Source organism: Thunnus maccoyii, chromosome 22, assembly GCF_910596095.1.
Source record: "Thunnus maccoyii chromosome 22, fThuMac1.1, whole genome shotgun sequence".
Classification (NCBI taxonomy): domain Eukaryota; kingdom Metazoa; phylum Chordata; class Actinopteri; order Scombriformes; family Scombridae; genus Thunnus; species Thunnus maccoyii.
In genome coordinates, this window is record NC_056554.1 from 12,073,583 (window position 1) to 12,203,125 (window position 129,543).

Consider the following 129,543-nt stretch of genomic DNA (forward strand, 5'->3'; position numbering starts at 1 on the left):
TGCAGTCAAGACTTCCCCATTTCTAAAGATTTATTTGGATATTTAATATGTTTTATAAAACCGTTTTATAATCTGTTATGTTTTTCAGGGTGTGTTTCAAAATGCTGTTTCAAAGCCATCTCTGCACTGCCAGGAATAACATTCTTTTATTTATTTTGTTGATTTAAAAGTTATCAAAACAAAAAGCTGTAAACACAACCTTGACATGCCGGTGTTATCAACTTATAATGTTGATATAGCGACTGTGTTAGCAGCAACATTGGTATTCCTTTGGAGTTTGTGTCCACCTGAAAAATCATCATGTATCATTATAAATCATGTATTCACTCTCCTTTTAGCTCTGTTTTGCTCTCCACCAACTCTCAAGACAAATGCTAGCTAAAAGCTTCATATGGCTATTCACTGACTTAATCTGTCAGCTGTTTGAGTTTATCAGAGCTTCTTCTTTTTTTTTTTGCTGAAAAAGCAGACTTTGTCTGGAAATTATGTTGATGAGAGCAGTGAGAGTGAACCAAAACAGTAAAGTTATGGGGTGTAAAACCAAAACAATGAGCTGAAAGACACTAAAATGCTCCATAGAGCTGAAAGGAACTGCAGAGTTGGATGATAATTTTATGTGGCTTTGTCACTAGCAACCCCTTTCTCATTAAATGTAGTTATTTGATTGATTGTTAATATACAAATCTTGGTTAGAGCAGCTTTAGATATAGAAATATAGCATATACCGATTATAAACATATTCTTTAACTCCCCAACTTCCTCCAGATTGCTAAAACTAATCAAATTCCCTGAAAAAATACAGAAGACTTTATCATGTCCTCAGTGGTATCTATCGCCCGGAGTCAGCTGTTAGTTCATATTGATTGTCTTAAATACCTATTTAATAATTTTTTACCCTTTGTTGCTACATTGATCTTTTACACTTTTGCTGTTTACACTAAGACATACTAGCATCTACATTTTTTTTAATTTATTTATTTTCAATTTTGTAGTGTTTTGTATTTTTCGGACTGACAACGGAAAGTAGCTAGTAACTAACGCTGGCACAAAGTGTCTTTTCTCTTTGGGATTCATATTTTTCTACATGGTATGCCTGCAAAATACATGTATATAAAATCAATTGTTAGATTATTACACTGTCTCTTATAAATTATTAGTCTGAGCTAAGCCTGGTATGATGTGGCTGATAAATGACTCAAATTATAGAAAGTATAAAATTATTGATACCCTGATTAACATGACATGCAGGACCGATAACATATTAGAGAAGGTTTTGAAATTTAATGGTGAACCTCCTTCTCATACAAATGAATGTTCTTGTCTTTAATCATTGTATTGTTTGTAATATACTGGTTGCTTTCATAGGAATAATCCAGACATAGCTATGTTATGGAAAGTAATATGTCACTTACATGCACACATATGACGAGTCACTCATTTTTTTCTGTATTGTAACCTGACGACTGTTTAATCTTTAACCAAGCTGCATTATAGTAAATCAGTTTCCATCATAAATCTGGCATCACAAGATGTCTTGTTACCCAGTGAGGCATGCGCACTCAGGAGTATTTTCTCTTTCTTACTGTCTTGAAATGTAGCACTCAGCATAATTCATCATCTGTAAAGATGCACAGAGCAGTAGACACGGACACTTATCAACCTGACTGTTTAATACATTTCACGTGACTCTTGGTTTACTATTTCAAGACCCTGGAGTAGTTTTGTAGTTTCAGGCAAATAGTTCTCCTCAGACATCACAGCCTACATGTCTCCAGATTTGCAGTGGTATGTTGTGCATGTAAAGAGGTACTAGAGACAACACCTGCGCATTGCTCAAGATAGGAATATGATAACAAGTTGCACAAATCCACATTGAGCTCAGTCAAGACTATTTGATTTATGACCTTTGAGTGGGGAAAGAGCCTGGAGCTAAGGAAGTGATGTTTCAATAACAGGGGAGATGTGCAAACACTAAAAAGTTTACTGGCACGCCTATTATTGTCTGCAGCGCAGGGTGCAAAACAGCTTAAAAGCAGCGATCAGGTGACAAGGCAGCCTTGAACGCTCCCTCGTTTCAAAACATTTATTTTGAGCAACTGCCTCACTTTGTATTTCACGATGAAAAGTTCAAGAGCTGACAGTAGCTTGGTAGTGGGGACTTTGACTATATGTTGCATGACATTTATTGCACAGGACAGAAGCTCGCATTTTGTGACAGCCAGTGCAGAAAACAGAGCGAGTCGTTTTTGCTGAACTTGCACCTCAAAAGCAACAAAAGAAGGAAAAACAGTCATTGTGGATCGGTCTTAGAGATTTCTGCTCTTTCCCCTCCCCGATCATGTCTATATCAATTACACTGCATCTGAAGCATACACAATGAAGAAGGGACATGGCAGATTCTTTTATGTTGATGAGGAGCAGTTGGGGATGAGGAGAGAGGGAGGAGGGTCTCAGAGTCTTCGAAGCAGATAAAAATGGAAATGCTCCCCTTGCTGCTCAACACCCCTGTATCAAAGCTTCCTGCCGGAGTCTGGGGAGCATGGAGGGGGAGGAGAGGTAGGAAGGAGGAGGAGAGGATAGGAGTTGCGGGGAGAGGGGGAGATGTCCCAGCTGTGTTTGACAGGTCTCAGGGCAGAGCTGTGTGGTCTGATGCTCGGAGAGGGAGGGTGGTCCCCCACAAAACACACACACACACACATACACGCACAGAGGGTGGGGAGGGGGGAGCAGCTAGGAGACAGTCTGGTCACGGTGTCCTGGGTAACATGTCAGCAAGCTTTGACATGGTCCAGCCTTACATGAAGATATCTCTGTGTTATCAAAGAGAGCGCTAGTTTAAGGAAATGCAACACTATCAGCAACACTGGTAGAAGCCTTGTAGCTAGCTTTAGCTCGAGTTGACAGGGAGACAAAAGAGAGCATGCATGTTAATCACACGTAATAGAAAAGAATAGTTTGATATTTTCATTCTTGTTAAGAGTCAGGTGAGAAGTCAAAGCTCTCATGTCTCTATGCTAAACATGAAGCTACCACCAGAAGCCAGTTAGCTTAGCTTACAGTAGCACAAAGACTGGAAACAGGGAGAAAGAGCTAGCCTGGCTCTGTCCAAAGGTTTAAAAAAAAAGTCTATGATCACCTCACACAGTAATTAACACATCATAAATCTTGTTTGCTTAATCCATACAAAGTGTAAAAAAAAGTCACAGTGAGGTTGCAAAGAAATAGTCAAGCACAAAACTCACTGTAAAACCTCAACGTGTCATTTTTAGAGGTGTAAATTACAAATCACTTTGCTAATTCATTTTTTTTTTGTTAAGTTCAGTTCAAAGATTCGTAGCCACTGACTATGCAGTTCATCATTCACTCTTTTTCTAAACAATAACTTCATCATTGTAAGTGAAGGCATCCATGCTACCATAACACTGATACTAAATGTCCTCATTTCAGTAGTAAGTTCAGTCTGTTACGTTTAGTATAGTACAAAACTAGGTCTATGCAAACACTGTTTATCAGGTCAATAGTTCAGAAATCAACCATTTGCAGCAGAGATATGACATCATGATTTTTTCTGTGGCTTTTGCAGTATTTTAATAAGCTTTTAATGACAAAGTGATGTACTGTGTATGAAGGGGAGCACAGCTGCTAAAAGTTACTGATTCAGTCAGTGACAATGGTGATTCATTATGACGGTTCAGTTTGAAGATTTGGAATTAAAGGTTTGATCGTACATGTACTGAACACCATGCAGACATTTTGACACTTCGGTTTTCGTACAGATTTAATAAATTAATTAATTTAGAGGTGCTGGAGGGCTGGTTTTTGTTGCCTTTGGACAGAGCCAGCTCCCTGTTTCCAGACTTTATGCTAAGCTAAGATAACCAACTGCTGGCTTTATAGCCTCATACTTACCATACAGACATGAGAGTGGTAATGATCTCATCTAACTCTCAGCAAGAAAGCGTATTACCAAAATTACTAACTATTGCTTTGAGAACAAGACATCTTTTTTCACAGATAACTATCTCAATTATATTCCAAGAACCTCTGCAGAAACAAAGGCAGGATTGAAGATTGAGACATAAATCAGATTATCCAATATTGTCTTCTGGATCACTGACTCATAGCTAAAAGGCCAGCTTGATATGAGCACCAAAACAAGAATCTATCATGACACAATGCCGATGTATTGACCAGTAGTGGGGTCCCTGAGGGGGGACCCCTGTGGATCTAGCAGTCCACTCAGTCGGCAGTCAGGTGTCTCAAAGATTTGTTGCGTCATTTCTTTTTCCATTTACACTCTTTCTTTGCATTCCTGCAACTCAGAAGCAAAGCAAACTCCTCATCACTGTGCTTTACGGTTATTAACTTCCTCCAAAACAGCCCCCGCAAAAAAGAGAGGGGAGAACAATGTTGCAATGTATCTAGAGGTCATCTGTAAAAAAAAACAAGCAGGCCGGACAGCAGCTCTGGGTTTGGCAGAGCAACAGACTTCACCCTTTTGAATGATGTCGGGTAAGTGGCTCTCATTGGGCTGAAAGCCAGGCCATTCCATTCCTTTGACTTACTGATACGTAGCTTTCCTCCCCTATGCTTAGTGCCCTTTGATCTTTCTGTAAGATCACTAATGAGCAATTTGTGGTCAGATTGACCCAACCTAATTGGCCATGAGAGGCCTGGTGCTTTGTTTTAGTTTGCTCAGTCTTTTTCAGTGGCTTCCTCGCAACTAACGCTCTGTTTATTCAACCCCTGTGTGACATAACGATCACGTTAAATGGATTACTTTTTGAAGTTTGTTTTTAATAGTTGCTGTTTTTCTTCCTTCCCATGATTTCAAGTGGTGTCTGTGCAGTTGGCAGAGTTTCCTGCCTTTAGGTGCCAATAAATTCTTCAACATTATAAAACAAGAAGAGATTGAAGTCACTCTTGTAACTGTGAGGTTGTACTCACAGTTCTTGAACTAAATGCTAATGTCAGCATGCTGACATGCTCACAATAACAATGCTAATGAGTGGATATTTAGCAGGTATGTTATGTTTATTACATTCACCATCTTAGTTGTGCATGTTAGCTTGATAACATTCGCTAAATAGTACTAAACACAAACATCTTGCCTTACAACCTTACTGTAAGTCTTCTTGTTTGGGACATCTTTGTTAGCTGGAACTGCAGTTGATATCAGGTCAGGTTTAAAGGACACTCAAAAAAAAAAAAAGGTCAAAATCAAAGCAACAGACTAAAAGTCAGGAGATCTCTGCTCCTGACTTTTAGTCCCTGTATAGGCCAATAACATTAAATCCTATGTTTCCCATAATGCAATAATCTCTTTCGTTATACCTTCCCTGCCTGGTAAATGCCCACTTCTTTCAAACTCAACATCCTAAATTTGTTGCTATAAGCCTCAAACCTAATCTGCAATAACCCCGATGACATCATCAAGGTAACTTTCTCAGATGATAGTAAGACCCCTTCAGAGTCACAGCACAGGTTAAGAAGTACTCCTCACGACTAGTAAACTGAACTTCATGTGTAAAATATTTTAAATGCCTCTTTAATATTTCACAAAGTCCAAAAAGTTAGCAAGTCTTTCAGCACACATTGCAGAATGATGAGTAACATGCAAACTAGACCCAGACAAGTTTGTAATTCTTAATGACAGATATTGGCAGATGTCTGTAGAAAAATATGGAGAAAAATATGAAATATGGGTTTGAGTAAAATCTGCATTATCATGAGTTGTTGTTGTTCGTCATCACACTTCCTGCGCTGGACTGGCTCTGACAAAGAGAATGTGAGAGCTCTTGTGATTAAGTGTGTTACATTACTGAGTAGTGAGGTAGAACTTGAGTTTTTCCTCAAGGGCACGGTAGGGGTTGTTGAGCACCACTGTGTGTTAAACTTGACAAGCCATGAGACTGAAACCTGCTCTGAACAAAAACAAGCTTTACTCATCAAACCATCTTCCTGTCTTCTAATATATGGGAATGTCCAGAAACACGAGAAAGAGGAACAGGTCTGTGTCATTATACTGTACTATAAGCTTTCATGGTTCAGTGGGCAGAGGAAGGGTTGAGTAGAGCGCAGAGACCACGCTAAGTATGTCTCCTAGGCTTGAATTCCCAAATGTTGACACAAGTAGACGTAATGGACTACACTGTTACCTTTGAATGCTGTTGAGTGGTTCTAAAATGTCTTTAAATAGGTCAAAGGGAAGTACATAAACTCATATCTTTTCTTTGTTGTGCAGTGGAACCAATAAAAGGTTAAACTAAAACTAGGTCCTGAGGTCCTTTTTCTTTCCTGCTGTCTTTAATCTTAACTGAACAATGTGTGTGTGTGTAAAACAAATGTTCATTTACTGTGTCTGCAGATAGCTTTGTGTGCTGCTGAAACAATGTGATGAAATTTCACTACAATTAAGAGTCAAAATACATTGTTATTTTTAGTATGACTTTTCTCCTTTTGTCACATATTGTAATCGTCTTATAATTTTTTTGTGTTTGTGAAGTTGTCATTTTATGTTGGGTAATGCTGTACATGCACATATTATGCCATCTATTTATATATATTTTAATGGCATTTATCGCTAAAATGCCTATGACTTTATTACAATTACCACATACACTCATACAATAGAAAGGTAGAATGCTCTGCAAAAAAACTGTCAGCAATAGTAGTGGCTCTGCACAGTGAAAGCTAACGTCAGCATGTTAACATTCCCACAATAACAATGCTAACATGCTGATGTTTAGAAACCACAAAGCCACAGCTATCGACCTCATGGTGGCGCTAGAGTAAACATTCATCAGGACAAATCATCTGGGGGGTCATAATTTTCTGAACAAAACTGGCAATCCATCTAGTTGCTGCTGAGACATTTCAATCTGGACCAAAGTCGTGGACAGTCTGAACGATCGACACCGCCATCTGTACTGCCACGCCGCTAGCATGGCTAAAAAGGCATGACAGCCAGTGGGTTTGGTTCCCGGTTGCGATGAAACTAATTATTTCTGTGGGAATGCAATGGAAATCACTGTGGCCTATAGGTCACATTTCACTTTTCAAAGGTGGAGTGGAGCTGGATGCAAAGGTCAGCTGTCAGAAAGCCTTTATCCTACCAAACCAACTGGTGGCCTGTTTGAACATGACTGACTGGACTCGACTTCACCAAGACTTGAACTGCATGTGCTGCTGTAAACACAAGACCATTACAGTGCATCAAAGAACAAGAAGTGATGTATTTTTTTCAGTTTTTCTAGTGAAATCTCATAGTTATATAAAAGAAATGTGAGTACAGCAACCTCCTCAGCAGCCAGTGCTGCATTACAAACTAAAATCTCATGCATTTGTCTTTGTTTATGATAAGATATTATTGACTTTTCAAAGAATGCTGCATATTGTAGTGAAGGTGGAGTATTGACTTGAGATAATCATATGAAAAGAAAAGCAAATACCACTGTATTTTCACAAAAGTCTGCTTTAACAATCTAGTGGAAGCTGGATAATTCAGTTTCACAACAGTACAGTAAGGGAGAGGTATAAATAACTGCTTCCAAATATAGAACAACATTTGAACTTCCTCTCAAATTCCTGCCATGCGTTGCTATCATCATAGCCATTTTGCCTCTATAAAAACCCTCCACAGATTAAAAGGCCACACTTGCCCCCCATGAGGTCCTTGTCACTCTGTGCCCAGCATCTGTCTTCCTTGTCATATTAAAGTAAACTGACGCTTTGGCAACACCCCAAAATAAAATAGATGGTAGCAGAAAAAAAAAAAAAGAAAGAAGTGAGAACGGAAAGGAGCCTAGACGTGGCCCCGGCTGCACTCCACTGCTGAAATAATTAGCCCCTGGTTGATGTGGACTCCTCGTGGGACTCCACCGTGACATGTTCAAATGAGTATTGGCAGTGTGTGACACCAGCTGTGGGCCTCCAACAGGGAGCTGCTGCACTGTGCAGCGAGCGCCATGCCCACCGAGCACGACACAAACCCTTAAACTCTTGACGAGCAGGAGCAGCGGCCTTGAGCTTGTTTTACAGCAAGGAGACAACTGTGAAATGTGTCATTTGAACTTTTTTTTTTATGTCAGGTGTGTCAGGCGGTGATACGTTATCGATCCTCCACCACACACACACACACACACACACACACACACACTTACATCCACACCCAGATCTGTAAGGCTGTGGCGCAGATGGGAGCACCACCCAAGGGGCTCAGTGAAACAGACACGAGGAGAAGGGGGGAGGGGGGAGGTGAGGGGGCACTGGGCATTATTCAGACCCATCCTGCAGTAGAAATGCAAGTTGCAACCACACCCATGTCAATTACAATACACCACACTCTGTGTGGAATTCCCACTGAACCCATGGCACCAATTTGGCAACCCCTGGTGGGAGGGCGCAGGACTGGCAACCCACCGAATCCAAGATGGGGACTACCACGCCCATAGCTTTTGTTTAGGCATGACTTTTGCTCAATAATTGCACTTTTTGAATGTTAAATCAGCTTATAGTCACAGTCATACAGCACTATAGTGCATGTACGGACTATTTTAAAACATGACCTTGATTTTCTGCATATTTCAAGTACAAAAACATGATAATATAGATATTTATAGCTGTATTATTAATAAATACTATTTTAATTGGATATTTTTTAAATCACCTGATGACAAAGCCTTAAGAGCAGCCAGGCTGTTCAAACAGTTGCTCAATAGTTCCTCCTTGTGGTCAGAAAATTACAAGACAACAAGCTTAAAAGCATTTTTTTATTGGAATCTTTATCTTCTGTCTTTATATTATCTCTTTATAGTGCAGTCTATTATAAATATAGATGAAAATCATTGATTAACATGAACATGGCACAGGGAATTTACCATTTCAGGGCCAAAATATATCATAAATAGTGTTGAAATGAAAGCAAAAGTGCAAATAGTACCAGGAATAGTCACATATGTTGAGGAATGATGTCATGCCTCATATGCAGGATGAAATGTAGTGTGTCTGATGGTCATTTTCAGTGCTAGAGGTAATCTATTAGGCATTAGGGAACTACACTAGAGTGGCCACAAGTGCAAGTTGAGGGAAATGTACGAGCTTCAGATGTGTGTGCAGATGCTTTCGGCTGCAGGAGGTTTTACTCCTCTGGATCCAGATCTGTGTTAGTTTCTCACAGGCGTGCCGCTTCCCTTCGCCGTCTTCTTCATGTGATGGTAGTTGGGCAGAATCTTCATGAGGAAGTCGAGCTGCAGAGTCTGAGGCTATAAGACAAAACCCATCACCGGTTAGACACATATCTGCAAACAAAGTCGGCAAAACCTGTGTGTCTCGCAGGCATCGACAAGCATCGGTGGAGACTGACCTGTGGCTTTTCGCTCTGCACACGGCGGATGCAGTTTGAACCGTACACAACTGTGTTCTCGGGCACGACCTCGCACGTGTTGACCTGGCAGCACGCGCCGATGATGCATCCGCTGCTCAGGATCACGTTTCTCCCAAGATCAGCTTGGAATCAATATGAGCAAAGAGATATATTTTTGTAAAAAGTACACTATAGGAGTATAAGAATCAGGGTTGGGTGACATGATGATATATACACTGTGAGATAATAAAAATGTATCTACCTTGCTTTATCATGTATACTGTAATATCTAATCATTGAATATCTCTGGGTGTATTTACATGATTTTTACAATAATATAATCGCATACCTTGATTTGTGAGGTTTTAGATTTGCTGTATTAGCAAAAAACAAACATTCCTGACTGCTTGCTTTATCAATAAACAGTTTCTTAATGCCCTTCCCCCAAAAAAAAGAGTGCTATGTTTTGATATATATCAATATGAAGATATAAAATGACATAAGACATGTGATGTGATAGAAGATTTTATCAGTTTCGTACACTCCTCATAGGAGTGCATGAAATAATTACACTGCTTACCTTTGGACTCAATCACATTGTTGTCTCCAATTTTCAAAGCCTGAGAGACTGTGGTAGAATTATTAAGGATTTCAACCAATTAATTAGCATTTACAAACAACTAATAGTCACCACAGACTTCCATGTATCTATAAAGGATACCACATCCAACTTCAAACACATTGTTGGTCCCAATAGTCATCGTTTTTGGCTCAACTCCTTCTGTGTCTGGCATGATGTTCTCTGGATAACTAGAAAACATATCAATAAGCAGTGGAAAGTAACAATGTACATTTACTCGAGCATTGTGGTTAAGTACAGTTTCGAAGTACTTACTTGAGTGTTTCCATTTTATGTTACTTTATACTTCCACTCCACTACACATTGTTAAAGATGAAACCAGTGGTTTCCAAACTTTTTGACTTTTGACGTCTTACAAAATGCAGTGTGTAGTCGGGGTCACATTTCAGATGTCTATGAGTTGTTAACAGCTGCACCAAATAGTGATTTTTACCTCTAAACTTCTCACATAGTTTCATTTCAATAAATGTTCAAATGATCCAATATTTCACCAAAAATCAAAGATTAGAGAAAAAGTCCAAAAACTGAAACAGATTTGTGTATCAGAACTTTGTTTTTTCTTCTTTCCTCTCCCATTAATCATCTCACGACCTCTCAGATTTATCTGGTGACCCTTTGGAGGGGCCTGACCCCTAGGTTGGGAATCACTGGACTAAACTAACTAACTGTATATAAAGTAGTTGAAACTAACTCCACCTCCAGCAGCTACAACAGTAACATGCTGCTCTAACACTGATGCTTCAGTGTTAATAATCTAATGATGTCATATATAATAATATATCAGTCTACTACACTACTTTTACTGCATTCCTTTAAATACATCAAGCTGATAATACTTATGTACTTTTACTTAAGTAGGATTTTTCATGCAGGACTGTTACTTGTAATGGAGTATTTTTACATAGTGGTATCAGTACTTTTACTTAAGTAAAGGATCTGAACACTTCTTTCACCACTGTCGATGAGATGAGATGAAACTGTAATGATCAAATAGGGACATTATGTTGTAAAACACACTCTACCTGTTAATGATAAGCGCCTGCTCCTCTATCAGATTGCCTTCTCCTATGATAATAGGCCCTGCCTCTGCTATGATCCGTGCTTTGGGGTGGACAACTGTTCTAGCCCCTGTAAAAAAATAAATAAACAAATAAAAATAAAAGGTTAACATTTTGTACAGTGTCTCATCTTGTTGGAGCATACAGCAGCTGGATAAAATGCCTCATTTCTCACCAATGGTCACATCTCCTCTTATTTCACTCTCAACGCACACAACAGCTCCAGCTGCAATTTTAGCACTGCAAGAACACAGAAAATACATCAAACATTCAACTTAATGATGGGCTGTAACCACGCAGAATATAACAGATAATGCACATAATTAAGTTATTACACTGTCAGTGTCTCAATAATGACTGTCAAACACAATAGCCTATTAGGGTGTCGCCATCAGTGATTTGGCAAGATTATTAAAAGAGGAAACGACGTTTTTCTTTCCTGACAGCTAAAATTGTTATAAAATCATCCGTAATTTAAAGGTGGTAACGCTGATTAAATGTTATCTACCTTTTCTGTGCCGTGATCTGCTTGTTAGCGTCTGACATCCTTGCGACGATAAATTATTGTATCCACAATCGATTATTAATCCTGGATCAGAGCTGGAGCTCAGGGTTGATTGCGTTTGTCTGAAAACATCAGCCTTGAAACTTTGCTGCCCTCTACTTTATTTTTAATGATACTGCAACATGTTTTATATTTTTTTTTATGATGCATATCTTTAAAATTCATAAGCTTATATACTATATATCACTTTAATAGTTTTTGCAAACCACAAAAAGTAGACTTTTCCTGTTTGTTTGTTTTTTTTGTTTTCAATCTATTGTTCTGTCATTATCATTATTCTGTTTATGTTATTTACTACAAAAATGATTCTATTAGTAGCCTTCACATAATCATGAAAAAACGATTGCATCAGTTTATGTTGTAGTCTGTAGAAAAGAATCTATTTCCTGTGACTTCTTTCATTGTGTCGACTCCTTCATGTTCTATAATATGTAAGAATTCAGTGTTTCCACAATTTAACAATGATGCACATCTTTTACTCTTGTTATTGCAGTATCACAGTGTCTCCTGCAGGGTGCAACAACTACCTATGAATGCCAACAGTTCAATTTTATGTATGTGCTTATTGGAGCAATATCATAAGGATTTAATATTCCTCTAGAAACTTCCAATATATATATATGTATATATATATAATTCACTATAGTATTATTATATATTAATATATAATTATGTTATTTTAATTATATTAATTAATTATAAGTATAAAAAAAATCGATTATTTTCTTTTTATGATTTTCAAATGAACCTGTATAGTGTCATGAAATAGAAGTCAGTCAGAGTGAGAGATGTGTTAATGGTGGTAAATTGTGTCTCCTGCAGCAGCTGAATGTATGAACCCCACTGCCCGTTAAGTGGGATTTGATTTCTGTCAAGTCAACTGTAGTTTACCGTAATATAACCGGAAATTGATACATATCCTGTTTTCTGAATAAAATGTAGGCTTTACTTTCCAATATATGAAAATCAACTCAAAAAGTCCCATTCACATGCTCCCCTTCCTATTCACTGCTGATACGGGTTCGAATATGTTTTATTTTTTACGTTGTCATTTCAAAACACGGTATTATTCATTTATTGTGTTTGATTCAATAAATCTGAATGAAAAGTCTCATAATACTTGACCTGTGGCCATTAAATCAGACCACTCAGAGACTGTAGATACTTTCTGTTTCTCAAAGACTTGTAATGCCGCTTAAAAATATTCTTCTTCATTACATTCAGAAAGAGCACAACATTTCAAGCCCAGATTGGCTCTTCGTCAGATACAGAGGCAAAGTGGGCAATTTGTTTGTGCTAATTTGATGGAAAATTTGATTGGGAACATGCACTAAAGCACTGAATTGACATGATGGGTCATGCATTGACATGGGTCTTGCTTTATTACCTTATCATGAGGCCATGGCTTAAAGAAGTGCCCTATTTTAAAATCTATTGTAGTTTGGTGCTTATATGCTGCATACTTCTAAGTTAATTTATGTTTAATCAAATTAGCACATAGCAAACATATGGCCTGTAGAGTTCCAGTACAGAAGAACTGAACAATCTGTGCAGAGAAGGGAAGGAATGAGTCCCAGCAGTGGATTCTGCCCCAGGCCACAGTCCCCTGAAATTGCGAAGCTTATTTGGCCACTAAGCTCCAAAATCATTCAAGCTTAGAGGTGAAATAAATTCATGCCTATGACCATTTCTATGTAGCTCTTACTTTTAGATTGTCCTCTTTAAGCTGGGTCATTGAGACATCTGAACATTTAAGGGAAATATTACAAAAAGTATAGTCTTTATAGTGTGTCTTTTAGTGTCAAAACATGTACATGTAATAAAATGTTGTGTTTTTCGTAAATGTTTCTAGTGCTCAGTGATTGTGATGAACTCAAGTAACTTGTTGATGATGTCACTGATTGTTGATTAGCACCAGGTGTGAAATATGTACATATATGGCTGTATCTGACACTTTATTGTATTAAATTTTCCTTGAGAAAGAAGTGCAGTCTAAAAATGCATTATATAATAAAATCAGTGAAGGTTAGTGTGGGGTCATCTCCCTTTCAATATAAATTCACTGAGCTTATTAGGAACACCTGTGCAATCTAATATCAAGTCAAGTCAAGTTTATTTATATAACATTCCTCCATGAACAAGCACTTGGCGACAGCAGCAATGAAAAACTCCCCTTTAACGGGAAGAAACCTCAAGCAGAACCGGGCTCTCGGTGGGTGGCCATCTGCCTTGATTGGTTGGGTTTAGAGAGAAAGAAAGAGGGCGAGGGAGAGGGGAGAGAGACACACAGAGATGCACAGCAACAACAATAATAACAATAACAAAAATAATAATAATATAAATATGACTAATAATAATAGTAGTAGCAGTGAACATCAAGCTGGACCAGGGGGACAGCAGGCAGTCCACAACCGAAGGTCAACACCTGCGAGACAAGAAAGCACAAAACTCCGGGAAAGATGCCAACCCAATACAACAGCTCTGCCATAATTTCTACTATCATGAAGTTTATAACTTGTTAATGATGATTATGTATCAGTACCAGGTGTGGGTGGTGGTGATACACTGGAGTGAACTATATTTAACAGTGTTCCTAATATTTTGCCCCACCTGGGCAAAATGAAGGATCTCAAAAATTAACAAAAAGTAGAATCTTCACCTTTCTGACAATGTCAACAAAAACTGAAAATGCATAAGCTTCATAAAAGGAGAATTGATGGCAGAGATGATGTATTGGTGTGCACAGGTTGCACAAGTGTTCCTAAAAAAGTGCCATTGCCATGACAACAACAGTATAAACAAAAATATAAAATACACTGTATAAAAAATAAGAGAAAAAAAACAAACAAGGAAGTACAACGTTCTCATTATTTTCTCCTTTGCATTTGTCCTAAAGAATCTACAATGCTTCAACAAATGTACAAATGAACTTCATTTTTTAAAAATCTCTACACCGGAAGCGTCGCACCTCAATCCGTGTGGCTTGACGGTGGTTGAGTTTTGAAGGAGAGCGAATCGTCTGGGCTCCTTGAACCAAAAGTGATCCCGCGATTCTTAATTAGACTGTAGTCTGTCTGAACAGCAGCTCCAGAATGCGTCTTAAAATATACTGAATATATAGTTAGAGAATATTTAAAAATAATAATAATAACTGGACGGAAACATTGGACGTGATTGTTTGCAGCTGTCTCGCGCAGCGGGGCTGAATTTCGTGCGTTTACCTTTTTTTCTTTTTTTTTAATGAACTTTGTGGAAATATGTAACTGTGACAAATGAGATTGTAACATGGAGCAGTCGGCTACTCTCGACATAGAGACGCTAAAGGTAAGCATATAATCACGCAAAAATGTTTAAAATGCCTTTAATTAAAACAAATAATTAACAGGTGAAATGGGAACTAGTTTGAATGCTAATAACGCTACACGCACGCGAGGTTTAACCTTGGTTTACCGTGCATACATAGATGATTATGATTATATATTAACTATGTGTGAATCATGCAATGGTGTTGTTTTATTCAGCAGTCCTAACTGGGGTTTCCCATGAGTCCTCTCTGCAACAGGTGCAATCACTGCCTCAATTGTTTCAGTGAAAATCCCAGCTGATTAAATATAAATGTAAACTGTCTGCTTACTCTTTGAATCTTGCAGTGGTTGCATCTCTCTCTCCAGGCAGGAGTGTGATGATTAATAACCACTGACCAGCGCTCAAACACCTCAGAAAAGCCTGCCTGGAGTTCTTTACATATCTCCCTCTTGCACTATACTTCATATTCTATGCATTCTTCCTCTTGAAGTATCACAGTAATGTGACAGCCTATGAATATTCTGCCTGCATTGGTTTCTCATTATCATTCCAGTCTAGCAGGGGGAGGCAGTAACCTCTTGGTACAGTATGTGCATCTCGTCTCCGTGCTGCAGTGCAAAAAAAAGCAGCTTGGTGTCAGAAAAACCCACACAGCAGAGCTACTGTTTGGCTGTGCACTCATGTCCATCCATTGGCCTGCTGCACGCACACACACACACACACACACAAACACACAGAGAGAGCTCTGGGCTTAGTGGTTGGGTCACGCTTATCAGTGAAGAAATCACCCCTGCTCACACTGGCTCTGAACTGATCCAGCGCTTCCCACTCAGGAGGGACAAGCCTGCGAGTTTGTCTTTCAGCTCATTTGTCACCTTTAATTGGAGTTTTTTTTTGAATTCTAGGAAGTGTAGGAATCCACTGTCTGCTCTAATTGAAACAGAGGCTTTGTCTAAGATGCTTTGAGACATTATTTTTGTTGATAATGCTGTGTGCAGTCTGGCAATTCCTCTGCGCGCTCCATCGGCTGATGAATGCAAATGACGCCTATGGGGTGCTGTCCAAAATGGCCCTGTTGGCTCTCCAAGGATTTACTAGGGATTAGCAAAGGAAAGCTAGTGTACTGTGGAGAAGTGTCTGTCTGTTTACATCAGCAGTTTGTCGTCTTCTTTCCTTCGTCAGAGCCCCTCAGGCAGGGACTGAAAGAGATGCAAACATTTTCGAGACTTTTCCAAACCAAGCTCTCCACATTACTAAATGATGCAAAGGTCAGAGTTGCAGCATGCCAATAAGGTCGGTTTTGTTGCACACTTTTGGGTAGCCATGTACAAATATTTTTCATCAAAGCGTCATCAAAAGCAGAGCCGCAGAAGGAAATTCTCTCTGAAAAACCTCTTCAAACAGCCTGTGATGTTCAGTCTTGTTGGCTGTGTGCTCTGATTGAACAGCTGCGACCCTCCGTTGTGTCGGACTTATTTGAGATCTTTGATCCCCGCTGTTGCCGTGCTTACAGTAGGGTTAGCTTGTTGCACCGCCATCCATCTGTAAAGAAAGGGCAACCACGCTGCAAAATATGAACCCATTGAACAAGCTCTAGAGCTATTGTAACTCCACCAGAGATGATGGAGCCACAGAAATTGGATTTCGCATCTTAGGTAGAGAAACTATTGACAGCGGCACCTTCACTCACATGCTTGATTGTCAAATCAACGAAATGTGAAATGGTTACATCAATGCATTGAGTTGCACGTTTGAAAAGTGGCTCATGTATAATTGGCTTTCCCAGTTACAGTCTTGTATTCAGGCCTCTCTGTCTCTTTGATTGGGTTTCCTGTCAAACTGAAAAGCCCACAGAACCTAAATAAATAGGTGCTTTAACACACTGTGTCAGACTTGTGCCAGGATTGTGTCCATTCGTTTTCCTCATTGCTGCCTCAGCGATTGTGCGGGTGTTCATACGCAGGACTGATGAGTACAGGCTTTTCAGTCATTAGTGTATCTCAAATGTTTTCTTACCACCTGCTGAGACGGCCCTGTGGGACTCCTGTGGCACCGCTGAGCGAGAGAGCGGTAGCCGATTTGCTGATTAACATTATCAGGCATTAATAACGTCTCATTTTCTTTCATTAGGGGCTTCTCAGCTGCATTTTGCTGCCTCTGCAGCATGTCACCGTTTGATCAAAACAGCATGTAGAATATCACCCTCCACGCTAATTGGTGAAGATGAGGCATGCTGGCAGTGGGTAGGGACTGCTGGGTAATTGCTGGTTTTGGCTGGATCCAGCTGTAATGTCTGTAGTTAAAGCTCTGAGGACCCCTTTCCTTTGCCCAACCACCCCGGAGCAGAAAGGAAAGTGACACACTCAGATCTCAGCAGAAACTTAAAAGGGGGTTGATAAAGTAGCGTTGTGAACACATAAATATGGTCGTGCAACAAATCCACAAGGACTTTCCCAGCGCAGTGCGTGATCTACAGAGATCAATGTTTTTATTGTACTTTTAGAGAAGCAAGTTACTGTGTAGGTGTTTAGTTTCTATGAATAGAAACCGTATGTAATCACGACTTGGGTTGTAGGTGGTAAACTATCCGTAGCTTTGTACTAGATCCATCCGCACGGTCATCTGTTGACATTTGTCTTTAGTGCACTAGAACGTATTTGGATCATTTCATCATAGATAAATCTGAATAATTGTGCACAAACAGGCCTCTTCGGATGAGGATTCTAAAAACAGTGAGGATGAGAGCACATTTCCCAGTCCAACAATTATTCTGAGTAGAGAGAGAAAGTCTCTTCTACAAAGTGCTTCTTGACTGTTGGGCCTGGAAGTTTGTGTTTGTGCGTTTGTTGATATAGTTTTTTGTGGGGGACGGTATCATTTACAATAATGAAGCTATACCTAAGAGGACCCTAAATGACATGTATTTTGATACATCAGTGCCTCTTATTTCCTTTCTAATGGTGTGCAAATTAAATACAAAGTGGTTAAAGTTCTCAGGCACCATGTCTGATTTCAGGCGTACAGCAGTTTCAAATTGATATAATACTTATTTCAATACACATTTCCTGCTGGACAACTTTTCAGGCTCGCAAATCTTTTCTTGCTTTAATCCCTGAATACAATCTGACCAAATTGTATTGAAGATTTAACAATTCTAAACAGGTTATCATTGGTTGATTGAATTTCTAGTAAGAGGCTATTGGGTATTGTAGCTGTAGCTTTCAGTTTAATTACATGGAATTTTGGCGATTTATTGAAAATTGTGATATTAGTGAATTTAAGTAGGAATTAATTGGATTTGTTTTCCAGCCTTGTATCATACAAGCCAATGTTAAGCAACTGCAGTGACCTTTAACCCCCCACTACTTCTGTTTTCTAATAATTATCAGGACACAGAAGTTCAAAACTATTAATGGTACAGGTTTTTAAATTGTTCTACCTGACATGTGGAATTATTCAGCCTCTTTCACTAACTCCATTGCCTCACAGTGTTTTTTTTTTTTTTTTTTGCATATAAAGTTGTAATTGTCAGACCTGAACTGATAAATTGGGACCCAACAAAGTGTGACATGCCTGCACAGCTCCTTTTGCAATCAATATTTTGTTTCTTAAAAGTCAAAGTTGTTTCTCACACCCGCTGCTGTTGGACACCGCCATCAGTCTATACAGCCGGCGTGTTTGTGAGAGTCAGCTGTGACCGGCATGCTGAAACGACAGATTGACAAAACGCCAGCTACTATGCAGTCCTCCATTTGCTCTGTGAATAACCGAGCTTTAGGATGCGTGACTCGACCGGGGTAATATATGCATTGAAACTCTTGCAAAGAAATCACAGGATCCACTTGCGTTGGGAATAGCGGGGTTGCCATAGAAATTACAAGGGCTGACGTTTCCCCTAGCAACAGTGGATTGAAATAGACTAAATCTGTCCAGCAGGGGCATTTCTGTAGGCTAAAAGATTGGGTTTTAAGCCGTTTTGTCTTGGTGTTATGTTAATAAAATTACACAATGGTCTGTGCAAGTTTAAGTGTCTGTTAGACTGTAGTTAAGACTTCTAAGTTAAGATAAGACTTCTTCCAACATTGTGGAAAGTTGTGAAATTTGTGTGACACTGCACTGAGAGTTTATATTCAGCCTTTGTGTAAGCACCTCTCATAATGCATTCGTCCCTCAGCTGTATCACTGGTTAAATTGGAATCACTGACATTTCTAGGCCAGCGATATGGGTCATTTGTGTTTGCTGCAAAGTCGCAACATCCATTTGTGAGACATCTGCCACCGCCGGCAGATGTGACCTGAACTGTTCGTCCAAGGAAACAGTCACGTAAAGGGTGGATTAAGTTGTGTGGCAGTGGTAAGCCTGCGGAAGACTCTTGTTAGATGCCATGTTTGAAGAGCGCCACCCTGTATTATTATCGTTCCGGTTTAGAGATTGTCCAATCATTCATGCTCTTCCAAGGAATGCTGTGCATGATGGGAGTTACAGAAAGGATTTGGAGGCTTCAGTAAATGGCCCAAACATTACATTTTGGTGGTTTTGTAAAACTTTGGCCAGCTGAAGTCTAAGCCAGTAAAATACTTTGTCATTTTTTTAAAAATACAAATTTGTAGAATTGACATTTTATTCTTTTAGGAAGATTAATTTATTAGTCAATGGACTAAAAGTGCTTCACATTCAAGTTCTAACTTCTCAAATGGGAGAATTTGCTGCTTCTCTTTGTCATGTATCACAGTAAACTGAATAACTCTGGGTATTGACTTTTAGTCAGACAAAAAACAAAACATTTGAAGTTTGTCACCTTGAGCTCTGGGAAGTAGTAATTGTCACTTTTTAATTAAAAGAAATAAATAAAAATACTTGTTAGTTGCAGCTTTTAATGTAAATCTAGGGCTGCAACAGATAATTAATTACTGATTAATCTGCAATTTTCAATCTGCAATAATTGTTTTGGCTATGAAGTGTAAGAAAATAATGAAAAAGTCCCATTATAATTTCCTAGAACCTAATGGGACATATTCAAATTGCTTGTGTTGTCCAACCAGCAGCCCAAGAACCAAAGATATTCAGTTTACCGTCACATACGATAAAGATTCCTCATTTGAGAAGCTGGAACTAGTGAATTTTACAGCGAATATTAAAAATAACTGAAAGGATTAATCATCAAAACAGTTCCTTATTAATTTTCTGTCAATTAAACAGCTAATGGTTTCAGCTCTAGATGGTGATCTCTAGATGATGACCCTGTTTTAAGTAAAAGCTTAAAGCACTGGATAAAGTGAAAATACATGTGTTTTTATTAACTCCTGACACTCTGCGAGACGTATGCCTATTTCTAGCACCAGCCCTTAACCACCTGATACGCCACATCCTGCCTGACGTGCTTTGTTACACAATTTTACAATTTTTTTTTTTTACAAAAACTGGATTCAGGGTCTGTAGTGGTTTTATAATCCCAAAAAAATCACTTCTGAGGGAATATTGATTTATTGCAGTAAAAACAGACATTATGTGTAGCATTGTTCCTTCTGTAAGCAAATCTATGTGCTGATGAGTTAAACACACATCAGGATACAGTTTCTTCTGCTATTTAAAGCTTGGTCAAGTAATTAAGTTCCTCTTTGGAAAAGTCACCAGCTTGGTGAGCTGAATAGTGCTTCCTGTGCCGTGGTTAATGAGAGCCTGTCAGGAAAACATACAATCTAATGATACCTGCCTTCAGTGTCCTATGCTAATGACATGCTGAGTATGAATAAAGCTTGCAGAGCATGGATCCTGACTTGACACACGCATGCATTATACTCACTGGAGTCCCTCTGGGGAAGACTGCACAGGTGTGTCAATTATGGATGTGTGCTTCATGCAATTAAAGCATTTTACACTGTCACGTTGCTCCTGTGAAAGTATGAGACACTTTTAAAAAGTCTTTGACATAGGTGGGTACCATAAAACATTCTGCAGCTGCTTAGACATTTTATCTTGGTTTGCACGACCAGGCGCTTTGCTTTATTCATTATCTATGCAGGAGAGTGGGATGGCAGGCCGCCTCAGTATGAATTCATCCCGACAACAGCTGAACAGAACAGTTCAGAGCTCAGCCGGCTTTGCACCCCGTTGATGGGGAGTTTCATACTGTCAGCCGGCAGACACGATCGGGTGGAGAGCAGCAACTGCTCACCCTCGCCTGGACGACCGCACTTGACAGACATCATCCTCTCTGATCTCAGATCAGAGCTCGCATGTAGAAGGTTCTCGGAGGCTGGCAGGCACTTAGTTACTCAGCCAGGTTGGAGAACATTTTTCTGGCACTAAATTGGCCCTTTGTCTCATAATCCGCCCCCTACTTTTATTAGTACTGAGTGGAAGAAAAGCCACCTGTCATTTCTTTATAATGTGAACATTTCAAATGGGCTTTAGAGATGCTTTTCAGTTACAAAAAACCCCCAAAACATTACCGGGTTGCCTTGGTTTTAAAGCTCACCCGTGGCAACCATTTCCATCAGTTTCATATGTTCTGCTGGATGTATCTCCATAAAGCCTACTTAGTGTGCATGTTGTCTGAAATATTTTCCTGTGAAAGGTTGGAGGGCAGTACCATTATAAAGATCTCCCCCCGAAGGGGAGCAGTAAACAGATCAGCTGCAGGAAGCTGCCACTCATAGACGGGGTTCGGAACCGAAAACTGGTTCCAAATTAGAATCAAGTCCAAAATGCTGAGAACTGGGTACCTGCTTATCAATTCCTAAATGGGATAACCCTTTATTGTTGCAAACAAAGGCTTCACATCTGCCAGGACCTGTCTATTTCATGGATCAATGCAACAGCATGTCGGTTTGTTTAGATACGAGATTTCATGGCTGATGTCACATCAGTAGTGAAAGATGGACCATGGTAAACGCTCAAAAATTTGGCTTCACTTTATTAAAGAAAACAACAGGGCGAAGTGCATGTGGGAAGCTGATTAGCTGTAAGTCAATTAGAATCGCAAACAAAGCTGTGACATGTTATTAAATCCATGAATTCATACATGATTTTCATAGTAAAGGACATAAATACAAGCAGAAATGTTCAGGACTTGCTTTCCAGGACTTTCAGTTAAATTATTCACATTAATAACTAAATTTGGCAACAGATTTCTATTTATTTTCTTGACAAAGAAGGGCTTTTCCACTTCTGGGTCAGTTATTCCCACAACTGATTACTAACTTTTGATCGATGAATCCTGACTGAATCTTGACTGATGATCTCCAATTCCCATACTGGAATGAAACACCGCACCTTTTGGGTTTTTTTTTTTTCAGAATGGGCCCTCTGATTTGGTATCTCTTAATAAAATAAAGTCACCCACATGACCTTGTCTTTTAGGCACAGAGCTTGATGGATTACTCTGCTACCGGTTCAATTTCTAGAACTATGTATGGGCCGCTGTTTCCATGTATGTCATCACAAGAGTTGTAAACAAGGGAAAATAGTAATTTCCCCCAAATAATTCTGCAACCTTTATTTAAAAATGTTAAAAATCAGTTCCCAGTGTATTACAGATTGAAGTAGGTCCTTCTCAGTCCATTTAATTACCAAGAAACAAGGATGTTTCAGCTTATACTCAGCTTACATTTATGCCATGCTTTCATCTTGTGTTCTTTATTCAGTAGCACCACTTTTCAAAAAATTGTAAGATAACACAGTCGTGCATCTGCCCAGAGTCATTGTTAGTGGTGCTTTCAAGTTAATAACCACTTAGAATATGTGATTGCTTTCGTGGAGTGAATCTATCCTTGATAGCCATCTGACATAAAGGCTCCTGTGTGTGTGTGTGTGTTTCAGATTACCCAGGAGCAGTTTATTCTTGCGTCCCAGTCGCTGCACCTCCAGCGACCAGGCTGTGATGCCGTCTACCCAGTGGGTCTGTACGGCTGGAGGAAACGATGCCTCTATTTCTTCCTGCTGCTGCTGCTGGTCACCATGATAGTTAACCTGGCCCTCACCGTCTGGATCATAAAGGTCATGAATTTTTCAGTGGTGAGTACAGCACAGCCTCCTCTGAAATAAAGCTGATAAAGTCGAGAGGGCATCAACATATTTGTGTGTTTGGCTGCTGTTTGTTATGAACTGATTTGGGACAACAGTTGTTGGAAGACTTTACATTTTTACTGTTCTTGACAAGTACTCTTTCCTGGATAAAGGTCCACTGCAGGGTTGCAACTACAACTTTCATCAATCATTTTATCGATAATATATCAGAAAATTGTAAAACAAAACAACAAAAAAAACCCTAAAAGGTTCCCACAGCCTAAGGTTATGCCTTCAAATTTCTTGTTTTTGTTCAACCAGCCATCGAAAACCCATGAATGTGAAAAGGCAAAGTTTCAAGTTGCAAAATAACATTTTAAAGAGACTTCAGTTGGGAAATATTGTGAAGCACAATGATCTCTTTGTTAAATGCCGCTAAACTCTTACAGACTTAAACAAATACCCACAGTATAGCTTATCGCTAGCCCTCTAAAGTTAACTTTAGTTGTACAATAAAAAGCTTAGAAATTTGTGATTTTAGATCAGAACAACAAACAGTAAGTACTTGGCATCTAGTGCACAGCAAGACTTCGTACCAAATTACTTTTTGGAAGTTTTTTTTACTGTGTTCTCAAAACAGTGTGACATGAATTTTAAAGACAAAACACAATGATAGAAGAAACACAAATAATGATAGCATCAATGTGCATCAGACTACTTTGCATAGTTTACTGTCTGAAAGTTTGAGGAAGAGTTTATCTACAAAAACTAATTTTACAGTTTGTAGTTGTATGTATAGATCTTTCTTTTTGCTTTCTTTCTTCTTAGTGTTGACCTTTAATACTAATCCTAATACAAACCCTGATGTGAAGACTTTTTTTCATCATACAAACACCATCTCTCATGTTGTGTGCTTTGGCTCATCTGAATTTGATGAAGAATTAGAAAAGACTTGGCAGCAGCACCAGCTGACACAGGATGTGTTCATCTCCAACGAAAACCAAACACACAGCCACTGCGAGTCCCTGTGACATTTTCAGGGACATTGCACACAATTTACCATTTTGTCAACAAACCCCTGATGGCAGCATCTCCCCTCTGTGACGGATGCATCCCCTGGCTATTGGCTATCACTCCTCTACTCCTTCGCCTCCCATCAATCTGTGTCACAAGCAAAAGACCTTATCAGTGCTGTTGGTGTCGCTCCAGAAAATGTACTCCACTGCTCCCCATCTCTCAGAACATGGGCAGCTCAATAAGAAAACACGTGCCAACATATACCCCCTTTTTACTGGAACAATAGTACATTGTGAGCTGCTGTATGCCCTGCTGGTTTTATTTGTCACTGACAACCATTCATTATTACCAACCATCACTAGAAGGCTATTGGAGAGAAGTTCTCCAACTTACTTTAACATTTAGAAGTTAATCTGAGCTCCTGGTCCTGTATACACTAAGGATTTACAATTTATCATCAGTGGACAAGCAGAATAAAAGGTCCTACCACTATCTCACAAATGGCACAGTATCCTGCCAGGAATCACAGATTGTCCCTGTCTTTCAGCAAGAGTATGACCACGTGTTGGGGCACATGACCCTGACTATAGGCTACTGCCCAAAAGCATTTGTTTTGACCATAGGCTGTATGTAGAGATGGACATAGTGAGGTGTGATGTCACCCATTGGTTCATAATCAAGTAACATTAAATTTACCCAAATATTGCATGACAGCATCCTGTGAGGGTGTTGTTAGTGTCACTCCTGAACCACAAACACAATAGACCCGCATGTGTGGAGAAAAACATATTTTTTTAGTCTTTAAACAGAAAAAATATCGACTTTCTAAAGAGAAGTTGATACTTTTTGAATGGGAGTCAATTGGAGCAGGGATTTTTTGGAGCCAGCATCTAGCTTCAGCCTCAAGGTGTGGTAGTTGCTGCTTGGTTTTGACAATGAAGTTGTTCTCAATACTGCAAGTGTTATGAGAGATTTTCATCTTAAATGTGGATGTTACTTACCTCGTGTGGCAGCTGGATTCACAACATCAACATCATGCAAGAATCCATCTTGTCAGGCTTCAAGTTATGAACTGGTGTCCAAGACGCAAGACGGTGTAATTGTAAGACGGTGATGGCCAGATAGTTCATCCAATCACCTGCCAAGTATTTTTTGAAAATGCCTGCCCTTTTCTAAACAGTGTCCAAGGACGACTTCTCAGATCGTTCTGTGTAACAAACCATCTGGCACGTCAGGTTAGCTTAAACTGTAGCTACAGCTCAAACTCTCAACTTAAAAAAGTATGCCTGTCTGCCAAGTAAGAAGTAGTTTAAAGGGGCATGCCAGTGATTTTTAGTTAGGGAGTTTACAAGAGTCAGATTTTTTTTTTTTTTAATTAAAGCAGCAAAGACTGAGATTTCCTGACTTTTAGCCCGTAGTGTAGGTCAAGCTGTAATGAAATAATAAAAATGCTTGATCCTTCACTTCCCATAATGCAACCAATAGCTTTTCAAAATCACATCTCCAGTTTGAAACACACACTTTCTACTACAAGTCTGAAAGTAAGAAAGCTCCTCCAGATCCACAGAAGACATTATACAACTGAATAGGAGTCAACATCGCTAGTAAATTGAGCTTCATGTGTAAAATCAGTAAGGTTTCTCCTTTGCTTAAGTCTTATTTTCATGTTCATGGCCAAATCCCACATAAAGATCACAAACAAATAAATTGTTTATGTCCTCCAAGGTCAGTGGAAATGTGCTCCTAGGATTATGAGATATCCTGCTTAAAGGACAACAAAGTAACAGTGACCACTTAATCTCTTTGGCAGCATTTATAAATCTGCCATGATGATTGTGTACTTTTAATGCTGCCTCCACTCTTAATTCAGCGGAGGCAGCATTCAAACCACCCATGAACATTGCTCACATTGTACAAAAAACATTTCTCATTGCCCAGCCATTGTAAACAGAATACATTTCACAAGCAAACATAGATGCTTAACTTCTTTACTGGTCTAGAGATAAGTCACATGGGTTGTTTAGGTGTCCTTTTTGTCTGGATGACATATTAAACTTGATCTCTATCTGCACCACCTCTGACACCTCGTCCACTGCTCTGGATCAAAGTGTAGCACCCAGTAGCTTTATAAAGCTCAACTGTGACACAACTTGTATGTGCTTATTGAGGATGCCAGGCTAACCTTGGTTGTCGTCTTTGGCTGTACCTTTTCTTTTAAATCCTGAAGAGCAAAATCTGCCAGTTTATGTTTTTCCACCACACTGCCTGTATCTGTCTATTTCTCTTGTACACTGATGCCTCATCCAGGCCTTCAGCGTGTCACGATTGGACTGTTGTAACTCCCACCTACTCGTCTGACTGACTGCAGCATGTACGGACTCTGCTGCCTGACTTTTCACGCCCACCTAATCACCTCCATCTCAGCACTGGAGTTGCTTTAAAGTCTTGCTGCTGACATACAAAGAGAACTGCCCCACCCTCCTCCTCCGCTTCTCTGACTTTGTCCTCCTGTCTGTCCCCACTCCATGTGTGATGGAGTCCTCCCAGGCTGTACTCTACCTCTATAATTCACTCCCTCCACCAATGGACTCTTTCAACACGATCCTCAGGACCCATCTGTTCACATACAGCCTCACAAAGCTGCCCTCAAACTTCACTTTGCTCATTGTGGTGTGGCACAGCAATCATCGTGTCCAATTTCTACTGAATTATCTACCCACAAAATCAGATCCTGAATAAATATGCCACAGAGTTGTAGAGTCATGGTTCATTTTATACAGTATTTGTAATTTTATTTTCTTAATGTGATGCATTTCCAGTTGAAAAATGTAACAATTCTGACTGGTTAGACCACTTCCCAAAACTGTGTGGGTGTGTACAGCCTGAGCTTGATTGACATCTTCCTCATTCTCCAGTTAGCTTTGTTGCACCACCTGCTAGGGTGGGACAATTTACATCTTTATAATTGGCACCTTTTATATTAGTTAGTGACCTCACATATTTCCTAGCATACTGTAGCTCCACCCACCTTCAACCTGAGCAGAGATTTAATCAGCTACATTAACCAAAAACACCTGTGAGTGTGCAGGATTTAAAATTTCCATTTCATTAAAATGTAGTGAAGGGTGTAGTGAAGAGACTTACTTTTAGTCCACACTCTGCCAGTCCATGTTTAATTGTTGACAGAGATGACAACATCTGGTTAAGTGCAGTTTGAATTTGTTTTTATGCTGTTTTATCTCATTTTAAAGCCTATTGAGAGCCTGAAAAACAAAAGAATAAAAATATGACAACAACAATATCAACAGTTTCTACTTCATCTACAACTAGATGTACTACTACAAGTATAGCAACTACATCTAAAACTACAAATATTTATATATATAAAAACAAATACTGCATGTATATACAGTATAAGCATAAACAGTACTACTAGTAACAATACAAGTACAACTAATACTAATAATACTACAAGCACTACTACTAACAAAACTATAGGGTTTAATATAGCACCTTTCACAGAGCAGGTCACAAAGTGCCTCACAAGAGTAACATTGTTAAAAACATAAGACCATAAAAGTAGTACAATATAACATACAAAAAAGAAACAAACTATAAAACATGAGCAACAACATAATTTAAAAACACACAAAATACAAACATTATGAGGTGAGACAAAGGCCAATTTGAATAAATGAGTCTTCTGCTTTTTAAGGGTGTCAACAGAGACTGCAGATCATATGTCTGTTGGAAGAGTGTTCCACAGTGTTGGCGCCACCACTTCAAAGGCACCATCACCTTTTGTATTAAGTTGAGGGCGAGGGACAACCAACAAGCCCTGCTCAGACCTAAGTGTCCTATTGGTAATGCATCGAGGTCAGAAATGTACATGGGTGCCTGACCATGTAGAGCTCTATATCTGAACATAAGAACCTTAAAATTAATCACAAACTTGATTGGAAGCCAATGTAAATGGGTGTGATGTGAGTCGTCCTGCTGGACCTGGTCAACAGCCTTGCAGCAGTGTTTTGGACCATTTGTAGATGGATCAGGGAAGACTTGCTGAGGCAGGTGAAAAGGGAATTAAAGTAGTCCAGCTGGGATATAAAAGCGTGAATAATCATCTCTAGCTCAGTTTATGACACAATAGACCTATGTTTGGCAATGTTTCTTAGATGAAAGAAACGTGAACATGTTGATCTAATATATTTGATGTGATTAAATATAACACTGACATTTCTAAGATTAGTCTGTACAGCTGAAGAAAGGGACCCAATACACTGAGCAACCTTGGAAGCTATGCTATCTGAAGCAATGATAAGGACCTCAGTCTTATCTGCGTTTAGTTGTTAAAAGTTGTTAGCCATCCAGTCCTTTATGGCAGTCAGACAGTTCTGCAAAACAGATAGTTTGTCAGTCTCCTCAGGTTTAAAGGAAACATACAGCTGAATATCAAAAGTGAGAGATGCCTTTTAAATTTGCTAATAATATGACTATATTATTAATAGGGAAGCATATACAGAGCAAATAATATAGGACCCAATACAGAACCCTGGGGCACACCACAGGAAAGAGCAGCAGTTTCAGACTTGTGGGGACCAGGCAACACAGAAAAACTCCTATCCGAGAGATAGGAGGAGAACCAGTCCAGGGCACTCCCAGAGACACCCACCCACTGCCTAAGCCTTTCAGTCAGGATATTCTGATCTACAGTATCAAAAGCTGCACTAAGATCTAGCAGCACCGCAACAGATCATTCACCCACATCAGAAGACATCACTCTGTCATTGGAGACTCTGAGAAGAGCTGTTTCAGTGGAATGCTTCTGACGGAAACCAGATTGGAAGTTATCTAAAATGTTGTGTGCAGTCAAGACAGCAGTGAGCTGTTTGGCAACAACTTTCTCTAAGACTTTAGATATAAAAGGCAGCCTAGATATAGGCTTGTAGTTTTTGGGAAGGGATGGTTCAAGGTTAGTTTTTTTCAGAAGAGGCTGAACAACTGCATGTTTAAAATAGGCTAGGACACAACCAGATTGCAGGGAGCTATTTATAATAGAGACCAGGCATGGACCAATAGACCCAAGTGCATTTTAAGCATGGATGTTGGTAAAATCTCTGCAGGGCTGGAGGAGGTTTTGATACTGCCCACCAGATCAGTGAGGTCTTGCAGAGAAATAGGAGAGAAGCAGTCCAAAATTGATGGCTGGGTTAAATAGGCATAAAAGGGAGTAGAGGAGGGGATGATGCTAGCCCTGACATCTCTAATCTTATCCACAAAGAAAGAGCAAAAGTTACTGCAATCCTTATTTGAAAAGACAGGCACATCAGGAGGTGCAGGAGTGACAGTGTTGTTGATGGTATCAAACAGGACTGTAGGGTTGCGTTTACTGGAGGAGATTATGTTGGCAAAGGAGGAAGCCCTCACATCCTTAACCATGTTGTTAAATTCAGTTAAAAGGTCTTTGTAATGGAGATGGTGTGTATGGAGGTTAGTGGATTTCCACAATTGCTCTACCCTCCAACATTTACGCCGGAAACAATGAATGTTGTCATTTAACCTTTTGTTAGGGGCCACTTTATCCAACATGGTGGAGCAATGTGTGATAGAGGAGTGGACCACACAAGTAACGTCAGTGTGAGAAGACAACACTGTGCTTTGGTCAAAAGCTGCAGAAAACGTCTCATCTGAGAGGTGATTTAAGATGTGAGAGCACTTTACATGTTTACTGGACAGAGAATCTAAATTAAAAGACAGCTTGAACAGAACACATTCATGGTCAATAACATGCAGCTTCTTAGAGCAGACAGAATCAATATTCAAACCAAGTGTAAAAACAAGGTCCAAAATATGACCCCTAATGTGTGTGAGACCAGACACAAGTTGAATAAAGTTAAAATAACATTAAGAAAATCAGCAGGAAAGCTACAAGAAACGTCATCTATGTGAATATTAAAATCACCAACCATAATAACTCTGTCCAACCTAATTATAGATTATTATTAAAAAAACACTGAATTCGGATATAAAAGAACTATTATGACCAGGGGGTCAGTAAATTAAAATACAACTTTGGTCATCTGCAGTTCAAATGAGGAGAAAGCCCCAGTGCTGACTGTCCAACTTTGAAAGCAGTTCCTGAAAACCACGGCGAGTCCTCCACCACGGCCCAAGTACTACTGCTAACAATACAAGTACTATTAATACAAACAATACAAGTACTACAACAACTACTAACAATGCAAGTACTACCACTACAAGGAGTACTACTACTAACAATACGAGTATTATTACTACTAACAATACAAGTACAACTAGTACTAACAGTACAGGTACTACAACTAACAATACAAGTACAACTAGTATTAACAATACAAATACTACTACCAGTACTAACAATACAAGTACTACTGCTAACATTACGAGTGCAACTAATATGAATGATACAAGTCCTACTACAACTAACAATACAAGTACTACTACTACTATGAGTACTACTACTAACAATACGAGTATTATTACCACTAACAATACAAGTACAACTATGAGTACTAACAATACAAATACTACTACCAGTACTAACAATACAAGTACTACTAGTACTACCACTAATAATGCTAATAATAATAATAGACACACCAGCACTAAGTAATCTCGTGTGAATCTATGTGAACATCTTTCTGATAGTTTCATACTTGAGTCATATTCATGAATCTTCTCCTCAGCTGCCACATTAGCTGTGCTCTCTCCCTCAGTCTGCCTCCTGCTGCGTGCAGCCTGTCACCCTGACACCACTGAATGTCTGTGGCATTGTCACCTCGATGTCATGTCCTACTTCTGCGCTGTCACTCAGCGCTGCCTGTCCACTGGCCCGTCTGGCATGCAGCAGCTCCCGCTCTGCCTAATGCAGTTCAGCGACAGCAGGATTACATTTTTTATGCTCTTGAGGAGCTATAATCCTTTGAATTAAATCAGGAATTTTGTCAAGGGTGGTATTACATTTTTGTACATCAGCACTGCGCATCACACTGTCACTGATACATTCTTGATTATGTTTCAGGATGGTATGGGAAACCTGCATTTGAACCAGGATGGGATTCGTCTGGAGGGAATTTCCGAGTTTCTCCTGCCTCTCTATGTGAACGAGATCCAGTCCAGAAGGGTAAGTTGCTCCCTTTGCTCCTCTCACCAACTTTGAGTTGCCTGTTAGTCAATACTCCGCAGCGCTGATGAACTATAGAAATAACTACCATCGACTGAAACTCATGTGAAAGCTCTCCTGGAGAAAGATCTTGCCACAGCAGCAGACAAGCTGGTATTGATCTCCGTGTTGAGAAAGTTATGATCAATTCATTAACAACAAAGGCCAACTTCCATCTGAGCTCAGAATTGACGATATTTGATGTAACCTTATGTTTGTGTCTCAACAAGAGACATTACAGTCTTTCCCTGTCCAGTGCTGCTCCTCCTCCTCCTCCTCCTCCTCCTCATTTCCTGTCATCCTCTAGCAGCGCACTATCAAGGCCTCCTATCGGCAGGAGATGGGTAATAGGCTGCCTCTCGGCTCCTCTCAGGCTTCATACAACCCTACAGGACATTACAGACAATTACAGAGGGACCAGAGTCCCCCCGCTGGATTTCCAATCAAGCCCACGCGATAAATTCCCCTCTTCCACTTCCTCTCTCCCTTTTCTCCTCTTTGATGTTTAGTAGATTAACCAACACAGCTCCAGTGCAAAGTTGATCCAAATTTCCCTCTCCCACACGAATCACAGACGCTCAGTTGGATCATCCCCTTTTCAGTGATTAGGCACGGTGCAGAAAGCAATTTCAAGCACTGGAAGCCGGGGTTCCATGTAAATTTGATTTTTGAGGGACGTCGATGGAGGAAGAGGTTCGATAGTGGGCTCAATTTGCCACACCAGATTGAGAAACAACTTGGAATTGCCCTCTCTTGCTCTTTGATGTTCTAGTTGGAGCTAAATGTTGATTTAAATATAACAGTGGTGCACTTTAGCAAAAGCAAACACCTCAAGGCCACAGCAGACGCCCAAGCCGAACACAAGCCAATATTTCATTCTCCCAGTGCAATACCACCTGCAGACATTTTTACTGTCTTGTTTTACAGACAGGCTGCGCAGTGGCCCCCTTATCTACCGGCTGCAGAGATATTTGCAGGACAAAAATCTCCGTGGGTCACTCGATATTTCTCACCTGAGGAAATATGTCAAGCACTGAGAGAGCGAGCAGGGATTATGGTTATCCAATGAGTTTACACCACGGTGCACAGTGCTGTTCCTCAGTCAGATAACCACCATTGATCAATAAGCTATTACCACAAACAAACTGTAGCACACCAGAGATATCTTAAAGTTAAATATAGTATGATTTTTTTTTTTTTTTATGTTCAGAGTCCAAGCTGCTGTTGAGGCTGAACTCAAAGTAGCTTTAGTTTTACTCCTCATGGATCAATCAGTGCTTTGAATCTTCATCAATGGCTGAAGCTATAATCTGTGAATACCAAGTGGAAATAGAGCCCGCAGTGTTTTTTTGGCAGTAACTCTGATAGCTGGCAGCAAATTACAGGCCAAGTAGCCCCTTAAATCAGCATTCCCAGTAGTATGTTGTGAAATGAGAGCACAGAGATAAGTTTGCAAATACTGTTCACATTGGTGGCACGCGTTATCTCCTTTACTAACAAAAACACACACAACAATTTAAGTCACTGGTCAAAAGAAAAAAAAATATGGGATTGTTTTCCCCCCCCGGGGGCCACACTTTATCGGGATTAACATGTTTGTTTTTATAATACATATTTTATTTATAATTTGCAGTCATATTCTGTATTACAGAACAGTTTTGTATTTCTGTTCGGCAATAATTCAATGATATCAGTTCAGTTCATTTCAATACTTCATTAATCACTGCAAAGGCAGCAAACTGTATGCAGCAGTTTGTCACCCAGGTCAGCAAATAAACAGGAGAGCAAAGAAAAGACACAGTTAATCACACAGCTTAAAGAAAGCTTAAAAGCTTTAATTAAGCAAACTTTAATTATACATATAATTCTACTATAATGATGGTAACTAAATTATAGTAGTTTTATATTGTTTAGAGATTTGTCTGTAGTAATGCATACCAGTGGAACACAGCTTATTGCACTGATCATTATTTTGTGTAGTTTTATATTGCTGCAACTAACGATTATTTTCATTATCAATTAATCTACCGATTTTTTTCGTGCCTAATCGTTTTGTCTATAAAGTGTCAAAAAGTAATGAAAAACTGTTTTTATCTTCCCAAAGCCTGAGAGAACGTCTTCAAATATCTTGTTTTGTGCGACCAACAGTCCAAAACCCAAAGATATTGAATTTATAATGAAAATCACATTTGAAAATCTGGAATTTGGGGTGTTTTTTGCCCGAAAAATCACTGACACAATTAATGGACTATTAAAACTGTTACTGATTATTTTTCTTTCGATCGACTAATCATTTCAGCTCTATAATTTTGCAAACAGCTGTTGCAATCAAGGCTGGGAATCGTTCAACATTTTTATATACTAATGTTATGTACAATACTTGAGTTTTGGTACCAACAAAATTATACTATCTTACTACTCTAATATATTAGAGCTGCAACAGATGATGATTTTCCGATAATTGTTTGGTCTATAAAATATCAGAACATATAAAAAACTCCTATTACAATTTTCCAGAACACAAATTGACATATTCAAATATTATCATCAGAAAAGCAGGAAATATGCATTTGTAAAGCTGGAACCACAACATTTTTGTCATTTTTGATACTTGAGAACTCACCAATTCATCGATTATTGGCAACTGAAGGTTGTTCCCAATTAATTTTCAGTCAATCAATAAATCAGCTAATCATTTCAGCTCTACTTTATATTGATACTTTACTTTGAGGAATATAAACATGTTTTCCTACAAAACTCTTTTTCATTCAACAGAATAAGGATTTTCATTTTGTTGTAACACAAAGCGACCGTACAAGAACTTTTCCTGGATAATATGCAGCCTAAAATGAAGAAGACTATGACTCTAACTGAAGCATCCAGTGTCATTTGGATCATCACAACTGTTTTTGATACTTTTCAGGTGGTAATCATAAAGTAATGAAGGTTAATACTCAGCCTTAATGTGTCAAAAAGTAGTAATATCCACAAAGCATCAGCACCAAGGCTCCATTTCCTGCCTGCTGTGCTTGGCAATATGTGAATCCAGGCGGTCACAACTGTGTCTCTCCAAACTTCCGATTTCCTGACAGCGTGCCTCTGGCAGGTGAGAAGTTGATTTCGAACACTTAAAAATTATAGCTCCATTGTTGCTTTAGGATGTGAAATTATGGGCTCTGTGTGGCGCTCGCATTTGAAGTTTCCAATATAAATCAGACTACAGACACTCCATGTTATGATAGTTTTGTGTTTTTATAGTTTTTATTTCTTGGTCTCTTTTCAGCTACGCCTGTACTGAGCTGTCTGTCAAAGCTGACAGGCAGATGGATGGATGGAATATTTGGTACATTATTTTTCCTCACCCTGAGGTCTTCCCCTATGCATGCCTGTCTATCCCTCCACCCATCTATCTATCCATCCCTCCGCCTGTCAGCTTTTACAGATGGCACAGTACAGGTACACCTGAACTGTTGTGGCAAAAAGAGGCCAATACGAGGACCATGAAAAAGATTGCACAGGACAAATGTTTGAAATCCAGTTTACAACTGAAGGTTCAAGCATGTGATTGCGGCACAACAACCTGTGAAAGCAACAATATTACTATAATTTCAGGCATGTGAAATCAGTTCGACACATGAAATTTCACCCCTCTGAAAGCAACAAAACAGCTGTAATTTCAGGCTTTTTGAAATCCATGTTACACTCGAAATTTCACCTGCCAAAGGAACATTGCATTTATAATTTGATGTGTTTGTGAAACCACATATTTGAATAGGCATTTCTTACCATTTCTTACAAAGTGCATGTTCAAAGACAAATTTGTTGTGTTTGAGCCTTTAGCATTGCCGTCACAGCTGATGGCACAACATCTTGGTAATGGCATCACCTGAGTAAAGGCTGTTTACTGGATAGACTGTAAAGTTGTTAGTTTGGAATTTTCATTTTGCAACAAAAAAAACCCAATAAAAATCCTTTTCATCAAACTTGATATGCACTTGTGGAGAGAAGAAAGTTCTGTCTTTGTATTGTTAACAGAAGTGTAATAGTAGCACCAGCTTCATTTTTGAGCAGAATATATGTGAAGTAAGAGGGAACAGGGTTGGATCCACGCAGACCATCTGTTTCGGTAAATGGAAGATAAATGATTCAGTACACAGTATTTCTTTTTTGCAAAAGTCATATTTCATCTTACTGAGCCAATGCATCATTTCGTTTTCTGGTAGATTGTCTGCAAACACCGGAAAGGCTTTCACAAAGGATACAAGTCCTCGGTTAAGTGATTTGTCTCGGAATTGCTCCAGTTTTGCGCACGCATTAGGGTAATGTCTGATGCTGTGTAAGGACAACAGAGGTCAGAGAGAGATTTGATGAGCAGCAGTGATATATTTTAGAAGAGTGGTCAGTCCATTTGTTGCGATAGTGGTTTTTTTTTTTAAATTGATGTATTCCAGGGATTTTCAAGACGCACGTATTTTATTTATGTGAAGAACCACAGGAGCTGATTTCACTGATTAGTTCCTCCTCTCTATTTGAACGTGCTCAGAGAAAAAAATCAGCAGCGGCAGTGTTTAGCCTGCAGCTTTGGTCTGCCTTTGATTCGATTGCACATGGTTAAAACCCACTGATGCAAACAGTAGGTGAACATAAAAGGGGGCACAAGGCCGGGGATGTAGCTACAGTTTCTGCACATCTGGGTCTTTCAGTTCTGCCTGGATTTCTGTGAACCCTCTGCAGCTGGGGTCCTGTAGTATTATCGCTATCTTTCACCATATTAGTGATGGCACTGTGGAGGTCATCTCTGACAGCTCTGTTGCCTCTGGGCAGTTATGATCTGCTGCTTTATTAAAGAACCACACAAAGGCCTTTGAAAATCTGTGCATATCATACTGAATCTACAATGCATAGTAAAAAGGTGTATATGGATGCACTGTTTGTAAAAGTGACTAAGAAAATAACCAAGAAGAATAGGCAACTTATGATTATTTTAACATTTAACTCTTGAATTGAAAATTGAAATTGAGTGAAAACTCTAAAATTGCACCTCTGCTTCGAATGTAACTGTCTGCCTCAGCTGAAAAACAATGTGGTATGAGGCAACACGGTGCCCAGATACAGTTAATCAAATCTCTGCTGTTCAGACTGTTGGTTCTCGTTATCGTCTCCGGGGACCCTGACTGATCTATAAATAGCTTCGGATGCAGGTGTATCTTTACCGGAGTGAAACTTCTCCCTCACCAAGTCTCACCTACTTGCATTGGATAAGCATGACAAAGATGGTTGAATCCAAGTGTGCAGATGAGGGCGAAAAAGCATCCACTAGTTTAATTCTGACTGTTAAAAATCAAAGCTTTTTGGAGAAAACTGTAGCAGCAGCGGAGCCTCAGAGATTTGAGCATCCTTCAAACCAGGTTTGCAAGAACCAATTTAATTTGGAGAACAGTATTACATTGAAATACTAGGAATTTAATAATCAAAAATATGGAATATGTCTACAACATGTTCCGAAAGAGCATGTAGGAGGACAGCTTGTTCTTTTTGAATCTTTTTTTTTTATTATTCCTGAGAATGGAAGACAGACTTGTTTTTCCTTTTTCAGGGACAAACCTTTCTTGAATTCCAGAGACATGAGATGAGTGTCTCACCCAAGACCCACAGAGATGAACTGACCTTTCCAACCCTTCCAAGTGGGGGTTTTGACAGAAAAGGGGTTAACCAGACCTTTCTAAGAGACCACGGTTGACAAAGTGAAAACTATCGCCTGAACTAAAAGCATAAAAGACCTTTGGGGTCATTCAAACGGGAGAAAAGACCAAAATAACGCTAAGTTAAACAAGGACAGAAAACTCCCCTTTTGGGTTCAGCTTACGGCCAGACCCCTGTCGTAGTGAGCTTTCACTAAGTAAACCCTCATGAATTAAATGTCTAAACATTATGTAAATCGTGTAATGTTGTTTGTCATAAAATTGCATGAATAATGATATAATTTTGATAGCCGTATGATTATCTATGGATGAACTATTAATGCAGCAATACATTTACCAGAGGGCAACTGACATGGATATACATTTTCATGAATATTGGACATTGAATATAGGAGATAACTCTCACTTCCTGTGTTCACTATGTGGCGCTAGAGAACATCCACTAATAATGAGTCATGTTGCTGTATATCATGTGTAGACCACATATGGCCAACTTCCTGTTGCCAGTAGGTGGTGCTACACAACTGGATCATTAATGCAGTAATACATTTATTGGAGGTCGAAGGAGTTTTATTATATTTCTTGTCGTGTAACAACATTGCTCTCTGTTGACTGACATAGCAAAGTCTTTTTAACCCTTTAGAGTGTGAACTGTTTTAAATTTTATAATAATAATATAATTTTATAATATATAGTAATCTTCTAAATTGTTTAACCTTTTTGCATTTACTACAAGTATTAGCCAAATTATTTTTTCATAGTTAAATTTGACAAGGAGTCAAATTTAATGTTTTTATGTTATGACGTAAGAGTTGTCTTAAGTCTATGTTTGAATCCAGGTAATACTGAACGTTTAATCTAGTCACAAATCACCCAATTTTTGTTTTGACCTTTAATTTGCTATAGTCTTATGTTTCGATTAAATCTCTGAAGAATATCGGGTTGAATGTCTAAATATTATGAGAGAAGTGTTGAGTTGAATGTTTAATGTTTGATATTCATAAATATAAACTCTGTTTTTCTGAATGGTTTGACAAGATAACCGCTGTCTACAATGTTGACAGGAAGAATTTAAGCCTTAGTGACCTGAAGTGTGAAAATTATGGATGTAACTAAATTTAATCCTTAACAATTCACTACTTTCAGAAATTCACAAAACGCCATCTTAAGACAGAGTATCAGCTGCCACCTTAGAAGTCCCAAACAAAGGAATTAATATTCATCAGGAAGTTTAGCAGGAGCATCTTCTCCACGCCTCAAAACACACCCAAAACTCCAGGAACTGATAACAACAGAAGCCTCAGGGGACCTTCCTAAACTGGCCCTCGTCATGAGTCAAGATACTTCATCTATTTCCTCTGAAGTTCTACTTAAATGTCTCTTTTCTTTTTGTTTTCTTTGACCAAGTATGCACGCATTTTAATATTTATTGATACAAGGTCAGTTTATCAGACCAAGTTTTATTTGACTCAACCATAAACCTCACAAAGTCAGCAAAAGCCTGACTATCACCAGTCACATCCGACTATCCTGGAAAAACTCAAGCAGGAAATCGATTCTTCGACTCTGAACAAGACTGCTAGACTGCTTGTAAGCCCCGCTGTCGGGCCTACATACACTCGGTGGCAAACTCAACCTCATTGTCGCCTGGTAGCTAAACTGACAGCGAAGACTTTACATGGCGCAGTCTGAAACAAGACTAGGCCGCTGCATCTAAAGACTCATCCACAGCCTGGGCCTGCTCCGCGCTGCACAACTGCCCAAACCTGCGTCCTGCAGCTAACAGCGCAACCCATCACAACCACCCTGGTCCTGCCAAGACAACATCTCCACAGAGACAGATCTTCAACACAGTAGGCGTAACACGGCGTTGTGATCAATGGTTGATGTCGGATAAATTAAACAATAAGAAATTATCATCTGTGTCCCTCCGTTTTGGTTGTGATTTAAAATCACACACTTCACATCACTATTGCCACTGAGTTAGAGTCATATTATCATTTAAATATCTAGTTATTCATGTTTATTATAATTTTCTTTATCATGTATTATTGAGATGTTTAGCTATTAAATAAATGTCTTCATATATCTAAGAAGTTGTGTTGCTGTGTTTCTTTGAAACGAGAGACGGAGGTCAATGTTTTGAAAAGAATTTAGGATTAATTTGAGACTGATTACCTGATTAATGAAATGTTTTCCCTTCAGTGGAAGGGTGGTGCCCCTGACGAGTGATTTAAATTTTAAGTTTACCCTGCATGCAGTGTGCCTGCTTGCAGTTTTATTTGAAGGGGGAAATCGAGACACAATAATTGCTTCTTTTTTAGCTTGTGACGTGTTTGTTTTTTCATTATTTTTATGTGCTCATTTCAGTATGTAAATGAGACTCTGACACGACAACAAGATATAATTATGGTTTCAAATATTTGAATGCAGATATTTGGTTGGATTACAGTGGTGGTTAAACCCTGAGCAGTGCTCTCTTAAAAAACTTAAAAAGTTGTATTTTATTTTACACTCACTCTCAGAAAGATGGTAGTATCATATAAAGTTTCTTTGTTTTAAATTATTTCATTGAAGCAGTCTTCCATGCTCTTGCTTTCGGCTGTGATGTTATTCATTGTATGCAGGGAAGCATCCTGTGCCTTACAGCAGCCATGGTAATTTTTCAGTCTGACGGGTCCCAGTGCACCTACAGCAACTGGCTCCATTTATGTGCATCCACTATGATCTGCACTTGACCTTCCTCAACAGGCACAGTGACTAAAAAGCCTTTTATGTGATCCCAAGGAAGTGTGGAGAAGAGGAACAGCATCTCAGTCACAGCCCCTCAGGAAACAGTTTAAAACCTATAAACTCTTTAAAGGGATACTTCAAATCAAGAACTCACATTTGTTCACGATGCTGTGCTTTCTCGAGAACTTCTGTTCATGATGCGCATTTATATCACAAAGAAGCAAGCACGGAATGAAAATGAACCGCACAATCTTGAGGCAGTCTGCTACAATTTGATACCTCTTTTGGGAAAACATGAAGTTAATTAAACTTATCAGACTGCATCGTAGAATACTTATTAGATATAACTGTAAAACAAAATGCTGATTAATGTTACTTTTATATTACAAATACAACAGAAACAACCCATAAACAAACATTTTGAGATATAAGGAGGTAATGAGTTTTTCTATCCTTATGTAAGTATGCTCTCCTTACCATGCTCTTGTCCACTAATTTATTGTGTGACGATCCAGTCACACCAGCATTTATAAAAGGAAATGATTCTTAGATACACTTGTGGAGGCAAAGTGAATTTGCTACTTTTGTGTAGTTCAACTTTAGCGAACTTTAACACATGTAAACTGTCTTGAAAGTGCTGATGTTGGAGGAAAAAAGAGATGCGAGAGAGAAGCTGAATAGTTTGCATTCAAGCATTTCATGAGACATGTGTCTATGGTACAAATGAGTTCCCTTTACTAAACTGTGTTTAAAGCTGCACTAAACAATATTTTTATGTTAACAATGGGTCAAATGGCTATGTTGCTTGTAGTGATGCTCCCACAGAGTATTATTAACCAGAGTGTTATAGCATCTTTCAGCTCATTGTTTTACTTTTATAGCTCATAACTTTACTGCTTTGATTGAGTCCCACTGCTCTCATCAGCTGTTTTTAGTGGAAAAGCACTGATAAACCCACTGTACACCACCTGTTCAGCACCAAATGGCAAACAGATAAAGTTAGCAACTAGCTGGTGAACACTGTGAAGCATTTAGCAGCTAAAGAGCCAGATATTTTCCTCAGGGGTTGGTGGAGACCAAAATAGTGCCAAAAGGGGAGTGAATATTGTTAAGTGGCCAGAAACACAACTCCACATGAATGCTAATGTTGCTACATGTCTAATGGATGTGTAAATAAGCAACTGTTTGCTAGCACATGTTCAACTTTATTGGGTGATAATATGTCAAAATTGTGTTTACAGCTTGTTAAACTTCTCCAGTGTTGAAAAAACTGGTTTAAAGGTTCAATCTCTCATTTTTGTCATCTTTTCCATTTGGAGCCAGGACCTTCAACACAGCATTCAAAACATGACTTATGTTTGCTGGATGTGTAAATAGGCAAATATTTAACATGTTACTACAACTTGATAAGGTAATAATATGTCAGTGTTGTGTTACCAGCTTGTTCCACTGCCCACGAGTGGCATAAACCTGCTCATCCTGTCGAGCTTCAAAACATGTCTCTGATGCTCTCATGGGCATATATATATATATATATATATATATATATATATATATATATAATGATGTGCATCGAAGGACAACAAGAGTTATCAAGAAGAGATGCTTTAAGCAACTTTATTTTCACAGTTACCATAGGACTTGTGGCAGACATACACAGATACTGATGTGTGCCTCATACACACATGAGGTGGGTTTAGTGGGTACATCATAATACTGCCAGAGTGTGCTATTCATAATAATGATGGTGTCACAATATCACAAAAACCGACGTCTGTGATCCATCAGTGTCTGAAGAGGATAATACGCTTCTAAATTTAGCAATAACTTTAAAACAAAGGAACTAATCATACCCTAAATTTGTTCACTGCATCATGAGCTGTTTTCGGGTTTCACAGAATATTACAGGAAACTGAGAAAGCCTTTTCAATATGCACACAGCGACACTCACACGTGTGCCATCATTCAAATGTCAAACAGCCATAAACTTGCAAAATACAAAACTGCCAGAAAGCAGAACAGGTCCAGAGTTAAAATGTCTGCAGTGAAGAAAACGCCTACGCCTGTCACTGCTGGAAAACACACATTTTCAGATTAACTACTCTGCCACCTTCCTTCTCTTCAAACCCTACCTACACTTCATCTTTGGATAATTTTGTTTTAATTTGTTCCCTTTTTGCTATGACACAAGTTTTTTTCAATAAACAGGAATCATCCTTTTATATGTTTCGGTTAGTGACGTCATTACAAAATACAAGTAAGAAAACAACCAATTTAGCAAAGATTGTTCCACCTGGTAAAGGGATCCAAATGTAAGTTCAAAATCTCAATATAACATATTTTTCTCTCTCTCTCTCTCTCTGTCGACTTCCTTTCCCATTCATGCTTCCCCTAGGACAGCTTGTTGGTTTTGCGGTCAGAAAAGAACGTGACGCTGAACGCCCGAAACAACCAAGGCCAACTGACCGGCCAGCTCACAGTGGGTGAGTCTGCAGTTCGTCCTACTGTACACTTTGGCATTTAATCATTTGGGTTATCTGTTTATCTGCACTTGTACTTTGTTTTTATTTCGTCTTTATATGTACGACTTATTAAAAAGTGATCCTTAATTTAGCTTAGACTGTAAATTGATTGATCAATCATATTTTAATAATGACCTCAATCAAAATTTGAGCAATAATTAATCTTTGACTCTTCTTAAATAGTCTCCATGCCTGCAAAAGACTCTGTAGTTTCTTCCAGACACTAACCTTTAATGCACTTATTGAAAGGGCAATGGATTCTTCTTATTATCATCAAGTTCCACCATCAGTCAGTCCAAATTACCAAAGTCATTTACATGATTAATGACCACTAGAAAGCAAATGACCTGCTTATTAACATTAATAGCTATTGATTTTAGCCAACATAAGTTGAGAGTTGATGCTGATTTGACAAGACTGGCGATATGACACTTTTTGGTCACGCTTGACCTTCCTCTGAAAATTAGTGCCTGCTTTTGTAGAAAGTGCATTCTGTCTGAAATGAGATGAAACTTGGCGAGAATAATTAAATTCCCCAGCCGCCGCAGCTCGTGGATTAATGGAAGAGAGGAGGAGGAGAGAGCGAGAAAGGGAGACGTTAAAAGTTTCTGCATGCACATCTGGAAAAAAAAAAAAACACCAAAGTCTGGAGAACGGGAATTAATATTCTTCACCAGCAGAACAGATTACCGATTTGTCTCCATCCATTGTAAAGCACGGCTGATCCAGCTTTGTTGGGCGCTTTTCATTTGCAGAGCAAGCACTCCACAAAGTATTTCAGATTGCTAATTGTCTTACATGCCCAAAACATAGTTTCCAAAAGTTGATTTGCAAGGAGAAGAACATATAAGGCAACCTTTATTAGACAGCGACATTTGCAAAAAGAGAATTATTGTTAGCATTGCAGACTAATGAAACTTTTTAGGTTGGAATCTGTTCTCCAATGCCTTGTAGACACATTTAGCAGCATGGCTCTAACGATGGCAATGTCGGTCCAGACTGAAATATTTCAACAACATGAATTGACCAAACGTTTTTTACAGACATAAAAGGTCCCCAGAGGATGAATCCTACTGATTTTGGTGATTCCTTCACTTTTCCCTCCGGCGCCACCATGAGGTTCTCATTTGTAGTTCAGAGAGAAATATCTTGACAACTATCGGATGAATTGTCATGAAATTTGTGACAGATATTCAAGAGGATGTCCTCTAATGGCTTTGGTGATCCTCTGATTTTTGTCTCTAGGGCCACAAGTAGATCAAAGTTTCCTCTTGTTCAGTGAAATTAATTGTTCGTTTGAATTAAGTGAAAATAATTCATGTTAATTATGAAAATCCTCTACATTAAGTCCTGGAAACAACACAGCTGGTCTAAAATGAACATAAATAGATAGAATTTTTAGCATCCAAGTCTTGCATTTTTATTTCCACTGCAGTCAACAGTGTTTATTGTAGGTTTTGATCGAAAGCCAGAATCTCCAGCTTTGGACTTCTCTTTCTTCAGGACCTGAGGCTGTGGAGGCTCAGTGTCAGAAGCTAGAGGTACGGAGTAGAGACGGAGGCAGACTGCTTTTCACTGCAGATGAGGAGGAGGTCATCATGACAACAGAAAAATTCACTGTTACAGGTAAACTGTGCTGCAGCCTCAGCTGCAACTTTTTTGATATTCATCTGTCTGAAACTACAGATACCACTGTCAAACTGTAAATATCAGGGCTGGGTATCATTTGAAAATGTTCAATACTGCAGAGACAACGCTTGAATTTGATTCCAAAACAATACTTTTTCAATACATCTATTTTCAGTATTAGACATGTTGTTCTATTAAATTATTTTTCAGTTGACAGAAGAATCCAAACTTCTCAGATGTTTCATGTTGTCTAAATACAGGCAGCTGTGCAAGAACTTCGGAAAGAAATATAGTCTAAATTCGCAAAATTCTGATCATCTCATCATCTATCTCATCTAATAATGAGTAAAGATGATTAAAGGTGCCTTAACACCTAATCTGTTTGGTTTGGTTTTTTTAGGCTGGTATGAAAGCTGTCAGTCGAACAAGCGGACTGAGACCACCTTTACACCTTGCATTAAAATGTGTCTCGTATCCAGATTGTATCTAGATATGATTTAACCTGGTTACATTTACACCAGGTATTAATATGTGTTCCCAGTGTCCACATTGAGATCCCACTGAGATCTGATTGAGATCCGGTTGCTCTGTCCAGGTAAAACAGCCAAAAATCACATCCTTCTCTCGTTTATGCGGGTTCAAAAAAACAACAAAAAGAACAACAACAAAAAAGATGGTCCCCATCCGTGAAGTTGCGCTACTGTATGGACATCTACTTGCTTTTCGAAGTGGAGGAAGAAGCCGGCTAATGGCTGCTGCCTCGCTGGTTTATAACAGTCGTGTGCAATTACATATTTCCGCCCACATAGTTGTTGTATGTGGATTGACAACGCAATTGCATTTATACTTGTGTTCAGTGTGGTCACAATGGAGGTGGAGGTGGCCACTCGGATCACAATCGATGCATGTTGGTTGCATTTACACCTGTATTTTCATGTGGTCAAGCACTATCTGATTGCAGTCCAATCACCCAAAACGCATTTTAAGGCAAGGTATAAAGGGGTGCTTAGAGACACTGGAGAACATAAATTAACACATAAGTTGCTGTAAAATGCAGCATGAATTGTTGTCAGTCACCATGTGGCTCCATGTAGCACTGAAACTGACTTTTGATGAGTTGACTTTGAGTCCTTATGACTGAATGGTTAGTTAGTTTTTAATAATTCAGCGTGAACATGATCCTCAACTGCCTGAAGAGTCTGAGCAAGCATTCGATGCAGCTTTCAGCACATAACTGTTTTTGTTACTTCACTCGGTATCAAATAACTACTGTGGTTTGGTGATTCGATACCCAGCCCTGTTAAACACATCCTCGGCTGTAGTTTTGTAAATTATAAAAGTGAACTCTACCGGCAGGCTCAGAAGGCGCTGTGTTCGGACATTCAGTAGAAACTCCGCTGATCCAGGCGAAGGCTTCTGAAGACCTGAAGTAAGTTCATATTCATTGACTTTACAGAAATTCATTAAAGCTTAATGTCACATGGTCATATCCTGTTCAATTAAAATGAAGATCTTTAAATAATGATGATAAATGTTCTGTGGCATTTCAAAGTCAACGCCTGCGCCAAAAAAAACACACACACACATGGCAGGAACCATTATTCACCAGTATCATTATTCTCAAGCACCTTCTTGTAAACTCAAGCATCCACTGGTCAGCTCATTATGACACAAATTCAAAACTAGATTTGACCACTATATTAATTTCACAGCCGAGAGGTGAGCTAATTTGTTAGTTATTCTCTTTAGCAGTCAGGAATTGATTAAAGCGTCAGGAGGGCATGGAGAAAGTGGGCAAGGCCTGAGGCGCGTATATACTCCCATGCATGTGATCCCCACTGCACACTGCCTGAGGCTCTGAGCCCTGTGTCGGTCCATTAACGAGCTATAACGAGTGCGGTTTGTTGTCCACCTTACTGGTCCTGAAGGGAGGGCTGGGATCAAAGTTGGCAGAAAAAGCAGTGTTCTGGCAGCTAATTCCTTCAGAGTGAGTGGAATACTGATGAGGCTCACTTTAAAGCAGGCACACGTACACACACACACACACACACACACACACAAAAACACACACACACAGGCTCAGCTCAGAGGTGACCATCTGCAATGTGGTCGAAATCTAAACAAGAGGCAACCAAACAGGGAACATTTAAGACAAAAAATCTCCAACATGACGTTTACTTAAATTGGATTCCCTGATTTAAATGTATATTTGATCAAGGATATTTAATTTGCACATTTTCAAAGTTTTATTCTGTTTGAGTGGCTCAATTTATTAACATATTTCAGAAATCAATCACTTCTACTGACTGTCTCAGCAAAGTACCACCATCATGACTGGCTTCCTTCAACAAATTACTGAAATCGTTTTCTTAGATATATGCTCCTTTTATCTAAAACCCTATTGATTTTCCAAACACCATGTCAAATATTTTAATTTTGAGACAAAAAGTAGTATAAATACAAACAAAATGGCAATATAGTAGAATAATTCGGACCATTAATGACATGAGTCCAAGAATAATAACATTTTTGTTATGTTGCTGTTCTATAATCTCAGTTGTAGGTGGGTGTAAACAAGCTGCCATTGCTGCAGCGGCGTGTCACTTGTAAACATGTGCATCAATGTTGTGGTATTTGCAAGAGGTGGCACATTTTAACCACTTTTCAGCAGCTTTTACATATTTACGTACAGGTGGTCCTGTAGAACCTGCTACATGTTAAAGTATAGTCAATGCAATACTGTTGATAAATGATGATATGTAATCTAGACGTGTTTAAAAAGGCTTTAGAACAAAATGTTGTCCCTGTTTTATTAGATACCTAGATGTTGTCAAAACCACATTATCTTACTAGGCTGCAAATAAGAGAACTGCACCTTTACAATTTTGTTGTGTTTCAGATTTTTATTTAATCTTATTTCAAGAAATGATTCATAATCATGATAATCATAAGCTTGCAAATGCTGAAAAGTGAAGCAGCTAGGAGGCTGGGGTTTGATCACCACACAGCACTCCACATCCATTCTGTGGAGCTCCAACAGAAGAGGTGCCCTTTAATGTTTTTTTTTCTCTCTCTCTCCCAAGTGATGTAACCAATTTCAGACTAGTGTTTTGAGACTGAATAACATCCACACTCACATAAATGATAGTCTTCTGCTGTAGAGGGCGATTTTTGACCGTGATTAATCCAAACATCAATGCTTTTGTATTCAGTGAAACTGCATTCAGTCAGAAAGTGATTTCCAACAAGAGGCACTTGTATCCCAGGAGATACTTCTGCGGTTCCCTGCGGGATAAGTGGGAAGACTGTGGAGTAACTCGGCTAATTTGAAAAAATATAAATTAGGATTTTGTAATGATATATGTATATATCCACATATTTGTGTTAAGGAGGAAAAAAGACAAATATGATTACAAATTGGCGCACAAGTAAGACAAATAAAGATGGGAACCACAGAGCGTAACTATTAGTCTACACCCCTATTTAATGTGATTTGACATAAACAGCCAGTCACCATCATGGACCAGAAACATGAATAACTCACTCTCTGTGCACTGTTTCCCTTTAATGGTACCAAAGCAGACATTTTCTCATTATTCAGCCAGACAGTAAATTATGAGCCAGAATAGCTGCTGATTGATTACACATGTGTAAATCTGATGTCTCATCCGATATCATGACATCATACTGTATAATTAGAATGACAGTATTGAAAAAAATTGACCCAGCTATGTTTTTAGGCTCTGACGTCCTGAAAAATTAAATGTAGAAATAATTCTCTTTGGAAATGTGACATGTTAAAAACCCACTTTGCAAACTACTCACCACCTCGTCAGTAAACCTCTCTGGATGATAAAGATACGGCTTGGCTCGCGTCCATGTCGCCCTTCTTCTCCTCTTTAAATAGCCGTTTCGCTAAAGAAAGTTGTCTTTGTGGTGTGTGTTCATTTCTCTGCAAGCCAACGGTGATCTGGGAGAAGAACAGAGCGGAGACGAAATCAAACAAACCCACCTGAGATCTTCCTCTTCTTGGAAGCACCTGTTCTTCTCCCTTAGCGCTCTATCTGTGTACACTAGCACTCAAGTTTGTCTTCATTTGTCACCACCATGCTGCTTCTGAATAATTTAATATACTGAGTAGAAATAGTTCCACTAGCATTTATTCATTATTTTACATGATTTAAAAATGTTTTTAAAGTTAACATGGATGCCTCAGTTGTGAATAATTGTACAGGATTTAATCCATGTTTGCTTCAAACTTGTAGTTGCAACCTATTAGCAAACTGAAGTTAATATTTCCTTAAAAGAGACTAAATGCACAACTTATAAGACACCAAATGAATGAAAGTTAAGAGGGACATTTAGATGCAATGAAAAAAGCAGAAAACATCTGCACAGTAGTATTATTCAGTCTGGTGCTGGTCAGATGTAGGTGTAATGTGAGAGAATAAAAAATTAGAAACAGGTTTGCAATATGCAAGAATTGTGCTTAAATAAATAAAACATTGCGTGGGCCTAAAAGTTAGAACTTTAAAAACTACATTTATTTTGCTTGCAAAACACTAATCTCACCAGAAGGTTCATTAGTAGCTTTTCTGTTCTCCCAGCTGGTTAAAGATGTGAAAATTTCATTGCAGTTACATTTATTTTAGAATAATGAAGTGAAGTAAGTGTCTAGAGCTAATTTTGTATGCAGCAAATCCTTATTCTCATTTTTAGACTTTTTAAAATGATTTAAAGGCATGATTCTGAAATGAAGTAGCAAAAAACCCTTTGTAGTCATGAAAATGGAGGACAGAAATCATGTCCTGTTTGTTTTTTGTGGTGATTTTTCAGACCTGAAGGAGAATACTAGTGTTTGTTGAGACGCATTCTCCTGAAATTTGACAATTTTTAGGTCACCAAAGCATTAAGATATGCATAAATGAATAAATACAACACTTAAACACTTTCCCACCAGAAGTTATTCCTTGTGGAGTAGAGAACGCTTGAAGACCTTTTATTATGAATGAATAAAAATGTCACAAAATGTGATTGAATAATTGATTTAATCATGTAAAAGTACCCAGATTAACTACATTTTATAAAATTTTCAGGCGTCTGCTTGGTCTTATGAGCTCAATATTTCTTAAACTGCTTCTATAGAGCTGCTGAAAACTAGGGAGCATGACTGAATGTGTTGGCTTGTGAATTACTGAACTTTCAAGGAGTCTCTAAAACAAGTAGAAGGCAGTTTAAAAATGTGGAGAGATGTGTCAGTTTTTCATTTCCTTCTCTTACCTTAGCTCACCTCAAAGCTTCATTAACTTCAGTCTTAGCTGTTGTTGGGCTCTGATCACCTCACAGTGACCTCTGCAGTTGGAACAGTTCGGTTTCACTCTCAAAATGTCTCTCTGGTGCTACGTCTGAGGACAGAAATCAAGATTCATGCTAACTGTTGGATATTTGGCTCAGATTTGCATGTTTTGACTCTGCTGCTAGCTTCCCACGCAGCTTGATAAGAGCAGCTTGCAACCAGAAATAGAGGCCAAAATATGTAAATATTTCTGTCAATTACATAATCAGATCATTTTGTAATCCATTCTGATGGATGGTGTCCTGATTCCTGATGCACATGTCCCAAATCAGTCTGAACAGACAGGAAATATATGTGAATAATACTGTGATATTACTCCCGCAATAACCCCCGTGTTACTTCTGTAGACTGTCTATTTTCTTGACACGTATGAGGCAAAGATGGCAGATGGACTTGTGATCAGCACGACAGAAAGAGTCCAGATCTCAATCATGTCAAGAACAGACGTCTTGCAGGCTGTAACTCGAATTGCTGCTTTAAAGACCCATGGGAATTTGTTGTGAGACAAGTCTGACATTAAGAGGCAAAAGCAGACCAGACAGCAATTTGAAGGCGTTCTGCTTTCTTTACAGTGCAGACATCACATGGTGCATTTCAAGGCCTGGCATCAGAGAGCAGGAAAACAGCTTTTCATTTTATTTTCTCTACAACTTCAGCTACTCGAGCCCTCTTCTTGTTTGCAGTGGGGCCAGCAGCATACCCCTCTCTAGTTGATCCAAGCAGCTTTCAGGACAGTCTCCGCAGTAGCTGTGTCCATGTGAGAGTGACAGGTTCATTAAGAAGATAAAGGCAGAAAAGAACAACTCTTTTTGGTCCCATTTAGCTCTGGTCAGACTTTTCTACCTCCAATTTGGTGGGATTGAAATGTTGTGTAGCAGGGGTGTACTCCATTTTTTTTTTTATCATTCTGACTGCAGCAGATCAATGTATTGTTTCTTTGTTAGTGCAATGATCCTGTTTGGTTGCGAGAGAAATATCTGGACAGACACATAGATACAGCGGAAATAATTGGTTTAATTTTGGGAGGGAGGCTCATTTACTGTCTTATTTGCTCCTCCATCTGTCATTATAATTAAACAACACCTATCGTTATTTCACAAAGTGCGGACCAAGCAGCAACTACCACGGCTTGAGGCTGAGGTCAGTGCGGTATGGCTAGCATTCGATTCAGTCCAAATGAGCTAGCATTGGCTTCGATTCAAGGTAGCTGTGTTTCCGGAGCGTGAAAGGCAACACCCCTCACTCCTTATGTTGAAGGTCCTGGCTCTAAACAGAAAAGATGGCAAAAATTATAGATTGAACCTTTAAACCTTAATTGATTTTTTTCTCCACTGGAGAAGCTTAACAAGCTGTAAACACAACTCCGACATATTATCATCCAATAAAGTTGATAGGGCACGTGTGCTAGCAAACAGCTGCTTATTTACACATCCATTAGACATGTAGCAACATTAGCATTCATTTGGAGTCGTGTTTCTTGCCACTTATCAATATTCATTCTCCTTTCAGCACCATCTTGCTCTTCAGCAACTCCTGAGGGAAATATCTGGCTCTTTAGCTGCTAAATGCTCCACTTTGTCCACTAGCTAGTCGCTAACTTTGTCTGTCTGCCGTTTGGTGCTGAACAGGTGGTGTACAGTGGACTTTTAGAGCTTTTTGGCTGAAAATGGCTGCCTACCTGCTTAAGGTCAATAAGAGTGGTTAGAGTGAATCAACACAGTAAATTACAGGCTGGAAAACCAACAAAATGAGCTAAAAGATGCTAAAATGCTATGTAGTACTGAGGGGAACTGCAGAGTTGATAATTCGCTGTGGGTTCGTCACATAATAGAGTCTTTTGATTTTAATTATCAATTGTTAATATAACAAGCAGCAGCTTTTAGTTATGTTTCAAATCGGCAAAGGAGGAATTGAACGCTTCCAAGAAACTTTTGTTGTTATTACATTTCCTAGAATTGTCGTAATATGAAACTTGTTGTTTTCTCTATTGTCTGTGAAGCCCATTGAGAAACTGTATGTGATAGTGGCCTATAAAAATAAACTTGACTTTCACCTCTGGAATCCTCTCAGCCAACAGAGTAGATATGCAGTATTTAAACCAACCTCATCCATTGTGACATCAGCTACGGCCATCAGCACATTTGGTTGTGCACAGCTCTTTCTCCCCATAGCTCTGCGATACGGTGACCTTTCTGTGGACGTAAAGGTCATCCTGAATGCAACAAGAAAAGCTGGTCAGATTTCTCAGAGAGGCTGTCGTAAACAGCCTTTATGACTGCAAATACCACATTGGTTATCTGTAGTGAGGGCTTTTCATATCAGTGTTTTCTGGATGGAGCCAGAAACTCTGAGGTATTCTGGGTACAACAAGCTCCATGGTACTGAGGAGGGCTGAGCTTGCTTCATCAAACTCCGTTATTACAGTCTAATGATCTGAGTGTTTCTGAAGATTGTGACATTTTACAACAAACTGAATTAGGCCCATGTCTCAAATCTAGAGCTGCAAGGACTAATTGATTAACAGAAGATTAATTGGAAACTATTTTGATAATCAAACAATTGTTTTAATCATTTTTCAAGCAAATAAGCCCAACATATTCTGGTTCCCACTTCCCATATGTGATGAAGTGTTGCTGTTTTTCTTTGTTTTTTTTTATGACAGTAAATTGAATATCTGAAGGTTTTGGACTTGTTAGTCAAACAAAACAAGCAAATGGAAGACATCGCTGTGGTCTCTAAGAAATCCTGAATGCATTTTTTTTCACAATTTTTAAACTTTTCATAGACTTGAGAAAATAATTGGCAGATTTATCGATAATGAAAATAGGTGCCACCCCACTCAAATCAAAATGATTTTGTTCGTTTTAGTGTCCTAATGTATAACGCTTCACAGGTCCTTTAGATTTCTGATCATGTCTGACAAATCAACTGATATGTAACTGAAAATTATTTGGAATTACATAGTCATTTTCTGGAAAAAACTATAATTTGGTACTAATTATAGGGAGAATGTTCAATTGGGTTTCATTTTCACACCAATCGGCACTAACTTAGAGTCTTGTCGGTGGACAGCATGTCAGCTGAATGTGCAAAAGATGTAGAATTGTACACAGATGAACCCACAACTTAAAAAGTTTACAATAATAAATGATAATTTACTGTGATTCAAATGGATAATTGTCAGTTTTTCCTTTCAGCAGTTCTTTCAATTAACACAACTAACTAAAATCCTAGGAAATTACGTTCTAGGAAATCACATGAAATGTAAAATCCAGCATTACCTTTAATTGGTTTGTGTTCATTTATAAAAAAAAACAACAACATACAGCAGCATTTCTAAACATTCACAAGAACCCTCCCTCACTTTGCCAGTAATATGCCTGTAACACTTGAGGTAAAAAGAAAAAAAAGGATATAAATAACTAATTACACAGGGGAAAATGGGAAAAAATGATTAGAAAATTAAAACATACATCCCAGAAGTGCTACCTAAAGTAAATGATGAGTATTGTACATTCCGGTTGGTCCAAAAACTTTCAGGATAAATATGTAACAAACACAATTTGGCTTCAATGGTAACACACTCTTTTATTTTGGAAATCAGTTAAAGAGCCGACTTCCAGAACAACTGGAGCTCCTAACACTCCCACATCCAATGAAACCAATTTCTATGTAATGTAAATCCTGAGCAGCCACAGCTTTTAGTTTAAATTATATCTCATTAATAGTAATGGTTACTGTTTTACCAGTCAGCAGTAAGCAGCACTAGAACATAAGCTGTCTATACAAAGACATGGAAGTCGTCTGAGTAATAAAACCCAAGAGACATTTTTAATTTAATTCAGTTCATTTATTGCTTTATTTTTGGACCACGTGAAATAAGCACTCTTGAAAATTGAGCACTTTGTCTTCTGACAGAACTGCCCAGTCTGTGTTTGTGTGTGTTGGGAGACGACGGAACTGCTTCGAACGGAGTGAAATATCAGAAACACATCACATATCACTAACTTCTCACTGCACAGCTCAGTGCGGAGTGTTTTTAAATGGGTCTTTTAATGACTCATCTATCCCGGCCATAGATAATCAGTGAATGCTTGAGACATAATTATTGAAACATGCTAAGCTGAGGAGCACTCGAACACCGATTCTTTTGGCCGTCTAATGAATGACTGGCTTTCAGTAGGAGAAACGGTATGTTGTGTTGCTACTGGAGATGGACCGGGGATGTTTTTTTAAAAATAATTATACCATTAAATATACTTATTACAATCAGTTTCTTCTCACTTATTCACAACAAATGATTAAATGCACTCAAACGTAACAACGTGTCCTAATAACACTCATTGTTTGAGCAGCTTTCAGGGAGAAATATGAGCAGCAGATGAGTAAAAAAAAGAAACAAACTGTGAGCAGACATCTATCTTCTCTATTCTCTACAGGTCTAGGGCACAAACAGCCCCGGGTCAAAGGCACATTTCACAGATCCTCTCCAAACTGTATCTACTGAAAGCTGATTTAAAGTCAAAGAGGCTCTTCAAATGCAGATGAAATTCATTTGCCTTTCTTTCCTTTTTTTTCTTCTTCTCCTTATTCCAATAGAGCATAATCCGAAATGTGTGTCACTTTCAGAGGGTAGGGGAGATTTAAGCGATTTCAAGACGGCTTCTTGAAGTCTTCCATTTAAAATTCATTGAAAACAGATTTGGGGAAGATGGGGGAGGGGGGGTGGGGAGGGGTTGGGGCGGGGAGAAAATCAATTTGAAACGGTTATGAGTTATGAAAACAAATTCCACATTGATTGGCTCTTGCACTTATCTTTCCCCGTGTAAACAAATAGTCCATGGGAGGAAAATGCAAATTGCATTTGCCTCAGTGTTGCTGAAGGTCAAAATCAGCTGATACAATTACGGGCTGTTTAGGAGCCATGCTGGATTAGAATAATGAGAGGAGTTACTTAAATATGAACAGCAGCTTTAACTATTCCACAGGTGGAGAAGTCATTAGTCTAACTAGCACCAGAATACATTTATGGAGCAAGAGTCAAAGAGAAATATCAATGAGCTGCTTTTTTTTTTTCAACTGTGAGACTTTTTTTTTTTTAAATGCCTCACTGCCTTGGGTCTGTTATGAAACTAACAATATGGTTGAATTCCATCAACCTCCCCTAAATAAGTAATTACGCAGAGACATTTATAAACTATGAACTGAATAACAATCAATTTAACCTTGAATCCGTCTTCTATCCTTAGTGATGTGCTATTAAGTCACACTGAAAGGCAAAGTTTTAATAATATAAACATCCGGAAAGTATAAACTAAATAAAACGATGAGTTCATGCACGAAATCTCTTAGCTTCTGCTTTTTTTTCTTTTCCCTCTCTGTCAGGCTGGAGTCTCCAACACGGACGCTGACCATGGAGGCTCCCAGAGGGGTAGAAGTGAGCGCATCCAAGGGGCCGCTGAAGGTCAGCGGTCGAAAGGACCTACAACTGGAGTCCACAGAGGGAGAGGTGAGAAGGATTCAAATGTACTCTGAGTTAAAGGCAGGGCTGCAAGCAACCATCAGGTTCATCTTCAATTAATCAGTCATTATTTATTCAATTATTGAGTAATCACTTTGTCTGAAACAAGTGAAGAATGTCCATCATCATCACCAAAACCCCCGAAGATATTCACTTTAAAATGATATAAAACCGATAAAAACAGCTAATCCTCGCCTTTGAGAAGCTTTTTGGCTTTTTTGCTTAATAAGTAACCAATTAAATTAAACAAGTCATTGATTATCAAATTTGCACTAATCAGCACTAGTTAAAAGTTGCTTTTTCATGTCCTTATTCAGTTTTATCCTCCTTGTTAAGTTATTTTTTATCACTTAAAACTTAATTTAAACATAATTTTTAAATATTTGTTCTACTTTTAGTTGTTAATATTTGTTCTATTTTCATGCAGGACATTGTTCCTTTTCTTTTTTAGTCATTTATTTATTGTTTATTTGTATAGCGACAAGTATAAAGCATGACCTCATGCAAAATACCACAGCATAGCCTAAGCTAGTTTGCAATGCCTGTCTCTACTCGGGCTCAACAATAAAATATATATTTAACAGCACAAAACACCCTCTCCCACCCTGATGTTTTTAAAAGATAACATTAACACAGTTGCTCTCACAGTTATGAAAAAAAATGGACAATTTTGTGCTCTAAATAAAAATGTTGAGTAAAAAGTTTCTCCTTCACTGCTTATCCTCACTCACCAGATCAGTGCTGTTTCACTCCGCCTGTCACGTTGTATTTACTGATCGCACCACAGTCATTTATCAGTTCAAGATGGTAATACATCACTTCAGGGCACCTCTGGCGATGTTGTGTAATGACTTCCAGTGTGTCTGATGTTTTTTTTTTTTTTTTTTCCTCCCAGATACTCTTAGATGCCAACACCATTCAGCTGGGGAATCTTCCGCTCGGCGTCTACACAGCGTCTCCAAGCGAGGCCTCCCAGGAACAAGCCCTGTACGAACTGTGCGTCTGCCCCAGTGGCAAGATCTACCTCTCTCCTGCAGAGAGCAGCTCCACCTGCCAGGCCATGAGCAACATCTGTCTCTGGAGCTGACCTGGGACCAGCGTCGGTGGTCCGGGACACCTTCAGCATCTGCTCTGGAGCTACCGGGTTCGAGACGAGGACTCCCCCGTTGGTACATTTGACGGAGAGTGGAACGCTGAGATGGAGCTCAAACTCAACACTTGAGCTCAGATTAGCACAGAAGCATCCGAGTCCTCTTCCTGCAGTGGTCTCATGGAGATCAGGACTCTTGTAGCACTGACAGTGATGGAGGAACGGCAGCCAGAGCAGCCCTCTGAAATCAGGAATATCTCCTACAAACAGGAACATTTCCACTACCTTATATCTTTTTATTTTTCTACTCTAGGTTTATTGTAGACATGCAGTGACTGCCTTCAGGATTGGGAAAGAGCGGATGGGAAAAGATGAAAACACAGGTGCCTTCAGCTGTGAAAGAAGTCATATTGTGACTAATACTGAACTTCTGTGTGCCATCAGAGTGAAATAGTCAGTGGTGTTTGAAGTTGTAATGGTAGAAAGTGATGTAAGCACAATTGTCATGTTTCTCCTCTCCCAAAAAAGTCCAGATTTTAAACATTTTTTGAGTAATCTCAATCGATATTTTAGCTTTTTTTTCCACTGTTAGCAGCTGTTTAATTTGAAATTAAACATGTTTTTATGTGGGACACGTTGTACGAGTCAAACACTGTAAACGTGCGGTTTCAAATGTTCAGGTTAAAGGTTGACAAGACTTCTCCACTTTAAGGTAAATATTCTACCTTTTCTTGATGATGTTGATAGTGCATGAGGAAAATCAGTTGAGAAAACTACCTCACCACAAGGTCCATTTAGTAGCTGTGCTGGAGCTTTCGATTATATCAAAAGATCCTCATCAGGAGACAGTTTGCTGAGTTGTCATTGTAAATGTTCAAATTTCCTGTTTTTTGTTCATTTGTTTTGTTTGTTTGTTTGTTTTTAGCACTTGAAGGACTTCTTGTCCACGTTTGCTTAACCATAATCTCACTGCAAGGTCCATTTAGTAGCTCCTCTGCAGCTTTTGATCAAACCACATGATCTTCTACATGAGCAGAAAGTCTTTTAAAAAGCTGTCTACATTTCTGACAACTGCAAAAACTCAGTCTCCTGAAGATCATGTGATATGATCAAAAGCTGTAGAACAACTACTAAATGGACCTTTTGTTGATAGTTTCTTCTCAACTGCTGTTGAACACATTATAAAATATTACAAAAAATATTTCAGTAAATTCCTTATCTTGTATCTATTTAGGTTTTCATACATGTTTATAGCGCTTGTAACTCTTGTACATAAACCCTCCAATCAGAGTGTGAGCTGTACTTCTCTTCGAGGCAGCGATCCACCGTGGAGTTGGACACGAGAGGCTGGCTGACCTTGGCGCGGCGACTGAGAGCAAAAAGCAGGCAGCCATGTGTCAGCAGACCTGCTGGAGTGCAAAGTCTCGCTCTCCACTCCGCTTCCTCATCCTCCATCATCATCAGACGGGGGCCGCTTTGGTAAGAGCCATGATGGCATTCTAACAAGAGCTTAGCTGCCCTGTCCGCTACCTGCTCACTGTGGCATTGCTTTTTTGCTGCACCGTAGAGCAGACTTGTATATTGAATCATGATGCTTTAACAGATCACAAAATGTATGTACGTCTAAATATATTTGTGTCAAAGCTCTTAAAGATCTTAGCCGTTTTATCTGCAAGTGTGTGTCATTATCCCCTCTTTTCCTGCAGCGCTGATGTGCATCTCATACAGGACAGATGCTTCAGCGTTTCACCTGGTGGGGGTTGGAACATGATGAAGGCTTTCCATGGCCACGGGCAATCGGAAAAGAACTGGCCCGAGGAGACTATTATAGACACAGGAGTAAGATATACAGATATTATCGCAGCCTGCTGGTGCACAGTCACGGCTGGGCGCGCATCACACATTTTCTGGTTCTAATTAAGCCCAAAGTTGCCTTTAAAAAGAACTTGATGTTGTATTTTAATCTCATTTTCCAAGAAACATGTGGAATGGTTCCGCAGCAGCAGCAGGTGTTATGATAAGGAGTTATGAATATGCGACACAGACCAAGTTTTAGCTGTACACTTGAAATCATTTTAGCAATACCACGTTCACTACGACAGAGCGGATACTTAGAGGGACTTAACTGGTGCTCGAGCCTGTGACCCTGCTACTAGTCTCTCAGCAACTTGTTTTCCTCGATAAGTCACGTAATTAACTCTGAGACAAAAGGTTTGTTCTGCACATTTGCATGACTTGTGGGCTTTTCAGAAAGTAGCGTCAAATCCCTGAACTAATAATCCAGTCCCCTCAATCCGTAGTAATACACAATCTCCATTTTTAGTGAGTAAATGACAGGTGAAAGGTGTCGTAGACTAACAAATCCAATCATCAGAGCACATGAGGGAGTTGAAAGTCTTTGCTGCTGGCTAAAGACCTTCATTTTTTTGCATTTCTGATAGCGCTGAATCATTTATTTGGTTCCAACAGACAGCAGATGCTTAAGGCCTCAGAGATTGTGGCTGTTTTTTTATGCCTTTATATGCATATCAATTCAAAAAGTGAATGTGAATAATAGTTAATTGAGATCCTGGAAAAGGTTGTGCCAAAGCTTGAAGGTGTTCAGTTTGTTTTTAGAAATTCAAGGCAGAGGCACAACGTAGTCAGACTACCTGCGGACGAGTGAGTGACATCAGGTTTCATTCATTAAAGGTGATAACTATCTTAAGATTCAGACTATGAGAGCATTTTCAACTAGTGGACAACGCACCTGATTTATGAGATAAACAGTTGGTCTGTGCATGCATGTAACCATTTAAGTATAGTGAATTAAAATGACTCATTTGTGTCACGGTTAATATATTTTTTAAAGAAATCTTAGTTTTGGGTGAATCCACTGTGACCTTGAGGTATCATTTTGACATAAGCACCAAAGTCACATCCTCAGTGGCATTTTAGGATTAAAATAGAACATTTATGAAGGTTTGTTTGGCATCATCAGAAATGGAAAGCACTACTATCTGCAGATGTGGAATGTATAGGTTTATATACAGCTGTTGAAGACATCACAGTGTCCAAGGTGATAAGATGAGTTGGTCAGGTGTAGTTTGGTCAGTTTTGTCTCTTTTTTTGATACCATTCTCCACAGATTGCCTCATGGTTGATGTTACAACAAATTTTAAGGTAATTCTCTAACATGTTTAAGGCAGAAATGTCTTGAATGCACCTGATCTAGCTTTCTAAAGGAATAAATGTTACAAATGCTTCATGTAAAACACTAAAATCTTATAAATTTTAAGCACGTTGATCACCTTACTGCTGCTAAAAAAAAAGTGAAGTTTGTGTAATTTAAATTTCCCCGCAGCTTTAATTATGTAGTAAGTAAACACACCTGTAGTGTTAGAGTATTTATTACTGTTCGCTACTGGTGTCACATTAAGCTGAAGAAACCCTGCACAGTAAATTACTGATATTCATGGTCTATTTTGTGTGATTTTGTTCCAGGTGCTGCAGAAGACGTGACCGTGTGCAGCTCAGGACTTCAGCTTCATGTTGTATATTATGGTTTGTTTATAAATCCACACAATCTATAAGTAACTTGTACTGTAAGAACAGTTTCCATCATCCACTGTTGTACAATATTTAGCTTGTGCTGCCATCTATTGGCAGATATACTTCAATGTTACATTTGGAAAATACAAAGTTGGATTCCCCTGCCCCCACTGTATGTCAGTTGGTTATGATTTCTTGGAAATGTATTGACCACTTTGGTATTAATTAACCTCAAGGTGCATTATTACCTGATCTAACACTGACTTGAAGTGTCAAAATATAGTTTTAACATGTTTTAACTGAATTTATAAGGTGCTTGCATGGAACATATTACTACACGGTGAACCTGGTATTCCTACATGGGAGCTGGTTGGTTAATTATCATCTGATGTTCCTCTCTTGTGTGCAGTGTACTTGAACGCAACACCCTGGACACCCAGGGTGGTTTAATGCAGTTGTGCATACATTGAGACAGCCACTCAGAATATGAAAGAGTCTTTAATTCTTGATTTCAGAACATAAACTCCATTATAAACGAGGCCATCTCCATATAATAACAGGATATATCACCTCAGTATTAATGTTTGATAGTACTGTATTATATTGTTTGAGACAAAACAGCTGAATGAGCCATTAGACAGTAATTAAGTACGTAACAATAATGTGAATTTTATAAAAGGATATAAGGACTCTTGCACCCAAGTGTGCATATCAACTGTAAACAAAAAAATGTTTGCATATTGGCATACACATAATTGTTAAAACAACAACCTGTAATATTGGCCATCAATAATACTTGAAAAATAATCACGAAATATTTAAACCACATTTGTTTGCTTTTGGTCAGAAACAGATAAAAGACTTCTTTAAATCACTTTTCAGTGACTAATACTTACATTCCTGCTTAAAATTCGCTGCCAAATAAGCATTGGTTTCTGTGGTCCATTTAAAAAACAACAACAAAAAAAAAACTGATATTACTTCAAGAGGATGCAAAGCCATTTAAGTGATCTGCTTTTATTAATAAGGACAGTCAGACCAGCAGCTTAAAGGCATCTGGTTTCCTTTCAGTACTTCTGGGGGCCTCTGTGGTCGGGGGCGTGTCTGTAAGGGCGAATAGGTCTCCGGCTTCCACCTGCATTCCTCCCGTCATCGTACTCTTTCTGCCTGTAATCACAGAATTAGACAGTGTTCAATGTAAGATGCCAATATTTTATATTAATATGGAAAAACAGCGTAACTACAAACTACTTTAAAGAGTTAGTTGTTAATCTTTAAAAGAACAGGTTCACAATTTTTCGACAGTCAGGATCTCTTCCTGATGTCCTTTCAATGTAAGTGATCAGGAACAAAATGCATTTAAAGGTTTATCTGCACAAAGAGGAAGTGTTGGAAGATATCCACTTTATTTGACTAATCTGGATGACTGAGGCTTCATATTAGCATCAGATAAACTTTTAAATGCATTTTTGCAGAAAATAAGGACTGTGGATTTTGTCCCTCATCACTTACAATGAGGACACATTATAAAGGGATCTTCTAAAAGGTCAGTATGAACAGGAGGAATGATTACATCAAGGAAAACCAACGTTCATGTGGGTGACTGACTGTTGTTTTAAGATGGACTTGAAAATGTTGAACTTATCACTTATAAAAGGATAAAGCTGACGATTTTCTATATTTTTCTTGTCGTCGACAAATCTCATGTGCAGAACCAAACCAACAATGAACTCATCCTACTTATATGTATTGTGTGTCTGTGTGTGTGTGTCCAAAGCCTGATATCTTATTCCTCTGTTGTTGTCCAAAAACTATTAAAAACACATCAGTGAGCCACACTGTTGCACTGGGTGACATGTTCATTCGCCCTGAAGGCCATGGCTACCGTAGCTTGTTCAGAAATGGCTCCAAAGATGATTAATGATAAGATAGTAACCGTCAGGAGAGAGGTTACTTGTACAGCAGACGTCATTGAACATGTGCGGGAATGCAATTCTGTTTACACAGCTTCACCAGCTACATATCACAACCTCTTGACTTTGTGCTGAAGCTCTAAGAAATTTACAGTGTAGTACAAAGTCAAGAGGTTGTGATGTGTAGCTAGTGAAGCTTTGTAAACAGAACCACATTCCCACTCACGGTCAATGACATCTGCTGTACAAGTAACCTCTCTCCTGACAGTTACTATCTTATCATTATTAGTCTTTGGAGCCATCTGTGAACAAACTACGGTAGCCATGGCCTTCAGAGCAATGAACATGTCACCCAGTGCAACAGTGTGTCTCAACAACGGAGGTCTACAGCACAGAGGAATAAGATATATCAGACTTTAGATACGCACACAATACTTGAAGTAGCATGGGTTACACTTACTACTTTGATTATCTGATGCAAACTAACCCATGATGATTTAAAGGAATGCTTCAACATCTTGGGAAATGTGCTAATTTGCTTTCTTATTGAGAGTTAGATGAGAAGATTTCCAGTTTTGTGTGTGTGTGGTGAGTTGGAGTCAGGAGGCAACTGTTGGTCTGGCTCTGTCTAACGCTCAGAAATACACCAACAACTCTAAAACTCCCAAATTAATTAACCAGAATCTCTGTGTTGATTTTCAAGACATTCTGCGCCGCAACCATTTCTAAACAAACAGCAGGGTGCAGTGACTTCCTGAGTCTTGTCATCACAGTGAGGTTTCCAGACAACCAGTGGAGACGCTGCACAGACGTGCTGAGTCGACGGCCCAGCACTAGCTGCTCCAGTCTTTCTGTTAAGGTAAGCTAATCGCCTACTGCTCCATACTTATTACACACGTTACCTAATTTGATAAGAAAGCGTCTAAGCATATTTCCCAAAATGTTAAACAGTTCCTTTAAAATAAAGGTTGGGTACAAATCACTCACCGCAAATTCTCATCTTGCAGGTCTTCAGCTTTGAGGGCAGATTTTGAAATGCCCATGCCTTGAGGAATCCTATCTGGGTATCTCACAGCTATCTTGGTGCCCATCAGCTCAAAGCCCTGAAGAAATGAACAAAGATCACAGACAGTGTTACCAACTATTTTCAGTGGAAAGTAGCTAAAGCCTGCTCGAAAAGTCGCTAGATGTCAGAACATAACTACAATATATAAGATTTAAAGAAAATGAAGTCAGCTCTGACTCTAACTAGCTTTATCATTAATTATTATCTCATCTAAAGATTTAGATTAAACTTAAAGCAGGCTGTTGTAAAGACTGTGGGAAGCAAATTTATAAAGATCCGGTTTTTAAGAGTGAACAACCACACAGGACGTCCTATCAGATGATAACGAGCAGTTTACAAGAAGTGCAACTGAAGTGAGCAAAAGCAGTCTGTTGGTCACATTGTAAACATTAAGTCCACTTACATTAAAACGTCTGATTGCTTCATCACAACACTCTTGTTTTGTAAAGTTTACGAAGGCACATCGTTTGGAGGTCAGAAGCTTCGTACTATAGACGGCTCCAACCCTGCGGAGAAGGACGATTTCATCACACGAGTTGATTTTAAATAATTTGTTGTTGTCCATTTCTCACTGAACTACTGTTGTCTTACTTGTTAAACACGTTGGTTATCAACGACTCAGTCACGGGGTAAAACAAGTTTCCCACCCAAACTGGAAACAGTTCTCTGTTGAAAGAAAAACATCAGGGATATTTGAAGATTTCTCTTGAATAAAAAAGTGTTGATGTGCAACAAAATCTATGTTGAGATTCTGATGTAATTTTGAGAGGAAACCATCTTGAACATCAGCACGCCATCATTCATAAGCCAGTTTGAACTGCATCAAAGCATCTAATGATTTTCTGCTCTCTTTGAATTTACTGTTTAATTAAAAAGGTGCAGCAATACCAATTTTCCAGAAAGGAAACCAATAACCATAAGTAAACTGTAAGTGGAGCACTTCATTAAGCTTGTCCAATATGAGAACTGATTGAGTATCATCCAATTAACCAAAAGCATTATTAAGTGCCACATCAGTGTCACAGAGAGCTGGATCTGCACTGATTTCTACATAACAGACTATTGATGCATCACAAAGTCATCACGTTCATTGAAAAAGCAAATAACTGTCACTTAAATGGTAAATAACCCGTGACTAGCTTCGCCAAATTACACTGATTTCACTGTGCACGGATAATCGAGCTAGCCACAGAGACTGGTGATTTTTGAGGGTATGGTTAGCAGGAGTGGAGTGTGTGCACGGAGCAGATCTAAGCAGCTTTTTCATGAACATATGACCAAATGTAACCTCAGAATAATTTATAGTTATTTTAAAATAATTTAAGGCTTTGAAATGTTTGTCTTTTCAACAAACAACATTTTTGTCACCATCAAAACACAACTCCAAAGGATCACACTCTTCAGCTATTAGTATGAAGTGTACGTTAGCATGTACATATAGCAGTTTGTTAGAATTGCCAAAATGTTGTGTAAAGCATTTTTTAAAGTTATTTTTAAATAAACTATTGACCTTTCAAACGGGGTCATGTAACCGGATCTATACTCACGGTGGTGGTCGTTTGTCTTCACTGTTGGTCTTCGTGGCCTGATTGGTAACTGGCTTTGGCTCACTTGGGACATTCGACATATTTTGGACTGGGCCTAAAGGTTTATTCTTCAGTGGTGTTTTTGGTGCCTCCTGGGACTGAGGACGAGGAGGAGGATGATGATGATGAGCAGGAGCGGGGTTTGTGTTGGCTGAAAGGACTGGAGAGGTTCCGGTGACATTCGCTAGTTGGACCAGTGGATGAGTGCCATTTTGAACGGCTCCTAAACACAAAGACAGTTTAAATTAGACGATTAAAACAGACAAACACAACCTGTAAGTAACCAATGACATTTAGGCTTATCACTGACAGTGTGATGTCTCAATTGAAGCTATGACATGAGTTTAGGAAACGTACTCTACACAGACAGGCTTCAGCAGCATTTGAATATAATCTGATAGTAAAATCAGATGAGATACTCACCTGGTTGTTGGTTTAATTTGGACAGCACCTCCAGCGCTTTATTTACTGTTCCGTGAATAATTAAAGCATTTGAGCTCTGCTCCCGACTGAAACCATACTCCTGAAACAAAACATGAGACTTCTGGTTCAAGAAAGACCTTCAATGAATGATCACCATCAGCTCGCCATGTTGGTGTTTGATTTTCATACATCACTTTTTCTTATGTGATGTGTTTTAATAAAAGTAACTACTGGGATTACACACAATGACATGTTATTGATACACACCATTAGTTGTATTATCTGTACTCTCATCAGTTCCTGGGCAGCTTCTGTGTAGGCACTGTCCAGCTTGAGAACCTCCCTGAAGGCCTGACAAGCCTCTTCATACCTCTGCAGGAAGAGAGAGAGAGAGAAAAAAAGATAAGCTTTCCCGACACGCAAATTCAGGGCTAAATCAAAGTTCAGGTTCACTGGCTGCCATCCTGCTGGACTAATCAGCCCTGTTTATAAATGTTTACGGCAACAGCTAGTCAAAACAAGTCTGAGTAAATAACAGGAGCGCGGGCAACTCAATGACACTTGGAATTCATTCAGTGCTGTTGCAACAAGGCCAAAGTGACGTGACAAAGTCATTCCAACCTGAACTGCTGAGGGGGAAAAAAAACAATATAAACACTAATGAAAAAGTCTTTGACTCAGGAAAGTTAGACTTTTTTTTAATGTAAAACTGGTGAACGGCAGGTCATATTTAAGGGCGTCACAGCACACAAAATTCACACTTTGATACACACTGTTATTTATGGGTCGTAGTTCAAAGTACAGGAGAAAGGTCAACACATAACAGAAGCTCATGGGCATAATTTTTACTACAAAAAAGAACTTGCATATGATCATTGAGTAAATGAAAACAAAAAAGGCACATACGGGTGGTGCATTTTTCATGGGAGATCATTTACCTTTAGACCAGCCAGCGCTCTGCCCTTCCTATACAGGCCTTTAACCCAGCCTGGAACCATGCTGAGAGACAGCTCTGCATCAGTCAGAGCCTTCTCATATTCTTGCATCTTTTCAAAACAGAAGGAACGATTGCCAAACAACCTGCGACAGAAAAGACAGTTAAAAAGTGTTGCATAAAAATCAAGCAGATGGTGTAAACACAATCAGAAAATTTGCTTAGAAGTAAAAGGACTTACTTAAACTCTGTAGGGTTGTACCTAATTGCATCCGTGAAATACATCACAGCCATATTATAATCTCCTGCACTTGCAAACTGATTTCCAATAACTGCAGGAAAAAAAGGAGGAACTTTAGTGAAAATGATCAAGCCAACTGACAGAAATAATGTTCATGAGATGGAAAACAACTAACCTCCGAGCTCTGTACTCATTTTTACATTATCTTCAAACGTAGGGGTGCTAGGTGTGGCAGAGTCCTGCTGAGAAAATAAAGAGAAAAATTAGATGAACAACCTTATGTTAAAAGCACAAATAACTGTTACTGTATTATGGTCAAACTTGGTTATTAAAACAGTAATCAATATCCACTTTTTTAGTAGGAAAATGCAAGGCCTCACCTTCTTGTCAACATCCTGGTCTTTATTTGGTTTTTCAGGAACTTTTTTAGTTTCTTCTTTAACTTGGATCTTCTTTTTCTCCCTCCTCTCAGGCCGGGACTTCTGTTCCAATTTACGTCTGGCTATAAGAGCAGCTTTACTCACAAAAGTACTTGTCAAATCCAGTTCCTTAAAAAAAAAAAAAAAAAGATAATTTAGGAGAGACAATTAGATGAGACGCACTTAGTCGCCTAACCTTTGTAAGTAACAATGTCAAAAGTGATTAGATTCAATATGTCAGCCAAGTTCAATAAAAAATAGTAAAATCTAATTTGGGGTTTTTATTATTTTATGCACATCCTTTAGAAGAATATTCACAAAATAAGCTTGGACAAAGATTTGAATGAAGTTTTGCTTTATTTTTGTAATATCATGCTATGATTATGGAAATTATGGTTTGATTTAAAATCTTTTCCATTTTAAATAGACAAGTGCATCACGACGATACCATTATCCAACTCATTACTGGGTCAAATGACAGATCAATGCAGTTATTTTTAACATAAACCTTTTGCTTAATGTTTAACTGATGGGAGCAGAAACTTAATAATATAAGCAGTTGTTACCTCAGAGTCTCCTGAGTCCTCCTTGTCGCTATCTTTCTCACTGGATTCGTCTTCACTACTATCACTGCTCTCTGTATCTTTAGCTGAAGCCGACTCTTGAACACTGGTATTGATGCCGTCTTTAGATTTAGCATTAACTGGTTTACTCTCGTCTGCTTTAGATTGTTGTGGATCATCTGTTCCCTGTAAAAAAAAAAAAACACAACAAAACAGAAAAACAAATATGTCAAAACACGAGTATGAAGCTTGATGAATTTTAGTTGTAGACTCACTTGCCAAACTTTCAAAAAAAAAAAAATGTTGTACACAAATGATCATTACCTCTACATTTTTCACAGGATTCTGTTTTTCCTTCTCCAATCTCTCGAGACGTCTTCTTTCCTTCTGTTTCTGTTGCACAACGATACACACAATGAAATTTAACTTCACCCAGTCACCGTGAAGCCCACTTCTGGACACATCTCTCAGGAATACAAGAGATTTTTTACCTGTTTCTTAAGCCGCTTCTTCTCAGTCTTTTCTTTGCTTTTTTTCGCCTCTTGTAATAATCTGGCTTTTCTTTCAGTATCCTAAAAAAAAAAAGGACATTAGTCGCAAAACTAACATTACAAGGATTTCAATCATTTAAACTGTGCAGAATCACTAATGAAGTCACTTGACTCGACATGATAGGAGTAAAAGAGGTGAACTTACACTCTCTTTTGCCTGAACTTTTACAAGGTGGGAGGGCGGGTGATGATGACGCTCATAGGTTGGAGTGTAGAAATGCAGTGGAGGCTGAAAAGCAGAGCCGAGTCTTGTATGGTTCCCACCTAATCCTCTATCGTTCTTGTCAGTGAGCACCGGGTATCGGAAATTGTTTTGGCGACGATGATGATGATGACGTACCCAATTCTCAAGTTCATAATCGTCATCATCATCATCATCATCACCTGTAACATCTAGATCATCTTCATCATATTCCATACCTGTCGGGAAAAAGAAAGTTTAGTTTTGACGCAACACATTTCATGAACTGAATTCCTGCATAAATGTCTAAAGTTTTACATTTAACTTGAATGCAACTGCTCAAGTAAAAACACTGAAAACAGACGTGCGTAGTGTGATATTTTCTTACCAAGAAGGCCAAATCTTACTATCCTTTGCATACGAGGACGTCTCTCAAACATATCCACAACCCTCTGCTAGAGAGGAGAGAGAGATAAATGGATGTCAAGTCCACATAGCTGTGTACAACCCTCAGATTAGCTCAGCAGCTTCAGCCTTGAAACTTGTACTCTCCTTATTTAGGCCCCACTATACTCTCAACAAAAAAAAAAAAAGGTTGGCGTATTCCCAACAGCTGTCTAAAGCTGTGTGTCAGTTCCAGTACTGACCGCAACTTCGAGTTGCAGCCAGTTTATTGAAGCACTGCATTTGAGTTTCACTTTCCTTTACCCAAGAAGACAGTCTGACTCATAAAGTCAACAACAGGAGTCAAGTTTCTTTCCTTGCACTGGCACAACAGTAAACACACATGAAGTCAACAACTGTGGAGGTTGCACCTAATTTGGGGAAATTTTCCATATTTAAGAAGAACAACAAAGAGAAGTAGCTTGCAGTAGAGGAGTCATTAACTATGCCAGCAACTGTAATGTGGAAAAACAAAGCTACAAGATGACAGGAAGTGAACCAACTGATCATGTAAACAAAGTCGTGCTTTTTTTTTTGTATTACAGCACAAGGAAATAAGTTACAGCGGTATCGAGTTTATTTTCCAGGTTACACGATTTGAACTTTACAGAGATGTGTAATGACGTGCAAGATTTTATGGTCTTGAGTTTCGATTTTACTTGGCACTGTTGACTAATGTTTTAATAAGCAAGTTCCTGCAGTATGTCGCTTGTATCTGGCGATCTTCCAGGAGTGATTGGAGACAAACACGCAAGCCACAAGCAAACTGTACAGATAACAAAGGTTTGCAGCTGCAAAAAAGGTCGCAATATCCCAAGTAAAGATGGCAACAGCCAATGTAAACAATGCAGGACTCAACCTAGAAAACTGGGCTTTGGAAATGTTAAACGCTGGATGTAAACAAAACTATTTGCCTGTATTGAAAATTCAATATAGGCTACCTATATGTATTAACTTTATTCCTGATAGTGGAGGGTGTGTTTCAAATCTTTACATGCGGTTATCAGAAATGTCCAATGATGGAACTTTTCTCATTTCACAAAAAATACCAACAGTATCTTGAACACAGGGAGCAACTGACTTTTTATCATCGCGCTACGTCCAATATATACATCAGTACTTTCAAACTCATGCGAGTGTCAGTCATTTTGTGGCGTTATGAAGGTAACTGGCCTCTTGCGTGGTAAAAATGTAAAGTGAATCAGTGTTTTATAGGAAAAGTAGCAACGCCAACAAAGAACATACGCAGGAAGTGACTACGTGCCCCGTTTAAAGTGTCTTCAAACGGGCATTACTCAGCAAACACAGTGATCAAAGTTTAATCTTATGAATCCTTTACAAACTTACAAGTTTGTAAGGCTGCTGCTACTTTGAGGGCATATCATATCATGTCAGCTAAATTTACATTAACGCCAAGAGCAAACGTGGGCGCTTCCCACGTCTCAATTTTTCCGCGCACACACACACACGAAAGAGGATAATTTTAAAAGGTATACTTACAACCATTTGGATATCTGTATACTCTGAAAAAAGAAGAAAACAAACAAACGTCAAATAAAACTTGACGGGACGATTTTTAGCAATATTTCCAACTACAAAGTTACGAGCGACGCTAGCTTGTTTGCTAAACTCGCCACGAACTTCTTATAAGAGGCAAAAAAAGAGGCACTTTCTTACCTGTGTCGTCTCTAAATAACTCCATGTTTAGTAATACGTGCCTCTCCACCGCTTCATACACTCTTAAATTCGAGTTAATTACAAACTAAACGCTAAAGTTACCATCTTCTAAGTGCTGTTGCGTGCGTGTTGCCTGCGCGCTCTCAATAAATCGCGCTACCTCGCGTGAACCCGGACGTAACTTGGGATTTATTGCACGCATGCGCGCTCCTGTGCCAAAGCTCTCTTACTGCCCCCTACTGGACACATACTACTACTACTATTACCACCAGTAATAATAATAATGATAACAACAACAACAACGATAATAATAATAATAATACATTAAATTTGTACCACACTTTTGATTCATTGTGAAACTCAAAGTGCTACTGTATTAATAACATAGAACACATAACATAAAGAAAATGTATTTGCAATGTGTGTACAGATGTACACTTTTATGTTCACTCCATCCAGTGTTTTTATGGATCTATTTCTTATGTATACTCATACCTATATATCTATATTTCTTTATATTCTTTTCTCTACAGCCTACTATAGCCTATAGCCTACTTTCCCCTCTGAGGATAAATTATTTTTTTTAATCTAATATATTACCTTGTACCCTACATATAAGTGATGGAAAAGCATTATCATCTACTGCTTTATTAATAATCCTGAATAAATTTAAACTGAGAACAGTGACACTGAGAAACTAAGATCGTGTTAATTCTTTAATGCATCACTCAGTTAATCAGTAGCACACAGACACATTCACACATCACTTATTGAAATATTTCAGGTAAACAAAAACCTGTAGTTTTAAACAAAGTACAGCCGAGAGGAAAATAGTTGAATGTGCAAATGTTTCCTTTATAGCCCCTATAAAGTTGGCTCATCTCTCCAGAGTTTCTTGAATGACAATCAATGTACATTAAAACCGAAAATTCTCATGAGCTCAATTTAAACAGTAAAATAGTAACTTCAAAGGTGTTCAATACAGTATAGGGAATGCCATATTTAATTAATCAAACATTATTCAGTGGTCATGATATTTTCTGTCTGTAAAAAAAAATATCAAACAATTTGATAGCGTATATTTTCAAGTAGCATTAATTGTCATGGTTGCTCCCAGAGTCCATGTGCTTGTGAATTCCAAAGTTAGGATTTCCAAAGTAGTCTGTGTATGTAATTTATCTTTAAAACCAACGATGAAATTAAATAAAACGTGCTAAAAGTTACAATATTTCAGTAACAACAGTTTAGTAACTCTTTGATGAAAAACTTCAATCTGGTCTTGATATTATTAATCCACCTCATACAAGGCAATGGATATGCATCACATGGCTTCTTTCACGTTAAGTGAGTCTAAGTGTAGCTTCAGTGCAAGCAGTAGCTCCCTTTTAACTCGCGAAGCAGCCATATTTGGTCAAGTCATTGGAAATAACCTGGCCTCATCATTCGCTTGAGAGTTTAAAGGTCAACCCTGAGTCACAAACTGTCCAAGGCATTGTTTTTCAGTTACCACATTCTTAAGTAACAGGAACAAAAAGTCTTCACTGTAGCCAGATGTTGGCTAAAAGTCTTTTGAAAATAGAAACTGGGAGAGCTGGCATCAGTCCCTTCAGCGGGAGGGTGTCTTCACTTTTCACTCTACAGTCCTTCCATGACGTACAGAAAAGGCGATGAATCTGTGGTAAACGGAGCTGAGGAGGATGATGGCCCCTACCACCATACCACAGATGAGGCTGAAGGCCCAACGAGGTCCTACGAGGGTATACACCTGTGAAACAAACACTGGGCCTAGTGTCCGCGCCCCGCTGCCCGAGGCTGTCAGCCATCCCATGTACACGCCCTGCAGAGAAACAACATATTCAGCGCTCCAAAACACTGGCATTTATTTAATTTTGTTATGTTTAAATAAGATCTTCCCTCATGAGGAAGGCTTTTCAGTCTTCTTACCTGAGGCTTGGGTCCGAGGATTTTGGAATACAGTGTGTAGGACATCACGTTGCAGGCTGGGTATCCCACCCCGATGAGGATGTCAGAGGTGATGTACTGGGCCAGGTTGATGGCGGGGGTATACTGACACCATGTCTGTTCAGAGGGACAGCCTGTTGGCTCCAAAGAGCTGTTGGAGGCTATTTGACTGACCAACGTGTTGTTTTTGAGGTCTGCGTTTTAAAAAGAAAAGAGTGCATTTAATAGTATTCTAGATGCTGCAACACACTTGTTTCAATCAAAAAGAGCTGAAAGAACCACACTGACATTCAATCTGTATCACATCAACACAGGATAATGGACCAGTCTGTGCAATTGAAACAATCCATACCTGCCCACTGGATTTTGGGGTAATGGTTTCCCCAGGGAAGAAGAATAAAGAAGCCACAGAATATGATGGCCAAGCCTACAAGCAACACAGGACGATCCCCGACCCTAGTGGGAAGAAACCATTCCTCCTGATGAACCAAATACAGAAGTTGAAATACGTTTTATATGTAACCCAAATGTGCATGTAGGTACCTTTGAGAGGCCACTTTTACAACCAGAAACACCAGGATGGATTCAAATCCAATGCAGCAAATGATGATGCCATTGTACAACACAGCTTCCCTCCTCGTCCAGGCGAACATGTCCATGGACAAAGGAGTGGCAATCCTGAAAAATGACAAACATACAAAGATGTAAAGTAATGATAAAAATGTATTCTAACCTGCCTGCATCAATACAGTAATTAAATACATACGTCTCAAAGACGGCAAAGATGAACATGATGATGAAGAAGAGGACGTTGGAAGTCACAACCGCTACTTGGTCGATGGTTTCTTCAGTTTCTTCATTAATGTCAGCACTGTCTGCAAGAGAGGTAAGAGGAGAACAAAGGCTTCAACTGAGAAACACTTAACCAATATCCTGCAACAAGCACTGCAAATACTGCAAATTTACTTTAATATCTTAATTCCATACGTCTCTAAAGGCATTAGTACTACAGTGCAGACACTGTCCACTGTCCATTTCTGAGCCTAAACCATTTTTTGGTTTCCTCAGTAGATAACCAATATGGGTCTCTAGAGTTGACTCCTAGTTTGTTTGTACAATTTTTTCACTACCTGTTTTGATAAACTAAATAAAAATTATGCTAAAAAAAATGTTATTTTAAGCTCTGCTTCATTTGTCATTCATGTTGGAAAAGACTATACCAGGATTGGGTGTGGGATAAAAAAAAAACAGAAATATCAAGTAGGGCTGTAAATACCTTCGGATGTGTAGTTGATGGCTCGAATTTGTCTTCCATGGTCGTCAACACGGTGCTCTCTGTTAGTGAAAATCAAGACAGACAGCTTAGCCAATTAAGATCTCCTAAGTTATATCAGTGTTGACATTAAAAAGATCATTTTGACCATGGTCCACTCTATTATTGGCTTTTTGAAATACACAGTCAGGCGATCTGGATTTGATGTACTGGAATTCAAAATTCTACAAAATGAAAAATAAAAATATGAAGGGAAAGCCTCACCTCAGCACCAAGAGAACCAACAGGATGTTGATGAGGCCAAAGAATGCAGCCAGTAAAGCCGGGGCAGTGTACATGTTGAGCTGCAGGTCGATGATCTTCACTGTGACACCATGCTCACCGACGAATGACAGGCCTGCCTGCAGAGCTGACCATATACAAAGATGTGCAAATGTCAGCAATTAAAGACACTTGCAGCATTGCTCTCTTTACTGCACATTGACCTTTTTTCTTTGACTGGGAGCTCAGTAAGCTTTACATAATGGGAACAATACAGTCATCTTTACCTGGTCCTAGGATGAAACCCAGGGCTTGACAGGCACTCATATTTGCCATGGCATTGGTCCTCTCCTTCAGTGATGTAGCTCCAGCTACATACGACCGCACCACAGCAACATTACCTGCCATGACAAGAACAGATTTAATCTTAGGAGATGTGTGTCACTAACCACAACATCATATGTTACAACAAGCCACATGAACAACTGAAGAGCAAATAAGGCGAGCACACAGTACCTGCTCCGAAGCCCACGAAGGCTCTGGACATGAGCATGTGGAACTTATTATTGGTCTTGGGCAAGTATGCATAGGCGTAGTAGATGTTAGCCGACAGGTTGATGAAAATGGAGCACACCAGTGGCTCCCTGCGTGGCCGATAATTGGACCACAGACCAAAAATGGGTGATGCCACCATCTGACCGAGGCTGTAGGCTGCCACTACCCAGCCCAGGAAGCTGGCATTGGCGCTATCATCAATCTACAAGACAGACAGTCCCAAAAGAAAGCAAGGTTTGAAAGAAGATCCAGAAGACCCGGCAGTTAACTTCATATGACATTATGATAAAAAGGCTACAACACAAACATATGAGACAGTTGAAGAAGGTTTAGAGCCCAATTATTGCTACATGCAGTTTCATTTGACATTTGACAGATAACCAGAGTATGCTGTGCACTACTATTCAGAGTCTAGGGCAACACTTCTGCAAATCCAAACCCAGGTCCTTCTTCTTTGATGCTTCTTTCACTTCCTTTGAATGCCAAAAACACTTGTTACACTTGTAACTATTTGTATTAATGACAACTGCAGAAACAGCCAACATCTCTAAACCAAGAAAATGGTAAGTTGTACATACCTTTTGCAAATAGGGCCACAGTGATGTGATGACAATAGTGAAACCTAAAGGGGCAAATAAACCATAGATGATTGGTGACTGATACTGTACACCATGTACACATTGACAATGTTTACTGGAAAAAAATGCTTAGAAAAGCTACTACTGTATCAGTTGCTGGGCTTATGAGGTTGAACACAGGCAATAAAAAGTGTGCATTAAAAGTGCGCATAAGTCTCATATCTGCTGGGTTTTAGTGTGTGTCTTGTTAACATCTTGAGACTCTAATGAAGTCTAAATTCACTGTAACAAATAGGCATCCTCACCCACACTGCTGAGGAACATGGTGAAGTACATGACTCGGATAGACCTCCACCGACTCTTGTAATCTTCATCCTGAGAGTCATCACTGCACACAGGGAAGAGAAGGTGTTATAGGTTATTGATGTGGGCTGATAAACATGACAGACTGAGAAAAAGACAGTAAACAAATGTGAACCCAAACAGTTTGCATAATGAATGGTTCAGATACAGTGCAGGGCTGGTGCAGCCTCTCCCAAACCTGTTTGGTAAGCATTGTACTTGTAAATCTCCCTGTTGAATGTTTACCTCACCTGGCTAATTTGTCAAGTCAACGGCTATGAACTCTGCACTCACCTGCTTGCATCATCCCTGAGCAATGGAGTGGTATCGTCAGAGTCAACAAGTTGAGGCATTTTTTTTTGCTAAAAACAGCAACCCAGCAAAAATATGACGGTCTCGTAGACGCTGGAGATGTAGAGTTTTGTTGTTAAGTTGCCATCTAGCTGGGTCAATGAACTAGCTAGACTTGACGTTACAAGTCTTCCGAGAGGCTATGGAAAGCTAGCAAGAGTATCAGCTAACGACAGCAGCTTAAACTAACATTGCGCTTTCTTATATAGACGTCAACCTAACTAATACCACACATAATGTTAAGTTGAGTTGTTTCCAGCCGACGGTGAAGTCCATATACGACAGTACGCCACACAAAAACTTACAAAATTGGACTATGAGACCAAAGACAGCTCTAGACGTGACCAGCGTCAGCGAAATATTATTCCTAGGATGGCGAAGTAATGACCTGCCCTACTCTGCCTTTGATTGGCTTACCTTGATATTTTTACCCTAACCGTAACCAATCGCACTCCTCATGCCCAAACCTAACCAATCCAACCAACGAAGGCAACGAATACTAGCCAATCAGAGGCAGAGGAGGGTGGGTCTTAACTTCACCATCCTAGGAAAAAAAATAATTAGCACACCGTCAAGTCGAGCAAAGTGGTAACAGCATATTCCGGTTATTTTTTTCTAAATAAGGTATAGCAGGATTAAATGTAACGGAATTTCTTTTTTTTATTTTTTTAAATTATATTTATTTATTTGTTTGTTTTCACAGTGAGCAGTTCGCAATATAACCAAATGCCTTTTGTAATTTTGGTTATATGAACATTTAACAGGCCGAGAAATATCTGCTCCTTGAAAAAAATATATTTTAATTTATTTGGTCTTTATTTCAGCAGTGTTACAAAACAATGCACATAAATTTTTTTTTAACATACATATTCCCCTAAGTCCATACTGACTCTCTCTGATTTTAAACATGTTTTGTTAACAGTCAGAAAGCAAGTTTTTTTATACTCTGTATATTATTTGTGCAATGTTAAAGTCAACCAGACCACTGAACTTTACGCATTTATTTTGTAGCTACCATCGTTTAACATCCGGATGCATCCTGGTGTTTACTATTCACATTGACGCAGCGCACTCACGTGAGATTCACAAACTTCATAACAACACTCTGTCTGTTAGCACATCTGGCGCATCTGTGTTTAACATCATCCACCTATTATCTTTGTGAGAAAATCAGGATCAGGAATACTTTATTAAAATCCTAGCTGAGAAACACTCTGTTTTAGATTAAGAATAGATTTACTGGAAATGTTTATTAACGGAATTATCCCAATTTAGTGAGACAAGATATACTTTACAATAAAAGGAATAAACATAAACTTTCTTTTGTAAGCGTGTGATGAGAAGGATTTATGGGTCAACGTTTTAGATAAAAAGTCTAAATTTTGAGATATAGGCTAGTAAGTCCAACTCACAGGATAGGGAGTCAAAAATGTGACTTTTTCTAATTTGACTTTTGTAGCTCACAATTTTGATTTGGCCTACTAGACTACTACTAAACTAAATTTGACATAATAGGAGCATTAAAAAACGGCTACGGCTACAGAACCAGTGCAATTATTTACTGACTATTGACACAGAACGGGATTCTGTGCCTATAGTCCACAGGCTGTTGGTCTGGACCAATATTTGAATTTGATCACGTGAATGTGTTTTCCAGTTTGCTGACCTCTCGTAGACCACTAACTGGACATTTTTTACCACCACATCAGGCATTTTAGCGCTGTTAATCGGGACATTTTTACCACATTGTACTGTTTTAACCCAGACTATGATCGTTCACTAACCCTAACCAAGTGGTTTTTGTGCCTAAACCCAACCATTTTAACCCAGACCATGGGAGGGATTGGCTATCACCTGTAAGCAAAAATATTTCCATTTTGAAACAATTTGAATTTGATTACTGATCGTGCACAATCGATACCAATGCGCTTGCTTAATAACTCCGTACCAACAAGAAACACACTATTGACACCGAGGAATCTGTACCAATAAGTACTTCCTAAAAATGTTTGGGTTTTTTTTAATGTTTTTTTTTTTTCTTTTTCTCCTTTTTTCTGGTGGAAATGATCTTCCATACTACTACTTGACTTTAAAAGAAATCATGGCGGGCTTGACTCAACTCCTCAACCATGTCCATAACCTCTTGTCTGATAGTGCGTTTGATACATGCGCACTTGGAAAAAGGAAAGTGAAAATAAATCTGTCGATCAGAAGAAAGCCTTACACGCACTCGTTTATTTTTTACAGGTCTATGAAGAAATTACACTAAAAACAGCAACATCCGACGACATACGATGCCTGAATTACATTTCATTTCTGTCTTCAGGACTTGATCTCTAGTTCGCATGAAGGATATTTCTAGTTCGCCCTGGATTTGCAGCAGGATATAATGGGTAGGCCGAGATTTCAATTTGGGCGGTTCTTCAGTCATAAAATCAGCTTTTATTCGGCTGCTTCTATTATGGTTGTTGCATAGTGTTATTTTAAGCTCGATTGGAGGGTGTAGTGTGGTTTGGAGACTATCTACTTCCTGTTACAGTTCATTTAACACAAATAACCAATCGCACCATTTGTATTCCCCCCTGTCTTAAAGGTGTACCGATGATACACATGTGCCTTGTGGTGGCTCTTTGTGCATTTCAGTCTAGTTCTGTCCCTGGTAAGTATTCTTCACATCTATTTTATACGTATCACTTTCCTGATCTATTATTTTTATATGTTTTACTCTCCATTCTCACCTTTTTCATCGATATGATTATTGTTACTTTTTTGTTCCAGACTTATTTTTTTCCACTAAAGAGCAGCTTCATGTTATAACTGAGCAAAATATGATTTATTGTGAGGGATCATCAAAACAATTAAAGTATTCAACAGATGGGGGCACTAGAGGGGAATTGAACAGAAAATTGATTGGAAACTTCTGATAATAAAGTCATTTTTCAGCAAAAACGCCAAATATTTGATGGTTTCAGGTTCTAAATTTTGAAAATTTTCTGCTTTCCTCATCTGTCTTTCAGACAGTTAGTCAGACAAAATGAGACTTGATGACTTCACATTGGAAAAATGTTTCATATTGAATGTGTCATAATGGAAATGATACTCCGAAAATGTGACAGGCATTTTTCCTCAGTTGATGTTTTATAAACCAAAACAATTAATCAAAAACAAATTGGAAGATAATTATTAGTTTCATCCTAGGTTTGATCTTAATTGTCACAAAACAGAAAATTACAAAAACATTAACTTTTAACTAATAAAATGAATGTTGCTTGTTTTACAGTTCCAGATAGCCTTGCGGTTTCGGTGAGGACCCCTGTCTCAGTGAGTGGCGGCCATACGGTGACATTACCATGTTGGCTCATTCCATCACAAAATGCAGAGGGTCTGGAAGTACGCTGGTACCTTGGTGATCAATTTGATGCCCCAATCGTGCTTTACAAGGCAAAAACGTTGGAAGTGGCGTCTAAAGAACCTTCGTACGTGGGCAGAGTGGCGTTTGGCTTAAAGGATGCCACATCTGGGGGGCTGAAGACAGGTGATGTGAGCCTGGAGCTGTTAAATGTCACAGTTAAGGACGCAGGAGATTATAATTGTTATGTCAGCAGTGACCAGCATTATGACAGAGCAAGTGTCACACTCACTGTGTCTGGTGAGTATCATCAAAGTGGAAAAAACTACACAAAACTAGATTATCTATCCAATATTAAATCAAATAAGCTTCGTCTTCCTTCTCTGTCCCTCTACCTCCTCCCAGAAACGGGAGCCACCCCTCTCCTCTCAGTCGTGTGGAAAGATAACATGATGAATGTGAGCTGTGAGTCTGAAGGCTGGCATCCACAGCCTCAGCTGCACTGGTCGCACCAGAAACAGGATCTGACCCCAAAAGGCCTGGTGTACAGCACAGATGCTTCAGGTCTTCTGTCAGTCCACAGCTGGATTCTTGTCTCCGACCCCTCCGAAGTTTCCTGCTCAGTAGGCCTCTCTGATCAAGGGGCGAAAGAGGCAAGAGTGCGCCTGGAAAGCCCTCCTCAACCTCCAAAACAGGGTAAAGAAAGTTGTTTGCATGTGAGCAACACATTGTCTTTTTTCTTTTTTTTTTCCTACAAAAATACACATTTTTTTCTTTTTATTCAGAGTCAGGATCCTCAGCAGTTGGATGGGTGGCCTTCACTATGCTCCTGATTGCTGTGTTAGCTTTACTTGGAGTGCTGTACTTCAAAAAGAGAGGTAAATGTTTTCATCAGATGGCATAGTCTACCTGGGGAAATGACATACATCATCATACATCAAAATTGATGTATCCATAGATATGAACACTAAATAAAATAAATACTTTATTGTTTCTTTGGTGTTTTAGGCAGGCATGCAACTACTTTATTCTTTTAATTAATCAATAATGGTCTATAAAATGTCAGAAAATAGTGAAAATCACAACTTCCTAATGCCTAATATATTAAATTCACTCTCATATATGAGAAAAGATTGCAGCAAATCTTCACAATTGAGAAGCTAGAACTAAGGAATGTTTGGTATTTTTGCTTGAAGAAAGAACTGATTGATTATAAAAACACTTTGTAATTAATTTTCTGTTGATTAATCAACTTATCATTTCAGCTCTATTTTTGGGGAAGGGTGACAAGTCCGGGAGTGATCCAGCTGAAGGTAAGAAAGACCACATGGTCACATGGAACACAGTATTTCATGATTAATATGTGTAATAAAATAAAATATAAAAACAGAACTCATGGGTTAACTTTGTTTGTTCCCACAGAGAAACTCTTACAAAAAGGTAAGGAATAACTCACTCTGCCATTGTTCATATAATCAAATCACATCACTATCTATGCATTGAAGCACAAAAACTACTCGCTGTTATGAGTTTTAATAGGAATAGTTACATGTTCTTATAGTTGCTGGAGTGTGATGCGTCTATGTTTACTTTGTCATAGATGTGGTCCAGCCAACAGATCTATCAACATGTATCACGCATTATGGTAAAAACTTGTTAATATTGTTGAGAATCACACTTATTTACTTTAATGTTGCTCTAACCTGACTTTTTAAAAATGTTATTCTCATCTCATTTTCAATTCTCAACAGTAAATGTAAAACTTGAGGAGACAAGAAATCCATATCTTAAAATCAAGAATGGTATACTGAGAGATGGAAATGGTCCGTTTCCTGATGGACCAGAGGTTACTGGTCTCACAGCTATTAAAGGAACACCTGGCTTCTCTTCTGGACAGCACTACTGGGAGGTTTCTTTAGGGAATGAAAACGTAGCCCTCAAAAAGTCCTGGTGGGTCGGGGTTACAAATCAAGTCAACCTTCACGAGTGTAACACTCCCCTAACTGCATCTAATGGTTTCTGGTTCCTGTCCTCTTCCCCTGATAGAGCAGAGAGCTTACAGTTTAGCACAGAACCAAATGTATTGCTGCCTTTCACTTCAAGGCCGCGGATGGTTGGTGTGTTTCTGAATTATGACAGCGGAGAGCTTTCTTTTTATAATGTGGAAGATAAGAGTCTCATCGGCAGTTTAACAGCTTCGTTCACAGGTGAAGTCTTTCCCTTTTTCAATCCTGGTAAAGGTGATCTGGCACCTATGGAGATATTGCAGAGAACAGTAGAGAATCAGTTTAGTGACATGAGGAACTCTGCAGATCCAACACAACCAGAGACAAAATAAATAGCAAGATGATAACACTTGAGATCTGTTTTATATTTCAGCACTGTACTTGTATCTTGTGCCGAAGGGAAAAAACGATCCAAAATTTGCAGTTTTGCTTTTACTTTATGGTTTTATTCAGTTCAAGGAGATTTGATAAGTTACTAAAATGGGTGTTGTCCACCCAACATTTGTAAAATACGAGTAGCCTAGTTCATGTTAAAGCTAAAGGGTTAATGGTGAAACTATCTCAAAAATATCAGTTCCAATTCTACATGGATTTTATAATAAATCTGCAGTACTAGGTAATTTTGTGAAACTCATAATGGGTTTTTTTTTGTTTTGCTTTTTTTTTTGGTCATGGTTGTATGATGTGATAATTCAGCTTAATTGTTGTAAATATACCATTAAGTGTATTTTAATCAGTTTTAGCGAGAGTCCACATGGCCACTGGTCCTAAATGCTAATTGCTTTAACATAGATGATATACATAACCTCCATATTAACATAAATATAGTTTTGCTGTGTTTGTATTTTTTATTTGAGTTTTGTATCTCAAGGTGTTTTTCATTTCCATGCTACTATAAGTAAATATGCACTGACATAGGAATTTCATGTACAAACTCATTATAATGTGTAGATCTGATAAAGACTCTAACAGCCTGGACAGTTCTGACAGGAAGTTCTCATTTTAGTTATTTATTTTCTTGCCTTTGTGTTATTTTATCCCTGTAACCAGGCTGTAAACACACAACTTAACATAAAACACTTACATGAAGACAGACACTCCATTCTTAAAAAGCTTTGCTGCCACCATGTGAAATTTAGACTTTACTTTCTCGATTCTCTTGAGGTTCTCAGTGGTCTGTTACATCAATATACTGCACATATTACATAGTACTGATGTTCTGACTTATTAAGCGTAAGAAGCGAGGTGGACTAAGGATCTGTGAAGGTGGCATAAACACAGTGGTGAGCTGAGATAGTCAGGTATATAATACCAACCTTGAAAGTGCCGCAGTAGCTTTTTAAAAATGTTTCCACCTATTGTAAGTTTGCCTGTTGTCTTTTTTGAAAAAGAAAAGTTTTATGGCATGTCTCTGGCAGACATGTGAATTCAGTTTTGGAAGAGAGTCTAATAACACTCATTACAAAAGCTAAATTCTGATGGTACCACTGATTACTGTTGTGCATGTCTGGTTTGAGGCAGCTGTACCTTGAAGAGCTAATGTGTTGTATTTGAGTTTTTTTTTGGTGATGACCTTTGATATATGATTGTAGAGACTGCCATTCATATTTCACATACTATTTTTAAAGATCTCTCCAATGATCATTTATATTATAATGTGAAATGGTCTTACAATCTTTGAAATTATTGTGACTGTCACCATTTTTTAATAAAAGCTATCAATATGGTATCCTGTATTTATTTGTTTTTTCTATTTTCTTTGTATCACTCTGTGTCCGCAATGTAAAATTCACTTTACAATCCAGTTTAAGAAAACACAATTTAAAAAGACATCATCTTTAACAAAAAGGATTCACCGTCTGAACTCATAATCACACTTTTACGTACATCTTGTCCAAACACCTAACAATGGATCTTAAAAACAAACAAAGGGCATCCCCAACACTGAGTGCAAATGTTCCTCTATTGGAGAAAGCTGTTTGTTTTCTTAGCTTAGTCAGTTTTATTACACTAATCCCTTACAACCAGGGTGATGCACCTAACTGTCCTTGAAATAAAGGAAAAGGAGAAGCTGCTCTCCACCATGACATACAGACATGGCTGAAATTATTGGTACCCTTTCATTTTATTAAAATAATGCACCATTCGCCCGGAACAGTGTTGAAATTTAAATATATTTTATTTTATTTTGAAGATATCAATGCATGTCTATGTTTGGTTTGCAGTGGAACAAAACAAAAAAGTTGTGAAAATAACTGAATTCATTCATATTCTACAAAGACATTCTAAAATAGCTCGGACAAAATTATTGGTACCCTTTGGAACTTGTAAGAAATAACTGATTTGTAGTGATACTTCAAGCAGACTATTGTGTTTTAATGAGTATCACAGGTGTTTTCAATCTTATAATCACTCATACAGTCAGTTTAAAAGGAGAAAATTACTCACTCTGCTGTTTTGTGCCACTGTGTGCATCACATTGAACATGGAAAACAGAAGGAAAACTAGAGAGTGGTTTGAAGACATTAGAAAAAAAGGTAATAGCCAAGTATGGTCAACGTAAAGGTTACAAGACCATCTCCAAAGAGCTTGATGTTCCTGTGACCACTATTGCCAATATTATTAAGAAGTTTAAGGCCCATGGAGCTGTCGTCCACATCTCTGGATGTGGTTGCAAGAGGAAAATTGGCCCGAGATTGAACAGAAGGATTGCTCGAATGGTCAAGAAATAACAAAGAAAAACTTCAATAAAAATACAAGCAGATCTTCAAGTTCAAGGTACAATAGTGTCAAGTCACATCATCCATTGCTGTCTGAGTGAAAATGGGCTCCATGGTAGAAGACCCAGGAAGACCCCACTTCTAAGAGGGAGACACAAAAAAGCCAAACTGGACTTTGCCAAAATGCATATTGACAAGCCACAGTCCTTCTGGGAGAATGTGCTTTGGACAGATGAAACAAAATTAGAGCTTTTTGGTAAATCACACCAACCCTGTTTACAGAAGAAAAAATGAAGCCTTCAAAGAAAAGAACACCATGCCTACCGTGAAACATGGAGGAGGCTCAGTGATGTTTTGGGGTTGCTTTGCTGCCTCAGGCACTGGGTGCCTTGAATCTGTGCAGGGTGCAATAAAATCAGAAAACCATCCTTGCATTTTGGAGCGAAACATACAGCCCAGTGTCAGAAAGCTGTGTCTTAGTCGCAGGTCATGGGTCTTCCAGTATACATGGTTCCACCATGGATGTTCCAAACATACATCAAAAATCACCCAAGAGTGCATGAGAAGAAAACGTCCTGACCATTCTGAAGGGGCCTGCTATGAGTCCTGATCTGAATCCTGCTGAACATCAGTTCAAAATCAGTTTGTCTCATATGCTCCGAGACCTTGGCGATTTTGAAGTGCTACAACAGACAAATCACAAATCTTATGAGCAAACATACCCACTCAAATCCGAACTGAAGGCACAGAAAATAAGATTGATCTGAGAGCCCAATATTATCGATCTACTTTATTTTAGGATGCACATTATTTTATTTTTAAATGCACCCCTTATTTTTACTTGAAATAAGAACTTGTATTTACTATTAGAGTACTGGCCTGTTATTTATATCAGCTGTGTACAATAGAATGTTATTGTTTTTCATGTTGTTGGTGCTCATTCACACCTCACGTCAGCTGTATTAATTTTTCTGTGCATTGAAGTAGCGGCTGGAGGAATCGGCACATTTTAAACGGGCACTGCACTAGATTAAATAAAAGAAATCATGGCGGGTTTGTGTCCCCTCTCTCTCACACTACAACCCCTTATCTGGTGGTGTGTTTGATACATGCGCACTTGAAAAACTGAAAGTGAGAATAAATCTGTCGACTCAAAGAAAGTCTGCAAGGATTAATTTATTTTCTCCAGGTTTATGAAGAAATTACACTAAAACAGCCGAATCCAACAATATACGATATCTGAAGTACATTTCATTTCTATATTCAGGATTTGATCTTGAGTTTGCATGAAGGATATTTCACCCTGGATAAGCCGAGATTTCAATTTACTCTCCATTCTCACCTTTTTTATCAATATACTATTTTTTTTCCGCTTAAGAGCAGCTTTGTGTTATAACTGAGCAAAATATGATTTTTTGTGAGGGATCATCAAAACAATTAAAGTATTCAACAGATGGGGGCACTAGAGGGGAATAATGCATCTTCAGTTTATACCAAACTACTGCAGCATCCTGGGTTTGATCTATAGCTGCAACGATTAGGTGTTTAATCACTAGTTGACAGAAAATTGACAACTTTTGATAATCGAATAAAGTCATTTGTCAGCAAAAATGCCAAATATTTGATTGTTTCAGGTTTTTAAAATTATCAAAAATTTGCAGTTTTGCTTTTACTTTATGGTTTTATTCAGTTCACAAGATTTGATGAGTGACTGAAATGGATGTTGTCCACCCAACATTTGTAAAATACCAGTAGTTCATGTTAAACGTGAAACTATCTCAAATACCATTCCAATTCTACATGGATTTTATAATAAATCTGCAGTACTAAGTCAATTTGTGATGGCCATAATGTTTTTTTTGTCAAGGTTGTATGATGTGATAATTCAGCTTAATTGTTGTAAATATATCATTAAGTGTATTTTAATCAGTTTTGACGAGAGTCCACGACTACTGGTCCTAAATGCTAATTGCCTTAACATATATGATGTACATAACCTTAACATTAACATATAGTTTTGCTGTTTGTAATGTTTTTAGTTGAGTTTTGTATCTCAAGGTGTTTTTCATTTTTATGCTACGATAAGTAAATATGCACTGACATTTATACAAATTTACACACTTATTATAATGTGTAGATCTTATGAAGTTATCATTGCTTGGGCTGTTTTGTCTTTGAACTAGCAAACTCTAGCTATTTGGGTACAGTATCTTGCCCAACACTTAGACATGGAGGAGCCAGGAATCAAACTGACAATCTTCCGATTAGTGGACGACCCACTCTACCTCCTGAGCCACAGTTGTCCCAAGGCAGCTGTACCTTGAAGAGTTGTGTTGTTTTTGAGTTTTTTGTTGTGATCACCTTTGATATGATTGTCATTCATACTTTTCATAGTATTTTTAAACATCTTTCCAATGATTATTTATGTTATAATGTAAAATGGTTTCACAATGACTGTGTGTAATTTCTGTGACTGGCAGCTTTTTGAATAAAAGCAATCAATATGGGATCCTGTATTTATTTGTTTTTTGTATTTTCTTTGCATCACTCTGTGTCCACAATGTAAAATTCACTTTACAATCCAGTTTAAGAAAACACAGCAAAATGTCATTCACTTTAATAAGTACAGGTAGTATTTACAGTATGTACACAATAACACAATACTAATTTCTAATCACTACTGTATACTTTTCATAGATTATTAAGTATTTACACTGTGAATAAGACCATATTGTTGACTCTGAAATAATGTCTTTTTTTTCCATTCTGATACGCAATAAATTCAAGTAAGCGTGCCTTGATACATACTAGACTATGATCATGGTATAGAGGTATGCAAGAACCCCTTCACAGGTGCATTATGGTCCAGGACTTTGAAGAATACTTTTTAATAATACACTTGTCAGTTGGGAGCCATGGGCTGGGGGCACAATGTCAGTCAGTATCAACACAAACTATACAGGTTCATACATGTCTGAGTTCAGACGACATGTAGTTTATCTGTGGGGATTTTTAAAGATTGGAACCATTGGTTTCTTCTTCCAAAAGCTTTACACATTCATGTTTGGTCATCAGCCTTCAGTGGAAGCAAACACTAGACTCAGGACTGTTTGTCATAGCATATCCTGGTGGTCTAATGGTCTAAAGCGCATACCGCATCACTCTGGAGACCTTCGTTGCACGTCACATTCTCCCATATTTCCTACCACTCTCCACTGTCAGCTATTTAATAAAGTTAAAAAAGACATAAAAATAATCTTTAAAAAAAAGGATTCACTGTCTGAACTCATATTCACACTTTTACGTACATCTTGTCCAAATGCTTAACAATAGATCTTAAAAACAAACAAAGGGCATCCCCAACATTGAATACAAATGTTCCTCAATTGGAGAAAGCTGTTTGTTTTCTTAGCTTAGTCAGTTTTATTACACTAATCCCTTACAACCAGGGTGATGAGACTGGGAATGCACCTAACTGCACCCTTGAAAAAAAGGAAAAGGAGAAGCTGCACTCCACCATGACCGAGAGTTTTGTCTCTTCTTTGTGATTGCTGGTGGTTTATACATTATGGTATGTGTCCTCTTTTGGGCCCTCAGTCTCTGGCCTAGCAGACTGAGGCGGCGCTTTCCCTCCTTCCCTGCTTCTTCAGCAGCTGGATGCGGTTGTGCACGTAAAACTTGATAGCCCTCCAGTCTCGCTGGTTGCTCACCAGCAGAGGGCAGAGTTCCAGGCAGCGCTCGCAGTCCGCCTTCGCAGGGACGCGCAGTTCCATGAGGTTTCTCTTTAGGTGAGTCTCCACTGCTACACGCTCCGCCTCTGACCAGGGACGCTTCAGCACACCACGCTTCCCTGTGAGATGGACAGGGAGGTGTTTCAAAGTATCTGTATGGAAATATATTTGCATGCATGGGATTAAATTAATTACAGACCCTTATTGACAGATGTTTACCTGATTTGGGTGGAATGCATCTCCTCTTATGAACATTGGCTAGTGATGGGCCTACTGGTGAAGGAATAGGTGCTCTCTTCTTCCGTGGGGGTCGCCCTGGTCCTTTCTTCTTCACCATCACCTCAGCCTTCTCCTTCACTTCCTCTTTCTCTTCTTCTGCCCCCGATTCTTCTGAAAAGGAGTCTGCTGAGTTGCCAGACATCACTGTAGGACAGAGGTACAACATTTTCAGGGAAGAGTTACAGAGAACTGCTGTGCTGTTAATTATACACTAGTAAAACTGTTAATCATTACAAAGTAATGAACAAGATTTGCTCAACTGTGAAGAACCTAGAAATATTCCATCAAGTTAAGACTGTAATAGTGTAGGCACTAGAAGATACAGAATATATAAGATAAGATAGACTTTATTGTCCCAGTGGGAATTTTGCCTTGTACATCACTGGGGGGTGGGGGGTGGGGTGGGGGGTTGGGGAGATCGATTCTTAGATCCATTGCAATGCGGACAATAATAATGATCACAATAATCACCTTCCTGCGAGACAAACGTGAAGTATATTGTGAATACTTTCTACACCGTCACTCAAAAACTGACGTTAACAGAGCGGAGCAGCAATCTCCAGCAGTTACAAATGAGACCGGCTGACCAACACACACTGCAGCATTGAACAACTTAAACCAACAAAGAAAATAACTCTGTGCTTGGTCTGTTTCACCTCAACAACCCTGCACCCGCTCAGCGTCTTGGACAACAATGTCTTTCTGTGGAGTTAACGGTGCAGCAGAGAGGCTGCTCTCCACTGCTAGAGATATGACGTTAATAACAACACAGCAGAGCAGCAGAGCACCAGAGCATCCCCCCCCCACCACTTTGTTATTCTCATACAGGAAGGAGACTGTGAGATGCTTTCAAATCCATTAATTCATCAATTAATGCAGTTAACCATTTATCTTATCTTACAGTTATGTTTCATATTGTATTTCAGCGGACTAAGGACACCAACGAACGGTTCGGCACACAGTATCCTGGAGCATTATTGTGCCCCCTTTTCTATTCATTCAATCGAGAATCAATTATGAATCAAATCAGACACCAAAGAATTGGAATTGAATCAAATCGTGAGATTCCCAAAGATTCCCACCCCTAGACATCACAGTGTCAGCAGTATAAAATCACAGAAAAACAACAGAGATTAGAACATTGGGATTCAAGTACTAAACAGTCAGTTGAAAATCAAATCAAATAAATAAATACATCACACACAAATCCATTCACCATTTACTCCAGGTGGAATCTGGAAATGCAGACAGTTTGGGTTTTATATGCACATGTTGAGATATCTGCTACTGAGACTTCTGTTCTGGTCCAAATGTCTCCTGATACCGATTCCAATAGCTAAACTCAGGGTATCTGCCTTTACCCAGGACCAATCAAGTACCCATTTTATAATAGCAAACGAAGATGTCAGCACTATCAAATAAGTATGTAACACTTTCAATAATGCACAGCAGCAGAAGGAAATGGATGTGTTTCTGAGGGCTGAAATTTGTCAGTTTCCTTCTGCTGCTGTGCATTAATAAAAGTGTTACATACTTATTTGAAAGTGCTGATGACTTCATTTGCCATTTTTGTGTATTTCTTAAACTTTGAATGTCATTCAAGTAACTAAAATTCCAAGGATGCACAATGGTGGATTTTTTGCCGATATTTTTCATCTCATTTTGGCTGAGTGCCAATGCTGATGTATGCACCTGGCTGAGGAGACTATTACTACTATTCACTGGGTTTATTAGACAGACAGGATTTATGTGTAGCAGTGTAGCAGTGTTTCCCCAATAATTGCACAGGCCGGGTGGGCTGCCAGGCCAACAAGAACCCCTGCCAGGCCAAAAAGTATTTTTTTAATGCCAAAAATAACGCCCAAAATCAATAGCATTTGGGAGCCTCTGTTCAGCGCTGTTCCGAAACACGAGTCAACATCTGTGATGTTGCTTGGGAAATTCTTGGTAGCATAGCTATGCATAGCTAGCTATGTGAGCAGAGCAGAGGAAAAGGTTAGCAGTAAGTTGTCAATCTGGCAGTAAATGTACAGTACAGACCACAGTGTGCCAGTTAATAAATGCTGCAGCTTCTAAAGACCAAGAAAAGTCCCGTCTGTTGTATTCCCAACTGCTGGAAAAGTGAACATGGTTAGCAACAATGGGTTGGCCTAACCTGATGACGCTAAACAAAGAAATAGAAAACAAAGAAATGTGTGGCCGCTAAAATTCTACACATATTCTAATGCACATTAAATATATCAGCTAATAAACACTTGTGTCAAAACAAGATGTAACTCCTTACCATCCAGCTCAAGGCAGATGTGCTTCAGGCTCATCCCACGGAAAAGCACGCCCTCCTTCTCTCCATAAAGAACAACACGACCCACACGACCCATCAGTGCTGGATCCCGAATGATAGTAGAGCAGTTCTGGGTCACATGGTACTCCCGCTCCAAGAAGTCCTCCAAGCGTTTGGTTGCAGCACCTTGACCCTCACCCTCCTCTAACAGTAGCAGTTGGGTAAGGATGGCTACCTGCCGACGCACACGCGTCGCAGTCATTGTTCCAGGGTTCTTGGCCCCGCTGGCTCGTGCCAGGTTTCTCAGCAGGTCTGTGCCCCGGAGCGGGGTGGCAGGAGAATGGTAGGGTCGGGAGAAGACGTAGGGGCTCTCCGGGTCCACACCCACATTAGGGCTGGTTTGAAGAAGTAGGTCCAAGCAGGACTCACAGTGTGGTGGAAGAATAAGCGGCTGGATGCGACCACGTTTCCCCAAAACACCAGCCCGCGGAAGCTGACAGAGGACCTGGCGCTCAAATGGGGACAGGAGGGCTTCCATGCCAGAGGGGAGGCTGTTGCTGTTGGCCTGGGGGGTGATCCGCTTGCGGTAGTCCTCGACAGTGAGCTTGGCTACCTCACATTCACGGTGGCGGTTGTAGAGGATGAGCAGGGAGAGGCTGGAATGGCAGAGCTGGCGCCAGGACTCAGCAGAGTGGGGAGAGCGGGTTAAAGAAAGGAAAGAGGAGTGCTGCTGCTGGCGGAGGTAGAGGACCAAACAGGAGAGGGACGAGAGCAGTGGAGACATCTGATGCCTTTGTGAGCTGGAAAAGGAAGAGAAAGAGAAAAAAAATAATTTTAGCAGATCGCAGCAGATCATAACGCGTCACCCAACAACCCAAAACATAATCAATAAATATCTAACTGACCAAAAGCCAGAAAAGTGTGTCAGAGGTATAAGTGTTTAATAATTATCCAAGCACACCTTACAATCTCTCCATTCTTCTCCTCTACTGCTTCATCTTCTCCTTCTCCACTCAGCTCTAGATCTTCATCTGGATCTATGTCTGGCTCTGGAGTAGGAGGTGGAACCAGCTCCTCTTGACTCCTCAAGCTCTCCACCTCCACTTTTTGCTGTTCTTCATGCTTTTCTCTCTTCATCCTCCGACCTCTTCTGGGAGTAGACGGGGGAGGTGGTGACGGACTCTTAACCCGGGACACCATCGGGGATGCTGAGCGTTTCGTGTTGGGCAGTGGTAAGCTAGGCGCCTTCTTGGCGGCTGCAGGCTGAGCTGAAGGCGGCGGGGAAAGCGAGAGCGAGAATGAAACGCTGCCGGTGCTCGAGCGGGTAGCTGGTGATTCCCTCTCCCTGGAGAAGAGAGAGGGTGGTGCGGGGTTGGAGGCAGATGGCTGAGGGACAGCGAAGGAATGACTGTGAGTAGCGGCGGTGGAGGACGACGAGGGGTGAGGGGGGTGTGAAGCGTTGCCATTAGAGGAGTTGTGCGTGTGGAGGTGCGCCAGCTCCATGGCTGTTCTGACCTCTGGCTGGTTGGCGTGGTGCTTCTCCAGATGGCGTGCCAGAGAGCGATAGTGGCGGCCGCAGTACGGGCAGTGCTGCCGCCGGCTCACTGTGGCACCGCTAGAGCTGCCAATGTTTATGTTAATATTGTTGTTAATGTTTGTGGTTGGGGGTGCCAGGGCACCGACTGGGGCCTGGGACTGGGATCTGACTGGGGATGCAACAGGTCCCGGGCGGGAAAAGGATGAGCAGGGACGCCCGGGTCCCCTAGAGGAGGGGGGCACGTTCTTTTTCTTTGAATTGACTACTGCAGGCATCTTGCGCTTCTTCCGGCGGCGAAGCATCCTGCCTCTGATCTCCTCCATTTCTTCCTCTTCATCGTCGTCGTCATCATCGTCATCTTCCTCCTCTTCGTCCTCCTCGCGGTCTGAGTCACTGGGTTCAGAGTGGGTGAGAGGGGAGGATGAGGGTGATAATGACCAGGAGGGGGTAAGGTAATCAGAAACAGAGAGGGACAGCGGGTGGGGGCCGGCCTCTTCCTCCTGGTGAGACAAACATTAAAAGAATCTCGTTAACTAACTTCACACATGTCAGCAAACGCATCATTATTCAAGTCACGTAGCTTCTCACCATGGCATTCTCGCCCCAGTCTGTCAGGCTGTAGTCCACTGTGATTTCCTCCCCTTTAGCGATGTCTCGGATTGCTATGACAACTAACCGCACCTGGGTCCCACAGTGGACTTCTCGAATCCGGCAGTTGGGTGGCGGATGGAAAAGCACTGGGCCGCGAACACCACTCGCCCCCTCCTCCCCCAGCTCTGGCACACTGGGAAACATAAACAGACATTAGGAATGTGGATCCCTTACCTAAAAAAAAAAAGAAAAAAAAAAAAAAAAGAGTCTGAACTGTTACCATAGTAATGAGTCCTCCTTACCAGAGCTGAGCGGGATCCGGCAGGTAGTAGGGGCTGCCAGGTGGAGGAAGACGATCTTCTGCGCCCTCTGGGTACTGTCCATCACCTGGGACAAAGTGGACAGTTAGAATCACACAGGCCTTATGTTTGAGAGCTGGAAGGTGGCTCTCCTCACTACAATACCCTGCTAAGTACAACATGGTACACCTGTTTTCCACAAGAGTAGATAAAAACACCAACAGCAGGTGGTAAAATGTGTGTATCTCAGTGTGTGTGTGTGTGTTTCTATATATACCAGGGCTGTAGCTGTGTTCTGACATGCTTTCCTCCTCCTCATCTTCTGTTACATACGCTCGGTCACACACCTTCACAGGTGTCCCCTTCCTTTTTCTCCCACACACGCGGCTGTAAAAACAAAACCAAGGTTTCATTTAGCGTAATGATACACTCAGACAGAGAAGACTTTCCTCCTGTAAAGATTCAGATGGGGGGGGCAACCAAAATGAGCTGAGCATGCCAGACCTGTGGCAAAGCAACACTTTAATCTGTACACAAAACATTTCTTCCAGGTAGGTGACTCATCCACAACAATAAGGCTATGAACCACTTTACTAGGGATGATGGTAGCAGTAGTGACGACAATGTATTTGTTATGTTCCCACTTAAGAAAAATTGGAGCGTCTTTGATTAAACAAGCGATCAAAACCAAGACATTTGGAAATTTTGCAAAACCTATATTGTTGGTTTTGGTATATGGTGTTTAGCAGAGGAAAAACAGACATCAAAAATATATATAAGATCAAGAGGGACTTCATTTCAGCTACAAGTGTTATAGTGTACAGTCAGATAGATGTTTATTATTTCACTGAAGACAGCACATCTGTAAGTTCACCGTGGCTCACTTTAGGGCTGCAAATTATTATTTTCAGTATTAATTCATTCGCAAATTATATTCTAGCTTAATCGGCTGCCCGCCGGAGTATATAATGCTGATATAATGTCAGAAAATAATGTCCAACACATTTTTCTAAAGACCAAAAATTGTTCAACCAACAGTCTACAGATAAAAAATTCAGTTTACTACCACATAAAACGAATGACTGTGACAATCAATTATCCAAATATCCCCCAAATAATTTTCTGACAATCTACTAATCTATTAAACAATTAACTGTTTCAGCTGTAGCCCACTTAAAATACATTTAACTAGCTCTACAGTGATTATAGCCAAAGAATCATCCTTGGATTTACAATTAATTTATTTCAGTACTTCATCACTGCTCCTTTCAAGTTTACCTGGCAATCCAGGTGTCTAATTTTTAGACAGCAGGAAAGAAAACAGAAGACACTTAGTTATCGTTGACTAATAAACACTGATGTACTAGAAACAGGGAGCTAGTGAGAAAGGTGATTTCAACTTTCTTGGTAATCGTTGGAATTTTTCAATCAAAATATTGAAAACAGCCCCACCCCTTTATCCAATCACGTCAGACTGCATAAATGCATTTACTGAAATCTAATCAGCACAACAAAGCATCGTTAATTCATTCACCCTGGTGACAAGTCAACTGTTTTCGGATGATTTTAGCTCGTGGTCAGCAACTTTGTTTACTCAAAGCCCAGCAGCCACGAGTCCTGACCTGCAGCAGCTGAGAGCATCACGTTAGTAATACTGACATACTGTTATGAACAATATGTACAAGGGATCTGCAATGTGATCAATCACACACATGACAGGGGTCATCTACAAGACAACAGATCACCGAGCAGCTTGTTGCAGAGCTCATGATATGATTGCTGCTGGGTGCATGCTAACATTAATGCTAAACCACTGCTAGCCAGTTAGCTCCCAGCAGCTAACGCTACACTTCGGTCGCGTCAAAACATCAAAAATTAAAAACAGGACTGGGGATTAAACGCGACCCGAGGAAGACGCAGGCTCACATGCCACCACTGCTGCAACCCCAAAACCAAACAAAACCAAACAAAAAAAAATCACTTTCAGGACTGCGTTTTTCTGCAATATAACGCTGAAATCATGCACGCGAATAAAGGCTAACCAAACAAACGTGCACGCTAACAGCGCGTCTTGCATTTAGCTCACAAACCCCCGGTGAAAAAAAACACCCTCGCGCTGCGCTCACTCACCCCCGCGGCGGCGGCGGTTTGCTCCCATCCCCGTCGCTGTCGAGGGTCGGTGGCTCCCGGTAGTCAAAAGGCGACCGTACATTCTCCGCCATTAGGACTCCCTTCCCTACCTCTTGCGCTCCGGTAGATTGCACAACGCGCATGTGCACAACATCCTTTGGGGCTCTAATGGTAAAATGGTGAAATGGGGTGCACCCCCCCTCTAAAGACAATAAACACCCTACTGCAACCTCAACATCAAAGTGTGCAGAACGCACCACCTGCAAATTATTAGTGTAGCTATGCGATAATAATAATAAACTTTATTTATATAACACTTTGCAGAAACAATTTACAAATTGCTTCACAGACATAAAAACAGAAAATACACAGTGCAATTACAAATTAGAATAAATTCAATGCAATCAAGAAATATAGAAACATAGAAAAGACAGAAACATAGGTTAAAGACAATGAATAAAAATCTTAAGAATATGTATAAATGAAAAAAGCAGAAAACAAAAAGAAAACTCTAATTAAAAGCCATTTTATAGGAATGAGGTATTCACCTGGAAGAGCAGTCAAACAAAAGTCTATTTACAGACGTTGATTAAACGTTCACATTTAGACCATATTTCACCAGGATTTGCAATACTGGCTTTCACCTGACAAATTTAGATGTGGTTGACCCACTTAGGCGCCAAAATGACGATAGGCTATTATTTGCACATTGTAGTGGATGAAATTTCACTATTGCACGTCCTAGTGAAATTTGGTCTGGCAAAGGATGGTTCCCACACAGGTCTCAAACCTCAGTCTCTCAGCCCACAGACAACTGCACTGACCACTCAGCCAAATCTCAGCTCCAGCAGACACAGAGACCTGCAGCTCTTTATACAGCTGTGATACAGAGACATACAGAGGAGCAGAACAGAGGAGGGGGAAAGAGACAGAGATGTAACCTCGCTATGCTACGAATCCTGACCTGTACGCTTCTTTTACATGTTTTTTTTTCTTCCCAAAAACAAGAAAATCCACTATTTGTGCTTTTCCGAATACCATATTCGGATTCGGCTCCACCCCTACTAGTTCCATATTTGACATTTTATATGAAACACTAAATGTGTTAAAATTACATCTTCATGTAGGCCACATTTTGCCTTCCAGTGCACTATGACTTTGTAGAAATACCTTCACACTAATCATATTGCCTCTCTTCCAAGCTACAACTGAACACATTATCAAAATGATTAAACAAATCACGTTGATGTTATAAAAACATTTTAGCTGGTTGAAGAGAGGGTGAAAAGAGGTCTTAGATGTTCAAACCACCCAGTTTTCAACTAGAAATCAACGTTGAAATCCTGGTTGCTGCTCACTGCGCAGTTCATGTAGGCACACTTATTTTCCCTTAGTTGTTTTTGAAGCACTTCATTGTCTTGCACCAGCCTACATGTCTCACATGCTTACAATATAGGGTGAATTAGAGTAATGTGGGACAATTTCTGCAACTGGCACCTCAAGCAATATATTTTGATATGAAGCCAATACGTTATATTAGCACCTAATACCATTCTGAAATCCCCATGATGTTTTCTACTCAGGAAAAGAGAATACAAGTATCATACTTGGAGAAGAAATGGTGAATATGAAAATATGCAAAATTGTCCCAGGTTATGTGCATTTCCTAATGCTGGAGGGTCCAGGCTGAAATCTGGGACACTCACTGGGAGGCTGAAAGGTATAAATCACATTAATTCATACAATAAAAACTTCTCTGGTCAGTAAAACTCAAGGCTAAAGAGCATGCAGAAATTTCATCATTTCAGTAATTACAATGTTTTTGCTGTTACAGATAGTATAGTAATCTATTATATAATGTGTTAATATAAGTAATAATATAATTTGCAACCTGCCTAAAAAAAGTTAAAATTAAGCATTACAAGACCCCTGAATAACTATTGGTATTGCACATTTTATGTACTTAAATGCATATTTCACCAATTTAACACCATATATAACTGTCCCACATTAGTAAAACCACTAAACCACTAAAGTGGGACAATGAAAAAATGACTGAAATAAAAAATATGAAACATGGTTTCATCATATTATAGCATATTTTGAGGCGTGAATATATCATGAACACAATCTGATAACAACTGGCAACATTCATTTATGACAAATTTATATTGCTTCGTCACTGACCTTTGACTGGACTTCACCACAAGTACTTCCTGTTGGAAGATTGCCCCGCCCCAATCTATGGCATCACATGAGTAGAGTCATGTGATTTCAATTACATGACACCCAGGTTTAATTTAACAGTAGTCCTATTCATTAGAATTTGGTAGAAAAAGGGGATAGTTACATTTGAGTTTAGGTGTCTCACATTGCACCAATTCACCCTATGAACCAGCGCGGCACCTCAGGTCCTCTGGAACAAGTCTTTAGTTGTTCCAAAGTGCAGGACTAAACAACTAATGGAGGGGCAGCTTTTGGCTTTTATGCTCCGAGCTGCTGGAAAAGTCTGCCTGAGGATCTGAGAGCAGCAGGAAGTCTTGAAATCTTTGAACATAAACTTCAAAATCTCTTCAGTCTGGCTTTCGATTAATGGATTACTTATTTATTTATTTAATTCATTTACTTTATTGTATTCATGTTCTTTGTTTTGTTTTCTCTTTTTAATCTATTTTATCTAGTTTTTTAGTCTAGCTTTTACTTCACTCTATTTTATTATCATTATTATCATTATTATAGCTTTTAAATCTATTTTATTTGATTTCATTTTTGTCATTTTTATTTGGTCTTTTTAATCTATTTTATCTAGTTTTTCAATCTAGTTTTTATTTCACTCTATTTTACTTTTACTACTACTATTATTGTAGCTTTTAAATATATTTTATTTTATTACATTTCCATCATTTTTATTTCCCCGTTTTACGGTCTATACTTGTTCAGTCTTATTATCAGCTTGTCAGTCATCTGTGAAGCACTTTGAACTGCACTAACCTGTATGAAAGGTACTATACAAATAAAGTTTTATTGATTGATTAATTGATTATTACCCTGATGTTCTGTTGGGGCCCTCTTTCACACCTCAACAACAGCAACATACTTCACAATTTTTTACATTTACAACTCTTGTGTCAGAGAGAGAGTGGGTAAGATCAGGTCTAACCACTCTCACCCCTGCCAACTCCTCTTCCAGAACCAGGACCACCCACCACCTCCACAGCTTTTTGGTTTAGTTTATATTATGCACATATTTAAAAAAGACAGTAAAAATTTAAAAAGTTTGAACATTGTGCAGGAGATACATCCCCTATTAAAAGAAAGAAAGAAAGAAAGAAAGAAAGAAAGAAAGAAAGAAAGAAAGAAAGAAAGAAAACAATCATTGCATAATTGAAGTTTCAAGACTAAGCAATAATACGAAATTGATAAAAATGTACAATTTACATAGAAGTTTGTTTACATTTCCCCAACCAATAAACATCTTTAATGAGGAAAAAAAGTCTATAAACATACCAACTTCACTTCACCTCCATATCTTGTTCTAATTCATAGTGTATGTTTACTGTGTCTTTGTCTGCCTTTCACTGTGTAGATGTATATAGATTTTATTTTTTGATTGTTAACTGTACATATATATCCTGTTAATACACACACATAGTTTATTTACACTCAGATTTATGTTTATATCTACATTGGTATTCATACTTTTTTGCACACACAGTTTTTAACATGTCAATATGCAAGTATGTGTGTGTTTATGTTTATTGTTTAATGTTCATGTTTATTGCTTTTTCTGTTGACATCTGGATCATACTGAATTCCTTGTACTTGCTACTTGGTGAATAAATCTGTTTCTGATTCTGAAAATTCCTTGCAAGCACGATTTTTGAACTGATAACATGTTTCAGAAGTCAGCCACATAAAACTACACTTAGTTAGACCTAAGCCGTAAAACCAGTGGTGGAAGAAGTATTCAGATCCTTTAAGTAAAAGTTCCAGTAAATTTATGTAAAAATATTCCAAGTAAAAGTCCTGCATTCAAAATCATATTCATATATATTATATATGATATATTAAAGTAAGAGGGTATTATCAGCAAAATGTAAAGTATCAAACATAAAAGTACACATTCTGTGGAAAAAGGTCATCTCTAACTGATAATATTAATGCTTTATCATGCAAATAGAATTTTACTGGTTTAGCTGCTAATTTTAACTACTTCATATACAGTTAAGTATTTTATTCTCATTCTCAGGGTCAGATCCATCCAAAGAGACACTAAATAAATCTTGGGGATTGTGATGGTTAATGGGGTAAACTTGTCTAACTTCAACAGCTATTTAAATCGAACCATCTGAGAAGTTTTTGAGGGGGAAATGTCTCCTCTAAAACGTGATAAGACTGCTTTTTTTTTGGTGAGGGTTCACAAGCAAGACAGGATACAATATCTGGAAATAAACTAGTTGCTACGGCTGTCAAATAAATGTAATGGAGTAAAAAGTACAATACCTCCCTATGACATGCAGTAGAATTCAGTTACCTCAAAATTAAGTACATTACATGAGTGAATGTATTTAGTACTTTCCAACAAGGGTTTCTTATGCTCTATATCTGATTGATTATGATGAGACAGGTCTAACAGGTTAAATGAGTCTGAAATGAGAGAACAAAAAGAATTAATGCATTGCGCATATAACATAAAAGTCATATTTCCTTATTTGGTGTAATAACAATGCTTTACAGTAATGTCTTATTTTGTCACCTTTGTCAAATGTACAAGCTGAGTTTGTAGCAAGAAGGGTTCAATACTTTTCTACATATTGAGTTTTAATCAGGTCAGAGGAGAAGAAGTAATATTTGAAGAAAAAAGATTGGTTGATTTTGCAATTATTATATTTTTTTACACATACAGTACAGTGCACACAATAAATAAAGCTACTGTCCACAAATCACAACGGTTAATATTGGGTTTTAATCGGCAACGCGCATCCAGTTATTCATCACAGTGATAAAAGAAAAGCATGGCATTCAGAAATTCACAATACCAGCAAGTCTGGAAGTCACAGCTCATTCACTCAGTGAGTCCATGCTGTGTCAAGCATTTAACACTACAGTGAAGTTGCTGTGGTGCGGAGTGTGAGTGTTTGATACTTTCGGCTACAGACAGCACAACCCTACTATAAAATATCAGTCTAGTGTTTAGTACAGCGGTTCTCAAATTTGGTTAAGGCCCCCCCTTTTGCTCATTTTGTCACGAGTTTCCCCCAGTGTTGTTAATATTTGATAACATTTTGGCTTCCAAAAGAGGGGCGTGACAGAAAAAGTTTGAGAACCGCTGCTCTATTAGTTCAAAATCATGAACAGTGTAGCAGCACATTCAAGTATAACATCAGGAGAACTTGGTGACCAGAGCAGCAAACATGACACTTGATCATCACAGATTGTGCCAAACCAAAAACAACACAAACATTCAGTCTATACACGAGAACAAGAAATGTATAATCTGTTTGGAATCATTTAGATTAGACGTGTTAATAAAGGTGATACACTGAAAGCTATGTGACCTATTAAAATAGCAAATGTCTACAGATTCAGCTGCACAACAGTCACAGTTTATCAGTCATGTATTTTTGGCTACATTCTAGCGGTTAGTTGGAGTGTTATAAACAGCAGATAATTAGTCATCAATCCACTTAAATAAAATAAATTAAACACTGTATACAAAAAAAAAAAGTCATTTTCAAACAGTCTAACTCTGCCACTGCACAAAGCAAACCAACCTTTATGCTGTTAAAAGTTCACACTCGCTTTTTTGTCAAAGGAAATAGCAACTGTGGCAAACTAGAGGTCATTTTAGCACTTGCTGTGGAAATACCAACGTCTGGGAAAAGCTGTCTACCGGGCTTTGTTAAAGGAGCTTAGTTGTGATTTTAGTTAAGCAGTGCGTGTTTTAACCTCTAGTGTTCACAGAGTATTTAATTTGGAATAAGTCGAAGGGAAAGCTGGCTGTTAGTGTCGAGTGAGTTCATTCATTGATGATGCCGGGTTGGACGAAAAGATTAGATCTCTTCTGTTCCTTCCCTCTCTTTGTGTAAAACGTGGAGGGTCTGCGCGGCGTGGTCAGCCCAGTGGATGAGCTCCAGAAGCACTCGGTAGGTCCACATTTTGAGGGCGAAAACTCCCCCGGCGCCATCGACTTCCTACACAGGAGAGAGCAAGTTAACACCCAGCGCTTCACACTGTACCCAGATACAGTAAAAAAAGACTAAGAGAAAAAAAAGATGTCGACCAGTTTCTTTGTATTACATCAAAAGTCACTCTTTCACAAAAAACAATGCAATCAGCTAAAACCCTTGATGTACAACGCAACAAGGAGAGGTGGAAGAACAAAAATATGCAGGTTAAGAGATGATATGGCCATTTTTATATGAATATACAGCATTTGTCCTTCCTTAAAGGACCAGTATGTAAGATTTAGGGAGAAACTAAGAATTGTTGTGTTTTTGTTACCTTAGAATTTATATCTATATAGGGAGAAGGTCTACATAGGAAGGTCGCCATGTTGCACCGCCATGTTTCTACAGTAGCCCAGAACGGACAAACCAAACTCTGGCTCTAGTGAGGGCCTTTTGCGTTTTTCATGAGTTTCGCAGCCACTGTAGGTTCTCCTACGTGCTTGAAAGGGGAGGGGGAGGAGTTGTCAGTTGGTTGCAATCTGCAACCTCAGCCCTAGATGCCACTAAATCCTACACACTGGTCCTTGAAGTTAATGAATTGAATCTTTGTTCCCAAACATTAGTTATAATCACATAAAGGTGTTATTTGTGTAATACGGGGTTTAGTCACATCCTTGCCGAAGACTGAAGTTTTCCATTTTACTATTATGTCATCAAGATGTAATTGAGGGCTGGCAGCTTGGAAGTCCCCTACTTTGTGGGGTCCTTTTGTGCTGTATGTCTGCATCAGATTTGTTGTAGATATTTTAATTCTTGTTATGATGTCATAATAAACGCATATAACTTTAACATGTAGGTGAAAAAACTGAATTTTGTGGAGAAGGGGTGCTCCTCTGCCACCTGTATGACACAAGGGCATATTGTCCTTTAGAATATCACAGAAATATTTGATTTGAAAGTATATAGAAGTACATGCTGTAATTGGTGTTTTTCTTCTTTTGGTTTTGTATGTGTTACCGGAAGATGCGAGTTTTTTTATGTTTGATAAAAGCAGTCTTGTGATCACACGTGGCAACTAACTACAACAAACACTGTACCTCGTTACACTGGTGGTCTGGGGTGACTTCCAGGGTTTTGTCCTCGGTCTCAGCCAGAGCTTTGGTACTGTAGAGCAAGTGCTCCAGCCGGACCCGGACGTTCTTCCTCATGGTCTCGTAGTCGCCCTCCAACTCACCCCATTCCTCCTCTTCCTTCAGGATGACACAGTGGAGCAGGCCCAGGCACTGCCGCAAAGCAGCGTGCAGCAGCTGCACCTGCTCCTCAGTGCTGGGCTCCTCCGAGTCTGGGGTCGGGGACACGATGCGTCCGCTGTCTGGGGTGTGGTCCAACAAGAAGGTTTCCTTCGCTTTCTGAAAGGGTGAAAGAAGGGGGGGCCGACGCTGAGTGCACAGCAGATACAAGGTACCACTGGCTTTGCACTTGTGCCTTTAATTTTAGTTTAGATCAATAATAAATCTAACACTAAGTGACAGCCGTATTGATTATACTGATCAATTTAAAAGGTGTTCTAAAAGGAAGGAGGCACAGAAGCATGACAGCAGGAAAAAAATCCAATACACTCTATCCATTAGGCACCCCTGGGAAAATGGAGGGGTGTGGGGGTGGGTCTTTCAACGTGATTACACTCTGCACCACAGCATGCCGTTTAACAACACAAAACTGCATACTGGTGGGTTTTTGAATGTACATGTACAGTCAAAGTCAAATTTATAATTGAAATTCGACAGGTAGCTAGCTGCCCCGGTATATAAACATGTTCGCAATAAAGCCACAAGTAACGGGAAGGGGAGTGTGTTTCCCCGCCTGACGAGTACGAGGTCAACATAAATAGTGTGTGAACTGATAACTCACATAAAGCTGAAGCAGATCAGCGCATTCCCGGTGCAGTAGCCGGGCAAGTTCCACCGCTCGCCCCGTCCGCGACCGGCCAGGCACCGGCGAGTCCAGCACGGTTATCTGCTGCTGCTCCTCCTGCTCTGCCATTTGCACTCCGGTCCTATTTGTAGCGGTGGGTTAGCAGTAAGCTGGACGTGGACCGAGGAGAAAAATAAATTCACCACCCACCTCCCCACCCCCCCTAACGTCGTCAATGTTGGCACCGAAACAACGTATTTACAACACGAATCTTTTTGGTTTTTTTGGATACTTTAGCAGTTTAAACACGTGTTTACGTCGGTATTCATGTTGGCATGTACGCGACGGCAGGGGATTTAATTGGTTCCGCAGTAAGCCACAGGGGCGTTTTTACGGGGACGTACAGGGGGACCTTTTTTTTGCTTTTGCTCCCAAAAAACGTCACTATGGGGCCCACCCATCCCTCCACAAACAATAAAAACGAGGAACTTTCCCCCCCTGAAACCTCTGATTGAATATGTTTGTATTTTGTGTATATATGTGTGTTCCTGTTTTTTTTAATTTTCTGTAATTGTCTTAATATTTTCATTTTATGTTCTTCATATGTATTTATGTTATTAAAATCTGATTTGTGTGTGCTGCTACTGTTTACCTGAATGTTTGCATATTATCCGTTAATAATACAATAAAAACGCTGTGTAGAGGAATACTTCTTTCAGTACTTTTCAATACTTTTTTTTTGCAAACCGCTTTCCTCTCGTAGGATGCAGTTTTTAGAGGTTTTAGCAGAAGAGAAATTCTGTTGTTTTACACTGTTATTATGCAGCATTTTAATGGAAAGATACTACAACATTCATAATAACTGATAATGTAGTCTAGGTTTAGGAATTGTACTATTTGGTTTCTATAATTACGATTAAAACACACTGGCCACTAGATATAATAGAAAATCCCTTCATAATGTACTTACAATGTAAGTGATGGGGGCCAAAATCCACAAGCCTCTTTCCGTGCAAAATGTATTTCAAGGTTTATATGAAGCTAATATGAAGCTTCAGTTGTCCAAATGAGTCAAATCAAACATCACAGTCTCTTTAGTGCCAATGCCATTTTTTTGTTACTATACTTCCACCACATATTTGTCCTTAAGTGGTGCAGACAACCATGGAAAAAAACAAACTAAGGCACTGCTCTTCCAATCTATATACAAGACACTATAAATGTCCTTACCAGGATTGATGTGATAAAAACACTGGTGATGCATTCATGGTCACCATGGATCTTACATCCTTATATAGTCACATCAAACACTAGTAAGGTCTTGAAGCAGTGAGCCACTTTTTACAGTCCAGAACAGATGACAATCCACCTAATGAATTTATTGTGATGTTAATAGAGCGGACTCTTCACAACAATGTATTTGTGTTCCAGGACAAACTGTTTAGACAAACACGTGAAACAGCCAAAGGCGCCAGTTTTACTCTTAACTATGCCTGCCTCTTCCTCAGACTCTGGGAGGAAAAGTTTATCCTGGGCCCTTCTAACCCTCATCGAGACAAAATTATCTGGTATGAAAGGTATATCAATGACTTAATATTCTTCTACAGTGGTGACTTACAAGACTTTAAGGAATTTCACAGCCACCTCAACTCTACTAGCGACAGTGTGGAACTCTCTTTAGAGCACAGCCAGAGGAAAATAAACTTTCTGGATCTCAAGATCACAAAACCATCCTTGGAGGAACTGCATGCTGACAGTTTCTATCCCTCTCATCTTATCAATAACATCCTGTTTGGACAATTTCAGCATCTTCATTTGTAATCAAGAAGAGGACTTTGATCTAAAAGCTGCAGAAATGAGGCTATGGTTTGCAGAGCATGAGTATAAACATGAGGATTTGGAAACGTCATACCTTAAAGTTAAATCTATGGATAGGAAGAATCTCTTGTGCAAAAATCAAAAACTCACATAATTCAAATGCCTATTTTGTGTCACTTTACAGTAAACAGTCTGCTCAGATCCGCAATATCATCAAACAGAACTGGAATCAATTACACAGTGATCCGTCCTTGCAGAAATTGTTCCCTGAACCTCATACTTTTGTCTCCAGAAGGGAACCCCACCCTACAAGACAAGCTGGTCAACAGCTATCTATCGCCAAAGACTTCTTGGCTTCACAAACCTGCGGGCAACTTCCCCTGTGGTAATTGTTGGCATTGCGGCAATATTTCTAAAACTGACAGATTTATGGATGTGTTTACCGTTAAGACATATAAAATAAATCACTTTGCCAACTGCAACACTTCCTTTCTGGTATATCGCCTTGAATGCCCTTGTGGACTTTCCTATGTGGGGAGAACAGAAAGGAGATTTGAAGGCAGACTTGAGGAGCATAAAACTGCAATTCACACAAAAAATTCAAACTATCCTTTGGCTGCTCATTACAATCACATGGACATGAGAGCCCTTGAAGTCATATCTAACCATATAAGAGGTGGCGATAGACTAAGAAAACTCCTCCAACAAGAAACATTTTGGGTTTCTATGTGCTCATACTATCACCAGTAGTTAGAAGCTATTGTGAAATTTTTAATAGTTATGCATTTAAATATTATGTACATCTAATGTCCAGTGACTATCCATATTTGTAGTGCTTTTGATTTTGATTTGCAGTAGACTCTGACACTTGCTTTAATTATTTGGCCATTCTGCAGGGGGATCAAGTAACTAATTGTGAAACTGAGATTTGTTTATCTGCACTTAAGCTTAATGTAATTTCCTTTTTTGGTGAAAAAGCACTTACTGTAACATTTTGCTTCATTGCAAGTCTTTTTGGACATATATATTTATATAATGTTTTTGCTTGTTTTCTTTTTTTTTTTAATACTATTCCTCATTAGTATTAGTTGGGTATTTTCAGAATTTAATATATTTCCATTTAAAGTAAATCACTTATTGTTATTATGCCTTATTGTAGATTCACATTTCTTTGGCATGTATGCATGTATGGGGCCCATCCTATTGTTTTAGTGCCCTCTACTGGATATGTACAAGGCCGTATGTGTTGGGTGGAAAGCCACCCAAGGCTGGTATAAATTCAGATTATGTGTTTGTCAGACCCTGATGAAGACTTTAAATCGATATGCGTTGGTCTGTTTGGTTGCCTTTATGCTTGAAGAATAAATTCACAATATAATTTCACCTGAAGATGGAGTGCCTTCATTTTTTTCATGGTTGTCTGTACCACTTAAGAACAAATATCAATCAAGACATCCTGGATCTTGTTTATTTATTTATTTTTTTTTAAACTGTGAACCTATCCTTTAATGTAAAGACATCCTCCTGGTCTTTGTTATCGTCAATGTGTTAATGACTTGTTTCCCTGGGTAAAATTTTTAAAAACTACTACTAAAAGCCTACTAATAATACCAAAAGAAACCCCCCAAAAAACAGAAGGTGTTTAAATTTGTGATTTTCGCTCACTTTTTGAATTAAGAGGGATACTGTTGTAAAAGAATGGTACTGAAAGGGTTAACCTACATGTGGAGAAGGGAGGATGAGCCACCTATAAAACAGGATGGAGTTCGGGTGTGAATCCGTTTTCCTGACTCTCAGCAGAATACTGAGATCCTTTGCTTGAAGACAGTTGCTTGACTGCGTAGATATGTGTTACTTTTATATGGTTAAAGTAGCTTGAAGCCTTGTAATAATGTTGGAAGTTGTTGAATCTAATTATTTGACAATAAGGCTGCTTATAAATAATGTTACTTCCTATTATGTCTTCCTTAGTTAGTTATAGCTTTGTATATTTAATCACCTCAATCTTAATCTCCTACCTCAGGGTCTGACTTGACCACCTAAAGTTGGAAACTGCTTGTCACTTTGCCCTTTTCTGTGCACTTAGCCTGTATCCTTACATCTATGCACTTGCTGCCCCCCAACAGTGCTATGGCCAACCACATCAATTGGTGCTTTGTGAGATCTCAGCCCTTCCTTCTCTTGATGCTGGAGACTCCCCTCAGTGAGTTCACCATCAGTACCAGAGCACTGGTGTGTATGTTGTAGTCCTTCGGCAGTGCAGCAGGACAAGCAGACTTACCCTGCGCTTCTCATGTTCACAACCTTTTCGCCAAGTTACCACCTGATCAAGTTGCCAGTTATGCTAGGTACGCACGCTCCGCCCATCCTGGTTCTCTTTACAACCTTCTGAACTTTGCTTCTTGGTTAGAAGCAGAAGCTGGGTGTCAGATGGTAGGTACACATGTAAATAGCAGCAGGAGGATGTAGTGAAATCGACACCCAAGGAAGAGGACACCTGTTAAGTAGAGCTATCTCACTGCTACTATTCTACATGGAGCAAATTCACAGAAAACTCCAGCTTCTCCAGTAGCCACCGTAAAGGGAAATGTAAGTGTCTGTCCTGACTTCCACCAGCTTTCTCCTGACTTTGCAAAAACTTGCTGCTGGCAATGTGGTCATCACCACAGAGCGTCCAGTTGCAACCTTGGGAAACTGTCCGAAATGTAATGTGAAAACACCTCCGAATTCTGCATGAGGCTAACCAGAGAAAGGTACTCTTGGGCCTTTCATATCTAATCTGCAGAAACTGCAACTCCAAAATTCTGCTGAAAGTAGTGAAGGTGATGTTGAGCTACAGAGGATGACACCTGGAAACATCCATGGGTTTCATTGGGTGCCAGAAGACCTCATCCTGAGGAAGGTTTGCCAGGGAACCGAGACTTTTGAAGGAACTAAGGTGTTCTTTCATGTCTCCTCTGCCTCTACTCCCCAGACAAAATTCCCGATAAAGGATGCCTTTACATCAGTTTGGCCTGACTGAACAAAATGATCCTGCACAGGTTTTCCATTGCTTCAGTCAGGGTATTCCTATTCAGCCAACAGAGTCCAGCCTGTCCCGCTTATAGACTGAGGTCACCCTCACCTTCTCTGTACCATTGAGAGGGTTTGTCTTGGTCCAGGTGATGGCTCTGCTTAGGCTGGGCTCTCCAAGGTCCTACACTCCTCCCTGCTGACCCCCAAGAGCATAACTCCTGCCTTCCTGAAGCAGAAATCCAGACCCTGCTCCATCCAGTCTGATCTCCATCAGGACATGGAGAAACCTTGTCCAAGTCATTTCCCATACCGGAGCAACAAGTCCATAACAAGATCGAAGCAAAAAGCTACAGCTCTGCCTGAATCCAACACCACCTGTACCTTTTTAACGACCAAGCCTCCTAACTACACTCCCGATGAACGTGATCATCTTGAAAACTTCCTTCAGTAGAAGTGGAAAGACGATAAGTTGCTCTTGAATATCCAACTTCCTGTTATGGGTGTAGAAGAGGAACAGAAAATCCTTCCAGTACCAAGAATACTGACCTACCTCCTTCATGATTCACTTTTTATTCAGGAAGGTTTTTTCATCTTCACTCTTGTCACTTTCTTTATGTGTTTTTAAAGCTGTAGCACTTTGAGATTTACTGTGAATGCAAACTCCAGAACAAATTAAATGCATTATTATTAATATTATCATTTTACCTACCAGAGCCACACCTGTTTCTGATCATGGTCCTATTCCACCTACTCCTCTCTTCATGGGGCGGCCGGGAGCATCCCTGCCACAGAGCTCCTCTCCAATCAGGGATGACGTCCATAGCAGAGCTCTTTCATCATGCCTGGCATATCAACATACCACGACCTTCTGAAGCTCCTCACGAAATCAAATATGATGCAATATTTAGTTTATTACTTGTATTTAGTTGATTATGCATATTCAATAATTGTTTTATTATATTGATGGTATATCATCTGTCTCTAGATGGAGACTGAAAAATCGGCTGAGTCAAGATGTAAATCAATATTAATAATCTATGAATAGGGTCTCCAGAAAATTATTTGTCCATCAGAGAACACTGGCTAGTGTATTTTTAAGCAACGATATCCTTCTCACTATAGTAATAGGTCTTTAAAAAATAAAATTCAGGGGATCCTTACAAAAAAAAAGAACAGTGACTACTGGTTTATATCTTGTCAGCTTTTTTCTAACTCAAGAATTAATATCATACCAACTTCAGTTGATTTGTAGAAGTATAATAGATTATTTATTATAATCTATTTAACTCCAGAGGATTATTTCTTACAAAATGTTACAATTAGTGTGTTTTTAGTCTGCATGCCATATTTACCTAATATTGGTTGCCTTGAGTGCCTTTTTTAAGTTTGTCACATGTTGTATTATTTCCTTTTAAGATGATAGTTTTGTAGCGTTTTATAGAAGTTAAAATTGTCATTTGTGGTTTTATGTCTGTTCTGTAATGTTTTTTTCACTTATGCCATATCCTCTTATGTATTTTAGTCTTGTTTCTTTCAAAGCAGAACATCAGCCTGCTCACAGACTGCAGATTGGCTAAATCTGGTATATTTACATCATATTGATGTTAATTAGTGAGTAATGTCCCTGACACATAAATAAAGTAAAACTGTATCATCTTAATAAAATGATTTGTCAAAATAATCAACAAAGACTTTAGAACATAATTTGTTTATTATAGTTATTCTGAACACATTTCCTGATAAATTAGGATTGTAAGCTTATGAGTGCTCAGTAGTAGTGGCAGTGTACAGAGGTATATTTTATTCTCAAACATTGCTTCAAATGAAAACTGGCATTTTCTTGTTGATTTAGACAATTACACTATGATTTCTGATCATAATACTTCTACCTGCATAATCTTGACTATGAAAAAAAAAATCAATCAAGGATCTGTAAGTCCAGAAGTACAAAGTGGAAGTGACACGACTGAGGTTGAGGAAGGTGAACAAACACAACCAAACAAGGAAGGCGATTTCGATCTTTGCTTTACAAAAATACAGTAACCTTCATTGCTTTGATTTATTGGGTATGGTAAGTGAATCCAATAGACTCCATGTGTTTATCAGAGCCTCCTGCAAATTGCTTATTATAAGGTGGTTTAACTTGATTTAGAAAATGTTTAAATCAAGTTTAGAAAATGTAGAAAATTTCAGATTGTGGATGTAATCCTTGTCGAAATCTTTGCAGAGAGAAAAAAAAAGAAATTTGTGTAAAAATATAGTATAAATTCAATAAAACGTGTCATTTGGGTTGCCTTGCTACAAAGTCTCTTTTACAGACTCCCTCATTTGTTTGTAGTTGATGCGTCTAATACATTTAACATAAATAACAAACAATCTAAATGATGTCAATGATACTCATCTGTTCACTTTGCAAAGAGAAGCATATAAACACAACAGGGATACTATGGGCACATACAGTAACTTTCATTCTAGACTTTCTTTTTATCTTTCAGTCTTCTTAATCTCTAAAAATGTCTTATCTGTAATGGAAACACATATACAAACACAGGGTGACAAAGCCAAAGAGTTATAAAATATTCATCAAGTGGTAATAGAAGTGTATGTTATCTACAATATTATAAATCATACTCCCTGATAAAAAGTAGCTCTGTGTACTGTAGCTATATAAGTGACTACTACATTAAAACAAATTCTAATATATCAAATATTTGTCAGCTTATCAACTTTTGACAGGTCCCTCAGTCTTTTGTCCCTTCCTTAAATCAAAACAGTCTTGTTATTTGCGTCTCCTTCAGTTTGCTGTACAACTTTTGTGGCCGTACATCTACATTAAACTATCACCTTGAACGTCGGCGCACTGTAACAGAATCTGTCTCTCGCTCTCTCTCTCCCAAACAATCCCCTCATCTTCCTTCCTCCTCTCCCCGTTACCCTCCCACATAATTTCCCCTACATCCTGATGATTATCGCCAACCACCACCCTGTCCCACAGCTCACCCTCTCCGGGCAACTGTACGTCTTCGTCAGCGTCCCTGCCCCACTGCACGGCCTGCTGGGGAGCTAGGGTGGCTGTGGATGCCAGAGTGGTGACGGAGCTCAGGGTGAGGAGGGTGCTCTGGGGGTACGCGGGGGCCATGGGTGTGACAGTGTTGGCAGGAAAAGTGGACAGCTGGATGAGCTGCGGGTGGCTGGTGCTGGAGAGGTGAGCTGGAGGAGCGGTGGTGAGATGGAGCAAGGTGGGGGCTTGCTGCTCATGCGCCACCCGCACCACGTGATGCGTGGGCAGTTGGAGGAACTGGCCCTGAGATACGTTAATCTGAGTCTGTGGAGCGATCGGGAGCACCACCTGCTGCAGAGGAGTGAACGTGCCGCTCATTGTTTTCTGACTCTCCTGGCTGACAGAGGGCTGGTCAGCCGAGGTGAGCACTGGGACAGTCTCTGAGACAGTATCTGAGACGGTCTCCGGGAGAGTCTCTGGGACAGTCTCTGAAACAGTCTCTGGGAAAGTCTCTGGGATTGAGGTGGGACAATTTATTACTGAGCCCCCATTAGCTGCCAGGGCTTCAGCTATGAGCACCTCAGGGTGGCTCTTAGCCTTGTGGGCAACAACAGAGTCCTTTTTCTCAAACTTTCTGTTGCAAATGGAGCAAGAGAACTGGTAGGAGGCTTCTGCGTCATGCTTCTTCATGTGCCAGTTCAAGGAGGCCTTCTGGCGGCAGGTGAAGCCACAGATCTCACACCTGCCACAGGGTGGAGACAAAGAACAGGTTATAGTCCAAACTGACTTCAAGTCAAGTCTCAAGTCTCATGTGACACTTGGCCTCCACCTACACTGAAACTTATCACGGATTAACAAAAACAACAACAACAAAATATTATTGAACAATACAAGGAACTGAAATGGATTTATGCAACTGAGTTCCTGCTTGGTGAGGCTGTTTTACAAATAAATAGTGTGGTGACCGGAAGGGCTTCAATAAGAAACAATGAGTTCAATGTGTTGAGGTACCTGAGCCAAAATATATTATTTTAAGTATATCACCACCTAAACTTACATTAGAAATAGACAGATATCTATATAGGATACTTAGAATTGCAGCTATGAAGAGCTGAAGAGTTAGAAGAGTCAATGTCCTTCCTTTTTTTTTTCCTTTTCTTTGTGTATGTATTATTACATTAAGTTATTTGTTTTATTAGCCCCCCCCCTTTTTTCTTTATTATTAATATTTCACACTACAAACATATAAATGTTATAGAAATTATGTAGGTATGAAAAATATATGTATAACTCTTGCACTCCTACAATAAAGTATATTAAAAAATGTGTTGATTATCTTTTCTATTGTTCTGAAAAATCAGTATTTTTATGTAGTCTTATAAAAAAAAAAAAAAAATCCTCAAAACATAAAAACTAAGTAACACTTAGAATGTTTGTAGTTAACATTAAAGGAAGAATTAAGGAGAATTTGTATTGTTGGGTTATTTTAATAAATCTTACAAAGAAAAAGGAAAGTAGGCTGAACTGAAATTATGTGCTTCCTCCTTTTCATCAGGGACACAAGCCAGATTATCAAGTCTTTGTTTACGGTTAAAGATCTTCCTTGTTCCCAGCACGTATCATGGCATGACATTGCAAAAACAGTTAAGCCTACTTTCTACTTACTGTATTGGTTTCTCTCCTGTGTGGATCATCCTGTGCACCGCCAGGTTATGGGAGCTCTTGAAGGCACGAGCACAAAACTCACAGATGTAGTCCCTCTGATCTGAAAGACAGATCACAAACAGAAATAAGCAAACTAAATGATAGAAAAGAGACTGAAAGGTTTTTAATTACCATCTCTTGGCTAGATATGTCCTACTACACATTTAAAGCAGCTGGTCTAATCATTTTCATAAACAAATGCAAATATACATAACGTGCAGTCCCGGTCTAAACAACATGTAAATGAACACCTGTGCCCTAAACATCACCTGTGTGGTGCTTAGCGTGGCGCAACAGCTGTTTCTGCAGACGAAACAATCGCCCACATGAGGGGTGATCACAGACGTACTTCTTTTTCAGCAAATGCTGGTATTTTATATGGTGCTGAAATTAAAAGATGAGAGAAAATCAGAAGCAGGTACAATGACACTCATAGTTCTTTACAGGTGAAACTATTAAATGATTTAAAACATTTACTGGTTTCTTTACATTACAGTAAACAAACTCTGCCTCTGATGCTTTGCACCTTGAGGTAAGTTCAAGATCTAAAATGGAAAGCAGTACTATATATATACACATTTTATTTCCTTGTTACAGAGCCAAATGCCAGACAGCGCCTTTAAATATATACAGGGTTGTCATGGCTACACTTGACATAATGGCAAACCTGTAGGTAGCGTGGGTGAGCTAAGACAGTACCACAGCCCTCCATTTCACAGCGAACATACTGCACTGGGGGCTTCTTCCTGTGAGCACAAAAAAGAGGAAATATCTTTAATAATTAAGTAATACTGGTTACCTATAGTTAATCTCGTAACTGACCCTCTTACCTTCGTTTAGGCGGCCGAGGTGCTTTGTCATCTTTTTGTTGTCTACCTCGCCTAAAATGAAAACAAATTCAATTAGAGCCAGAAACCTTCATCTCTCGGCACCACACAATTAAATTCAGTCACATTTGCTCAAGAGTTCATTGTTTGGCATCAAATCCAACAGGTGGCCTTTTCTCTGTTTCTAGGTGGCAACGTGTATTGTGATTTTGTGTGTTAACTGTAATGTTTAAATGTTTTATTTTTTTTAGCATGACAAAGCTTGTATACATCACAATTTTCCATTCACAATGTTGTCTGTCTGAAAACGACAGTCAGGTGCCCAACTGAACATTGAAAAAGTTTTTTCTTGCCAAAATCATTCCTCCTGTTCATACGGGCCACTAATAACAATGAAAGTGATGTGGGCTAAATTCCGCAAGGCATGGCGAGTTTATTTGTATAACACATTTCAAAAATGAGGCAATTCAAAGTGCTTTACATAGAGCATAAAAGGCATCAAGACAGGATATAAAAGCAACACAAGTAAAAAGACATTTAAATACAATTAAAAAGTGTTGAATTTGGAAATAAAAAGAAGCTAAAAAGGAATGACAGATTAAAAAAGGAGAATAATAGATGCAGTGCAGTGTAAAATATTAACCCTCAAATTTGGTTTAATAAAAGGCAGCAGCAAACAGAAAAGTCTTCAGCTGTGATTTAAAAGAGCTGAGAGTTGCAGCAGGCCTGCAGTTTTCTGGGAGTTTGTTCCGGATATGTGGAGCATAAAAACTGAACGCTGCTTCTCCATGTTTAGTTTTTACTCTGGGAACAGAAAGCAGACCTATCCTAGACCCCCTAAGAGGTCTAGATGGTTCATAATGTAGCAGCAGATCAGAGATGTATTTTGGCCCTAAACCACTCAGTGCTTTATAAACCAACAGCAGCATTTTAAAATCAGTTCTTTGACAGACAGGAAGCCAGTGTAAAGATCTGAGAACTGGAGTTATATGATCCACTGTCTTGGTCTTAGTGAGGACTCGAGCAGCAGCGTTCTGAATCAGCTGCAGCTGTCTGATCGATTTTTTAGGGAGACCTGTAAATATACCGTTACAGTAGTCGAGTCTACTGAAGATAAATGCACTTCAGTTTTGTCTTTGTTTAATTGAACAGGCCTCCTTCTGTGCAAAAATGTATTTAAAAGTTTATCTGAAGCTAATACGAAGCTTCAGCCGTCCAAGTCAAATCAAGTAGATATCTTTCAACATTACAGTCTTTTTAGTGTCAAAGCCCCTCTTTTTCTTACTAAACTTCCACCGCAGCTCAACAGGGAAACACAAAGAGGGAATTAGATGCTAAAAAGACTGTAAACGTGTCAGATATCCACTTGATATGACTAACTCAGTCTGCTGAAGCCTCATATAAGCTTCAGGTAAACTTTTAGATGCTTTTTTGTTGACACTCTGTGGATTTTGTCCTCCATCACATTCAAATCTTTTAATAGCCAGTATGAGCAAAGAAAAGCTCTTTCAGTGTTCATATGGACACCTGACTGTTGTTTTAAGACAGACTTGAAAAATTGTGAACCTATCCTTTAACTTCATAAAATCTCAAATATGATCATTTGGATTTAGAAAAATCCCGAAAGTAGACTTCAGTCTCAGTCAGAAAAAAGAGGAAAGTGAAACATATCAAACATCAGCTTATCAGTAGCCACCTTTACATAGACTGTTCAAGCTGGGAATGCTGTGTCTTTATTCTGCCTCACTGATCTGTATACAAGGTATGGACGTGGAGTCTAGCGGCAGCAATAAGATGGCTAGGGAGTTAGTCACAGAGCCGGATTGACTTCTGTGTAAAAGAGAAGGTCGGCATTCGGGACAGAGAGCTGACGCTGTTACACGTCATTCCTCTGTATTGTTAACTTCCTTCACGGTGAACTTTGAACACTTGGAACGATTTGGTATTGAAACACAATTAAAAAACAAGATCAAGGAAAAGAATGCGCTGTGTTGACCGACGTTGTGTCATCATGTGACTTTGTAACGTGTTCCTCTTAGACTTAAGAGTTACGTGCACTGATGCTAGATTGTTCAAAAAGTCAAGGTGTTCCTAAAAATCTATTATTTTCTCTTACTTACTTCCTTGGTGGTTCTGTGTTATCTTCCACTTCATCTTCACTTCGCAGAATGACCTCAGAAGATTCCTCCATCTTAATGTCACTTCCTTCTTCATCCTTATCTGATTCCTCTTTCTTAACCTCCTGTTGTAAGAGTGCTCGTCGCCTTGATTTTTCCCTAAGGAGTAAAGGAAAAAAAAAAAGCATAATTTACTTTAACATTCTTCCTGATAGTTTTCTTAATATGATGAACTTCAAAGTAACACTCATGACTAATACTCATTATGGAGAGGCAGTGAGCTCAACGTACGTCTTTGTCTCAGGTTGACAGATGACATCATTTGGGTCATCTCTGAACGGTGAGTCCTCACTGAGAGCCACATCTGGATCTGCAATGCTAATACGGACATCAATACCATAGTGACCACAATGAAACCCACATAACCAAACCAAACAGAAATCCAACATTCCCTCTTTTGCTCATTTAATAAACTGTATACCACTCACTTGTCGCTTCCGTTCAAAGCACCTGACTCCTCCCCTGAAAAACAGACGTAAAGATTTTGTAATTTCAGTTTGAGATTATTGCTGTTGTTAAATATTTGGCAGCTTAATTTCATGACATTTGCAATGGTTTGCATATAAAACATAATGAAAAGAGCCAAAGTGGTCTTTTTCTTACCACATGATGAAGTCTCTACCTCTGCTTCAGGTTTGCATGCTGTTGCTGCTGCTGCGGCACGTGGGGCTCTGTTTGGAGGTCTCTGATTGCCCCTTCTAGACTTGGACAGCTTTGGTCCTAGAGTGCGTTTGGAAGCTGAGACAGTCAGCATGTATTAGTGACAGGTGAATTAAAATTGCCAATATATAACTCATAGGTGGGACAGACTGAAAATTGGTGTCTTTTTGTACCTTTTTTGGATGTGGATTTCTTCACGGTGGCACTGTGTGAGAGAAACACTATAGTAAGAGATAGCTTCATACAAATCAAAATAAATCTAGTTTAACTTGAATACACAATATGACCTTTGACAATGATAAGAGTGGTATAACAAGGGCACAGACGGGAAAACAATGCATACAACTTATTTGTTTTGGTTTCAAGATCTGGTTTACCTATAGCTTTAAGAAACCCCAGTGATATAAAACACTTCCGACAATCACAGCCCCAAGCCTTGCAGTGCAACCTCAATAGCACCCAGTAATGACTATTGCCTCAGACAAGTGTCTTGCAAGTGATGTTGATAAGCTATCTCGCTGCAAAGGAAGTGAACAGAAAGTGCATTAGTTCAGGTGCCTTTGTGCACGCACTTACTGCATGACAGGTGCGTTTTTGGAGCGAGATCCTGCAGGTCTTCCTCGTCCACGTTGCACACTTGTAGGTTTTTTCTGGTGAGTGGCACTCTTGGACTCATCAGTCCTGCCAGCTACAGCCCCCCTGGCTCGCAAAACACGCACAGATCCCCCGGTATCTGACCGGGAGTCACCGGAGTCCAGGGAGGACACCGCGGTTTTTACCCGTCTCTTGCTTCCCCTTCTCCCGCTGGACGGTTCAGTCGAGTCCGGGGACGGGTTTGCGGCCTCTGTAGGACGAACACCGGTGTCTCCGGTTTCCTCTGTCCCAGGACGAGTGCCTGAAACCTCGTCTTCACCCGAGTCCATGCCGCTCTTAACAAATTGTTCTGACCCGTACTAACTTTGGGTATTAATTAGTAATGCACATTTGAAAATGTATGAAGACCGTTGAAGGCCCCAGTCAGACCAGTTTTGTTAGCTCGGTCAAGAGTGAATTTTCAGTCACTACGAAAGCATTTCATTAACTAACTTATTAAGATAAAAGTTGCGTTGTATGAGCAATAACATTTTACAAACATTCAGCGCAATATACTTCTTAAAGCTATAGCAAACCTCAAATTTCTTTGGCCGATGTAAGGACTGTTTGGGAAGCGTCTCCTTTAAGACTAGCAGCAATAGCGCGGTTATGCGAAAATGTTATGTTTGAACTCACGGGCTTCCATACTAGTTACAAGGGTGGTTGTGGGAAATGTAGTTATCACATGCATAACTCCGTAAACACTTTTCACATTTAGGCAGTTTACTAAACCTGTTATGACATTAATCTGTCTGTTATTTTCGTTCTATGAATAAGTAATACTACTATTAATTAAAATATATGGCACACCTTAATTATATCTAAAATAATTAAATACAACGAATGAATATTAAGTATTTTTTTATTCTTATGTCTTATAGCTTTATATATGAAATAATTAAATGCTACCATTAATTATTAAGTTAAAAAATCTAATAGGATTTGGCTATAGCCCCTTTTATTATATGGCACACATAAATTATATTCTAAAATAATATCCTTTTTTAAAAAATAATGCAAAGGAGGGATCAGAATCTTAATAAGAATTGAAATCTGTTAATCAGCCAAGTATGCAAGCATACAAAGAATGTGTCTTGGCGTTTGCTCCCACAAATGCAACACAGAAGAATAAAAATATAACAAGTGCGTGGTCATAATAATAATACACAAAGTAGTACTAAAATTAAATGACATTTTTAAAATCTTTCTTTAATACTTTTTATTTTATTTTATTGTCCTCATAGCATTTCATACATCTGCAGTATACCATAAATCCATAATTTTTTCTTCTATCAAAATTTCCCTATTTCCTCCTTAAAAGAGGAAGGAGAAAACAAGAAAAGAAAAAAAGAATCCAAAATGAAACAAACAGCAATTTAAAGCTGAGACAAAGACAAAGACGAAAACAAAACAAAATTTCAGAAAAAAAATTAAAATCTATTTACAGAATGTAGTAATAATAGTTTTGAAACGGGATATAAAATTTGAAATAAAATATTCACAAAGGAAATATGGACTGCACTATGGACCAAGAAATAGTTACAAGTGCAAAAATGAAATGGGACACGTGCAATAAATAATTAAATTATGCAACAGTGGAAGTTGAATGCAATGTAAAATGTTAAGTCCAGTTTGATGAAATATATGAAAGTGACAGGTGCAGAAATAAAACAAAGGATATGAAATGTAAACTCCAGTTTGATAACTTGTTAGATAATTTGCTTGTGTGCCACCTGACCCTGGAGGAATGCAGCTGTTCAATGGGGTTGGGGGGTGAGTTTGCAGTCAATGATGTTCTCAGTTAATCTGCAAAGCGGGACAAGATAGCGTCAGCTGATAAATAAAGTTTTACCCGAGGTGTGGCTGTGTCACAAAAGGTCAAGAGTAAGGGGACTGCATGGTGGATGAAATGATAAATACAGACACTCTCCACACATGAATGACAACAATGTGGCAGGTTTAGGTGTGGCAAAGACTGAGATCCTAAGATTTGACGCTTAGGAAAATGCAGACTTACTCTTTCTCTTCAGCGCCAGTATTATGTTATTAAAATTCTATAATTAACTTTTGTATTCTTCATAGGGCACACATGTGATCACTCTGGCTTTTCAGGTTTGAACACACCTTTTTATAAACTCAACTGTCATCTAATGAAACTTTTGACTAAAGTAATCATGAGTTGCTTAATGAACTGCAGCAGTTCAAGGAATTACTAATGCCAAGGTGCCTTATTGAGAAGCATGAGCAATGACCAGATTTGCCAAATTCCCTCCAGCCTTAAAGATACAACAGCCTTAATTATTTTTGGTGCGGAAGAAGAATGATTAAAAGTCAGTTCTCAATGTGAATCCCTCATGTTAAAGACCCAACCAAGCCAGAAATATTGGTGGACTTAGACCTAAATTCTAACATCTACATTAAGACAATCACAAAATCTACCTACCATCGCCTTTAAATACAACAAAATGAAAGTATTTATGTCTCAGCAAGACTTAGAAACATGTGTCATGAACAGTGATGCTAGGGTCCTCTCTGAGATCAAAAAGGTCATTAATTTATTGGTTTATAAAGAACTGAATGGTTTAGGGACAAAATACATTTCTGATCTGCTGCTATGTTGTGAACCACCCATGTTCAGATTAGCCCACAGTTCCAAGGGTCAAAACAAAACAGAAGCATTGTTCTTTTTTTTACATACATATCTGTGTTAAGTCTAAACATCTTGTAATGCAATACATCTGCGTTGTCATCTTCCGCCTATCTGTTTATTGTTGTATTCCATTTTAGCTCACTTTCATTTTCATTTATTTTAAAATCCTATTTATCCTATTTTCATGTCTTCTGTAAATCACTTATTTGCTCCACTTGTTGTCAAAAGGTCCTATACAAATAAACTTTGCCTTGCCTTGTCTGCCAAAATTCAGATCTTCACTGACAAAATTCAGAAAATTAGACAAGCAGTCAGTGCCTTCATATCAGGTGCAGGATGTGTGTTGTCCCTGTGTCCACTTCAAATCAATTTGAGTAGTATGACACAATTCCAGCTGATCAACCACAAAAACCTAGAGGACATTATACAACATCTGAAATCCTCCTCTTGCTGCCTTGATATTCTGCCTACAGACTTTTTCAAAATTGTTTCTTTTCTTCTACAGATTGTCAACACATCTCTTCTCTCAGGTGTCCTCCCACAGGCCCTGAAAACACTCAAAAAGAACACTCTAGACACTTCACTAATGAGCAACTATAGGCCCATATCAAACCTTCCATTTTTAAGTAAAATCACTGAAAAAGCTGTTTTTCAACAGCTGAACAACTTTGTGGCACTAAACAACTGTTTTGATGTCTTCCAGTCAGGATTTCGACCACATCACAGCACTGAGACTGCTTATGTTAAGGTCTTCAATGACATACACCTAAACACTAACAATGGCAAAATTACAGTCAAAATTACACTGGATCTCAGTGCCGCATTTGACACGGTCGACCACAACATATTACTAGACAGACTAGAAAACTGGGTGGGACTTTCTGGCACAGTACTGAACTGGTTTGAATCCTACTTAAAGGACAGGGACTACTTTGTGTCTATAGGTAATTACACATCTGAGCGGACAAAAATGACATGTGGAGTTCCCCAAGGCTCCATTCTGGGGCCTCTTCTGTTCAACATCTACATGCTCCCACTAGCTCAGATTATGGAAAACAACAAAATATGTTACCACAGTTATGCAGATGACACACAAATTTACATAACCATATCACCAGGGGACTATGGTCCAATACAAGCACTGAGTAAGTGCATTGAACAATCAACAATTGGATGTGCCAGAATTTCCCTCAATTAAACAAAGACAAAACTGAAGTAATTGTTTTTGGAACCAAGGAAGAACGATTAAAAGTCAGCACTCAGCTTCAATCGATAATGTTAAAAACTACAAACCAAGCCAGAAATCTTGGTGTAGTCATGGACTCAGACCTGAATTTCAACAGCCACATTAAGACAATTACAAAGTCAGCCTACTTTCACCTAAAGAATATATCAAGAATTAAAGGACTTATGTCTCAGCGGGATTTGGAAAAACTTGCATTTATCTTCAGTAGACTCGACTACTGTAACGGTATATTTACAGGTCTCCCTAAAAAATCGATCAGACAGCTGCAGCTGATTCAGAACGCTGCTGCTCGAGTCCTCACTAAGACCAAGAAAGTGGATCATATAACTCCAGTTCTCAGATCTTTACACTGGCTTCCTGTCTGTCAGAGAACTGATTTTAAAATACTGCTGTTGGTTTATAAAGCACTGAGTGGTTTAGGGCCAAAATACATCTCTGATCTGCTGCTACATTATGAACCATCTAGACCTCTTAGGGGGTCTAGGATAGGTCTGCTTTCTGTTCCCAGAGTAAAAACTAAACATGGAGAAGCAGCGTTCAGTTTTTATGCTCCACATATCCGGAACAAACTCCCAGAAAACTGCAGGCCTGCTGCAACTCTCAGCTCTTTTAAATCACAGCTGAAGACTTTTCTGTTTGCTGCTGCCTTTTATTAAACCAAATTTGAGGGTTAATATTTTACACTGCACTGCATCTATTATTCTCCTTTTTTAATCTGTCATTCCTTTTTAGCTTCTTTTTATTTCCAAATTCAACACTTTTTAATTGTATTTAAATGTCTTTTTACTTGTGTTGCTTTTATATCCTGTCTTGATGCCTTTTATGCTCTATGTAAAGCACTTTGAATTGCCTCATTTTTGAAATGTGTTATACAAATAAACTCGCCATGCCTTGCGGAATTTAGCCCACATCACTTTCATTGTTATTAGTGGCCCGTATGAACAGGAGGAATGATTTTGGCGAGAAAAACCTATTTCAATGTTAACATTTAACACTGCACTGTAACTTTTATTCTCCTGTTTTATCTGTCTTATTCTTTTGTTTAGCTTATTTTTATTTCCAAATTTAACACTTTTTAATTGTATTTAAATGTCTTTTTACTTGTGTTGCTTTTATATCCTGTCTTGATGCCTTTTATGCTCTATGTAAAGCACTTTGAATTGCCTTGTTGTTGAAATGTGCTATACAAATAAACTTGCCTTGCCTTGCCTTGCCTTGCCTAAAACTCTGACTGCTCCAGTGGTGCTGCTCAGTGGCCAACAGATCAAAATGTGGTTGCACTGGGCAGCTTCCAGGTGTGAATTTGTGCGTCTGTGTGAGTGGGTATTCTTGGAAAAGCAGCAAAGAAACAAAAACCACCTTAACAAAAAAAGATGTATTATATTGTATTGTATTGTAAAATGTATTTTTGTTGTTTCTAAACTTGAGTCTCAATGCTGAACAAATGCCGCTTGAAATGTCAACAGCTATCAGCCACAGAATCAGGACAGTGAATTCCAATGAGTGCGTCATATCAGGGTTAATTCATAGGGATTTTTTTTTGAGTGGGCCCATGGCTGCCTTGTGTCAAAATGAAACAAAGTAGTACAGATACGATTGTTCCTGAGAAGGATGCACCTCATCCTTCTTGCTACTATCAGCTACCATCAGAACATGTTTATAGCAAACTGAACATTTTAAATAGTGAGGAATGGCAACAGCTTCCTCAAAAGATGCCTACTTGTTTTGTAATTTTTACCAAAGAGAAACAAGTCATACAACAGTTATCAAATTAATAGCAAACTATTATGAGAAATAAGCTAGGAGTATGCACGCACATCCAAGCCAAAAAGGGCAAGTGCTGGGCTGAAAGTAAGCAAATGTTGAAAAAAAAACAGATAAACAGCTGCAAACTGCAGGGCTCCAATGTCCACTTATAATTTATTGCACCAAGGTGACATTTTGAGCACTACTGCTCTTCATCAGACTCAAGTGACAAAGCACAACACCATCTTAAACATGTGCATGAATACAAGTCATATGATGCAGTCACTTTTATAAGAAATAATAAATATGAACACGCTGGAAAGCTTCCTTTCTACTTAGTCATGCCTAATCTACATACAGCAGCCTTTGCTTGTCATGTTGTTCGTCACTTCCCTGAAGTGGACTGGCAGTTATAGCAGGTAGAACTGGTTTCAGGAGACAACCTATGTTTGATGATAGTCCTCCTTTGTTACTTTTGTTTACCCTTATCATTGCGCTGAAGATTCATGCAAGATGACAGATCATTGGTGTTGATAGGTGAGTTTGATTTTCAGATTTTGTGACTCACAATCTTTAGATTCTTTGGACCCGTTTGAACTCCTTCATCTGTCAGGGGGCTGTCACAAAGGTCCCAGACCAGATTCTAGCGCAAGAGAGTGCTTGTTGATAAGTACATAAGTGTAGTCCTGTCTGACTGTGTTTGAATAGAAATTAAATTGATAAGTTATTTGATAGTCTGCAGTATCGATGCTGCCGTTGCTAAACATGTTTTGATTGCCTGAATGTTACTATTTTCTTTTGCCTCCTGAAAAGTCTACACATTTTAGTTCAGCCTGTTCGCAGTAGTTTTGTTTATCATATCATTTCAGAAATAAATTATGTATTTTATAATTATTTACATTAGTATCACTATCACTTAATATCACCACATAATATTTTCTATATTTTAGGTGTGGAGTTAAAGCAGGATGAATCAAAGCAATATACTGTAATAGATTGATTCTGACATACATGTAATTTCACACAATCATTTAAGGAGAGATTTCACATTATGGAAATATGACAAACTCTCCCTGATATGTTATTTGCATCCCATTTGTCTGTTTCATCATGTGTTGCTTCAGTGAAGGCATTAAAAGCAGTATTAAATATAACACTTCCCGCAAATGGGACTTACAAAACAGATCACGGTTACTGTCGTGAAAAATGCCACAACTGCCAAACTTGACAAATAAATTGTCTTCACAAAAATCTACACAGCTACAGGGACTTTCCAGTAGTTATTTTCCAGTCTTGTCTTTGCGAGAAATGCGTATGACATAAACAATAGCTGTGTGACATTGAAGTCTGCCAGTGACCATACCGGCTCATACCAACATACCATTGAGTCAGCATGCAAATTAACAGAGCCCTGAAACTGGATCATTTAAATTGAATGCAGCTGTTGAGTTTTGGTAATTACACTTGTGCTTCTCTTGCCATGACATGTCAAAATGTACTGTAATGTCTAGATGTACTGAGCTGTTGCATTAGATTGAATACCATAATAAGGTGTTTTTGTTATTTTGCCTCTTGCTTGTAATTATTATTTTGTACATTTCCACGGTAGTTTTTCATGTCATATTATTAAGTTTTTAAATACAAAACCTGTGCTACTGACTCTTGCATTAAATTAACCATTTCATCACCTGACAAATATACAAAATAGATAATAAAGGTGATGCTTTTGAGAGATTATTTACAGACTTCATTTTTCCCTGTGGGTGTCAGTAAGCAGAATGACTTTAGGACACTGCAGGTAGTTTTCATGCATATCATACAAAATTAATGTCAATAAAGTTGAGAAAAGTGAGAAATAAGTCCTGGGTCCTCCACATATGCTGATTATCTAGAGACAGAATCATGAATAATATTGTGCCAGTTTGCCATGCAATCTGCAACATATTATCTTAAGTAAGTATGGCATAGACAAAAAGACGCAGAAACTAAGTATGCAAGCCATGTAAAATATGCTGTTCTATTCTCATTGGCTGCAGAGTGTCCAATAATTCCTAATAATGGACACCTACCAAGTAGTTCCAGTGAAACTGTCTGTTCACCGTTCTAAATTAATGCACTAGCTAAAATGAGCAACCATAATGACAGGGACACAGTCAAAGCCTCTCTTTACAATTTATTGCAACACATTAACAAGCTAACGTCTAGTTAACATTGTTAGCTTTCTGATTCATAGCAGAGCCAAAGGGTTTCTATGAGCTGAGTGGACTATAAATATCTCCCATTGCCAAGTCATATCTAAGTTTCTTCCTGTTTACTGGAGTAGTGAACAATGTTTCCATTGCATAAGAACTGATTGTTCCAGGTATTAGTCAAACCCCTCAGATGTTACCAGAGAAACTGAGTTATGGCTTGTGAAAAACTTTAGATTTTGATTGCAAAAATATAAATTAATGGGTTTTTTTTCTTTGTCAAGTGACCACGTTATAAGCAGGATCATGACCCTCTACGGGCATTATCCCTTACATAGATAATAGGAGACAAATGCCTTGAATATGTTGCTTTTTGTCTTTGGTTATCAGATATGCTTGCTGCTCATGGATAACAGTCACTTGTCACCATGAATTGTGGACTTTTTCTAAGCCTGATGGCAGGTGAGTCAGGTTTCAGCCCATCAGTTGTTCCATGACATGACTATCTCATAACTAATATGGAAATCCCACATGAAGTCAAACATATTTAGCAGATTATTGAAATTCCAAATCACTCCATCCTTAACTCCCATGATAAATACTTAGTTAGTTAAGTTAAAAGTTGGTTAGTAACTGAAATTTAAATTCTCCTCACCTTTTGTGTAAGGAAATATAAACTATGATGACATTGCATCTTTCATCCATAATTTCCAGTTTCCCGTGCCAGCATTTAATTGACATTTGAGAGCTGTCGCTGTAAGGAGACACACTATCAATTTTTGTAGTGTGCCACCAACTACAGAACATCATAGCTCTGTATAGCCTACAAACGTTGATACAAAATATTTTCCTCCATTTTCAACAAGCCCACATTAGCTATCAACCATTAAGATGTCTGCCCCTTTATGACATACTCCACTCAGAGAGTGGAAGCTAGCAAGCTAGGCTAATGAGCTACCACTTGGAAAGTGGGAGCTAGTTAGCCTAGCTTGCTAAATTAGCATTGATTCCTGCTACACATTATTTCTTAAAACACGTTATTATAACACCTGTTGAATGATCAGTAGCTCCTGCATTGTGTTCATCCCACATTCCATGGAGGTGGGACTAGTTACTGCATCGTTAAATACAGAGTAATATAAAGAGTGCTCAAATCAGAGATGGGGCTACACAACCACTAATAACATTGGACCCCCAACTGGTTAAATGAACTGAACTTTTTTTTTTGATAATTACCTATTTAGGAAATAAATGCACAAGCCAAAACAAACATCAAGTATATATATAGGTTTCTCAGCAAAAGATATGTTTATATTTCAGTGTGACTTTAATGTTAATTGCTGCTTTTGCTTATAATAAAGTCAAGCCTTTGGTGTAAGATTAATGGATATGAAAACTATTTTTTCTCCTCACACAGTCTTCTGCCCACCTCACTTCAGGGTCACAGCCTCTATTGAGGTTCCAGAAATGAACTCAACAGATGCTTTGACCAGTATAATACCAAAGGTCAGTGAACTTTCTACACCTCAGTCATTCACCAGGAAATATTCACCTGCACCAAAAGCATGGACAACTCCAGTGACTCCACCCACGGAAGCAAATACATTTACTCCAGCTGGGGAAACAACATCCAGCAAAGTAGGAGCTTCCGTAATGGCAAATATAACAGGTGCCAAAGGAGGAACATCAGAACCAGTGCAGGAAATAAATGTAACATCAACAGTGGAAATTCTCAGTCAAAATATAACCATTGCCAATGTGAGAAGCACTGTTTCTCATGTTACTGCTCACCATGAACCTGCTCAAACTGGTCTGTCACATGATATGACCACAAGCAAACCAGCTTCAGAATCATTAGTGGTAAACCCTAGCACTTCTCATATGGATGGAGATGACATTTTTGTTGGATCTGGTACTTCCACAGTGGTGCAGAATGTGTCAGTAACTGCAACTAAGATCTATAATGACTCCACACAAACTTTTTCAGGCCCAACCAAAGCTCAGTCTAGCCAAGCTCTGAAAATGGTTGAGGTCACTTCCCCTTCATCCAACTCAACTGTGGTAAATACAGCGGTACCCAGTGACACCCCTTCAGCATCAGAGAATGAAACTACCATGTTTACAACCCTGAGGTCTGCAGAAAATACAGACATTGTTAATCCACCCATAAACATTCTTAGTACTGCTGCGCCAACCACACCCAAGGCTTCAGACGTCAGAGATCACAGCACACCAACCAGCATTCCACATTTATCACAAACTGATCCAAGTACATCAGCACTCACATTCCCAGACAAAACACAAACAGAGGGGCCAAATTTAACCTTCACCAAATTAAGCAACGTATCTAAGACCGTAACATCATTGAATTCATCAGCCTTGATGAACTTCAAAACCATAAATTCAACTCTAAGTTCATCTGCAACAGAAATAACTTCTGAATCCACTGGAAAACAATCAAATTCAGTGACTCGTGCAACTGTAGCCACAAAACCCAACACATCACCAACACAAAATACTCTATCAGTGACAACAATTTCTGATCTAACTTCAGCACAAACAACACCATTTGAGGCAAAACCAATACACACAACTATCACTTCATCATCACAACAACAAATCACTGAATCTGAGCCAGCAGTGTCTAGCACAACACCTCTGCAAACAGTCGTATCAACCACAATGCACTCTACAACAATAACTCACAGAGCACCTTTGACAGACCAGTCAAATAATGTGCTGACAGAAACCGCAGCTACACCACCAGCTCAAGCAAGTACCAAATTTGTGACAACGGACCCAGTCATAACACAGAGTTCACCATCTGTAGCCACAACATCAGTAACAACACGTCACCCTATTCTATCTACAAAGTACACTACAACGCCAAAACAAACCAAAGCATCATTGGCATCAGCAACTACAACCACACCTATGCAATCCATGGTATTTACATCTGTAACAACACAATTAACTCCAGTACAAATTCCAACATCTACCACGTCGGCATCAATCACGTCACCAACACATATTCCATCACCCACAACAACAAGACAAACTACTCCACCCACAAGAGTTTACATAGAAACACCAACCCCAATTAAAATACTGACAACTAATTTTGCTACAACACTAACTACAGTATCTGTGGCAACAGTATCCAAAACAACACCAACAGAAATTATACCAACCACAAGTCATACCACAGAACCAGATGGGGTTACACCCATGACAACATCGGCTATCTTACCACATAGCACATCAAGTACATCTTCTGTGGAAACAGAATTCACCACCACACCAACAGAAAGTAAAAGAGAAGGAACAACAGCAACAGAAATCAGAGTTGTAACAACACAATCATCAACTCCAACACAAAGTCCAACATCTGTAATAACAGAATTGGTCAACTCCCAAACATCATCATCATCAACAATAGCACTGCCCACAACTGAACAACCAACACAACCTACTACCTCTATCGCAAGATTTACCAGAACACCAACAGAATCTACAACAAATCCCAACACAACACCAGCTGTTGAAGCCGCAATACCACTGACCAATGTAACTGCTGTATCATCAGAAAGTCCTACATCATCAACATCCACTAAAACTTCTTCACCAAACAGTGAGTTGGTGGCACCAGTATCTACCTTAACAATGACACAAACCACAGGACTTGAAATAATAACACTCACTGCACCATCAGCAGAGGCCACAGAGTCTCAGATGACTCAATTCATTTCAACCCCATCACAAACTACAGCATCCACCACAGAGCCAACAGAAACTACAGTAACACAACTGACTATAACATCAACACAAATTGCTGATGTTACCACAAATCACATTACAAAATCAACACAAACGAGAGGATCTGTGCCAACATTGTCCACAGCAATGCCAACAAAATCCATACAACCTGTGATAGAATCAAACATCACAGAAACTACACCAACTGTGGTAACACCACAACAAACTACAGTTAGCAAAAAAACAGAAACACAAACCGTACTTCATACACCACAATCAACAGAAAAAAAACAAACGAATGTGGTAACAACTGACACGACAACACCAAAACACAGCATGCCATTTACAAGAGAGCCAAAAACAGCATCCATAACAGTATCACCCACAAAATCAACCAAATATAACACATCTACAACAAATTCTTCACAATCAACTCCAGTACAAACTACAGCTTCTGTAACAGGCAGATCACCAAAAGAAATCTCAACTAACACTCATGTATCAACACCAAATCATACAAAATCTATACAAAGTCCAGTGTCAACAACAACAGCATCCACAGCAATGCCAACTCAATCCATGGCATCTACAACAGAAATAGTATTCACAACACCAGCAGACACTATGGTATCAACAACAAATAAAAGGGAAAAAGCAACATCTGTCACAGCATCACAGATCACTTCAACACAAACTACATTATCTGTAACAGCAGAGCCACAAGCCACAGCTGATGAAATAGAGAGAGGAACAACAAAAATTACAATTGGAACTGCGCAATCACCACTAAGTACAGCATCTGTGACAACAGAACCAGCCACACCACAAACATCAGCATCATTAACAATAGTACCACCCAGCACAGCTGTAAAACAAAGTACTGGATCAACAACAATTCACAGCACAACACCAACACACCATGGATCAGTGACTACACCAACACAAACAGCACAATCCATGGGAAATGCATTTCCAACACAAACAAGGGGATCTGTAGAAACAATATCCACAGCAACAACAATACAACCAATTTCACCCACAACAGAATTGTCAACAACATCAACACAAGCTACACCATCTGCAGTATCACCACCACAAACATCAACACAAATTGCACCATCTGTGGTAGCACCGCAGCAAACTACAGTTGTAACCAAAGGATCAGCAACTCCAGCACAAATTACAATATCTGTAACAACAGAACCAGTAACATCTACATCATTAACAATGGTACCATCCACAGCTGAAAAAACAAGTACTGGAACAACAACAATTCACAGCACAATACTAACACACCATGGATCAGTGACTAAACCACCACAAACAGCACAATCCATGGGAAATGCATTCCCAACACAAACAAGAGGATCTGTAGAAACAATATCCACAGCAACACCAATACAACCAATTTCACCCACAACAGAATTGTTAACAACATCAACACAAGCTACATCATCTGCAGTATCACCACCACAAACATCAACACAAATTACACCACCTGTGGTAACACTGCAGCAAACTACAGTTGTAACCAAAGGATCAGCAACTCCAGCACAAAGTACAATATCTGTAACAACAGAACCAGTAACATCTACATCATCAACAATGGTACCATCCACAGCTGAAAAACCAAGTACTGGAACAACAACAATTCACAGCACAATACTAACACACCATGGATCAGTGACTAAACCACCACAAACAGCACAATCCATGGGAAATGCATTCCCAACACAAACAAGAGGATCTGTAGAAACAATATCCACAGCAACACCAATACAACCAATTTCACCCACAACAGAATTGTTAACAACATCAACACAAGCTACACCATCTGCAATATCACCACCACAAACATCAACACAAATTACACCATCTGTGGTAACACTGCTGCAAACTACAGTTCTAAACACAGGATCAGCAACTCCAGCACAAAGTACAATATCTGAAACAACAGAACCAGTAATATCTACATCATTAACAATGGTACCATCCACAGCTGTAAATCAAAGTACTGGAACAACAACAATTCACAGCACAACACCAACACACCGTGGATCAGTGACTACATCAACACAAACAGCACAATCCATGGGAAATGCATTCCCAACACAAACAAGAGGGTCTGTAGAAACAATATCCACAGCAACACCAATACAACCAATTTCACCCACAACAGAATTGTTAACAACATCAATACAAACTACACCATCTGCAATATCACCACCACAAACATCAACACAAACTACACCATCTGTGGTAACATCGCAGCAAACTATAGTTGTAACCACAGGATCAGCAACTCCAGCACAAAGTACAGTATCTGTAACAACGGAGCCAGTAACATCTACATCATTAACAATGGTACCATCCACAGCTGTAAAACAAAGTACTGGAACAACAACAATTCACAGCACAACACCAACACACCGTGGATCAGTGACTACATCAACACAAACAGCACAATCCATGGGAAATGCATTCCAAACACAAACAAGAGGGTCTGTAGAAACAATATCCACAGCAACAACAATGCAACCAATTTCACCCA

At 39.1% G+C, this 129,543-nt stretch overlaps 7 protein-coding genes and 1 long non-coding RNA gene across 13 annotated transcripts; 2 read left to right on the plus strand and 6 right to left on the minus strand.

Annotated features, from left to right (window-relative positions):
* Positions 1-8,753: 8,753 nt before the first annotated feature.
* Positions 8,754-11,681, minus strand: LOC121889323 (dynactin subunit 6-like). Its single transcript, XM_042401188.1, has 7 exons — positions 11,571-11,681; positions 11,238-11,302; positions 11,027-11,132; positions 10,086-10,174; positions 9,945-9,992; positions 9,365-9,507; positions 8,754-9,263 (listed from the first exon to the last, which is right to left on the minus strand). Exons 1-7 carry the CDS (start codon positions 11,606-11,608, stop codon positions 9,165-9,167), a joined length of 588 nt encoding a protein of 195 aa, XP_042257122.1. The 5' UTR covers positions 11,609-11,681; the 3' UTR covers positions 8,754-9,164.
* A 2,908-nt stretch (positions 11,682-14,589) lies between these two features.
* Positions 14,590-59,408, plus strand: LOC121888919 (zeta-sarcoglycan-like). Of its 2 annotated transcripts, XR_006093381.1 has the most exons (11): positions 14,590-14,951; positions 22,756-22,950; positions 31,019-31,120; positions 41,990-42,077; positions 43,620-43,742; positions 45,102-45,174; positions 54,487-54,610; positions 55,518-56,424; positions 57,002-57,191; positions 57,419-57,551; positions 59,196-59,408. XR_006093381.1 is itself a non-coding variant. In XM_042400512.1 (8 exons), exons 1-8 carry the CDS (start codon positions 14,913-14,915, stop codon positions 55,707-55,709), a joined length of 936 nt encoding a protein of 311 aa, XP_042256446.1. In that variant the 5' UTR covers positions 14,590-14,912; the 3' UTR covers positions 55,710-56,585. The 2 variants fall into 2 exon arrangements, 1 of the variants encoding a protein (XP_042256446.1); XM_042400512.1 differs by lacking the exons at positions 57,002-57,191; positions 57,419-57,551; positions 59,196-59,408 and having other exon boundaries at positions 55,518-56,585.
* On the minus strand, positions 47,231-51,290 carry LOC121888920. The gene is made up of 3 exons (XR_006093382.1): positions 51,205-51,290; positions 49,026-49,150; positions 47,231-47,715 (listed from the first exon to the last, which is right to left on the minus strand). It is a non-coding gene; the product is annotated as an uncharacterized LOC121888920 (long non-coding RNA).
* Positions 59,409-59,722: 314 nt separating the features above from the next.
* Positions 59,723-69,413, minus strand: LOC121888915 (tetratricopeptide repeat protein 31-like). Of its 3 annotated transcripts, none has more exons than XM_042400508.1 (18): positions 69,242-69,413; positions 69,065-69,087; positions 67,509-67,572; positions 67,085-67,359; positions 66,880-66,960; positions 66,713-66,781; positions 66,392-66,574; positions 65,787-65,954; positions 65,582-65,648; positions 65,407-65,497; positions 65,170-65,311; positions 64,499-64,603; positions 64,232-64,331; positions 63,770-64,031; positions 62,814-62,888; positions 62,626-62,728; positions 62,144-62,259; positions 59,723-60,410 (listed from the first exon to the last, which is right to left on the minus strand). In XM_042400508.1, exons 1-18 carry the CDS (start codon positions 69,264-69,266, stop codon positions 60,311-60,313), a joined length of 2,049 nt encoding a protein of 682 aa, XP_042256442.1. In that variant the 5' UTR covers positions 69,267-69,413; the 3' UTR covers positions 59,723-60,310. The 3 variants fall into 3 exon arrangements, with proteins under 3 accessions (XP_042256442.1, XP_042256441.1, XP_042256440.1); XM_042400507.1 differs by having other exon boundaries at positions 65,582-65,645; positions 67,509-67,575; XM_042400506.1 differs by having other exon boundaries at positions 67,509-67,575.
* Positions 69,414-69,944: 531 nt separating this feature from the next.
* Positions 69,945-74,969, minus strand: mfsd8 (major facilitator superfamily domain containing 8). The gene is made up of 12 exons (XM_042400511.1): positions 74,507-74,969; positions 74,176-74,258; positions 73,871-73,914; positions 73,254-73,494; positions 73,025-73,138; positions 72,741-72,885; positions 72,480-72,538; positions 71,970-72,078; positions 71,747-71,881; positions 71,556-71,659; positions 71,186-71,397; positions 69,945-71,078 (listed from the first exon to the last, which is right to left on the minus strand). The coding sequence occupies exons 1-12, from the start codon at positions 74,563-74,565 to the stop codon at positions 70,872-70,874; spliced, it is 1,512 nt and encodes a 503-aa protein (XP_042256445.1). The 5' UTR covers positions 74,566-74,969; the 3' UTR covers positions 69,945-70,871.
* Positions 74,970-75,817: 848 nt separating this feature from the next.
* LOC121888917 (butyrophilin subfamily 2 member A2-like) lies at positions 75,818-81,645 on the plus strand. Of its 2 annotated transcripts, none has more exons than XM_042400510.1 (10): positions 75,818-76,419; positions 76,890-76,956; positions 77,157-77,222; positions 77,844-78,212; positions 78,318-78,608; positions 78,698-78,790; positions 79,178-79,225; positions 79,335-79,352; positions 79,513-79,557; positions 79,664-81,645. In XM_042400510.1, exons 2-10 carry the CDS (start codon positions 76,953-76,955, stop codon positions 80,248-80,250), a joined length of 1,521 nt encoding a protein of 506 aa, XP_042256444.1. In that variant the 5' UTR covers positions 75,818-76,419; positions 76,890-76,952; the 3' UTR covers positions 80,251-81,645. The 2 variants fall into 2 exon arrangements, with proteins under 2 accessions (XP_042256444.1, XP_042256443.1); XM_042400509.1 differs by having other exon boundaries at positions 75,819-76,419; positions 76,660-76,956.
* Positions 81,646-85,239: 3,594 nt separating this feature from the next.
* Positions 85,240-93,662, minus strand: LOC121889518. 2 transcript variants are annotated; one of them, XM_042401526.1, is made up of 8 exons: positions 93,487-93,662; positions 91,634-91,743; positions 91,360-91,444; positions 91,055-91,250; positions 89,891-90,966; positions 88,933-89,729; positions 86,589-86,792; positions 85,240-86,488 (listed from the first exon to the last, which is right to left on the minus strand). In XM_042401526.1, exons 1-8 carry the CDS (start codon positions 93,627-93,629, stop codon positions 86,244-86,246), a joined length of 2,856 nt encoding a protein of 951 aa, XP_042257460.1. In that variant the 5' UTR covers positions 93,630-93,662; the 3' UTR covers positions 85,240-86,243. The 2 variants fall into 2 exon arrangements, with proteins under 2 accessions (XP_042257460.1, XP_042257461.1); XM_042401527.1 differs by lacking the exon at positions 93,487-93,662 and adding an exon at positions 92,635-93,439.
* Positions 93,663-108,095: 14,433 nt separating this feature from the next.
* On the minus strand, positions 108,096-116,031 carry LOC121889899 (E3 ubiquitin-protein ligase ZFP91-like). The gene is made up of 11 exons (XM_042402124.1): positions 115,349-116,031; positions 114,946-114,977; positions 114,716-114,850; positions 114,541-114,574; positions 114,344-114,430; positions 114,056-114,211; positions 111,939-111,989; positions 111,776-111,854; positions 111,378-111,492; positions 111,070-111,169; positions 108,096-110,146 (listed from the first exon to the last, which is right to left on the minus strand). The coding sequence occupies exons 1-11, from the start codon at positions 115,693-115,695 to the stop codon at positions 109,231-109,233; spliced, it is 2,052 nt and encodes a 683-aa protein (XP_042258058.1). The 5' UTR covers positions 115,696-116,031; the 3' UTR covers positions 108,096-109,230.
* Between the last annotated feature and the right edge of the window lie 13,512 nt (positions 116,032-129,543).

What these genes read in the sequence shown, in the direction of transcription:
- LOC121889323 (XM_042401188.1), bottom strand. Translation starts at nt 11,608, where the DNA reads ATGTCAGACGCTAACAAGCAGATCACGGCACAGAAAAG. An exon ending in CAATGTGATTGAGTCCAAAG is followed by an intron (nt 9,508 to 9,944) that starts GTAAGCAGTGTA and finishes ATTGATTCCAAG; the next exon opens with CTGATCTTGGGAGAAACGTG. An exon ending in TGCAGAGCGAAAAGCCACAG is followed by an intron (nt 9,264 to 9,364) that starts GTCAGTCTCCAC and finishes TTTGTCTTATAG; the next exon opens with CCTCAGACTCTGCAGCTCGA.
- LOC121888919 (XM_042400512.1), top strand. Translation starts at nt 14,913, where the DNA reads ATGGAGCAGTCGGCTACTCTCGACATAGAGACGCTAAAG. An exon ending in AGGTCATGAATTTTTCAGTG is followed by an intron (nt 22,951 to 31,018) that starts GTGAGTACAGCA and finishes ATTATGTTTCAG; the next exon opens with GATGGTATGGGAAACCTGCA. An exon ending in AGAAAAATTCACTGTTACAG is followed by an intron (nt 43,743 to 45,101) that starts GTAAACTGTGCT and finishes CTCTACCGGCAG; the next exon opens with GCTCAGAAGGCGCTGTGTTC.
- LOC121888915 (XM_042400506.1), bottom strand. Translation starts at nt 69,266, where the DNA reads ATGGAGTTATTTAGAGACGACACAG. An exon ending in AGTAAGATTTGGCCTTCTTG is followed by an intron (nt 67,360 to 67,508) that starts GTAAGAAAATAT and finishes TTTTCCCGACAG; the next exon opens with GTATGGAATATGATGAAGAT. An exon ending in GAAGACAAACGACCACCACC is followed by an intron (nt 62,889 to 63,769) that starts GTGAGTATAGAT and finishes TTCTTTCAACAG; the next exon opens with AGAACTGTTTCCAGTTTGGG.
- mfsd8 (XM_042400511.1), bottom strand. Translation starts at nt 74,565, where the DNA reads ATGCCTCAACTTGTTGACTCTGACGATACCACTCCATTGCTCAGGGAT. An exon ending in CATGTTCCTCAGCAGTGTGG is followed by an intron (nt 73,915 to 74,175) that starts GTGAGGATGCCT and finishes TTGCCCCTTTAG; the next exon opens with GTTTCACTATTGTCATCACA. An exon ending in GTAAAAGTGGCCTCTCAAAG is followed by an intron (nt 71,660 to 71,746) that starts GTACCTACATGC and finishes TCTTCCCACTAG; the next exon opens with GGTCGGGGATCGTCCTGTGT.
- LOC121888917 (XM_042400510.1), top strand. An exon ending in TGTCACACTCACTGTGTCTG is followed by an intron (nt 78,213 to 78,317) that starts GTGAGTATCATC and finishes ACCTCCTCCCAG; the next exon opens with AAACGGGAGCCACCCCTCTC. An exon ending in AACATGTATCACGCATTATG is followed by an intron (nt 79,558 to 79,663) that starts GTAAAAACTTGT and finishes AATTCTCAACAG; the next exon opens with TAAATGTAAAACTTGAGGAG.
- LOC121889518 (XM_042401526.1), bottom strand. Translation starts at nt 93,629, where the DNA reads ATGCGCGTTGTGCAATCTACCGGAGCGCAAGAGGTAGGGAAGGGAGTC. An exon ending in AAACCGCCGCCGCCGCGGGG is followed by an intron (nt 91,744 to 93,486) that starts GTGAGTGAGCGC and finishes TTGTTTTTACAG; the next exon opens with CCGCGTGTGTGGGAGAAAAA. An exon ending in CATCTGCCTTGAGCTGGATG is followed by an intron (nt 86,793 to 88,932) that starts GTAAGGAGTTAC and finishes TCTGTCCTACAG; the next exon opens with TGATGTCTGGCAACTCAGCA.
- LOC121889899 (XM_042402124.1), bottom strand. Translation starts at nt 115,695, where the DNA reads ATGGACTCGGGTGAAGACGAGGTTTCAGGCACTCGTCCTGGGACAGAG. An exon ending in GGTAGAGACTTCATCATGTG is followed by an intron (nt 114,575 to 114,715) that starts GTAAGAAAAAGA and finishes TCTGTTTTTCAG; the next exon opens with GGGAGGAGTCAGGTGCTTTG. An exon ending in CCTCGGCCGCCTAAACGAAG is followed by an intron (nt 111,855 to 111,938) that starts GTAAGAGGGTCA and finishes TTGTGCTCACAG; the next exon opens with GAAGAAGCCCCCAGTGCAGT.